This window comes from Sciurus carolinensis, chromosome 11 (assembly GCF_902686445.1).
Source record: "Sciurus carolinensis chromosome 11, mSciCar1.2, whole genome shotgun sequence".
Lineage (NCBI taxonomy): Eukaryota > Metazoa > Chordata > Mammalia > Rodentia > Sciuridae > Sciurus > Sciurus carolinensis.
In genome coordinates, this window is record NC_062223.1 from 70,587,046 (window position 1) to 70,730,243 (window position 143,198).

Genomic DNA, 143,198 nt, shown 5'->3' on the forward strand with positions numbered 1-143,198 from the left:
CTTTACCTACATAGAGAATCCTTCCTTTACTTACTAGTTTAAACTTCATCTATTACATATTTCTACAAAAACCTATACTGTTCCTTTTTAAGCATGTTAAATGACCTCTACATATCTACTTAATGTTTAACTCCTCATTAGATTATACACCTTAAAAATATAGTAATCCAGTGAATTTCCAATTGCTAGTCCAATGCTCAGCACATAAGTTTCAATATAAACTTATTTAATGAATGAAAGAAATGAATGGTAAGTGGAGGTACAGACTTGATATTCATTACTGAGCTATATTGGAATTTAAATGTAGTGGTTCTTTCATGAACAGAATTTCTTTTCACTTTTTTCACAGGGATCTCCCTTAATTTCCTCACCTGCACAATAATTCAGGTGTTTTAACATGGATGGCACAAACAACCCCGGGGGTCAATTAATAAAATTCAGAAGATCCATGAACTTGAATGAGAAAAAAATATGCTCCCACTTTCACTGACCTATTATGGAAATGTGACATTTTCTTCAATTTGTATTTGGGCAGTAAACCACAAGAACAGTAGTAATGGTTCTCTACCAATAGAAATTACAGTTATTTTTGCATCACATTATAGTTGTTACAAATACCCCAAAATATCATTAATGTTTATTACTACTTTGAAAATTTGTAGTATTTATTACACCCACCACTAGAGCTTGTTATTAAATGTATTAACAATACAGCACATATTATTGATGCATGAATTTGGAGATTTTTAAAGATATTTTGATATCAATATAATCAGTTTATTTTATTCTATGCATTTTAAAACATTATTTTCAGAACAGAATGTCAGTCTCAGTCAAAAGGCACCAAAAAAAGATTAAGAACCCTGAGACTGGATAATCAGCAAGACTCCTTCCAAATGGAACTAATTTATATTTATTGTCTCCTGGGATGGTACTAGTGTCCAACTTTTATCTGGTTCAAGTATTTATAAAATAGATAAAAGTGACTGAAGCTGTGGCTCAGCAGTAGAGTGCTTGTCTGGCATGTGTGAGGCCCTGGATTCAATTCTCAACACTACATATAAATAAATAAATAAAACAAAAGATCCACTGACAACTAAAAAAATTTTCAAATAAAATAAAATAGATAAGAGATTAAGGAAAGAACCAATACACACTGGTGAAGAAATATATCAGCTTGGGTGAAGGAAAGGACCCAAAGCAAAAACAAATCAAATACTTTGCATTAGTGACATTTCTGAGGTCAGATTCAAATGAAGTGAGTCGAAGTGATTGTTTTTAATAATTTTGACCCAGTAGTGAAAGGTCACAGAGAAAGGAATGTACCGTGCAGAGGTACAATTAGTAGGATACTTAGTGTTAAAGAATGTCAAAAGCTAGCTAACAAGCAATGTGCCTAACCAAAAATAAATTCCCAATAAGTATCTATCAAATGAAAGAATAATTAGTTTAAATAAACATGAAATTATCAAGGGACACAGGTGAAAAAAACCAAATTTTCTTTTTATAAAGCTTTGTTTTTATAAACTTGTATTGAAAGAGTTATAAACTTGTACTGAAAGAAAAAACAGAAAAGCAGAATGCTAGCTTCAGGGTGTAGGCAAGGGGAAAGAAAATCAAACCCATGAGTCACAGTCCCTCTCTAACCTTGAAGGACCTTATAATTTCAGCAAGAGGCAATTCATCTCACCAATAATACAAGGAAACGAAGCAGGGATGGAAAAACACACCACATGAAGAGAGTAAACCAAATTGGAAACTGCTAGTCACCATTTTAAGAGTGAAACATCACCATAAAGGGTTATGCTGATTCTACCAAACTGTGTCCCTCTAGAGCCCTGGACCACCTCAACTTAATGTAGTAAATGACTAGAAGTTTATTTTTTAAAATTCAACTACTTAACAATATTTCTTGTTTCCTTTGAGATTTTTTTTCACTTTTAAAAAATTTGTTCTTTTTAGATATACATGACAGTAGAGCATATGTGACGTATTATACATACATGGAGTATAACTTATTCTAATTAAGATCTCATTCTTATAGTCATACATGATGTGGCGTTTCACTGGTGGTGTATTCATATATGAACACAGGAAGTTTCTGTCCAATTCATTCTATCTTTCTTATTCCCATCCCCTTTCCTTCTCTTCATTCCCCTTTGTCTAATCCAATGAACTTCTTCCCTCCACCCCCAACTTATTGTGTTAGCATCCGCATATCAGAGAGAACATTCAGTCTTTGATTTTGGGGGATTGGCTTATTTCACTTAGCATGATAGTCTCCAGTTCCATCCATTTGCCAGAAAATGCGATAATTTCATTCTTCTTTAAAGCTGAGTAATATTCCATTATGTATATATACAACGTTTTCTTTCCATTCATCTGTTGAAGGGTACCAAGTTTGGTTCCATAGTTTAGCTATTGTGAATTGACCTGCTATCAACATTGATGTGGCTGCATCACTGTAGTATTCTGATTTTAGGTCCTTTGGGTATAGACTGAGGAGTGGAATAAATGGGTCAAATGGTGGTTCCATTCCACATTTTCTGAGGAATTGCCACACTGCTTTCCAAAGTGGTTGCAACAATTTGCAGTCCCACCAGCAATGTATTAATGTACTCTTTTCCCCACATCCTCACCAACACCTATTGTTGCTTGTATTCTTGATAATAGTCATTTTAATTGGTATGAGATGAAATCTTAGGGTAGTTTTGATTTACATTTCTCTGATTGCTAGAGATGCTGACCATTTTTTCATGTATTTATTGACCAGTCATATTTCTTCTTCTGTAAAGTGCCTGTTCAGTACCTTTGCCCATTTGCTGACTAGGTTTTTTTTTTTTTTTTTTTTGGTGTTTTTTGAGTTCTATATATATATCCTAGAGATTAATGCTCTATTTGAGGTACAGGCGGCAAAGATTTTCTCCCATTCTGCAGGCTCTCTCTTCACATTCTTGATGGGTTCCTTTGCTGTGAAGAAGCTTTTTAGTTTGATATCATCCCATTTATTCATTCTTGTGCTTTAGGAATCTTGTTGAGGAATTTGGTCTCTATGCCAATATGATGTAGAGTTGTGCCTACACTTTCTTCTAGTAGGCGCAGGATCTCTGATCTAATGCCTAGGTCCTTGATCCACTTTGAGTTGATTTTTGTGCAGGGTGAGACACAGGTGTTCAATTTCATTCTGCTGCATATGGATTTCCAGTTTTCCCTGCACCACTGGTTGAAGAGGCAATCTTTTCTCCAATGTATGTTTATGGTGCCTTTGTCTAATATGAGATATCTGTGTTTATGTGTGTTTGTCTCTGTGATTTCTGTTTTGTTTCATTGATCTTCAGGTCTGTTTTTGTGCCAATACCTTGCTGTTTTTATTACTATAGCTCTGTAGTATAATTAAGGTCTGATATTGTGATGGCTTCTGCTTAACTTTTTGAGATATGTTTTGACTTCTGTTATCCTCAGTGTCCTCATGACTCTAATGGTACTCACTTTAACTTGTCCTAAATTACCACTATTCCATTCCATCAGATACTACTAAGGCTTCCACAGAATAGGATGTAGGTATTTAGAGTTTCTATGCTGTGCTTCTCCCAGTAGACTATGGACAAAATGTGCTTCTAAAGGCTCGGATCTTCTTCACCTGCCCCCCAAAACACTGCTTGGAACCACTCTCCTCATTTCTGCCAGATTCAATAAAGCCACTACCAACTTTCATCAGGGGATCAACAAAGACTTGCATGAGTAATTCCAAATCCTGGATCAGTCATTAATATTCAGATCCATTGTGAGCACCTTCCCCAGATGGATACTCACAGCCCAGTGAGTACCAAGGGTTAGGAGGTAAGAACACAATGCCCTTTGTATAACTTATAGATAATTTACTGCCAGACATGTTACTTTTGATACTAAATTCAGAAGAGTTTATCACTTTTAAAATTCACCTCCAGTGCATTTCATGACTCCTGTGGTAGAACACATTCTTGCTTTTAATACAGTAGATTTAAAACAACCTTAGTTGTATGGGATATATCTTTTCCAAGGTTTATTTTTTTAACATCAAGTTTCAGATGAGGTTAATGAGACACATATATGAATATCTGCAGAGTCAAAATAAGACTTGAACAACATACAATAAAATATCAAGGTTAAAATTGTCTCTTGAATATCAGCCCACAAAAACTCTGGAGAAAGTAACTGCAATAATGAAATATGAAGAAACTGACATAGAAGAAAGAATCAAATTGTGAATATTACTAGAAAAGGCAAGAAATTATGGTCTTACATTGACAATAAAATTCAAAAAGACAATGTCTGATGCTTCAGTTGTTTTCACCAAGAGGACACACTTTTTAAAACCATGGATCAAGCCGAACACAGTGGTACATGCCTATAATTCCATCAACTCAGGAGGCCAACCTGGGCAACTTAGTAAGACCCTGTCTCAAAATTTTAAAAAATAATTAAAAACGAATGGGGATATAGCTCAGTGGTACAGTGACCCTAGGTTCTATCCCAAGTACTACATCCCTCCCCCTCAAAAAAGAAAAATGAAAGAAAAGAATGAATCAAATAACAACAGTGTCAATGTTCATTTTCTGACTTTTGAAGAATAAAATGCCCACAAGTTTTTACCAAAGAAATTTATGATGCATTTTCTGGTGAAAAGATCTTAGTAAAATTTTTCAATTGTGGAAAGAATTCAAAGTTACCAGAATTGTTCCCCAAAAAACAAGATTATGAATGGTATTATAAATTCTGGAATTTATTACCAAGTGATTGTGATTTGCATAAACCTCTGCCAATACATCCATATGTATATAACTTTTCCTATTTGTATATTTCTTGCTTTGTATAAAACTTTTATCAAAATTAAAATGAACAGTTTTCTTTTTAAAAATTTGTATGGTCCATTATAATTATACGTAACAGTGGGTTTCATTGTTACTTGTACATGCACATAACAATATAATTGTCAATTCAGTCCGACTGTGCTCCACCTTTCCCTCCCCTTCTCCCTCCTGTAGTCCCTTTCCTCTATTCTACTATTTTTATAAGATCTGCCCCTACCTTTTTTTTTTTTTCCTCTCTACCTACAAGAAGAGTTCTTTGGTCATCTAAAAATGAAGAAACAGTGACAAATCTAACTCTACTGTCTATTGCATGTGGAAGCAGAGTGTATTTTTCCTAGAGTTGCTGTAACAGTATCACAAACTGTGAGACTTGAAGCAACAAAAATGTATTGCTTCATAGCTCTGGAAGCTAGAAAGGAAGAAATCAACGTATCAGCAGGGTCATAGTCTCTACAAGGATCTAGGGAAGAATCTGTACTGTTTCCCAGCAATGCTTGGTACTCCTTTATTGACTTGCAACTGCATAATTACAATTTCTGCTTCATTGGTCACAAGGCCTTCTCCTTGTAAGTCTGTCTTACCTGGCCATATTCACCCTGCATGCCTCTCTTCACATGAATCATTTTGGATTAAAGGCCCACCCTATTCCAGTATGACTTCCTCTGAACTGATTTTATCTGCAATAACCCTGTTTCCAACTAAGGTCACATTCTGAGGAACTGCAGGTTAGAACTTAACATGGGGTGTGGGGTGCAGTGGGTAGAACACAATTCAATCCGTAAAAGGAGCAGTTTTAAACAATCATTGTAAATGTGCAGACGAGGAGACTCAAAAATAATCAATTTTGTTATTTGTTCACTACTTTAACACATAAATGTATAGATATAACCTTCCCGCTTTTCTTCAAAAAAAAGTACTAATACTTAATCTTCCTTGTAGTGCTATTTTTCTTTAACTGAAATTTTTACGCACGTCAATAAAAGAAAATGTTTATCGGTATGTTTCTTCTGAAAATTGTGTTTAAAAACGACGCCCGGGCCGCGGCCCACAGGAGCCAACGCAGCAGATACTCACTTTCCGGGCAGACCCGCCCCCGCGCCCGAGCTGCGCACCGCGGTTCTGAGCGTCCTGCGCGTCTCAAGGCGGCGGACGCAGCCCGGGAGACCCAATGGCCTAATAGCCCCGCTAGGGGGCGCTTGCTTCCTGGTCCTCTACCGAGCGTCCGCGGGGCATGAAACCCGGCCAGCTGGCCGCGTCCGGAAAAAGTCCACACCCCTTCTCCGCCCTCCTCACACTGCCAACAAGGCAGGCGCTGATACTCATGCGCAAACACGTCCACCACGCTCCGACCCACGGCGCATGCGTCACCTGAAATTGCCTCCGCCCGGTTTCGCCTCCAGAGTTACCGGTTCCGGCCTCCAAGGGGCTGGGAGGACGGGGAACATGCGGCTCTCTGTCTCCGCCGCTATCTCCCACGGCCGTGTGTTTCGCCGCCTGGGCCTCGGCCCGGAGTCTCGCATCCACCTTTTGCGGAACTTGCTCACAGGACTAGTGCGACATGAACGTATCGAGGCGTCATGGGCGCGTGTGGACGAGATGAGGGGCTACGCTGAGAAGGTGAGGAACGGGGTCCTGTTCGCTGCGCGCTCTGGCCTGAGAGGAAGGAACCTGATGGGCTTGGGAAGGGAGTGGGACCCTCCTGGCGAACCCCTCCCGAACTCTGATCCCCTCGTATTCTGAGCCCAGCCCAGTCCTTCCTCGCTTCAAATGGGTGAGGGCTGTGGATTTAAGAGCGGCTTAATTAGTTGCTTTGCTAGTGGAGTAAATGGATCGAGGTCCAGTTTTAGAAGAATAAAACGGGCCCCTCGTTTCTTGCTCGGGTTGGATGCATGATGTTTTGTTCTCACAGCTCATCGACTATGGAAAACTGGGAGACACCAACGAACGAGCTATGCGCATGGCTGACTTCTGGCTCACAGTGAGTGCTCTTGATCAGCAGCCCAATTCGCACTCTGCTGTCCTTGGGGGAGGGGATCATGGAGGAAGGACGACCTGGGTGTATTTTAAGTTAAGGAAGTTACTTATGGAACCGTGTTTACGACTTGAACTCCATGTAAATATGCATCTGCACAACTGGTTTAGCACTGACTTTACCAGATTGGGGAGTGGAGAAGATCTACATGCTGTAGATTTAGCCCATACCTTTAGGAATGGTGGGAAAGTTAATGTCTTTACGGTTGTGCCTGACTCTGCTGTCTCTGGTCAACTCTCCCCCTCTAGGAAAAGGACTTGATCCCAAAGCTGTTTCAAGTACTGGCCCCTCGGTTCCAAGATCAGAATGGGGGCTACACAAGAATGCTGCGGATCCCAAACAGCCGAGAACAAGATCGAGCCAAAATGGCAGTGATTGAATATAAAGGGAACTGCCTCCCACCCCTGCCTCTGCCTCGTAGAGACAGCAACCTTACACTCCTAAACCAGCTGCTGCAGGGTTTGCAGCAGGACCTCCACCAGAACCAGAAAGCAAACTTCAGCAGCTCCCACACAGTTCAACCGCCAAGGATTTAACTGGAGCAGGAAGGTCTGTGACTCTCTTCAGTGCCTGTGATCACAGGCCTTTGGAGCTCTTTTAATGTCTGAGAAGAACTAGAATTGTAAAATGCCAGCCTTAATGAGGCCCAGAACCTTCTGGGGAGCCACGTGGCCCTCTCTTTGCACAATAGATAAAATTCCTTACATGAATGTAGGTAAATTGATCTTTTTGTCTTCCCTTAGAATTTCTAGAAAATAATAACTATCAAAATGCTCAGTCTAAAAAAAATAAAAATTAAATACTCAGTCTATCTGGGATAATAAATTCATGGATAATGTTTCTGGGTTGTATTTGGTTGGTAGAGTTTTGTTTTTCTTAATTTAGATGGGGCATGTATCCTATAATTCTGAGCTGGATCCCTGAGTTAATTGCATTTCACCATCTAGTACAGAGACTGAACCCACCACTACCACTCCTCCCTACTCACACCTCACATACTCCAGATTTCTTGGAGAAAGTTTACTTCCTGTTAGGTGGGGCAAAGTCAACACCTGCAAGGGAAACTTCTTTTAAAAATCTAGTACCATAGGAACTTTCAAGGGACACTTTTCAAGGCAAGATCTCACAATACTCTGGTGTTTTCCCCTCAACTCTAAATGGATTTTGAAGGAAACCTAAAGAACTCCAACATCCCACCACCCTGAAAAAGGAGTAGAGACATCCAAAAGAATATTGAACATCAATATAAGTTCCTTCCTCTTGGTGCAGGAGGAGGTGAAAGAGAGGGTTTAAGTGAGAGAAACATTAGAAAGTTAAACCTACTGGGAATTTCCTGGAAGTTTTCATTGTTGTCAAAACCGGGCCTCTGTGAGAACTCAGAGATGGGAAATCCGGTTTCAGAAGGCCAGGATATGAGAAACAAGGAACTCTTTTTTTTGCCTGCCACTGGCTTAGACTCTTAAGTCTGAACTAGATTGGTAGTGAGTCTTGAAAAGCTATCATGTTTGGTCTGAGCACTTAATAACAGGGCCTGGTAGTTACTGCAACCCCAGTAGAGTGGGAAGAAGAGATTTTATCTTAGGTTGTAACTTCAGGGTATATTTGGCCCACTGAACCTCTCCATTGTCTGAGATGGTAAGGTGAGGGGTCACTGGCTTAGTAAGTAGACATGAGCTTCAGTGACAGTACTATTCTAGTGCTATGTTGACACAACTGCTCTAGTCCAAGACTCATCTCCCAACAGAGCTTTCCATCTTTCCCACTACCCTGCTTGTCCTTCGCAATAGTGCCAAAAGCTCTTAAATTTTGAGTGCCATTAACAGACCCACAAAACGTTTCAAATAAAACTGCAACTCAAATATTTCTCCCCAAATTTTCTCCTTCTTTATGTCTTAGCATGAACATTGACTTAACTATATATCTCAAGAGTTATCCCTGACACCTAGAAAGCACTTCCCTTAAAATTACATCTTTTAATTATTGGTAACAGATGATTTGTTACTGGACTCTTAAGTTTTTCCTCTTAGCCTCCAGAAATACATCTCTAGGACTCTCAACAGTTTCACAAATATTAAGCATATGCCAGTGCCCAATAGCATTTTAAGTGCTAGAGATACATTTATCAAATGTACACTATAAGCCAGGGCCTGGAATAGATCCCAGGAATATGGGAAGAAACAACCTCTGCCATCAAGTAGCTCACAGTCTAGTAGGCTACTACTGCAGTGGCTTTAAGGGACACTGCATCCCTTTTTAACATTTTGACCCAAATAAGAGTACACAAGTTCTATAACATTTGCTAAAGGCTCAAGGATAATTCCAGGAAAATAACAGTATCAGATTTTAGTAATCTGGCCTATAAATTAGCTCGGACAGTGGATTGTGTCCTCAAGTTCATCCAGGCACTGCTTTAATAAATTCCAAACCCAAGAAAGACCGAGAATAACTGAATTACCTCACCACTTTCAAAGGTATCTTGTACTCCAGTTCTTTACAATAAGGTTAACAAAGTAATGCCCTACACCTACCCTTAGCCTTAACAGGTAATAGTGCAAGCCCAATATTTACAATTAGAAAAGCCAGGGACTATTTTCTTCATCTGTCTTCAGAGGAATTAAGTTGTTTCAAATCTGCAGTTACCCCTCAGAAATCTAAGACATACCTATCCTGGATTGCCATAACAACCTCCCAACTTGACTCATTCCATACTGCAACTGTAGCAATGAAAACCTGATCATCTTAATACCCTGGTGATCACTAATGGCTCATTTCCTACAGAACAGAGTCCTGATTCCTTACTATGACTCCACTCCATGACCAGGTATCTGCTCAATACTCCAGCTATTCCCCTTCTAATTTTATGCTACGAAAGCATAGAAGTCCTTACTTTGTTACCCTGTATCCAACTCCTGTTGTTCATGCAATCCTTACCATCTGGAGACCATTCCAACTTTTATGTACTTAACCTATGCACAAACTTTTGGGTGGATTCTCTGACCATCCACTCCTCAAACCTAAGTTCATTGCTTTGTCAAACTAGATGTCTCAGCTGGATATGGTGGCACATGCTTGTAATTCCAGCAACTCAGGAGGCTGAGGCAGGAGGATCCCAACTTCAAAGCCAGGCTTAGCAACTTAGTGAGACCCTAAGCAATTTAGCAAGACCCTGTCTTAAAAAATTGAAAGAGCTAGATGTGGTTAGGTGCCCCTGGGTTCCATCCATGGTACCAAAAACAAACAAACAAAAAATTAGATGCATCTATATTATTTCTGTAATATTGCATTAGTTTCCTACAGTTGACTGGTCCTAAACAGCCACCTCAGATTTGTTTAAAGCAGTCATATATATCCATCCCTTGCTGTTGATGAGTTCAGGATAGACAGACCTTAACTAATTTGAGTCAGTGAAAATCAAGGCTCTGTTCTGCTGGAGAAGAATAAATTGGCATGTTACCCAAGAGTGCCACTGAAGGAACTGGAATTAGGCTGAAGATGACACTGAGAATGGCAAAAACTAAAAGAAGCTGGGGATGTAGTTCAATGGTTGAGCACTTGCCTAGCACATGCAAGGCCCTAGGTTCAACTGCCATTACAAAGACAAAACAAAACAAAAAACAAAAAAGAAACCTCCAAACTGAAATCCTAGCTGTATCGAAATAATCTTTAGTGATTATTGACATTTGAGCCCAGGGTTTCTGTTGATTTTCTGTTAATTGCTAGCAAAAGTAATCTGATACATCAACTTGTATACCACTGAAACTTCAGTGTTTTCATCAAAATTTCTACTATGACTCACAGATCAAAAAACACTTTACATCAGAACACAATAATCACAAATGTGACCCGGTGCAGTGGCCTGTAGCTCTGGAAGCTGAGACAGGAGGATCGCCAGTTCAAAGCCAGCCTTAGAAAAAACGAGGCACTAAGCAACTCAGTAAGACCCTGTCTCTAAATAAAATACAAAATAGGGTTGGACATGTGGCTTAGTGGTCAAGTGTCCCTGAGTTCAATCCCTGGTACCCCCCCCAAAAAAAAAACCACCAATAATCATAATCACAAATGTACATAAACAATAACATTGCATGTGCTTCACCAAAGTTACCTTTACAAATAACCACACTAATATTTTCTCATTTTTTTCTAGTTCACCTTTTTAAAATGCTGATCCCAACTCACTAAATTTATTTTTCAACCCACTAATGGTTTATGACTTGCTTTTACTGGTCTTAATCAGTATTTCGGCAACTAAGCATCGCCTCACTAGATAAAAATCTAGAATTTCATGACACAAAGGCCCTCTATGATCTCATCCCAGCTACTTTTCAACCTCATTTTACCATCATTTGCTGCTATCCTTCATAGGAAACTTAGTACACAACTTTGTGCAGAATGTTCCCTATACTATAATATTTGCCTTCTTTAAAGTCAACTCATAATTGTGATTCAAATCTATGTTCAGAGTCACTTTTTTGAAACCTTCTCAGAACTGGAGAACTCTATGTCACACCTCAAGTGGAAGCAGGTGCCCTCCTGTGTGCTGCTATCGTCCAGTGGCCATACATCTATTAAAGCATTCATCACACTATACTACAGTTCCCTGTCTACTTACCTGATTCCCTAATTCAACCAAGCTTCTAAAGTCAGGAACTGTGACTCATTTTTCTTGATAGTACTGCTGACACACAATAGATGTTCAGTATATGTTAATTAAATGAAGAGTAATTGTAACCCATATGTGTTAGACAGTTTTTCATCACTTGGATCAAAATACCTAGCATAAACAACTTAGAGGAGGGAAGGCTTATTTTGTCTCAGTTTCAGAGGTTCAGTCCATGGTCAGCTGGCTCCAGTACTTTGGGCTTGAGGTGAGGCAGAGGAAAACTGCCCAGCTCATGGCAGACAAGAAGCAGAGAGAGAAGAGACCAGGGACAAGATATAGTCCCCAAGGGCATGCCCCCAGTGACATACTCCACTCTTGTCCCACCTGCTTACACTTCTTACCACCTTCCTGTTCCACTCCAGTGGATTAATACACTGATGAGGTTAGAATGCTCATGATCCAATCATTTTCTAAAGAACCCATCTCTAGACATTACTGCATCAGGTACCAGGTCTTCAACACAAGAGCTTTTGGGAGACATTCCAGATTCAAACCATAACATATTCAACTCTATCTGAAACTTACAAAACAATAAACACAGTACCATGTGCAGAAACAAGACTAAGCTACACTGCTGCATATCCAAGACAAAAGAAATGGTCTCCTTCCTCTCCAGGGATTTAAATTCTGATAATGATTGCCAAAAATGTAAGCATATGTGTAATTCACTCCCCACACATTTCATATTCCCATTTCCTGGAATATTTCTAACCAAACCACAGACAGAAAACACCTATATATTTTTCAAAACAGCCAAAAGCTAAAATGATGCCTCTCTTCTGAAGTATTCACTAAATTCCCCAAAGTTAAGCCTTATTCTAGTGGTTCTATTTTTTTTTTTAACATTCCTATGAATGCCCACACTTATATGCCGCACATTAGGTCCCTGGACTTCTTCATGTTAAAAGTGAAAGTTGGACCCAGGGTTGGGTAGTCTAGCTCAGTGGTAAAACATGCTTAGCATGTGTGAAGACCTGGTACCAAAAAGAAAAAGAAAGTTTGAACTCTTTGACCAGTTTTGCCCAATTTCTCCCACATTTTGGCCCTTGAACTACTATTCTGTTCTCTTTCTATGAGTTTGGCTTTTTTTTAGAAGTATTTGTCTTTCTGTGTCTGACTTATTTCCTCAGCATAAAGTCCTTCAGGTCCATTCATTTTGCCACAAATGGCAAGATTTCCTTTTTTATGGTTGAAAAAAATTCTACCATGAGTATGTATGTATACTTTCTCTTTAACCATTCACATGTCAAGACATTTATCTTTTTTCTATCTTGGCTATTGTGAATAATGTTGCAATGAACATGAGAGTGCAAAATACTGGTTTCATTTACTTTAGATATATACCCAGAAGTGGGATTGCTGGATCATCCAGTAGTTCTGTTTTTGATTTTTTAAAGAACTTCCATACTGTTTTCCACAATGACTGTCTACATTCTCACTAACAATGTACAAGAGTACCCCTTTTTCCATATCCTCATCAACATTTGTTATCTCTTATCTTTTTGATAATAGCCATTTTAATAGTCTCATGCTTTTGATTTGCAATTCTTTGATGATTAGTGAATGTTTAACACTTTCTCATATACTTCCGTTTGTATGTCTTCTTTGAGAAAGCATCTATTCAGGCCCTTTTGCCCATTTTCAGACATGCTATTTTGTTTGTTTGTTTGTTTAATGATTTGGGTCAGTTCCTTATATGTTTTAGGTCTCAGTACACTCTCAGATACATGATTTGCAAGTCTTTTCTCCCTTCTGTAGGTTCTCTTTTTATTTTATTTTTTCCTTTGATGTTTAGAACCCTTTTTGTTTGATGTAGTCCAATCCATGATTTTTACTTTTGGGGGAAGGCTGTGCTTTGGGTGTCATACAAAAAAAAACCATTGCAAAGGTCAATGTTGAGGAGATTTTCCCTGTTTTCTTCTAGTCCTATGGTTTCACATCTTACATTTAAATCTTGAATTCATTTCAAGTTAATCTTTGTAGATAGTGTAAGACAAAGGTCTAGTTTCATTCTTAAGCATGAAAATATCCAGTTTTCACAACACCGTTTATTGAAGAGACTTTTCTTTCCCCCATTATGTGTTCTCTTTCACTCCTGCCAAAACTTAGTTGACTACATATGCATGTGTTTATTTCTGGGTTCTCCAACCTGTTCCATTGATCCATGTGTCTGTTTTTATGTCAACACTATACTGTTTTGATTACTATAGCCTTATAGTTTGAAGTCAGGGAAGGTGACACCTCCAGTTTTGTTCTTTATAAGATTGTTTAGGCTACTGGGGGTGTTTTGTGGTTGTATTCTAATTTTATGAGCTTTTCTATTTTTTTTGAAAAAAGGACACCTAGAATTTTGATAGGGATTACACTGAATGTTTAGATCACTTTGGGTAGTGTGGACATTTTAACAATATTCTTCTTATCTATGATCGCAGGACATTTTTCCAGTTATTTATGTCTTCTCCCCTTCTTTCACTAGTATCTTGTAGTTTCCAGTTTAAATATCTTTCAGATCCTTGCTTATATCTATTCCTATGTGTTCTATTCTTTTTGATGCTATTGTAAATGGGATTTTTCTGAATTTTCTTTTCCAGTGGTCCAATTTCACACCATATAGCCTTTATAACAGCAGTGACATAATTTTACTATTCAATACCCATCACTAAATAGTGAAGTCTTTGAGGGCAAAGAACACATCTAATTCACCTCTCCCATAACCCAGTAAAAACTGTGAGACAAAAGAGGCATCTATAAACGTCTATTCAATGAATCAATGTGTTGTAGCAAGTTCTTTAGCCTAGATCTGCATTTTGTACTAACACTTCCCGTTCTCCTGTTTCCTCCTGCTTTATCTGAAAAAGAACTTCCTGCAAAGCTAATTCCCATTTTATGCCTCAATAATGCCTGTACCCTGAAGGTATTCCTTTCCATGCTTTTAAATGCATTGGCATAGTATATATCTCCTCTGACTCTCATGCATAAATTTGGTAGTTGAATCTTATATGCCCTAGTATTAGAAATTGTCTGTGTGCTTACATTTTGAGGAAAAGAGTTTTAACTTTTCTGAGATTTGCCTTCTACTCCACAATGTATGTTTAATATAAAATAATTTATTTAGTTCTTATAAGTTAAATATTGTACATTGCACATATATTAAACCTTCTGTCAAAATTGATGCTCTAGAGAGACAAGTTTTGTTTACACTGTAGTTTCCCATATGCCTTGGTATACCACTATTCTGTCCAGTATGTGAAACACAGAATTAAAGGAGTTTTATTACTATTCACTCCAAGAAGATGAAAATACAAAAAATAAAAATGGCATCCAGGGATACCATTGAAAGCTTAACAACATTGGCCTGGCTTAATTTCTAACTTTTTTTCCTTAAAATGGTTCTAGAAGCTTTCCTATAATTATCTTTTCCTTTTATCCCATGAATAATAAAAGAAAAGGAAGGTAGTTCAGTTTTGTACGTGCTCAGTTTGAGATGCCTGGGACCATCTGGAGCTTGGGAATGAGGTCTTTGCTGGAGAACAGATTTGGGAGTTGTCAGCAATTAAATCTAAGGAAATGGATGGAGTGACTCAGAGTGTACATGCAGAAGGAAAGGAGGCTGAGGTCAGACATTAAAAGACAAACAAGATACAAAGCCTATGAAGGAGACTGAGAAATTGTCTTTAATCAAGAAAAGGAAACTTGCAAAATTCATCATAGTACCTAGCAAACTGTCTTTTTTGTACATAGGAAACACTCAAAATATAATTATCAAATAAATTTAGCTGGCATATTCCTTTTCTCTTCAAAACACTGTGGTAGGGTAGAGAATACATAAATAACACCCCAAAGGCCCAAAGGACCAGTTGGAGAGACAGGACATAAATACACCAAAGTAAGACAGAAGCCATGAGTGTGATTTCACATGAAGCATACTGGAGTACAGCGAAAGGAGGAGGTCAATGTGCAGAATTTCTCAAAAGAAACAATGTAAGCTGACTCTTGAAGAATGAGTAGAGGAATTCATCAAGTATGGAGGAGAGGAAGCAGTTTGGAGGGCATTCCAGAGAGCAAAATCTGTAGGTATAAATACCCTGAATAATGATACATTATAGGGTGGTTGAGAATTCCAAGTAATTTGGTACAACTGGGATTAGTATTTGAAGCGGGGGGGGGGGGGGGGGGGGGCAGTAAAGGAAGAAGGAAAGTCAAGCATGATCAGGTTACAAAGGACCCTGCTAGACATGATAAAGTATTTGGATTTTATTCTAATGACTAGGGGAAGCCATTGAAGAACTTTTAAGTAGAGAGAAAAAGGATCAGATTTACATTTCAGAAAGAATATTCTTTCATCAGACTGGAAGATAGGTTAAAGGGACAAGACTAGAAGCAAGGAAACCAAATAGGAGGGCTAGTTAAGAAAACTAAACTGGGTTGTTTAAAAACCAGACTAGGCCAGAGGTGAGGTAAGTGGGAGATAGCCATAGAAAAGGTAGAATTCTTTAGACATTGCGTGTGATTAAATGGGGTGGAGAAAGAAATTAAGATTTCAGGATGACACCAAGTTTCTGCTTAGGCAACTGGATAGAGAAATTCTATTTACAGAAAATGAGGATAGCAGAGTAGATGCAGATCTGGAGTTACAGTGATGAACCTTTAGTAGTTATTCTGGAGCTCAGAGAATATACATAGGCTAGCAATTCAGATTTGAATGTCACACACATATTTATGGAAATTGAAGCAATTGACCTGGATGAGATTTCCCAGTGTAAAAGTAAAAAAGAAAAAAGGAAGACACAGCACAGAGCCAATGCATAAAGACCAAACAGAAAGAAAGAAGAGCCCTCTGGAAAGGCTGAAAGAAGTCTATGACTAGAACACAATCTTTCTCCACTTTTCTTAGACTGTTTATATCACCTTTACTTCTTACTGTCACCACTTAACCTCATCAGCTATGTCTCAGGGTGGGGATAAAAAGAGGCTCTAGGCATAGTCTTTTCATTTTCCTATCCTCTGGACCCCTACCTGCACATAGAAAATAGGCAATTAATTGAAAATGTATTTATTAAAGACAATTCATCTACTGATCAAGTTACACAAAGACCAATTCACCAAATTTTCCAAAATTATCAACTTAAAAATTTTGCTTTTGAACACTAAAATCCAATTTGGCGAAATGATCAACTTACCAAAAATTTGTTTCTATCAGTGATTTATGTAATTTGTAGCAATTATGTTTCATCGAAATACTTAATAGTTTCTTTATTCTCTTCCTGGAGATTTTCAGTTAGTTTCAACTTGAGAAGAGAAATTAGGAAAACTGCTCCATTCACAATAGCCTCAAAAAAAATGCTTGGGAATCAGTCTAACAAAAGAAGTGAAGGACCTCTACAATGAAAACTACAGAACACTAAAGAAAGAAATTAAGGAAAACCTTAGAAGATGGAAAGATATCCCATGATCTTGGATAGGTAGAACTTGATAAAACTTATAGTTTTATCAAAGTCTTTTCATTAGATCTGTTATGTAGCAGATCTAAATAAAACTGCATTATGTGGGCTACATGTTTCATACTCTTAAAATTCAGATGTCTAAAAGAAATACTTCCAGATGAATATCATGATCACTTTCTCTATTTCTATAAGGAATGTCATTGGGATTTTAATTGGAATTGCATTAAATCTGTATAGTTCCTTAGGAAGTATGGCCATTTCCACAATATTAATTCTACCTATACAAGATCATGGGAGATCTTTCCATCTTCTAAGATTTTCCTTAATTTCTTTCTTTAGTGTTCTGTAGTTTTCATTGTAGAGGTCCTTCACCTCTTTTGTTAGACTGATTCCCAAGCATTTTTTTTGAGGCTATTGTGAATGGAGTAGTTTTCCTAATTTCTCTTTCAGAGGAATTATCAGTTATGAATAGAAATTCATTAGATGTATGCATGTTGATTTTATATCCTGCTGAATTCATTTATTAGTTCTGAAAGTTTTCTGAATCCATTTATTAGTTCTAGAAGTTTTTTGTATCCTGTAAATATAGAATCATGTCATCAGCAAATAGTAATATCTTGAGTAGTTCTTTTCCTATTCGTATCCCTTTAATTTCTTTGGTCTGTCTAATTGCTCTGGCTAGTGAATAGCCAAAGCAATCCTGAGCAGGAAGAGTGATGCAGGAGGTGTCACAGTACCATAACTTAAACTCTACTGTAGAGCAATAGTAACAAAAACAGCATGGTATTGGCACTAAAATAGGTAGACCAATGGTACCAAATAGAAGACACAGAGACAAACCCACATAAGTACAGTTATCTCATACTAGACAAAGGTGCCAAAAACATACAATGGGAAAAAGATAGCCTCTTCAACAAAAGGTGCTGGAAAAACTGGAAATCCATATGCAGTAAAATGAAATTAAACCTCTATCTCTCATCCTGTACAAAACTCAACTCAGAATGAATCAAGGATCTAGGAATGAAACCTGAGACCCTGCAACAAAGAGAAGAAAAAGTAGGCCCACATCTTCATCATGTGGGCTTTGAATCAGACTTCCTTAACATGACTCTCAAAGCACAAGAAATCAAAGCAAGAATTCATAAATGGGATGGATTCAAACTGAAAAGCTTTTTCTCAGCAAAGGAAACAATCAATAATGTGAAAAGAGAGCCCACGGAGTGGGAGAAAATATTTTTCACACACACTTCAGATAGAGCACTAATCTCCAAAATTTATATAGACCTTAAAATACTTTACACCAAAAATACAAAGAAACCAATCAGTAAATGGGCTAAGGAACTGGACAGACACTTCACAGAAGAAGATATACAGGCAATCAACAAATATATGAAAAAGTGATCATCATCTCTAGTAACTAGAGAAATGAAAATTAAAACCACCCTAAGATTTAATCTCACTCCAATTAGAATAGCTATTATCAAGAACACAAGCAATAATAAGTGTTGGCATGGATGTGGGGGAAAAGGAGCACTCATACGTTGCTGGTGGATTTGCAAATTGGTGCAGCCACTCTGGAAAGCAGTGTGGAGATTCCTCAGAAAACTTGGAATGGACCCACCATTTGACCCAGCTAACCCACTTCTCAGTTTATACCCAAAGGACTTAAAATCAGCATACTACAGTAAAGTAGCCACATCGATGTTTATGGTGGCTCAATTCACAATCCCTAAACTATGGAACCAACCTAGATGCCCTTCAACAGATGAATCAATAAAAAAGATGTGGTATACATGTATAGAATGGAATATTACTCAGCCTTAAGAAGAATGAAATTATGGCATTTGCAGGTAAATGGATGGAACTGGAAAAGATCATGCTAAATGAAATAAGTCAATACCAATAAAAAACAAAGCCTGAATGTTTTCTCTGATTAGTGGATGATAATACATAAGGGAGGGAGTAAGAGAAGAATGGAGGAACTTTGGATTGTGTAGAGGGAAATGGGGTGGGGAGGGTTGGGGAAGGTAAGATAGTGGACTGAGAAAAGACATTATTACCCTATGTACATGTATGATTACACAAATTGTGTGAATCTACATTGTGTACAACCATAGAAATGAAAAATTGTACCCCGTTTGTGTACAATGAATCAAAATACAGTATATAATAATAAAATAAATAAATAAATAATAATATACATAAAATAAAAAAGGAAATAGTTACTACTCATTTGATACAGTTGATAAACCTATGAATTAAAAACAGTTAAGGGCTGGGGATATAGCTCAGTTGGTAGAGTGCTTGCCTTGCATGCACAAATCCCTGGGTTCAATCCCCAGCACCACAAAATAGAAAAAAAAAAAAAAAAAAAATATATATATATATATATATATGGCAAATATCACCCTGAGAGTAAAATCAGATTAAGACATCGAAGGAAACAAAAATATAGAAATAAACAAGCAAAATTCTTCAACAGAACACTAAAAAACCAAATATTACAGCATATAAAAATAATTACACACCATGTTAAGTTGGGTTTATCCTAGGAATGCAAGGTTGGTTTACTATTCTACAATCAATTAATATATTATGACATATCATATCAAAATAATAAAGAATAAAACCACATGATCATTTCAGTACACAAAGAAAAAACATTTGACAAAATCTGACACCGTCTCATTATAAAATACTCAATAAACTAGGAATAAAGGGAAATTTTCCAATTTTCTGAAAGGTATGTCTGAAAAAAAAAACTAACATCACATTTAATGTTAAAAGACAGGATGTTTTCCTCCTAAAATAAGGAACAAAACAGGATGTTCACTATTGCTACTTTTATTCAATATTGTAGTAGAGGTCCCATCAGGGCAATTAGATAAGAAACATAAATAAAAGAAATCTATATTGGAAAGAAAGAAGTAAAACTATCCCTAATCACAGATGACATGATCTTCTATATAGAGACTCCTAATGAATACACTGCAAACAAAAGCTATTAAAATGAATACATGAGATAAATGAGTTCAGAAAGCTTAAAGAGTACAAGATTGGTATACTAAAATAATTGTATATAAAAATCAATTTTATCTCTGCATAGTAGCAAGGAATAACTAAAACAATTCCACTTAAAATAGCATCAAACAATACAATACTTAGGAACAAATTTAACAAGAGAGTATAAGGTGTATATGCTAAAAACTATAGTTGCAGGGGTACTGGGGATTGAACCCAGGGGTGCTTAACGACTGAGTCACACTCCCAGCCCTTTTGTTTTGTTTATTTTGAGACAGGCTTTCACTAAGTTGCTTAGGACCGCACTAAATTGAAGAGGCTGGCCATGAATCTGTGATCCTCCTGCCTCAGCCTCCCAAGTCTGTTTGATAACAAGTAATGCACCACCACATTCAGCTACAAAGTATTTTGGAGAGAAATTTTTAAAGGCCTAAATAAATGGAAAACTATTATATATCTATAGATTGGAAAACTTAACATTATTAAAATGCCAGTACTCTCCAAATTGATTTACAGATTCAACACAGTCTCCCTATCAAAATCATAGATGCTTTTTTTCCAAAAATTGCAAAACCAGTCATGACTCATATATGGAAATTCAAGGAACTCAGAATTTTCTAAATAAACTTGAGGCAAGATGCAGTAGCACTCGCCTATAATCCCAGTGGTTCGGGAGGTTGAGGCAGTAGGATTGTGAGTTTAGTCAGCCTCAGCAACTTAGAGAAGCCCTAAGCAACTTAGTGAGACCCTGCTTTACATTAAATATAAAAAAGAACTGGGGACATGGCTCAGTGCTTAAGCACCCCTGGGTTCAATCCCTGGTACCAAAATAAATAAATAAATAAACTCAAAAAATAAGAATAAATTTGGAAGACTCATGCTTCCCAATTTCAAAACTTACATACAGTAATCAAGACTGTGTGGTACTAACATAAGTGTTGACAGATAGATCGATGAAATAGCATTTAGTGTCCAGAAATAAACTTTTCCATTTATGTTCAATTGATTTTTGACAAGTATGACAAGAAAATTAAATAGAGAGAAAGAAGTGCTGCAACAAATGATGCTGTGGCAACTAGATATTCACATTCAAAAGAGTAAATTTAGGCCCTGTATTAGTCAGATTCATGTTACTACAGCAAAATACCTGAGGCAATTAGAAAAGCTTTATTGAGCTCACAGTTTTGGAGGTTCAAAGTTCAAAACACAGGCTTGGCAAGGGCTGCCCTTGACTGTTTCCCTCAAACCACAGATAGCAATGGTAGGGAGCACTTGTTGGAGAAAAATGTTCACATCTCTAACTGGAACAAAGAGGCAGAAGGAATAAGTAATGTCCTGCAATCACTTTTGGCAGCATGTCCCAAGCCCTAAGGACATTCCACAAGGCCCCACCCTTTTTAGGTCCCCTGTGGTCCACTTCCATAGGAAACAACACTTTACATATGGATCACTGGGAAACACTCACCACAACCATGGGCAGACCTTGACCTCACACCGCATATAAACAGTAACTCAAATGGATTACTGACCTAATTCTGTAAAAGTTAAAGTTATTAAAACTCTGAAAAATGCATGGAAGTGAAATCTTCTTGATCTTGGATTGGACAACCATTTCTTAAGCATGACACCAAGAGCATGAGAAAAATTAGATAAACTGAAATTCATCAAAATTTAAAGTGTTGTGCTTCAATGTACACTAACAAGAAATGAAAAGACAATTCACAGAATAGGGAACAAATATTGCAAATCACATATCTGATAAGGAACTAATATCCAGAATATAAAGAGTTCTTACAACTCAACAGTAAAAAGATAACCCAGTTTTAAATGGGCAAAGGATTTGAATAGACTTTTCTCCAAAGAAGATATTCAACCAATTTTGGTTTGGCAAGAACTGGGAGCCCCACCAGGTTCTCCCTGGGAAGATTGAAGAAAATTTCCACGTGTTTCCAGCAGGGGGACAAAAAGTAACAAATTCAAAACATACCCAAGGTTTTCTGGTTTTGTTTTTGGGTACCAGGGATTGAAGGAGGGCACTTAACCACTGAGCCACATCACCAGCCTTTTTATTTTTTGTTTTGAGACAGGGCCTCACTAAGTTGCTCAGAGCCTTGCTAAATTGCTGAGGATGGCTTTGAACTTGCTATTCTCCATTCTCAGCTTTGAGTCCCTGGGATTACAGGTATTTGCCACCATTACTGGCAGTTTTCTGTTCTTAATAAGGCCTGCCCTCAGTGGAAAATATTTTACTATAACCTAACAGATTTGGGTCTTACCAAAGCCTAAACAGCATTGAGAAAGAGAAATACCCATCTTCAGTTCCATTTGGTATTCCTATATCTTTAACACATACGCAGGGAGGTCGGGTGGCTGAGAAGTACTTGGGAAGATCAGAGCCCAGGGACACAGACTCACTAAAAGACTCAGATCCAATCATAACACTATAGCATTTTTCTCTCATCCTTTACACTTTTCACCACATTAATCGGGCTCCAGCTGAAGAATAGGAGGTTACAGTTAAGAGAACTGCAAGTCTCATATCCTATTTGAGGAGTCTTAAGGAAAACCCAAAGACAACAAATAAGACAAAAAGGAGGAAATTTTAACCTCATGGCTGGTGTTGTGGCTCAGTGGTAGAGTGCTCACCTAGCACTTGTGAGGCCCTGGGTTCGATCCTCAGCACCACATGAAAATAAAATAAAGTTATTGTGTCCACCTACAAAAAATATACATTAAAAAATTTTAACCTCAGCTAAAACCAACAGTAGACCTAGCTTGACTCTTAACCCAATAAACATAAAGTCCATCTATCTCAGTTCCTTTTACGTGATACATCAGGTCCAGTTTCAACAATATATTATAAGTCTTGCTAAAAGGCAAAAAAATACAATCTGAAAAGTCAAAGCAAGTACCAGAACCAGACTTAGATGTGACATAGATTTGGAATTAACAGGCTGAAAGTTTAAAATAACTATGGTTATATGCTAAAGGCTCAAATAAAAAAGTGGACAGCATTCAAGAAAAGATGGATAATGTAAGCAGAGTAAAGGAAAAGTAGAGAATCAAAAGGCAATGTTAGAAAATAAAACACTAGAATGAAAATAACATTTTTGATAGGCTTATCAGTAGAGTGGACATGACTGAGGGAAGAATAAGTGAACTTGAAGATATGTCAGTAGAAACTTTTGAAATTGAAAACCAAAGAAAAAAATTTTTTTTAAAAATTGAGTGGGTTATCCAAGAACTTAGGGACAATAACAAAAGGTGTAATGTATATGTAATGGGAATACCATTGAAGAATAAAGAAACAGAAGAAATATTTGATGTAATAATGGGTGAGAGTTTTCTGGAATTCATGACAACAACCAAATCACAAATCCTCACACTTTAGACAATACCAAGCATGATAAATACTTGGGAAAAGAAAGATGGTGGAATGACACAAACATCATTACCCTAGGTACATGTATGATTTCATGAATGGTGTGGCTCTACATCATGTATAACCGGAAAAATGAAAAGTTATTCTCCATTTGTGTACAATGAATTGAAATGCATTCTGATGTTATGTATAACTAAATAGAACAAGTAATAAAAAATTTAAAAGTCTATGTGTAGGCATATCATATTTAAACTACAGAAAAGTAAATATAAAGAGAAAATCTTGAAAGAGGCCAGAAAAGATATACAAGTGACCAATAAGCATATAAAAAGATGTTCAATTTTATTAATCATTAAGCAAATACAAATTGAAACCACAATTAAATACCACTTTACACCCATTAGGATAACTATAGTCAAGAAATGAGCAATAATAAATGGTGGTAAGGAAATGGAGAAATTTGAACTCTCGTACACTACAATGAGAATGTGAAACAATGGAGCAGCATTAGTAATAGTTTGACAAATTTCCTCAAATATTTCTTCAAAAGGTTAAGCATAAAGTTATAACAGGTACCACACTAGTAATTCTGCACCCATGAGAATTGTAAAGATTCAACCACACAAAAATTGATATACAAAAGTCTGTAACAGGACATGCCCCAGAGCAGATCCTGAACTGTCCATAAATGTATAAACAAAAGGTAGTATATCCATACAATGGAATATCATTTAGTCATTAAAAAAGAAATGACATACTGATACATGCTACAACACATATGAGCACTGGAAACATTAAATAAAAGCAGCCAGGTGCAAAAAGTGCTATGTTGTAGAACTCAATTTATATGAAAATCCATAGAGTCAGAAAGTAAACTTTTGATGCCAGGGGGTTGGGGAGAGGAGAGAATGGAGCAACTGCTAATGAGAATAACTTTTTGGGTGTGAGTTTGAGGGCATGATTTCTTTTTGGGTGATGAACACATCCTGGAATTTGGCCATAGTGATGGATGTGCAACTCTGTAAGTACACTAAAAACCAATGTGAATTGTCAACTTTCAAATGATGAATTTTAAGGTGTATAAGGTGTGTGTCAAAAAAACTGTCACTTAAAAAAAATAAAGCTAAAGTAAAAGCTATTTTGAAGTAATAGCAACTACATAATCTACAATAAGGATAAGCAGAGATCTTCCTAAATTATAATCTTCTTATTGTTGTATGAATGGAACTGGCAGAAATTCTTCAAATGTTTCTCAGATGTTACTATGACAGAAGACCCATTTAGCAATGGTCATCTTTGTATCTTAGAAAATTTGTCTTGAAGTAATGAGTTTATAGAATTTATTATAACTAATTCTATCCTTTATTGAAGTAGCTATTAGACTGTTTTCCAACCAATATGTAAATATATTATGCCCATATTTTAGTCCACACCTACCCATCTATTAAAATTTCAAATGCACAAAAAAGTTAAAGCTAAATTATTGGATTGAAAATACACTGGAAGAGAGAATCCCCCCGCAAGATTGTTTATAAAATTTTTGACATTTGAGTCATTGCACAACACTTAGAGTAAAATGCACAAGAAAATCCCATTCCCAAAAGTCATAATTTCAAAGTAAGGAAAAGCTTAGAATACACTGAAATTTGGCCAACCATGGCAAAATGACTTCAGTGAAACAGCTTCAAATAAAATAAAATCAAAACTAAGCTAAGCTATACTTTAAATTGGTAAACTAATACTTTGTAGAAATCTTCAAAAGTAGTTTAAATGCAAATTGTTACAAACTTTACAGATAACTGAAAGAAAAAAAAATTTTGCAAAACTGACAAAATTGGTAAACCCCAACAAATTGATTACTCTATGAATTGAAATTCAGAGAACTGACTTTCCTTATTCCCCCTCCTAGAAGATAGGAGCCCTTCCTCTTCACATTTAATCTCTCCACCCTTTTTCTAGATTCCACCTCCTGCTTTCTCAGACTCTTCTCTGTTTTGTGGGAAAAAATCCGAAGTTTCCTTTTTTTTTTTCCCTTAGAGTCTCTACAGGAATTTGAAGTCCTCCAGATCCTGAAAAACATTCTTACTCTTGAAAGATCCCAACTCTTACAGTGCTGGACCCAGGCCTTTTTTTTTTTTTTTTTTTTTTTTTTTTTTTTTTTTTTTTTTTAATGTTTTTGCTTGGTTCCTTTAAAGTTGGACTAAAGAGCTTTAATGACATGTGACTTCTCATGACTACTTTGAATACAGGTTAAGACTTGGAGCAGTGTGAAACCAAGCCCTGATGCTCCCTAGTGTCCCCTTCTTACTAAGAAGGAACAAAGGAATAAGGGAACCACTGAAAAATTTCTGCCTGCCATCCTGTCAGTCGGGATCATCATTCACAAGGCAGGCCTTTCGGTCATCTTTCATTTGCCATTAGAATTTCCCCATATTGTTCTGCCTTTCCTTACCCCTGGGTATTTTGCCCTCTCACTGCTTACCTAACATTTAGCCCTTTCCATGGTGTACCCGACCCTCAGTTCTCCCTGTTTTGGAACCGCCATATCATGATGGAAAAACCTTAAATTCTCAGTCCCTTTATATACCCCTGAGCCTCCACTTCCTGGTAAGGGATCTGACTTCCACTTCTACAACTCCTTCCACATGTCTGCAGATTAGGGCCAAGGAGTTACCACTATATTCTTCAGGCTTCCCAAGGCCCTTGTAGAGACAACAAATTCTCCATCTCCACACCCCAAACTTTGAGATCATGTCATCTTTTTCTATGATTTATTTATTTTGATTCATTGTAAACAAATGGGGTAAAACTTATTTCTCTGGTTGTACCTGAAATAGAGTCATACCATTTGGGTAATCATACATGTACATAGGGTACTGATGTTTGTCTTATTCTGTTATTTTTCCCTTCCCCCCACCCCTCCCATCTCTTTCCTTTATATAATACATCCATCCTCCATTCTTGCCTCCCTCCAACTCCCCATTATGTATCATCATCTGCTTATCAGAGAGATCATTTGGTCTTTGGTTTTTTTTGGGATTGGCCTATGAGATCATGCCATCTTACTACACAAACTTCTACCTCCTCAGTGTGGTCATGAAATGAACCTCTTTCTTTGTCACCAAGGACTTCAGTATAGATATAGATGTGTCTATATCCTAGCTTACTCAACTGCTTGGTCTTTAGGGCCTATAAAAGCATTAGCCAACCCCATTTAACGATGTCTATTTTAGTCGGCTTTTTCATTGCTGTGACCAACAGATCTTACAAGGACAATTAGAGGAGGAAAAGTTTATTTGTGGGCTCATGGTTTCAGAGGTCTCAGTCCATAGACAGCAGGCTCCATTCCTCAGGGCTCAAGGCGAGACAGAACATCATGACGGCAGGGTAAAGTGGTTCAGAACATGGCACCAGAAAAAGAGGGAGGGAGGGAGAGAGGGAGGAAGGCATAGAGAGGAAGAAGCAGAGGGAGAGGTAGAGGGAGGGGGGAGAGAGGGAGAGAGAGAGAGAGAAAAGGAGAGAGAGAGAGAGAGAGAGAGAGAGAGAGAGAGAGAGGACAAAATATAAACCCACCTCCTCTAGCCACACCCTACCTGCTTACAGTTACCACTCAGTTATACAATCCCTATCAGGGGATTAATTCACTGATTGCATTAAAGTTCTCACAACCCAATCATTTCAGCTCTAACCTTCTTTCATTGTTTCACACATGAGCTTTTGGAGGATACCACATATCTAAACCATGACATTCTGTCCCTGTCCCCACAAAGCTCATACAATTACATTTGGTCAATTTCCAAGAGTCCCCATAGTCTCAACAGTTCCAGAATTGTCCAAAGTCCAAGTTCAAAGTCCTAGTTCTGAGATTCAAGGCAAACTCTCAATGCCAGCTCCTGTAAAAATCAAAAGCAAGTTACATGCATCTAATATATAAAGGCACAGAGTAAACATTTCCATTCCAAAAGGGAGAAATAGGGGCACAGAAAGAAAGGTTGGGACCAAAGCAAGGTCAAAGCCCAGTTGACAAACAATTCCTGTAGCTCTATTTCCAGCATGTGGAGCACATGGCATGGTGATATACCCTCAAAGGGCTTTTGTAGCTCCACCCCTATGGCCTTGCTGGTCGCAGACCACATGTTCTCTCTCATGGCTTATCTCTGATCAAGTCCTATAACTTTTCTTGTAAGATATTCCACAGTACTGGCATTTCTTGATTTTGGGGAGTCTCCATTGCAACTTTGGTTTCCTCCTCTCATCTCCACACATTGCCCTCTCAAGGCCTGACTCTGCTGCACTTCGCCTGGCCTCCCAGGCCTTCCTTTGAAATCTTGGTGGAAGCCTCCATGCAATCCTGCAATCCTGCAGAACCAGCACCACATAGTTGCCACCAAGGTCTGCCACCATCTAAAACAGTAGGCATGCCTCCAGGGACCATGACCCTGTTACTGGCAGGAGTTGGGATCCAGTCCAGGTTCCATGGAATCCAAGAATGAACACCACGAACACCCAGCTAAGCAAGCAAGCAGGAATTTTATTAAACAGGAAAATGAGAGAAAGATCCATAACTCACAGTACAAAGCACCTGGGAGGCGCAAGAGTGCCATTTAAGTCTTTCAGGGTTCCTTCTTTAAAAGACATGCAAGGAGAAGTTGATAAATTCCTCTTGACTGGTTTTTGATATTTCAATTGTCCCTCAGTGGGGGCAGGCTGGATTATGGGTCATGCAGTTGCTTTCTGAAAGCTGGAAATTTATATACATTCCGAGAAACGGGAACTGTTTTAGAACATGTTGGGACATGTTAACTAAAATCATGGCTGTTCTCATGCTTGCCTTCTTGTTGACCTTTACTGTCCCTTTCCTACTCTCCATTGCCTATCCTTTTCTATCTCAGCTGCAGCAGCCTCTGAGTGCCTAAGTGACTAAGCATGGTGAAAAAACTTTCTAGGACCCCTTGTGCAAGCAGAATGCCCCACTGGTCTCTTCTCAAAGAAATTGTTACTTTTACACACTTGAGCCTGAGGTAGCTATGGTCTCCTCAATTCCTGAGACACCCTCGAGTTATCTTTCCTATTGTCTCTGGGCAAAGTCTTTAGCTTCTTTAGTGGCTATGTCTTTAACAACCACATCTTCTTTAGCCCCAGTTTTACTCACAGTTTTTTGGTCAAACTGTAAGGTTTTCAAATCTTTCTGCATTGCTTTCTTCTCCTGATTATCACAATAAAATTGGTCAAAAGCTTCCAGCAATATCCACAACACCGCCTGAATGCTATGCTGCTTAGAAATTTCTTCCACCAGATAAAGAAGCCCATCATCTTTAAATTCATCCCCACAGAAAGTCTCAGGATATGGGCAAAATGTAGACAACTTCTTATTCAGAACATAACATGAATGGCCTCTAGTCCAAGTTCCAGTAGAGTCCTCCTCCTCTGAAACCTCATAACTCCAATCTTTGCTATCCACAGTCTTATTGGCATTCTGATTTTCTAAACTTCCCCCAGAATTGTCCATGAAGGTACACTTACAACATTCTAAAGCTTTTCCAGCTTGCATTGTTAAACCTTTCAAAATTAAACCTTCCTGCTTTGTCTCACACATGAGTTTTGGGGGGATACCACATATCTAAACCGTAACAATGTCTCATTTCTTGAAAACTTCCTCAAGATTTCCAGTATAGTGCCTGCCTATACCGCATTGGTTCCCCATTTAACACAAAACCCCACCTCCTTCCAGAGAGAATGAGGTCACCAGGTATGAAGGCCTCAGATTCCCACCCCATCCACTTCTTCCCCCGGGCCACACACCCTCACACATGCTCTTATCCGCACCCTTACCATCTTCCCTTTCAGCCTTGAAGGAGCAGGTACTTCTCTTTTTGTTAAAAAAATAACCTCTCCCTATTGTCATAGATTCCTCAGTTCCTCTTCTCTTCTCTGGGACCTGGTTCCACTAGCCACGGCCTCTCCATTATCTCCTTCCTGTGGTATTAAACATACTTCTATTGCTTTCCCTCAGTGTCCCTCAACCCTTCCCCTCTCCACTTTTCCTTTCAACCCTATTGCCTATATTCTCTCTCTCCCTCTCTCCCCACCCCTTTCTCTCTCTCTTTCTATACTCACTGACTAGCCTTTGATTCTGTTGTCTCGTTAATATCCTTTCTTTCTTCTGGCCCTCTTAGGCCAGTCATTCCATTAACAAATACTGACTGAACATTGCCTATATGCAAGCACAGCACATCCATGCTGCAGTCATGCACACACCAGGTTTATGGTTTAATAAAGTCTATAAGCACTTGGTCAAATACTCCCACACCTGAAAGTTTGTAAGCTTGCAACTGTGAAAACAATCATAAGGGAGAAGCATCAGGAACTATGAGAACCCACAACATGAGGATTCCATCTAGTCAGACAGGTCAGGGAAGACATCTGTGAAGAAGTGGTGCTTCAGCAGAGAACTGAAGGCTAAATGAGAGTCGTTTAGAAGGAACCAGAGTTTAACAAAAAGATAAGTGTATGCCATAGCATTTTAAATAATTAGTCAGAATGGGAGCTGCCATTTTATAAGTGGCCTTCGCCCCTATTCCCAAGATCGATCTGAATGGGCAGGACAGTCAACCCAGGCCACCCAGTCTTTCCCTAGGATTTATAAACTTATTCTAGGAACCATTTTTTAAGCTAAGTATTTGTATAGTACTGATCTGAAAACTAATTTTAAAAATCACGAGAAAAGACAAATGTTCCATAGAGAAGAAATCCTAATAGCATAATTTGTTATATTATAATATGTATCATATGTGCCCTCTGTAGGAGGTGGAGTTAATCTGCCCCTTCCCGAGTATGGGATTTAGTGACTCACTTCCAAAGAACAGAATATGGAAGAGGGAAAGGGTAAATACTGGGGAATGATATTAGCCAAATTATATTGTTATATCGTATGCATGAACAAACATGTAACAATGAATACCACCATTATGTACAACTATAATGTACCATTTACCAAAATATGGGGAAAATTACAGTGCATTTTTAAAAACTAAAGGCCATCTTTTATGAATAACTCAAAAAAGAAAAAAAAAGACTATGGAAAGGAAAAAGGCAGTAGCTTTACAAAAGTGGAGAGACCTGCCAGATACAACCTTAACCCAGTAACCAAGGATAACTTCACTGGTGGAAATTCGAGTTGATATTATGCACTCCTTGATATTACATGGTAAGAAATTTATTTCATCTCACTGGGAATCTTTCTCCCTATTCTAACCATAAGAAAAACATCAGAGAAATCCACATTGGGAAAATTCTACAAAATTGCCTAGCCAGTACACTTCAATGCTATTAAGGTCATAAAAGCAAGGAAAGTTGGAGAAACTGTCACAGACCAGAGGAAACTAGCTAAGCATGATGACTAAATGCAATGTGGTATCTTAAATTGAATCCTGGGATAGAAAAAGGTCATTAGTGAAAGAGCTGGAGAAATCAGAAGGAAGTCTGGAGTTTAGTAACAATGTACCAATGTTAGCCAATGTTAATTAGAGGAAGCTGGGTGAAGAGTATATAGGAACTCTCTTTGTACTATCTTTGCAACTTTTCCATAAATCTAAAATTACTCTAAGATAAAAAAGGTTTTCTAAAAAATCAACAGGAGAAAATAAAGCTAACAAGCAAAGTGAAATGAAAAACATGAACTGGAGACACAGTGAAAAGTCTTGATGGTATTTCAGTTTCTGGTTCCTTTCAGATGTGGTTACCCTCTCTCCTTAGCTAGTTCAAATTGGGTTTCTTGCACATGTAATTAACTTTTCACTCTTAGAGAACTACTGTTTTACCTCCATTCCTATCCTTATCTCCCTATTGTCTGGTATCTTTTCCTTTTCCTTCTTCATCAGTAAGATCATCAACTATATGATTCTTAAACCTGATAGGGATCTGTCAGGCTCATCTTACTATGATAATTTCACTCATTGACAATTCTTAGTCTTAGTTTTCCTTTCCTTGGCATCTATGATAACACATACTCCACTCTCTTGTTTGACTCCTACTTTTTTTTTACGATTTCTTCTCAATCTCCTTCATGGCTCTTTTGTAACTCATCCCTTAAAGACAGACCAGACAGTTTTCTCACTGTGCACTCACCATAGGTGACCACATTGGTTTTCAGAGCTCCATTTACCCATTTACCACCTATACTTTTTTTTTTTTTTTGGGGGGGGGGGTACTGTTGAACCCAGGGCACACATCCCCAGGCCTTATTTATTTATTTGAATCAGGTTCTCACTAAGTGGCCAGGCCTGACCTTGAACTTATCATCCTCCTGCCTCAGCCTCCCATGTCACTGTGATTATGGGCATGTGCTGCTGCACCCAGGAACACCTATATACTGATGGCTCCAAAATATCTATTCTCAGCTCTTTCCTGAGCTCCAAATTTTATACTTGACCACTCGATCTTCAGTTTGATATCTCAACTACATCTTAAGTTCATCATATCCAAAACCAATTCATCACTTTGCCTCTTCCCACAAACCTCCTCCTCTTTTTCCTCCCAACTTAAGTAACATCACTAATACATAACCCAGGATATGGGGGCCATATAGGGATCCTCCCTTGCCACACCTCTCACTACTAGCCAGTCACCAAGTATCATAGTTTCATCTCTGCAATTTCTCTCATATCTTATTCCGCTTTTCTAATTCTACTATCACTACCTTATAGTTTAGATCTCCATTATAAGCAGTGCAATTGAAACTCATTTCTATCTGGTCTTCTTTCATTCTTAGTATTGCTGGATCACCATCACAGTTGCCTCTATACCACCCTACATAGGCAGAGCTATCTCCATTCAGACCCTGTGATTTTGAACATGGTACTATTTATTCTACCTGAAAGTCCTTTCTCCAACTTCTCCCTCCATTATGCTTCTACTCATCCTTCAAGATCCAGTCCCACCACTATCTTCATGACACTATTTTCTGATGTCCCATCCCTGGTCTACATTAGGAATTCCTTCTATGCCCACAACCTCATGACTTCCTCTGTTGTACTTTCTGGTGCCAATTTGTAAGTCTGTCTTTACAGCTTACTGTGAACTTCTTAGTCCTGTCTTAATTATGTGTCTTTTGTATAAAGCTACACATTCAACAAGTGAAGGATGCAAGAAAATAAATAAATACAGGTTATCCTATTTGAAAAACTCTCTTTTCCCTTAACATCCCTGTTCCCTGTACCCAACAAGTCTCTCTCCTTCCCTGGAGTCAAGCCCTTAAAGAACAAGTTCTGCTCCAAATCTTCACCTCCTTTCCTCCCACTCACTCCTTTAGTATTGAGGGCTGCAGCTTCCATCCCTACCAATGCACCTACCCAGCTGTTCCCAAGGTCATCAGCCCCCAGCCCCCAACCCCCAGGACAAATTCAGAGGATACTTTTCAGTCCTCGCCTACCCAGCCTCTTCTGTGTCAGTCAACCCCGATGACTACTCCCTACATCACGGCTCCTTCAGGCCTTTCCCTTGGCTTCCCCGGCACCACTCACCTCCCTGTCCTTTTCCTCCCTTCCAGGCATGCTTTCACACTTTCCTTTGAGGGCTGTTTCTCCTCTTCCCAACCTTTTAGTGTTGGAGATTCTCAGGGTCTGTCCTAGACTCTTTTCTTTTTCTAATGTGCTTGCTCTCCCTGAGCAATCTCATTCACTCCCTTAGTTCCCCTTATCATGTCACATTTACCATATAAGGCAACCCAAACCTAAGGAGATTGCTCATTTTCCCAATGAGAAAATCCAGAAAGATTTTGACCAGCCTGAAAATGTACACAAGATGAGGATGAAACAAACAAGTCTACTTCTATTAGTCCATTGATTAAATTTTATATATTTAAATTCATATATCATATGAAATTACAGAAGTGACTAAATATTGGTGACATTACTCTTAAACTACACCCTGAAAAGCAGTAGCTTTCTCATTAAGTCACTTTTTCATCCATCTTATACATCTTCCCAAATCAGATGACTTGCTCTTCAGTCTAAGTGAAGGATATGGGAGAGGACACAGCACAGTTTGAATCCACAGACGATGCAGTCATTGGAAACTCTATCCCAAGTCACAAGTCCCATTTGCATCACACTAGGGCAGTTAGCTTTTGGCACGCCTTCTGCAAGGGTATGTTCACAGAATCACTTGATGTATTGTATTTCTAAAATCATTTTTTAATTGTTAACTTTTATACTGAAGTATAGCATTTATACAGAAAAGGGCACAAATCATAAATATACAGTTCAGTGAACTGTCATAAAGTGAAGCGTCCATAAAACATCACTCAGGTCAAGAAATAGAACATTTCCAGCTCTCAGAAGCCCCTCCCATGTACTATGTACTGCTTTTTAAAGTAATCTTTTAAAATATTTTTAGAGACATCCAACACATGCAGTTGTGAGGTCATACCATCAGGACTAGTTACCAAAGTTGTGTTAAATTTCTTTGACCAGGGATTCTGTGGCAAATGACCTCTACTAGCATCCAAAATAGCATTGTTGAGGACATTTCAGGCTAATGGGTCTTGCCCAAACCAGCATATGTAGTTAGCATTTTTACTGGATACCAACCACGTGCCAGATACATTGTACTTTGCCTATATTAAATAATTTAATCTTTAGTCCCATTTTATAGATGAGAAAACTGAGGCAGAAACAGGTTAAATAACTTTCCCAAAGGCACACAACTTGAAAATGGCAGCATCTGGACCCCGAGCCAGGCAGTCTGGCTCCGGAGTCCACAAGCTTAGTCACCATACCATACTGCCCTCTGCAGTGGTTTGTTGTTCAAAATAAAGTAAATGAGAGCAAACCCTGTAATATGAGAGACTTTGTAAGGACTCAAATATAAGGTTACTCCCTCTTTCCTGAGGAATGATTTTGGAAAAACAAAAAAGCAAAAACCTCACCCTATATTCAAGCTTATACGGTATTTGCAGATGACTCCCAAATATTTATGTCCATCTTAGACCGCTCCTCTAAGCTGCAGACCTACCTACTTAACAGGCACTTCAAAGTCAGCAGCCCCAAATCACAAGTCATCATCTTTTTATACCAACCCCCCTTCAACCCACTCCTTCTCCTTTTGTGTAGAACAGCGATTGTCACCACCATCCACTCAGCTGCCCAAGCCAGAAATTTGGATGCCATCAAAGATCCCAGCTTCTCCCTCACTCTTCCAAAATCACACTCCCTTCCTCTACTTAAGAGAACCTTTGTTCTCTCTCCCCAGAAGCTCTTCGTTTCTTTGTGCCACTTGTACATGTCTCAAATTCAGACTTTTATATTTTCTTTTCTTACAGCCTACTCAAAGTCAAAAGGAAGAACAGAAGGAAGAAGTCAAGTCTTTTAAGATCGTTTAAAGTCCACTTCTGACTAACTTCACCTCTCTCCATTTTTCTCTCCCAAAGGGTCCCTCAAGATCGTTCCTATTTCTCTAATTTCCTTCACACTTTATTTTTCTGGGGAATATACTCTGAGTTAGAGAGACCATCATCCCTTAAACTCTTGGGTCCAATACCTCCTGGTCTCTAGCTTCAAATTTGGGATCAGTAAGGAAGTGAGAGGAAAGAAACCCCAGGGGTGGAGGAGAGAAAAAGGATAAAGACCACAAGGGGAAATGAGAAGGGACTAGCAGGAGAGAATGGGGACATTAAGAAGGAGGGTAGGGTAGGGATGAGAGAAGAGAATGGAAAGGTGTGAGGGAAAAGCAGAAAGGAGGAGATGGGGAGAGAGAGCCAGGGAGAATGGGTAAGGAGAAAAAGGTGAACAGAAGAGACATGGGAAGGGGTAAGAGAGGAATTTCGAAAGAGATGGGGAGAATCTTATGTAGAGGCTGAGAGGGGAGAATCCAGCAAAAGGCACGGAGAGAAGGGGCGGGCGGGGGACAGAGGAAAGCAGGGGAGAAAGGGAAGGGAGAATGAAGGTAAAGGCTGGGGGAGAAGAGGGAGAGCGAGAACAGGGCAGTGACAGGGAAGAGGGATGAGGGAATAGGGGTCAGAGGGAAGGAGGTGAGCAGTAGGGACTGCAGAGAAGGGGCAGAGGAGAGAGGACGTAGAGGACCGGACGGGAGAGGACCGGGAGAAGTGACGGGCAGAAAGGAAGAGGACCAGGACTAGGGCACGGCGCGGCGCAGCGGCCGGATCCAGCGCCCGGGACTGGGGCCGGGAAGTGGAGGGGCGGAGGGAGGGCGGGAGGGAGGTGGGGGAGTCGCGGCGAGCGCGGGTGGGGGCGGGGGCGGGGGCTCGCGGGCGGAGGGGCGGGGGCTCGGGTTACCGCGCGGAGGGCGGGGGAGGGGAGGGGAGGGGGCTCCGGGCCGCGGCGGCGGATCTCGCATCCTCCGCGGGGCGGCTGTGGAGGAGGCGGCGCCCCGGCGGCGGCGGACCGACGGATCGACGGCCAAGGGAGCGCAGACCGACGGCCGGCCGCCCGGAGGGGATTGCGGCCGGAGGCAGCGGCGGCGGACGATGCGCGGCCCCAGGGCCCGCGCGGGCGGGCGCTGCCCCGGGGGCTGACCGCAGCCGGACGGCGCCCCAGCACCGGGCGAGGGAACCCGCGTCGCGCGGAGGTCAGTGCCCGCAGCCGCCCTGCCCGTCTGGCCGCGCCGGCCGGGTCCGCGGGCCTCCCCGGGGCAGCGGCGGCGACGGCGGAGCCGGGGGCTTTGTTCTGAGCCGGAGACAATGGGGGAGGGGGGGCCCGGGCCTGCGGGACCAGGGTGAGCGTGAACGTGAGCGTGGGGGCAGGGCCTGGGGGTCTTTGTGTGCGTGTGTCATCTAGCCGGAGAGTGTGGCGGCATGAAGAGTGTGCCTGGGGTGTGGGTGAGGGCAGGGCTGTGTGTGTGCTACTCCGAGTGTGAGCGCATCGTCTGAGTGTGAGTCAGTGTGTGTCTCCTGGAGGTTGTGTGTTCGTGTATGTCTGTGTAACAGTGTGTGCATGTGTCTCTCCAAGGCGATGTGAGTTAGAATGAGTGTGTGCCATGGTGAGCAAGTCTCTCTGAGGGTGTGCGTTTGTGTGCATATGTGTGTGTTGTGTCCAGATCTGTGGGAGCCATGTGTCAGAATGTGGAGGATGGGTGTGTGACAGAGACAAACTGAGAGACAAAGAAACTGAGTGGGGAGAAGTAAAGAGAAGCAAAGGAGAGGCAGGCAAAGCCTGAAGTGGAGGTAGGTCATCCAAATTGGTGTTCTAAGTGAGAGCCAGTGCAGAAGCCAGTGGGAGTTTGTGTCCAGGATGCTTAGATCAGAATCCTGTGCCGGGGACAGAGGGAGGTCACCACAGGCCTGGGTCCCACAAGGAGGGGGTAGGGAGAGGGAGGTCTAGAAGCACAATGAACTCAGTGTGACATGGGCTGGGCCCTCAGCCACAAGGTCATAGGCCAGAAAAATATTGTCACTTATGTCAACTCTTCAAATACCCACAGGGGACATGGTCATAGCCCTTCTCAACTCACAGGGGGGACACAATCCCAGTCGACATACATCCTCAAGAAATAGCCTCACAGCCACCTAACACCCTCAAGAAGCACAATCAGAACCAATGCACGCACACTGTAGACTCTGTCAAGCCAATGTACACCTATGGAATATGCTCTCAAGACAGTGCACACCCACAGCAAAAATGTCATGACCAAAATAATTCCTACAGGATCATTATCACAACCAACACATACAATTGAAGACACAGTTATTGAAAACACCCCTCCAGAGATACTGTCACAACAGTACACTTCTGATACAACGTATCATGTAGGTTATATATACTTTATCAGAGCTGCTCACAGCAGGTATGCCTGACACTAACAGAAGGCTGTATTGTGATTGCCCTTACCTCACAGCCGCTTGCACAACCCTTAGGAGATGGTCATAGAAGTTACATGCACACTACAGGAGTATCTGTCCTAACTGCTGAATAAACTCCTTACTTACAATGCTGCCACCATTACTATTTCTCATCCATAGACCTCCTGAGCTCCCTTTCTTGTTCCCTGTATGGTCTTCCCTTCACCCTATATCATGCCATAATTCTAAGAGTCTCTTCAGTACCAGCTTCACAGTTTCTTTCCCTCCTTAGCCTCTGCTACTTTCTTTCATCCCAGGAGCACTGTACAGTCTTATTTAATCTCTAAAATTCTAAATTCCTACATTCCACTCTGCCCACAGCCTCCTTTATCTTCCCATCTTTCAGATGCCCTCCCTCCTATTAGGCTTTTTAAACTTTTAAATGACCTCTTACCCTTGACCTCTTTGATTTTTTCCTAGTCTGCTCCTTCCTGGCTTTGTGCTCTCTTTCCAGCTCATATGCCAAGAACCATCCCTTCACTCCTTGGCCACTTTGTTTCATTGTCCTTGAGCCCTCCCATCCATCCTATCCTAGCTAGGATGATTTCTCAGCCACACCAAGTGACATGTCTATAAATTCTTGCTTCTATAAATTCCTCCCTCATCTAGGCCTCCTTAAAAATGAATAGATTATTTTTTCTATGTTTTCACACTCTTTACCCCACATCCCTCACCCCATTATTTTCAGTAGATTTTTTAATCAATCCACTGGTTTACTCATTTAGCAAACACATACTAATCACCTGGTCTGTCACGCATTGTGCTAGGAACTGGCATTACAAGGATAAACAAAATGGACATGGTCCTCGCCCTCATGGAGCTTACAGGGTATAGGATGAGTGTCATAACATGGCAGCACAGAGCAGAGAAAACTACGCCTGCATAGGGAGAACAGAAATGCTGGTCTGGAAAAAAAACAGCATTTAAACTTAAACTTTGTGGATAAATAGGGAGTCAGCCAAGCACAGGAGAGGTGGAGGTGAGAGGGAATGGGTGGAGAATATCCGAAGTCAAAACAACAGCACATGAACATTCATGTGTGCAAGAAAGTACGATGTGTCTGAAGGACAGAGCAGTGAGTGAGCAGAGCGCTTTCAGCATGAGGTGAGAAGTGGGGAGTGCCTGGGGAAGGTAGGCAAAGGCTGAGATCATGCAAGGTTTTGCAGAAGAAGAAGAATTTAACCCATAAATAATGGAGAGTCACTGGCTGTGGAGTGATGTGACCAACTTTGTTTTAGAAATACCACTCTGACTGGGCTTGTGGAGACTGGAGGAGGAGATTGACAAGGAGGAGGACAATGAGTGTTGTAGGAACCCTGGTGGTGGGTGGGTAATGTGGGCCTGAACTGGAGGAGTGGCAAGAGGGAGAAAGTGGATGCAGGAGCTAAACATTGGGGTTAGGAGGACTTGATCTCAAATGGATGTGGGGTTTGGAAGAGAGGGAGGAATTAGAAGTAGAAAACCTGTTCTACTCATTTGTTGAAGAAATTGAGGCTGTCTGGTTTGAATTCCCTCAGCTTTCTGCCTCTTCCTTGAAATTTTACCTGCATCCTTTTTAATTTTTTTCTCCTCCCTTCCCATAATAATGAATACATATTCTTCTGTTTGAGGTCAGTTCTCCATCTGTACTTCCATCTTCTCCGGGGAAACTTCTTTTAACTGATTATTCCATGTCTTCTTCATGTTTCCAGTTCCTTCTCTCCCATTCCTCCTGGGAGCATATCACGATCCTCCAGTCCCTCATCCTTCTTAAACCCTTTAATACTCTTTTAGCTAAGAGGCTTTCTTACTTTACTTCACTGCCACAATTTGTGAAAAATCCTGCTAATAACTGTTCCTACTTCTTCACTTCCCATTTACTCCTGCCTCTCCTGTGTAACTGCCCTCCCTAAGAGAAAGTTACCTCTCTTCTGTCAAATCTGGGTGTTTTTTTCAAAAGTCCTCAAATGCTTGATCTCTTGGCAGGAGCTGACATTGTTGAGCTTTCTTTCCCCATTGAATTTTTCTTGATTTTGGTTTCTGAACCACTGCTTTATTCTATTAACATGTAACGAGCACCCGTGTGCCAGCCGCACTGCTAGGTGATGGCAATGGAATACAATGTTAGACATGACTGTTCCTACACTCCAAGAATTGCCACTTTAGTTGGGGAGGAGAGAGAAATAGGTAGATGATTTCTATCACTGTGCTGCCATGATTACAGTATGATGGGATTGTGCATTTCTCTCCAAGAGCTCCTTCTAGCTATTGTCTCAGTCTGCTTTAAGAGATCCTTTGCATGGCACCTGTATGTTACTATTGTTTAAGGTTCTGGTTTGGACTTTCTTATTATCTCACTGTATATGCAGCCCATTCATTTCCAGGGTTTTACTTGTCCTCTATAGGCTGAAGATTCCCAAATTTTGCTCTAAACCTGCAAATCTGTGGCATACTTGATCTTTACTACATAACTCCCAGGCTCCTTATTATGTGCAAACCTGAACTCATTTCTTCTCCAAATGACTATCCCCACTTAGTTTGTAAGCTGAAAACCCAGAAATTAGCAGTAGCCACTCCCTTCTTCACTTGTTCCATAATCCAGAAGGTTCTTGGAATTTTTTGATTCTACTAAGGTTCTTGAAATTTATTGATTCTACTTTCCCTCTAGCAGTCTGTGAAGTCCCATCCCCTTTTCTCCATTGCTTCTGCTGTTGCCCTTACTTCGCCATCTTTTCATGTGGATTTTTTTGAGCGCTTCCTAAATGATCTTTCTTTACTTTGCTCTTCCCTCTTCTAATCCATTCTCACTATGGCAAGAGAGACTTTCTTAAAGTGCAAATCCAGTCACATCACTGTCATTCTTCAGTGTTTCATCATTTTTTTTTTACTAAAATCTCTACTTTTTAATGAGGCTTATGAAATCGTGACTTGACTCCCCGTAACCTCCCCAGCCACGTGACCTCTCCTATTTCCCTTACATTTTGAGTTCCAGACATTTTTAATTCCTTGTAGTTCCCCAAAGACATGGTGTTCTCCTTTGTTCCTGGTCCTTTGCACATACTGCTCTGGCTGAAAGGCCCTTCTACTCCCTTCTTCTACTAGCTAATCCTTTCTCTTGCTCAGATCTATTGACAGCCCTGCCTTCCCTGATTCATCTTCAGGAACTCCTTTTGTTTCGCTGTTGTTATTGCCTCAACCTGTTCTGTCTCAACAAGGCTGGGATCCCCTTGAGGCAAGGTTGCATATTATTCATCTTTGTGACCCAGGGTCCCACACACATGGTTAACAATGAACGAATGAATGATTACCTGAGACACCTCAGCATATCCCTCACCATCACTCTTCAGAAGACTCTTGTTTTCAGATGGCCACATGATCAGGGAACTTTCACATGACACACTTGTCCCACTGCAGACATTCCTTCCCCACAGCTTATCCTTTCTCACCCCATTCTGTCTCCTCTCTCTCCCTTTTACCTGGGCTTCTCTTTTCCTGGTTCCTGTTCCTCAGCCCTGTCTGAACCTTACTTCTTTATTTAGTCATCAGATATTTAAGGAGCTCCGGAAGCTTATAGACCCACATCTATGGGGCCAAGTATCTGTTTAGGTTCTTGGAAAGAAGGAAGGATGCCAAGGTTGTGACCTGTCAAAGGCACCACAATGCTTCACCATCTCCTCCACTCTACCAGACCCCTTCCCTGGAAGTATCCTAGGCTGTTTCTTTTTCTAATGTACCACCTACTCACCCTGAGCCCAACGTGGGCATTCTGGACCCTGCTCCTTCCTAACTTAGGTTCCCTGGTTCTTGTGCCCTCCTCCTCTTCCCTATCTTGCTGGTCAGTTGTAACAGAAGCAAACCTGGCCTCTCTCCTCTCTGATGCACTGGTACCTGTTAGCAAAAGCCACTCCCAGAGGTTCATGCTGCTGGATCCCAGCTGCTCGCCAGCTTCCTGCTACCTGCCCCTTCCTTTAGCTCCATTGTCCATGTTCCCTAGGTGACCCTCTGAGACGTGGGCATTTTCAACCACTGCCATTTGGGAGGTGCTTCCATGTGCTAATGCCCTTGGTGAAAGTTCATCTTCTTTGGATGGTCCACAAGTCTGAATCAGGCTACCCGTCTCTGCTCACTTAGCACACTGAAATGTCCTTTTTTTTTTTTTTTTTACTTCTCTAAGCTGCTCAATGGAAGGAGCTTATTATTTCTCAGAGCCTAGAACTTGCTTCCCATATGACTGCTGAGAAAGAAAGAAGACTAAGAGGTAAGCGGGGAGGGAGAAGGATAGCTACACCTCAGACCTTTTAGCCACATCATTTATGATCTGGGTGACTAGCTTCTCTGAGCTTCCTTTTCTCAGGTAAAAATAGGGCTAATGATATCTCTTTAAGAAAGTTGTTTTGTAGGTTCAGGAAAAAAAAAGTATTAAGTGTTCAGCTATTAATATTACTTGATTATTTATTTTTGCCATGCTTAGGATCAAATCCAGCAATTTTATGTCTAAAATCTTAGTCCTGTACTAGTTTCTTCTGATCCTCAATTTATCACTTCCCCAAATTTATTCTTCCTTCTCTATACCTTTTTAATATTTTAAATTTATTTTTATTATAGAAGATTTTAAACGGAATGGTAAAATGTGCCCCAGGCAGTCATTACCCAGCTTCAACAACCATCAAAAATCTCTATTTCCTTGTTTCATCTTTACCTCTACCCACTCCCCACTTCATTCACTTGTAAAAATTTTAAAGTAGATAAGTCTGACAAGTGGATGCTCCAGCATAACATACCCCCATGTCCAGGTACTGAGCCTTTCCATCATCCCAGAAAGTACACCCCCTAGTTGTTGCTGCTGTCTTCAGTACATTTCTTCAGCAATCTTTCTTTATGTTTGTCTTATGCATAATTTCTGCCTGTTACTAAGTTTTCAGCGGATGATAAAAGTTTCAGGTTTTGAAATGTAGTCTTCATCATTGAATGATAAGGTTTCAGTGGTCTCAGTTGACCAACTCCATTGCTGTAGGCCCAAGGTGAGATAGAACATCATGGCAGAAGAAAGCAGCTCAGGACATGACAATCAGGAAGCAGAGTCCTTTATATCTTTTTGATCGCTCTATCTACACCTTTCTTTCCAGCTCTGGCCTCACTGGCCTCCTCTGCAGCCTGGACTCTGATTGCCCAGTTTTGGGATCAGACCCTTGCTGCTCATCACCACCACTTCCAGTTCCCTCTGCCTGCACTGCCCATGTCTGCCTTGGTCTCTCTACTGTGAACACCATAAAGGCAGATACTTGACCTTTCTGGTCACTGTTCTATTTTGTACATGGTATAGTCTTTGGCACATGGTAAGTCTTGGCATATATTTGTTGAACAAATCTGTCAGTACTTCACATGCATGCGTTAGGTCCTCCACTTCCTTTCCCCATTTTTTCTTTCATTCCTAGAGGCCTCCAAGCATCCTCCATGTTCTTTCCCTCCTCTGACCACCTGACCCTGTGCTCACCTGACCCTATATCTGGTTGACAGTTGCCTCATTACTGATCTTCTTTTCCTCTAACCTACCTTGGGCATACTGCCAGATATATTCTCCTTAAGCAAAACTTTGGTCATTCTTCTTCCTTGTTCTGTTGCCTAGCCAGCCATATGACTCTTTATCTGAGCACACAAAGCCCTCCACCAGCAATTTACTCTAACAGAAAGCACCAGCTCTGGAGTTCATCAGAACTGCATTCTAAATGTCTCTCTACTGATTTCTTTGGGCTTCAGTTTCCTAATCGTCAAGTAACACTTACCCCAGGGTTATTGTGGTGTATGTGTTGCAAAACAGCAGCAGCTAGCATTTATTGAGGCTTCCCTATGTATCAGATATTATGCTAAGTGTTGTGTGAGAATTGTCTAATTTAATTCTCATATCAGCCACATAAGGTCAGCACTTTAATCCCTGTATTTCAGAATAGGAAATAAAGGCTTAGGAAGGTTAAATAAGTTGTTCAGGGGAATGCTGCAAGTGTCCAAGTCAGAATTTGAACTCAAGTCTGTCAGCAGAGCCTGTCTTCTTAGCCACTGTAGTAGTAGCTCATGCTTGCGTATTTACTACTGTGTGCCAGTCATTGTTCTAACTGCTGAGTACGAAGTAGCAGGTATTATTTTCATACCCATTTTATAAATGAGGAGATGGAAGCACTGAGAAATTAAGTGACTTGTCCAGGCTCACAGGGCTAGTAAGTGCAGAGCTAGGAGTCAAATTCAGTGATCAGTGTCTTAACCACAACCTGTCCTGACTTGTTGTGACATATTGTCTCCCTATCTAGGAAAGCAGTAAATGTGTATTGATGAATGAATCTGTGATGAATCTAATTTGATCTCTGCCCAGCTCTGAGTCAATATGTTCTCTCGTTTCCCACTGCAGGAGTCCTGCACTCTCTCCACTCTCCTGACATGATTCCAACATCACCAGTGACGTCCTTACTATTAGTTCAGGGACCTCTTCTCAGCCCCCATCTTACTTAGACTCTCAGCAGCACTGGACACAATCAATCTCTCCTTCCTTTTTTAAATGTTTTGTCCTTCACTTCTGTGATGCTGCCTCCAGGAAGCATAAAGGTCTCCTCTACTGCCCCTTCTGTGTGCCTGTTCCCCAGGGTTTTGAACTACATTCTTTTCTCACACTCTACATCATATCTGATAGGGATTTCCACACACATGGCTTTCAGTTACCCTGTGATTTGTCCCCTAAGCTCTGGGCCTGCAAATCCAACTATGCCTGGGGCATGTCCATGAGGGGATTCCAACAGCATTCCTCAAAATGACTTCTCCTCTTCAGTATCCTAATGGCACCACAATGATATCCAGGCCAGAACTGTGGGAGGCTGTGTGGAGTCTGGAGTCCAAGCCTCGTCCATTTCACCTCCTCACCTCTTCCATCTCACCTCCTCACCTCTACCACTTCACCTCCTCACCTCTTTGTGTCTTCTAAGTGCCAACACTGCTAACCTGAACTATTACAGATGCCTCACCCTTGGTTTCTCTCTTGTTCTAGAGTCTCTTCCTTCTTCAGGACTCCAGTGTCTTCCTAGGCCCCTCCCCTTAGCTTCTCCATAATTTCTTCCCCTCCATCTTTTCCCTTCTCCCTAAATCCCAGCAACATGAAAGCATAGTCCTGGGAGCAAATTAAGGCTGCATTAACTTAGGAAAATTGTTTCATTCTAAGCCTCAATTTCCTCATTGGAAAATGGAAGCTGGAATTCCTTTCTCACAGGGTTGTTATGATGATTAAATGAGATACTGTCTGTGAATTGCCTGGCATGGGGCCCAGTATAGTGTAAAAGCTCAGAAAAAAGAACTCTGCTGTGCACATCTGTCCTCAGTCTCTCCCTGGAGTGCCTTCTGGGACCTGTCCTCAAGGGAGACACAGCCAGGCCCTGGCGCTGCCCTGGCCACTGTGCCAGAGATATCCAGGGAAGCTTCTTTCTCCTCCCACCACCTCCTCTCTCTCCCTCCCCTTCCTCTCACTGTGCTCCTGCCCCCGCCCCCCAAAACCTTTGGCTCTTCTTGTCTCTACTCACTCTTTCCTCTGCAGTACTTACTCTCCCTTAGTCTTGCTCCCTGTCACCCTCCAATCAGAACTTTCACTTTTTTTTCTATTTTCTTTATGCCCAGTTCTGTATCCTCACCTCCCTTTGCTCACTGAGGTTATCCTCTTCTATCTCCATTTCTAACTTGTCTGCCTTTCATAGCCCCCACCACCACCCCTGTTGTCTTCTGGTCCTGCCCCTCGCTGGCCCTGGGACAGGAAGTTGAGGGAGGAGGCCTAGGCTGTGCCAGCTCCCCCAGCCTGCTTCCCTTTCTGTACCTTGGCCACTCCTATGCTTCCTCCTGGAGAGCACCCCCTCCCTGTGGTCCCCTGCTCCTCCCCCCAGCCCACCTCTCTTTCGTCTCCCATGTTCCCTGTTGCTCCCCGGTCCTGCAGACACATAGACTGGGGATGGGGTTTGCGGGGAGGCTCTGTTAGCTAGGAAGGGTGAATTGACATCACGTTTCAGGCCCCAATGAACAGTCTTGCCCCTCCCCCTCCTAATGAGAACCAGCTGTGGTTCCAGAGGCCCAGATGTGGGGATAGAGGGGGAGAGCAGGATGGAGTCGGAGGACCAAGTAACGGGACTGAGAACAGAGCAAGGGCATGTAGTAAGGCAGAAATGAGTAAGAGAGAATATATAACAGAACTGGACAAGACAGATTGGGTGAGAAGACAAGATGGACAGGTTAGTCCAACCCTGAGACAGGATGGAACAGATGCGAAGAGGAAAGAGAAAAGAATGGGGAGATGGAGAAGTCTTAGGAAAGAGGCAGTGAGAGACACGGGACAGATGGGAGAGATGGTGCTGAGAATAGGCTGGAGAGAGGATGAGACGGTCTCCGGAGAGAGTCTGGAGTTCGAGTTTGGAACTGGAAGCTGTGGAGCAGGAAGTGATGAGGCATAGTCCAGACAGAGGCCCCAGGGACCTGGAGGTCACAGCTGCAGCCGCAGAGCTGACCACGAGTGCCCCGGCAGCATGTGTGAGAGCACGCCTGCCTGTGGGTGGGTCTGCAGGCGTGTGTGTGTGTATGCCTGCCTTGTCAGTCTGTTCATACGTGACAGCAGGCTTGCCCACAGTGTGTGTGTGTGCGCCTGTCTATGTGTGGGGGGTTTCTGGGGGTGCAAATGTGCCTCTCCATGTGAGGTCCGTGAAAAAGTGCCTTCATGTGTGTGTCTCTATGCACATGTATGGCTGCATATGTTGGGGGGGAGTTCATGTAAATGAACATGCAGTCTGTGTGTAAAAACAGGCTCCTAGACACATGTGAGGAGGATGCCTGTGTACGTGCCTTGACTGTGTGTGTGAAAGTGCATCTGTGTGAGTCTCTCATCTGTGTGTCTGGCAGTGTGAGAGAATGTGCCAGGCCGTGTGTGGGCCTGTGACTTTGCACATGCGCCTTTGTCTGTAGGAGTGCACTAGGGGGAGTTTATAATGAACAGGGACCCAGGTTGGGTAATGAAGAGAGCATGGAGCTCCACGGAGTTTGGGAGAATGGGCTGCTTTCACACAGGGCATCTACCTGGGCCTGAATCCTTCCTCTTCAAAGCTGATCATTTATCTGAGCTTTAATCTCATACTTCTGATACATCATTTCTTCCATAAAATTTATTGATTATGAACTATGTGCCATGCTTTATGCTATACATAAAGTTAACTAAGATATACCCTTGACTCTTAAATAGCTCATTGTCTGGGTAGGGAGAGAAATTATTATAATACAAAGAGTAATACCATACATTCACCTCATTGTCCATTACCTTCTCTCACCCCAAACCACTACTGCTCTTTTTCCACTGACTGATGAAATGAATAAGACCAACCCTCAACCCTTGACCCCTAATGCAATCTCTGGACTTAAATTCAAGTGTTTCACAGATAAGGAAAATAACACTTATACTGGACTCAAACCCAGCCCAACCTCCAAAGCCCCTGCTCTTTTTATGACCTTGCACAAATGGGAGAGATGAAAGTTGGAAGCTTAACTGGGGATCAGAAACTCACTTCCCTTCAGAGGACAGGAAGTTCTAGAGCACAGAAAATCCTTAAAGACTCAAGGACAAACTTCTAAAGCTACACATTGACCAGAGTGTCTCAGGGTCATGTGCTCACATGTTTGTGTGTATGTCATCTGCGTTGGCATCACTGGGGACCTTTCTTCTGAGTGAGTTAGTATGTGAGTATGGTGATGTAGAAGCTTGAAGCTCCACCCACTCATTCAGCATTGATTGTCTGTTTATGCTATTGCTCTACAAAATGCTGGAGAAGCAGAGACCAGCTAACATTTGCCACTACTCTCAAGGAGCCTCCAGTCCAGTGCAGGAGCAGACACATGAACACATTAGGGCTGCTGTGCAGTTTATTGCCAATGTGTTCCCCAAACAGTGGGAGCCCAGCAGAGTACAATGGGCTCTGCATGGGGTGGGGTTGGGGCTATATCAGAGAACAATTCACAGAAGACAGGACATCTAAATTGGGTCTTGAAATTCAAATAGGAGATGACCACATGGAAAGGATTTTTAGAAACTATCTCGGGAGGAGATGATACCACATACAAGGCAAGGAGGAGTTAGGAAGGGATATATGACATTTAATCTTGGATGCAAAGCATGGTGGGGAAGATGAACGCAGAAGACACAAGAGAGGTTGACAGGTCTCAGATTGCAAAGACACACTAAGAGGTTGGACTTTATGTGTAGATAAGAAGTCCTATACCTAGTATCTACAAATCCCTTGAAACTGAAGGCACAAGTTTGTATCTATGTGTATCTGCATTTCTTTTTCTGTGGAGAGGAAGTTTTCTGCTGTTAGTAATGGGGAGTAAGTATTGTGAACTTTTAACTAGGAATGGTTTGATAAGAGTTGTGTGACTCTCTAGCCTGGCAGAGATAGAGGGTCTGAGCCAGGAGGTTAGGAGACCAGTAAGGAGTTGTAGGAATGCAAAGATGACGATGGTTGGCCTGGAATAGCAGCAGTGTGGAAAGGGAGGAAAGGGCAGAACTGAGACATGTCTAGTTAAAATGGTCAGGTTTTAATGACAAAATGGAAATCAGATTGAAGAAAAGCAAGAAAGCAAAGACAGTGTCTACATTTCTGACTGGGACACCTGGATGGATAGTGGTGCTGTTCATGGGAAAGGGAATGAAGGAGGAAAATCAATTTGAAGTGAGGTCTAGGAATATGTTGTGAAGTCCAGTATTTTGCTAGACCTGTGTCTCCAGAGCTCTCCTGAGATGGAGATTGGAAAGTCATTGGCAAATAGATGGCACATAAGAAGTGATTGATACAGTTTAACTGAGGGCATGAGAGTAAATAAGATTACCCAGGCAGAGTGCAGGGAGATGGAAAAGACAGAACCCTGAAGATACCTAAAGGTGAAGGGGTGGGCAGAGGGAGAACTTGTGAGGAAGACTGAGGAGTAGTCAGGGAAGCATGTAGAAGCCAGGTGGGGTGGTGTCATAGTGCGAAGTCAAGAGGAGCTGACTTCAAGAAGCCAGTGATCAACGATCCAGTGTTCCAGAATGATCCAGCAAGAGGAAGGTTTAACAATGACCCCTGGATCTAGAACATGGAAATAGGTGGAAGCTTAGTGAGAGCAATGTCACAAGAGAGGAAGCCTCATTGCAGGAGGTGTGCGAAGGGGGAAAACGGGGGAAATAAAACAACCTTTCAGAGAGGGCAGTAGCTTCAGATGTCCCTGTTCCCTCCTGCAGCTGCTTCCCTTCAGCCTCTGTTTCCATCTCTCCACTGATTCTGCTCTTGCTAGTCACCAAATGCCTCTTTTTGAGTTTTAAGCCTCCTTCTTGAAATTTAGCAGCATTTGAAACCTGTTTCTCCTTAGGACCAAGGCATACTCCTCTTGGGCTGGCTGTCCGTCTGTCCATCCCTCCCTCTCTTCCTTCCTTTCTTCTTCTTCTTCTTCTTCTCCTTCTCCTTCTCCTTCTCCTTCTCCTTCTCCTTCTTCTTCTCCTCCTCCTCCTCCTCCTTCTCCTCCTCCTTCTTCTCTCTCTCTCTCTTTCTCTCTCTCTCCCTCTCCCTCTCCCTCTCCCTCCTTCTCTAATTGAAATTTTGTGCATCTGATAGTTAAGGCCAGAAAAGGGGCTCACTCCTCATTGCCTGCTTTCAAGCAGTCATTAAAAACTGCCTGTCTCTTCGACCTCCTAAGCCCCCTCACCCCCACAGACATATCCACTTCTCACCACTTTCATTTCTAACACTCATTTGAGTCACTGGCAAAAGAGTGTCATCCCCTAGACTCCTACAGGTACCTCAACATCTTATCTGAATGCCCTTATTTTCCAAAGGGCAGTGACAAAGATCCTCAGACAATGTAAGTCATATCATGGCACTTCTTGAAATGCTTTAGTGGCTTCCATTTGTAATTAGGATCATGTCAAAATCTTCAGTAAGCTTCTGAGTCCTGCCTTGTTTCATACTCTGAGCCCCTATCACTATACCTTACATGTATCACCTACCAACCCGCCCCAGATACTCTCACCCTTTCCAAATCATGTTCACTCTCTCAGAATGCTCTTCTTTCCTTCCAGTATCCCTCCACCTCTGCCCAACATTGCCTAAGTAATACAACATCTACTCACTATTCAGCACTAAACTTGAATGTCACTTCTTCAGAAAAGCCCTTGCTGAATCACGTTCTCTTGATTCCTGTACTTCTTCATAGCCTTCATCATACTTGTGACTACTCACCCAGCTCCGGACCTCTAAGCTTCATGAAGCCAAGGCCTGCTTCCTTTATTCACTGTTGTGTTCCCAGTGCCTCCACGTAGGTGCTCAGCATCTTGTTGAATGGAGAGGGAAGCAAGGCTAACCCTAGAGCATCTCTAAAGCTCTGGTCGAAGATTCTAGCAGAGAGGAAAAGGTTGACAATTCAGGCAAGGCTACCAACTACGTGGCTGTTGAGGTTGGAAGGGGTGTTTGTTCTGGATGAGAGAAAATAAGAAAGGATCGGCCATATCTTTAAGTCTAGAGATTGAAGGGAGTTTGTGGGCATTCAGGCCTGAAAAATAGGAAGCAGAATAGTCTGCTGAGAGAGAGGGCTCACAGTGTGTTGGGGACTTTCCAGGGGAAAGACTGAAGAGTCCTTGAGGAATCCCAAAGCACAGGTTCCTGGACTGGCGATGGGTGTGCAGCAGCATGAGAGTCCTGCTGGAGAATGTCTGCGATTTGGTATGACCTACATCCCAATCTCTCTGGACTATTGATCCCTTCTCTGTAATGACCATTTTCCTTTTGCTCTTCTCCTCCATCAGGGAACCTGTGCTGCAGTGAGGGCACAAGTTCGATCTGATCCAAAGCCCGAGATCAAGTTGGGCCCAGGATCTGGCCTGGAGCAGGAGCCTCAGGCACAGCTGGACTGCCCCTGTCATGCAGAAGGAACTGGGCATTGTGCCCTCCTGCCTTGGCATGAAGAGTCCCAGGCCCCTCCTCCTCCTACCACTGTTGCTGCTTTTGTTGGGGAGTGGTGTACCAGGCACCTGGGGTCAGGCTGGGAGCCTGGACCTGCAGATTGATGAGGAGCAGCCAGCAGGCACACTGATTGGGGACATCAGTGCAGGACTTCCAGCAGGCACAGCAGCTCCTCCCATGTACTTCATCTCTGCCCAGGAGGGCAGCGGTGTGGGCACAGACCTGGCCATAGATGAACACAGTGGGGTCGTCCGTACAGCTCGTGTCTTAGACCGTGAGCGGCGGGACCGCTACCGCTTCACTGCAGTCACTCCTGATGGTGCCACTGTAGAAGTGACAGTGCGAGTGACCGACATCAATGATCATGCTCCAGCCTTCCCACAGGCTCGGGCTGCTCTGCAGATACCTGAACACACAGCTCTTGGCACCCGCTACCCACTGGAGCCTGCTCGTGATGCTGATGCTGGCCGCCTAGGAACCCAGGGCTATGCACTATCTGGTGATGGGGCTGGAGAGACCTTCCGACTGGAGACCCGCCCTGGTCCAGATGGGGCTCCAGTGCCTGAGCTGGTAATTACTGGGGAGCTGGACCGGGAGAACCGCTCACACTATATGTTGCAGCTGGAGGCCTATGATGGTGGTTCACCGCCCCGGAGGGCCCAGGCCCTGCTTGATGTGACACTATTGGACATCAATGACCATGCTCCAGCTTTTAATCAGAGCCGCTACCATGCTGTGGTTTCAGAGAGCCTGGCCCCTGGCAGTCCTGTCTTGCAGGTATTTGCTTCTGATGCTGATGCTGGTGCTAATGGGGCTGTGACTTATGAGATCAACCGAAGGCAGAGTGAAGGCGATGGACCCTTCTCCATTGATGCACACACAGGATTGCTGCGGCTGGAGCGGCCACTGGACTTTGAGCAGCGGCGGGTCCATGAACTGGTGGTGCAGGCACGGGATGGTGGGGCTCACCCAGAGCTGGGCTCAGCCTTTGTGACTGTGCATGTGCGAGATGCCAATGATAATCAGCCCTCCATGACTGTCATCTTTCTAAGTGCAGATGGCTCTCCCCGAGTGTCCGAGGCTGCCCCACCTGGACAGCTCGTTGCTCGCATTTCTGTGTCAGACCCCGATGATGGTGACTTTGCCCACGTCAATGTGTCCCTGGAGGGTGGAGAGGGCCACTTTGCCCTAAGCACCCAAGACAGTGTCATCTACCTGGTGTGTGTGGCTCGGCGGCTGGACCGAGAAGAAAGGGATGCTTATAACTTGCGGGTTACAGCCACAGACTCAGGCTCGCCCCCACTGCGGGCTGAAGCTGCCTTTGTGCTGCACGTCACTGATGTCAATGACAATGCACCTGCCTTTGACCGCCAGCTTTACCAGCCTGAGCCGTTGCCTGAGGTTGCACTGCCTGGTAGCTTTGTGGTGCGAGTGACGGCCCAGGATCCTGACCAAGGCACCAATGGTCAGGTCACCTATAGCCTGGCCCCTGGGGCTCACACCCACTGGTTCTCCATTGATCCCACCTCAGGCATCATCACCACGGCTGCCTCCCTGGACTATGAATTGGAACCCCAGCCACAGCTGATTGTGGTGGCCACAGATGGGGGCCTGCCCCCTCTAGCTTCTTCTGCCACAGTTAGTGTGGCCCTGCAAGACGTGAATGATAATGAGCCCCAGTTCCAAAGGACTTTCTACAATGCTTCACTGCCTGAGGGTACCCAACCTGGAACCTGTTTCCTGCAGGTAGGTAGGCCCTGAACACTGTACCAGGGGCAGGGATGGATCTGAGGGACACAAGGGACCTCAGAGCAGGAATCAAGTCATACAGGTGCATCTGTTGATGGTGACTTATGTCAGAGAGTTTGATCCAGAGTCTGTGCTAAGGGTGAGGAGTGATAAGAAGATCAGAAAGTAAGTTGCAAAAACCAGGCCAGTATTCTTGACAGTTGAGGGAATAAAGATTATATCCAGAGGAAAAGTTTCTTTCAGGGTCAGGAAGTGAAAGAAACACTCTCAAAGCTGTTCTGAAGGATTGAGATGGAGATTCTGCACATCCACATGGTTCCTGTCTCCCAAGGGAGTTGCCAGCATAGAGTCCTTCATGCCTAGTTCAGCGCTGGGCTATGCTGGAAGAAATCTCTGTCCCTGCCATGGGACTGTGCTTTGATGGGACACATGGGATCAGAGATGAGGATGAGAGGTAATAAGAACTATCTAGTGAGATCCTGATGTCCAGAGCAGGAAGCCCTCTCTAGGGAAGAGATAAGAGACCTAGACAGACAGAAGGAGGCACAGACTGGCGTCAAGTCAGGCCTGGAAGACACAGAAGGAACATGAACCTTGAGAGGCAGTCTGAGGCCACATTGCAGAAATCCTTGGATACCACACTGTGAGGCATTAGAACCTTACTTGGAAAGCAAAGGAAGTTGCTGAACTTCCTTGAAATGGAAAGGACATGACTACACACACACACACACACACACACACACACACACACACATTTGTTTATTTATTTTAGATAAGCAACTGACTTTTAAGGGTGAAGGATGGATTTGGATCAGTGGGTGAGTGATAGATCATTCTTTGACACTATAAACCTAGCACTGTGTTGGATCCAGAGAACAGGTCCTGGTCAGGTCCCATCTAGATAGGGAGATACACCACCAACTAGTGCTGTAGCAGATGGCATATGATGTGCTAAGGAAGCCTGGAGGAGGGTTTTGAAGAACTAATGAGATTTTGCCAAATGGATAATATGGGATGTATGGACAGACATGCCAATACTGTAGAAAGAACTGCTGAATAAATACCATGACATGTTGAGGAGACTTAATTGTTCAGGTTGGCCTTAACTGTACTGATGAGAAAGAATTGGGGTGAAATGAAACAAAATAATAGATGGGGCCAGATCACAATCTTTGACTTTATCTTAAAAATCACAGGACACCAATGAGGGGCTCTGAGAAAATCTAATGTCTTTGGAAGTATTGCTTTGACTGCACCTTTAAGTATAGTTGGAAGAGAGAAAACTCCTCTAGACTGATGCTTGAAGTCTGCTGGACCCCTGAGTATCTCTTTAGTGGCTGCCTTTGACCTAGACTTCCAGGGTAGTGCCTGGACCTGGCTGACCCTTTGGCATCCAGCCAGATGGGATATTTGCCTGCCTGCTGCTGTCTGACTCCCACCACCCACTCTCCTATGTGTTTACTCTTCCTCTTGGCCAGGACCAATGGGTTATTGCTTCCAAACATCTTCTCTCATCAGTAGTTCCTAAAGCAAAAGGGCAACTTTCCAGATGGTTTCCTGGAGTTTTTACTATTAGTAACCATGAAGAAGAGATTCAGATGACTGTTGGGGGTTTATAAGGTCTTGATGTTTGATTTATTCAATATACATTTATCGAATCTGTACCATATGCCAATCACTGTATTAGGAGTACAGAGTACAGTAATGAACAAATCAACCCCCACCCCTCGTCTCACATAGTCTGCAATCTACAGGGGAGATTCATTTGCAAATAAACAAGTTATTATAATAAGAAAACCACCATGGTGGGGATATAGGCAGTATGAGTGTTTCCCAAAGGAAAGGACCCTTGAATTACCACCTGAAGAATGAATAGGAGTTTATGAGGGAACCAGATAGGGGAAGGGTTCTAACCTAGGGGACATGCACAGAGGAGTGGGAGAGTCCGACTATAAGTGGTTCAGTATCTTTGGAGTTTGAGATGTGAGATGGGAGAGTGCAAACAGATTGTGCAGGTAGGTCAGACAATGAGCAGCTAAGCCAAACCAAGAAAAGTGGACTTTTTCTAAAGGGAACATTGAAGATTTTTGAGTACAGGAGTGAAATAATCAATTTGTTTTCTCAAATGATAGTCAATGCAGAACAGTTGTTCACAACTTTGGGTAATTTTGCCCCCAGAAGAGATATTTGGCAATGTCTAGAGATGGAGATTGTCATAGCTGGTGGGCTAGGATGCTGTTAACCATCTGACAATGCACACAACAGCCCCAATGATAAAAAATTACCTGGTTTAAAATGTCAATAGTACCAGCATTGAGAAACTCTTGTGTAGAGTAGAGGTTGGAGGGTCAGACACCTATGAGAAGGGAATTACAATAGTTCAGGGGAGAGATGACTTAGGTCTAAGTCAGGACAGTGTTAATGGCAATGGGGAGGAATAAACAAATAGGAGAAATAATGAGGACTTACTGAATTCCTGGTTGATTGATATACCAGGTGAGGAAAAAGGAAGAACTGATTTCTGGCTTGAGCAGCTATGTAGATGGAAGAGTCATTAGGGCAGGTTTGGAATGATCCCAAGTTTAGTTTTGGACATGTTGGATTTCAGGTGGCTGTGGGATGTCCAAGTGAAGATGTTGAGCAGGCATCTGGTTGTACACATTTGCAGCTTAGGGGAGTTGTTCAGACCAGAGAGAAAGGATAGATGATGGCTGAAGCCAGGCAAGAGAAAGAGAAGACTGAAGAGAGTGTGTAGGATGAGAAGAGACCAAGGAGTGATTTCAGGGAGCAACAGTGTATGACAGCAAGCAGAGAAAGAGGAGACGGAGAAAGAACAGAGGATAGTGAAACAGTGAGAGTAGGAAGAGAAGAATATAGTGTCCAGAAATCAAAGTAGGAAATGCATCTGGGAAGGAGGTAGGGATGGGCAGATGCATTAAGTTAAGAGTCTGGTAGGAATTTGAGAAAGTTTACATATAAGGGTCTTTCTTGAAATAATGCATCTGGTGAGAGCCAGGGATTGGCTGGAGAGAAGAGGAGAGGAGCGAGGTTTATTACAGCTTTTGTAGCAGCATGGGAGAGGGAGCTGACCAAGGTTGGTCTGAGAAGCTGAGCTGAGAACTTGCTGAAAAGGGAGATTGTGTTTGCAGTGAAACCTCCAAGCAGGAGCTGTACGGGTCAGGAAATTCACTTCTGCCTTGGTCATTTCCAGTCAATGCCCCTGTGCCTTTGGGGGTCATTTCCTGACAACTTCCCCTGACCACTGTTTATTGCTTCTTCCTGCTGCAAGTCAGAGAGCAAAGGTCTTTAACAGTTTCTAAAGATGGTGCCACAGCTGTGCTGCTGCCCACAGGGATTGATGCAGGGGGAAGTTTGTCTCCTGGGATATCCGGGCCCACAGCCACAGTTAGAGTAGGAACTGTTTCCAGGGTTCAGCTCTAGCAGGGTCTTAGTGTCTCCAGGAGAGTAAACAATGGCACAGATCACTTCTGTCAAGGGCCTGGGCAACAATTAGTAATCCTTGGCCAGTTTTCTCTCTGAGCACATTTTCTGGCTGAGAAAGGGAACTCTCCATCTTCCTCTTGCAGCATATCATGACCCTGAGGTCCTTCTACCCACAAAGAGCACTTTGTCATAGCCTGCAGCAGTCAGCACCAGCTAACTCACTATGGAGGGTCTAATGTGCACCCAGTGTACAACACTTAGTATGAAAGAAGGTTTTGTTACAATGTAGTGTATCAGAATGTCCAACTTTCTCAACGAATGAATATGCATAGGGCACCTATTGTGTATCTGACCCTGTCCTAGGCTAAAGGTGCTTGAGCCACACCGATAAATCCATAGAGCAGACCCTACAGTGATCAGATCTCACTGTGTAATGATTGAACTTAATTAAGATTAGACTGCTAATATCAGTCTCAATAATTTTATGGGTCAGTCAGTTGTCCATTCAGGAGATTAGGAGACTTGGTGAGGGTTATTAACTTCTGTGACCCACCTGGAATTTGAGGTTCCCGCCCTTAGCAGTGTGTTAAGTACAGTTGGTCCTTGTTATTTGCAAATTCACTTACTCTCTAAAATTTATTTGTAACTCCAAAATCAATACTTGGACCCCCTTTGCAGTATTTCTCAGACATGTGCAGAACAATGAAAACTTTGAGTCACCTGTTAAGCACATTCCCAGCTGACTTTGAAAAAGTGATGCTTTGCTTGTGTTCAGCTCTCATATTAGTTAGACCTCAAAAACATGCATGCTTTTTGATTTCTAATTAATGCCACTTTGTGTGTGTGTGTGTGTGTGTGTGTGTGTGTGTGTGTGAGAGAGAGAGAGAGAGAGAGATTTTGCTGTTTCAAATGGTCCCCAGGCATAGTGCTACAGTGTTAATATTCCTAAGCATACAAAGGCTTTGATGTGCCTTACTGAGAAAATGTAAGGGTTAGATAAGTTTCATTCAGGCATAGTTACAGTGTTAATGGCTATGAGTTCAATGTTAATGAATCAACCATATAAATAAATAAAGTGTCTTTAAACAGAAACACACATCAAACAAGGTTGTGTGTTGACCATTTAACAAAAAAGTTGTCACCAGAGGCTCTCAGGAACCTAACCAAGTGGTGAGGTCTGGGCTGGGTATGGGTTTTGGTCCATGTTCTACCAGTCCCCTCTGTGTGTCCACCAGCCAGGGTCTCTGGACACCAACTTCTCTTTCTAATCACCACTTACCTTTTCTGGCCGAAAAGATGGAGCATCCACTCACCCCACCCTCTCCCCAGGTGACAGCTACAGATGTCGATAGCGGCCCATTGGCCTCCTCTCCTATTCCTTGGGTGCTGGACTTGGGGCCTCTGGGCCTCCCCCGTTCCGCATTGATGCCCACAGTGGCGATGTGTGCACAACCCGGACCCTGGACCGTGATCAGGGGCCCTCGAGCTTTGACTTCACAGTGACAGCTGTGGATGGGGTGAGTGGGCAGACCTTGGGAAGGGACATTGGAGTAGAGCACTCACCATGGCCAGGACCCACCTGACCTATGGCTGCATGTCCCTCCAGGGAGGCCTCAAGTCCATGGTATATGTGAAGGTGTTTGTGTCGGACGAGAATGACAACCCACCTCAGTTTTATCCTTTGGAGTATGCTGCCAGTCTAAGTGCTCAGAGTACACCAGGCACAGCTGTGCTAAGAGTGCGTGCCCACGACCCTGACCAGGGACCCCATGGGCGACTTTCCTATCACATCCTGGCTGGTAATAGCCCCCCACTTTTTGCCTTGGATGAGCACTCAGGTAAGGATTCTCCCATTACCAGGACCTGCCCCCAGCTCCTCTCCCCAGCTGCCTAAATGTTGTATTGCTTCCTCCTTCCAAAGCCCTTCCCTATTCTTTCCCTTATATATCTCTGATTCTATCCCTTCTCTAGGGTTGTTGACAGTTGCTTGGCCCTTGGCCAGACGGGCTAATTCTGTGGTGCAACTGGAGGTTGGAGCTCAGGATGGAGGTGGCCTACAGGCAGAACCCAGTGCCCGAGTCAACATCAGCATTGTGCCTGGAACCCCCACACCACCAATATTTGAGCAACTACAGTATGTTTTTTCTGTGCCAGAAGATGTGGCACCAGGCACCAGTGTGGGCATAGTCCAGGCACACAACCCACCAGGTATCATTTAGCATTATACCCACTTGGTACCACATTCAGATATCCAAATATAGCCCTCTAACACCATCTCAAAGCACCCTACAGGATCATACCATAGATAGCCCCAATAATAAACATGATGGCATGTGAATACCACTGTAGTGCCAATCAACTTCTCTGCCAGCACCTGCCTCTCTTCTTAATATTTTGAAGAATACAGGTGTGGGTACCACCCAGCCCTTCTTGGGATCAGAGTCTGGGCCCTGATTTAACGAGTGCCCCCCTAACTCTTTCCTGACCCTTCTCTCCTCCTCCCCAGGTCGCTTGGGGCCTGTGACCCTTGCCCTATCAGGCGGGGACCCTCGGGGACTCTTCTCCCTAGATTCGGCTTCAGGGCTCTTACAGACAGTCCGCCCTCTGGACCGGGAGCTTCTGGGGCCAGTGCTGGAGCTGGAGGTACGAGCAGGCAGTGGAGTGCCCCCAGCTTTCACGGTAGCTCGGGTGCGGGTGCTACTGGATGATGTGAATGACAACTCCCCTGCCTTCCCTACACCTGAAGACACGGTATTGCTGCCACCAAACACTGCCCTAGGGACTCCCATCTATACCCTGCGAGCTCTGGATCCTGATTCAGGTGTTAACAGCAGAGTCACCTTTACCCTGCTTGCTGGAGGTGATGGGGCCTTCACCGTGGACCCCACCACAGGTCATGTACGGCTTATAGGACCTCTGGGACCCCCAGGGGGGCCAGCCCATGAGCTGGAACTAGAGGCCAGGGATGGAGGTTCCCCACCACGCAACAGCCACTTTCGACTTAGAGTGGTGGTACAGGACTTGGGGACGCGTGGGCTGGCTCCCCGATTCGACAGCCCTGCCTACCGTGTGGACCTGCCCTCGGGCACCGCCCCTGGAACACAGGTCTTGCAAGTGCAGGCTCAGGCACCAGATGGGAGCCCTATAACCTATCACCTTGCAGCAGATGGAGCAAGTAGTCCTTTTAGCCTGGAGCCACAGAGTGGGTGGCTGTGGGTACGGGCAGCACTGGACCCTGAGACCCAGGAGTTATACACACTGAAGGTAATGGCTGTGTCTGGATCCAAAGCTGAGTTGGGGCAACAGACAGGCACAGCCACCGTGAGGGTCAGCATACTCAACCAGAATGACCACAGTCCCCGCTTGTCTGAAGAGCCCACCTTCCTGGCTGTGGCTGAGAACCAGTCCCCAGGGACCAGTGTGGGCCGGGTTTTTGCCACTGACCGAGACTCTGGACCTAATGGACGTCTGACCTACAGCCTGCGACAGCTGTCAGAGGACAGCAAGGCCTTCCGTATCCACCCCCAGACTGGTAAGCACTGGGACTCAAATTCTGAGACCCCTCAACCTCATCACCAGACTGACAAACACCCAGAAAGGATCCTCAATTCCCAACCTATGTCCTGGCCCTTCAGACCAGGAGTCAGCCTGGAATTTAGCCTTATTCTCTCCCACACACCCCGACCCCCTCGTCTTGCCTGTAGTTCTTAGGCTCTACATCACTCAATATCCCATCCTGCACTCCCAGGAGAAGTGACCACACTCCAAACTCTGGACCGAGAGCAGCAGAGCAGCTACCAGCTCCTGGTGCAGGTGCAGGATTCGGGGAGTCCACCCCGTAGCACCACAGGCACCGTGCACATTGCAGTGCTCGACCTCAATGACAACAGTCCCACCTTCCTGCAAGCGTCAGGGGCTGCTGGTGGGGGCCTCCCTGTACAGGTATGTGAAGTGTCAGGACCCTGTCCTGAAGAAGTGTGAGAGGGAGTGGTGGTGTCCCCATAGAGCTGTAGGTGTAAATAAGAGACTTTACCTCCTGCAACAGGTGTGAGAGCGGAAAAGGGGCTCTGCCTACATGTGGAGCGAACTTGATTACATGAGGCGAACTTGATTCTGAGTTTTCTCAAAAACAGGAAGGAGACAATTAATAGATAAATTTTGTCTCCATAGGTCCCAGACCGTGTGCCTCCAGGAACACTTGTAACAACTTTGCAGGCCAAGGATCCGGATGAGGGGGAGAATGGGACCATCTTGTACACCCTAACTGGTAGGGGGGTAGGGTGAAGGGAGTTGCATATGTTCCTGGACTGCTCAGTTCTGAGCCCCAAACCCTCATCCTTGCTCTCCCTGTCCCCAGGTCCTGGCTCAGAGCTCTTCTCTCTGCACCCTCACTCAGGGGAGCTGTTCACTGCAGCATCCCTGATTCGAGCAGAGCGGCCCCACTATGTGCTAACATTGACGGCTCACGACCAAGGCAGCCCCCCTCGTAGTGCCAGCCTCCAGCTGTTGGTGCAGGTATGACTGCCTTCCCCTACAATCTGCCCGTTTCCCAATAGCTGCTGCTGTGGGCCTCTCTCCAGTAGCTCTAGCTTCTTGGGGTCCTTGAGCCCTCTTGTGAAGCTACTCTAATTATCCTACCTACGACCAAGGAGCCAGCGCAGATTCTCTTTAATATGGGTCCTTCTGATTCCATCTTTCCTCTCGGGTACACAACAGGTGCTTTCCTCTGTCCGTGTTGCCGAGCCGCCGCCGGATCTCGCAGAGCCGGACCCAGCGGTGCCAGTGCCTGTGGTGTTGACGGTGACGGCAGCTGAGGGGCTTCGGCCAGGATCCCTGTTGGGCTCAGTGGCGCCTTCAGAGTCAGCCGGTGTGGGCGCACTCACCTACACACTGGTGGGCGGCGCCGATCCGGAGGGCACCTTCGCGTTGGACGCAGCCTCAGGGCGTTTGTACCTGGCGCGGCCTTTGGATTTCGAGGCGGGACCCGCTTGGCGTGCTCTCACGGTGCGGGCGGAGGGGCCGGGAGGTGCGGGCGCGCGGCTGCTGCGAGTGCAGGTGCGCGTGCAGGACGAGAATGAGCATGCCCCCGCCTTTGCGCGTGATCCTTTGGCACTGGCGCTGCCGGAGAACCCTGAGCCCGGGGCGACGCTGTACTCTTTCCGCGCATCGGACGCAGACGGCCCGGGCCCCAACAGCGATGTGCGCTACCGCCTGCTGCGCCAGGAGCCGCCAGTGCCGCCTCTTCGCCTGGACGCTCGCACCGGAGCGCTCAGCGCTCCGCGAGGCCTGGACCGGGAGACCACACCTGCGTTGCTGCTGCTTGTGGAGGCTACTGACCGGCCAACCAATGCCAGCCGCCGCCGCGCAGCGCGCGTTTCTGCGCGCGTCTTTGTCACAGATGAAAATGACAACGCGCCGGTCTTCGCCTCGCCCTCACGTGTGCGCCTACCAGAGGATCAGCCTGCTGGACCCGCAACTCTGCACGTGGTAGCCAGGGATCCAGACCTGGGGGAGGCTGCACGAGTGTCCTATCGCCTGGCAGCTGGTGGGGAGGGCCACTTCCGGCTACACTCCAGCACTGGTGAGAGTTATGCCTAGCGGTGAGGTGAGAAGGGTTCTGATATGGAGGGTTGAGGTTGCTACCAAACCTGTCTTATTGTCTACCTAGGAGCGCTGTCCGTGGTGCGACCTCTTGATCGGGAGCAGCGAGCTGAGCACATACTGACCGTGGTGGCCTCAGACCACGGCTCCCCGCCACGCTCGTCCACTCAGCTCCTAACTGTCAGTGTCGTTGACGTCAACGACGAGGCACCTATTTTCGAGCAGCCGGAGTACAGTGTCCTCTTGCGTGAAAATAGCCCTGCTGGCACGTCTCTGCTCACTCTTCGAGCAACCGACCCTGACCTGGGTAAGACCTGTGCTGATGAATTGTGAGAAGGACGGACATGGGAAATAAAGAGTATATTTACCCTCTGATCGCCCTCTATGCTACCCCTCCTCAGGGGCCAATGGGCAAGTGACTTATGGAGGCATCTCTGGTGAAAGCTTCTCTCTCGACCCAAACACTGGAGTGCTGACCACCCTTCGGGCCCTGGATCGAGAGGAGCAGGAGCAGATCAACCTGACAGGTACACTTTGACAGGACCCCAAGAGCCAGAGGCACTGTAAACATGGAGAAAAACTCCAAAGTAGGATCTTCTAGGCATTTCTACATATTATAGCAAAGCTCTTGTTTTATTTTTGGACCTTTCTGAAGAGTCAAGAGTTAGGCAGGTTTACAGGGTGAACTTACTACTAGGCTGTCATCACTGTGATCATACAAATTCTCAAATGCATATTGTCACAGCTCTGCCCCCTAGGCCTCCCTCAGATTATACTGCAGCTGCTTAACAACATGAAGCATATTGATATTGAGAATCAGTGTTCAAGGGACTTGCTGAAGCTAACACATCTTGGAAATGACAGGGCTGGAACTTGAGTCTAGATCTTTTAATGCTTTATTTACTGTCTTTTCTGTCACAGCACCACTAATCAAGATACATCTTATATGTACCAAACTTGGGATGTGGGAAGCAAAAGGACATATTCTGACACATGTATGCTATGCATGTACACATGTGGGCCTAAAGTGTGTGCATAAAGAGATGTTTTCTGGTTTATGTGTGTGTGGTAAACATGTATGAACACTGTGGTATCATTTTCTTCATGGGAAAGGGGCAGACTAGACCTCATTAATTTTTCTTCCCCACAGTATATGCTCGGGATAGGGGTTCACCCCCTCTGTTAACTCACGTCACGGTGAGAGTGGCTGTAGAGGATGAGAACGACCATGCTCCAACCTTTGGGAATGTCCACCTATCTTTGGAAGTGCCTGAGGGTCAGGACCCCCAGACTCTTACCATGCTGAGGGCCTCCGACCCAGATGTAGGAGCCAATGGGCAGCTGCAGTACCGCATCCTTGGTGAGAATTGTCCTATGTGCACTGAATCAGCACTCACCAGCCTGGTTCTTGTCCCTTACTGGCCACTGACAGTTTCAGTCAGAGTGTCTTTGTCTCCTTTCCCCTCTTGTTATGTCTCCCACTTTTTCTTTCATGCTTCTCTCAGCGTATCTGGGTACCTCTATACCTTTCTAGCTCTTTGTCTCCCTTTATGTCTCTGTGTTTATTTTTCTATTTCTTTTATTTGTCTCTCACCATTAACAGTGGTTCTCAAACTTTGGTCTCAGGAATTCTTTTTTTTTTGGGGGGGGGAGTGCTGGGGATCGAACCCAGGGCCTTGTGCTTACAAGGCAAGCACTCTACCGACTTAGCTATCTCCCCAGCCCCTCAGGAATTCTTAAAGCTCTTACTTTTTGAGAACCTTAAAGGATTTTTATGTGGTCATATCAATATTTATTGTGTTAGATATTAAAACGTAGTTTTAGGTATCCTTGAGAAGAAAACCAATGAAGTGTACTGCTTGCTGTATTTCTGCACAAGCACAAGGAAATGTTAGGATTTCAAATAGCAATTTGTTGGACAATGATGAAGTTTCAGAGGTTATAGATGTAACCAAAGGTAGCCTCACAAACTGAATCTCTAAAAATACACACGTTCATGCCCTAAACTTTCTCCCTATTCTAGAAATTATGTACCAGAATACATAAGCACACATTTCATTAGCCAAGTGATGATGTCATTGTATGTCATGTAGCATCTGTAGACTCCACCGTACATCTGTGAGATGAGAATGAAAAAGGCATATGATGACTATGAAAGAATTTTTTTTTTTTTTTTTTGCGGTGCTGGGGATCGAACCCAGGGCCTTGTGCTTGCAAGGCAAGCACTCTACCGACTGAGCTATCTCCCCAGCCCCTATGAAAGAAATTGACCTTATGTGTATGAAAGGGCCTCAGGGGATTCCAAGGAATTCTCAAACCACACTGTGAATGATAACAACTGCTTTAGAGTATCTTGCTTTACTTTCTGTGTTTCTGTTGTAATTTATTTCTTTGTCTTTCTCCCAGCCCCCTTCCAACCCCTGTATTTCCTTCTGCTGTTGCTTTTAAATCAGCACCATCCCCATGAACTGAGACATGCATGTTTATGTGTATATACCCTTCTCTGCAGATGGGGACCCATCAGGAGCCTTTACCCTAGATCTTGCCTCTGGGGAATTTGGCACCATGAGGCCACTAGACCGGGAGGTGGAGCCAGCATTCCAGCTGCGAATAGAGGCCCGGGATGGAGGCCAGCCAGCTCTCAGTGCCACTCTACTTGTGACAGTAACAGTGCTGGATGCCAATGACCATGCCCCAGCCTTTCCTGTACCTGCCTACTCTGTGGAGGTGCCTGAGGATGTACCTGCAGGGACCCTGTTGCTGCAACTACAGGCTCATGATCCTGATGCTGGGGCCAACGGCCATGTGACCTACTACCTGGGTTCAGGTACAGCAGGGGCCTTCCTGCTGGAGCCTACTTCTGGGGAACTTCGCACAGCCACAGCCCTGGACAGAGAACACTGTTCCAGCTATGCCTTTTCTGTGAGTGCGGTGGATGGTGCAGCTGCTGGGCCCTTGAGCACAACAGTGCCTATCACCATCACAGTGCGTGATGTCAATGATCATGCACCCACTTTCCCCACTAGCCCTCTGCGTCTGCGCCTACCCCGCCCAGGTCCCAGCCTCGGTACTCCAACTCTGGCTCTGGCCACACTACGAGCTGAAGATCGTGATGCTGGTGCCAATGCCTCCATTCTATACCGGCTGGCAGGCACACCGCCTCCTGGCACTACGGTGGACTCTTACACTGGTGAAATCCGCGTAGCCCGTTCCCCTGCAGCTCTGGGTCCCCAAGATCGTGTCCTCTTCATTGTGGCTACTGACCTTGGCCGTCCAGCTCGCTCTGCCACTGGTGTGGTAATTGTTGGACTGCAGGGGGAGTCTGAGCGTGGACCCCGCTTTCCCCGGGCTAGTAGTGAAGCTACACTTCGTGAGAATGCACCCATAGGTGGGTCCCTAGCCATGTGTCCCAGACTTGTATCCTCGGATGGTCTGGACTTACTCATTGAAAATGTCTCCCAAACTCCTGTAGTACTCACAGTCCAACTGATACTGTCCTCTCTCATCCTTTCTACAGGGACTCCTATCATGTACCCCAAGGCTGCCCACACAGGGGGCTCAAATGGACCTATTACCTATAGCATTCTCAGTGGGAATGAGAAAGGGATATTCTCCATCCAGCCTAGTACAGGTAAGGAGGGGAGCAAGGGCTCTGGGGGGACAGGCTCCTGGGAAGTAGGTTCTTTGGGCCAGAGGAGACTTTAATGGGAGAGGGGCTGCCCTTGAGTGGTGGGAGAGGCTCCAGGCAAGGAAAGTGGCTGTCACTGATGCAGTTTCCTCCCAACAGGAGCCATCACAGTTCGTTCAGCAGAAGGGCTGGACTTTGAGACAAGCCCACGGCTGCGACTAGTCCTGCAGGCAGAGAGTGGAGGAGCCTTTGCTTTCTCTGTCCTGACCTTAACCCTTCAAGATGCCAATGACAATGCTCCACGTTTCCTGAGGCCCCATTATGTGGCTTTCCTGCCAGAGTCCCGGCCCTTGGAGGGGCCCTTGCTGCAGGTGTGGAGTGTGATAGGAAGATAGGGGGCAAGGGCTGGTCAAACTTGTTTGTGGCCAAACCAGTGCCAGCAACCTCCTACACTCACCAGGTGGAGGCAGATGATCTGGATCAAGGCTCTGGAGGACAGATATCCTATAGTCTGGCTGCATCCCAGCCAGCACGGGGCTTATTCCATGTAGACCCAGCCACAGGCACTATCACTACTACAGCCATCCTGGACCGTGAGATCTGGGCTGAAGCACGGTAAGGCCTGGCCCCTGTGGACCCAAGTCCCTATCCTGGGTCTTTCTAATTTCAAGCCCTGCCCTTAAATCCCTCTCAATTCCTAGGCCACCCCACAAATTCCCCCAGAACCCAGCTCTGTCCTGAGTCCTTCTAGCCCTTCCCAGGGTGCCCTTCTATCCCTAGACCCTGCACCCTGATTGTGCTCTGTGTCCAGGCTGGTACTGATGGCCACAGACAGAGGAAGCCCAGCCCTGGTGGGCTCAGCTACCCTGACGGTGATGGTCATCGATTCCAATGACAATCGCCCCACTATCCCCCAGCCCTGGGAGCTCCGAGTGTCTGAAGGTGAGGGCTGGGTAAAACAAGAGGTATAAAGGGGTGACAGAGAGGCATTAGTACTCACCCTGCAGCTCCAGGGGTGCTTTATACCCTACTCAATCTTGTCCTATGTATTGCAGATGCACTATTGGGCTCAGAGATTGCACAGGTAACAGGGAATGATGTGGACTCTGGACCGGTGCTGTGGTATGTGCTGAGCCCATCTGGGCCTCAGGATCCTTTCAGTATTGGCCGCTATGGAGGCCGTGTCTCCCTCACGGGTCCCCTGGACTTTGAGCAGCGTGACCACTACCATCTGCAGCTGCTGGCTCATGATGGACCTCACGAGGGCCATGCCAACCTCACAGTGCTTGTGGAGGATGTCAACGACAATGCACCTACCTTCTCACAGAGCCTCTACCAGGTACCCATTCCCCTGAACGTCCCCATAACTGGGCCGGAGATTGTTCCTGTTGGAGGGATGTGGCAGAGCTGGAGGTGATTGAGGTGGGCTGGATGTTGGAATTGATCTTGGAATGTGAGGGTCCCATCTCAGACCAGCCTTCCAGGTCCTGTGAACTATGTCCAGGTTCTGCATCCTGTGGCCAGAAAGGGGAGAAGGTGGGCAGCTCTAATTCAAATATTAAGGAGTATGAGCTCCAAGCTGGAATGGATGCCAAGCATGGCAGCTTGGCCTTGAACACTTTTCCTCACTCCTCAGGTAATGCTGCTTGAGCACACTCCCCCAGGTAGTGCCATTCTCTCTGTTTCTGCCACTGACCGGGACTCAGGTGCCAATGGTCACATCTCTTACCATCTGGCTTCCCCTGCTGAAGGCTTCACTGTTGACCCCAACAATGGTGCGTGTCTTCCCCAGAATCTAACCGCTTTATCTTTGACCATGTTGGGCCATATTTGGACCTTATTCCTAGAATTTATTACTCAAAATATTGATTCCTAATCTCTGACCTAGGGAGGACATTTTCTCCCTTCTGTCTTTAATATGATAAGCCCTGTCCTAACTGCATGTCTAGAATCTGTTCCCTGAGCTGTGAATCCATGACAAGGCCACTCCAAACTCTCCCAAGGACACAGGCTATTCCCTGGAGTCTGACTTCCCAAGCTGCTCACACACAGCTGCTGCTAAATGACTATTTCTTTTCCCTCCCTTCTCATCTCAGGAACTTTGTTCACAACAGTAGGAACAGGGGCCTTGGGCCACGAGGGGCCAGGAGTGGTGGATGTGGTGCTGGAAGCCCGCGACCATGGGGCTCCAGGCCGGGCAGCACGAGCCACAGTGCATGTGCAGCTACAGGACCAGAATGATCATGCCCCAAGCTTCACATTGCCACACTACCGTGTGGCTGTGACTGAAGATCTACCCCCTGGTTCTACCCTGCTCACCTTGGAGGCCACAGATGCTGATGGAAGCCGCACCCATGCCACTGTGGACTATAGCATCATTAGTGGCAACCGGGGCCGAGTCTTCCATCTGGAATCCCGGCTGGCTGAGGCTGGAGAGGGCATTGGACCAGGCCCCCAGGCACTAGGCTGCCTTGTGTTGCTTGAGCCTCTAGATTTTGAAAGCCTCACACAGTACAATCTGACTGTGACTGCAGCTGACCGAGGGCAGCCACCCCGCAGTTCAGTTGTGCCAGTGACCGTCACCGTGCTGGATGTCAATGACAACCCACCTGTCTTTACCCGAGCATCCTACCACGTGACAGTACCTGAGGACATACCTGTTGGAGCTGAGCTGCTGCACATGGAGGCTTCCGATGCTGATCCTGGCCCTCATGGCCTTGTGCGTTTCACCCTCAGCTCAGGTGACCCTTTGGGGCTCTTTGAGCTAGATGAGAGCTCTGGCACCTTGCGACTGGCCCTCCCCCTGGACTGTGAGACCCAGGCTCGCCATCAGCTTGTAGTACAGGCTGCTGACCCTGCCGGGGCACACTTTGCTTTGGCACCAGTGACAGTTGAGGTCCAGGATGTGAATGACCATGGCCCAGCCTTCCCACTGAACTTGCTCAGCACTAGCCTGGCTGAGAACCAGCCTCCAGGCACTCTTGTGACCACTCTGCATGCAATTGATGGGGATGCTGGGGCTTTTGGGAGGCTCCGCTATACCCTGCTGGAGGCTGGGCCTGGGCCTGAGGGTCGTGAGGCTTTTGCGCTCAACAGCTCTACGGGGGAATTGCGGGCACGAGTGCCCTTTGACTATGAGCACACGGGAAGCTTTCGGCTGCTGGTGGGTGCTGCTGATGCTGGGAATCTCTCAGCTTCTGTCACTGTGTCAGTGCTGGTGACTGGAGAGGATGAGTATGACCCAGTGTTCCTGGCTCCAGCTTTCCACTTCCAAGTGCCAGAAGGTGCCCAACGAGGCCACAGCCTGGGTCACGTTCAGGCCACGGATGAGGATGGGGGTGCTGATGGCCTGGTGCTCTATTCCCTTGCCACCTCTTCCCCCTATTTTGGTATCAACCAGACTACAGGTGTCCTGTATCTGCGGGTGGACAGTCAGGCACCAGGCAGTGGAACAACTACCTCTGGGGGTGGGGGCCGGACCCGGCGTGAAGCACCACGGGAGCTGAGGCTAGAGGTAGTAGCACGAGGGCCTCTGCCTGGTTCCAGAAGTGCCACGGTGCCTGTGACTATAGATATCACCCACACAGCTCTAGGCCTGGCACCTGACCTTAACCTGCTATTGGTGGGGGCTGTGGCAGCCTCCTTGGGGGTTGTGGTGGTGCTTGCACTGGCAGCCCTGGTCCTAGGGCTTGTTCGGGCCCGCAGCCGGAAGGCTGAGGCAGCCCCTGGCCCAATGTCACAGGCAGCACCCCTAGCCAGTGGCTCCCTGCAGAAGCTTGGCCGGGAGCCACCCAGTCCCACCACCATCAGAGCACCTGTATCACCAGACTCTCCCCAGCTATGGTGGGCCAGGAGCTGGAGGACCTTACCCCCGTGGTGGCTCCCTGGACCCTTCACACTCAAGTGGCCGAGGCTCAGCAGAGGCTGCGGAGGATGACGAGATCCGCATGATCAACGAGTTCCCCCGTGTGGCCAGTGTGGCCTCCTCCCTGGCTGCCCGTGGCCCTGACTCAGGCATCCAGCAGGATGCAGATGGACTGAGTGACACGTCCTGTGAGCCGCCTGCCCCTGACACCTGGTATAAGGGTCGAAAGGCAGGGTTGCTGCTGCCAGGTGCAGGAGCCACTCTGTACCGAGAGGAGGGACCCCCAGCCACTGCCACAGCCTTCCTGGGGGGCTGTGGCCTGAGCCCCGCACACCACGGGGGACTATGGCTTCCCAGCAGATGGCAAACCATGTGTGGCAGGTGCACTGACCGCCATTGTGGCTGGCGAGGAGGAGCTTCGCGGCAGCTATAACTGGGACTACCTGCTGAGCTGGTGCCCTCAGTTCCAGCCACTGGCCAGTGTCTTCACAGAGATCGCTCGGCTCAAGGATGAAGCGCGGCCATGTCCCCCTGCTCCCCGTATTGACCCGCCGCCCCTCATCACTGCTGTGGCCCACCCAGGAGCCAAGTCTGTGCCCCCCAAGCCTGCAAGCACAGCTGCAGCACGGGCCATCTTCCCACCATCCTCTCACCGCTCCCCCATCAGCCATGAAGGCTCTTTGTCTTCAGCTGCCATGTCCCCCAGCTTCTCACCCTCGCTGTCTCCTCTGGCTGCTCGCTCACCCGTTGTCTCACCATTTGGGGTGGCCCAGGGCCCCTCAGCTTCAGCACTCAGCACAGAGTCTGGCCTGGAGCCACCTGATGACACGGAGCTGCACATCTAGCTGTGGCCCAGGCTGGGCCCCGACCTGGGATGCGCACAGTGTCCCCAATGCAGGCCCCACTCTGAGCCTGCCATGGGCAGCCTCGGACCATGACTGGCCACAGGGAGGCCACTGTCAAGCCCCAGCTCTCTGCCCCAAATTCTTCCAGTGGGGGCAAGTCCCACATTCATCCCAGTCAGGTCCATTGTGGGAAGGAATATGAAGGAGGCAGCAGCCCTTGGTTCTCCTCAGGGAGGACTTCCTGCCCTGTGCCAGCACCCTGATGGAGCAAGACTTTTATTTATTGGGGGGGTAGGGGAATGGGGAAGGTCCCTCTAGCCCGTTTGGACCCAGCTCCTTTGGGTTCCACTGACACCCCTGCCCCTGCCCAGGAACAAGTGCCAATTCTCACTCTGGAGCCTTAATAAACTGCAGTTTGTATCCAGCCTCCAGCTGTGTTCTGTGGGGATGACTAGAAGGCACCTATTGTGGACATGTGGACACCTAGGATGGGGATTGCACCAGGAGCTCAGGAGCCTAGCCTGAGACTGACAGTCATATCTCTTCAGTCTTTTCCTTCTAATGTGGGCCAGAGGCCAGCTGAGACAGGAGGAATGCAAGTTTGAGACCAGCTTTAGCAACTTAGCAAGAAACTATCAAAAAATAGAAAGGACTGGGGATGCAGCTCAGTGGTAAGATGTCCCCAGGTTCCCCAATATCCGCCCCACAAAAAAAGGAGTAGCCAAGTGAAGTGATATTTTTCCCCCTTGGAGCTTAAGAGCTCACATCTGTTGAGTCGTTGCCATGTCAGGCCCTGCTGGGCAATTTGCTGCTTTAACTTGGAATAAATTTTCACTGTAAACCTATGAGGCAGATCACTTTTTATAATAGTCTCTGTATTAGAAATGTAGAAACCTAGTGTCTGAGAAATCAAATTATTTTTCTTAATCATACAGCTAGGAAGAACCCATGTCCGTGGGCCTCCAGAGCCCACCCCTTGTGATGATTCCTTGGGAGAAGGGCGGGCTTGGGCAGCAGGTGGGGAGCTGTGCTAAACTAGCAGGGAGCGGAAATCTAGTGGCAGCCCCACCCCTTCCCAGGACTCAGGACCACTTGAGAGGAAGAAGCCTACAACGTCACTGGTTACTAGGCAGGGAGGGTGGTGGCCCTGGAAAATGGGACCCATGTGATCTGTCACATGACAGCAGATCTGCAGAAAGGCAGAATGGGACTCAGAGCCTGGTGAGAAATTAGGGGGCCCCGGGTGAAGGGGATCATGTTGGAAAGAGTACATGCTGGAGAGTGGGAACATAATGACAGTTCAGCTACCACTAAAACCCACCTGCCGTCCCTGCAGCCTTCTAGGGCTCCTTGCCCTCATCATCGCCAGCGAATGTCATTACACCCCAGAGCCTGACCAACGGAGGACGTGAGTTGACTTAGCACTGACTTCGTTCTTCTGCATGCCCTGTTCTGTACCCACTGTCCTGGTCCTAGCTTCCCTCACCCTCGTACCAGCTCCTTTTGCCTCCATAGCCTCCATCTGGTTTCCCAGGCTTAGTCTGTCATTCACCTTCTATGATCCCTATCTGCTTCTGAGATCCTACCCAAAGTCTCAGTCCCTAATCCAGAACCTTCCCTGACTCACCCATATTTCCCTCCACACCCTAACCAAGGCCCTGTCCCCTGACCTTGCAGGTTACCCCCAGGCTGGGTGTCCCTGGGCCGTGTGGACTCCGAGGAAGAGCTGAGTCTCACCTTTGCCCTGAGACAGCAGAACCTGGAGAGACTCTCGGAGTTGGTGCAGGCTGTGTCGGACCCTGGCTCTCCTCGCTATGGTGCTTGTCAGGACCAAGGGCGGGAAGGGGAATTCGATGGAGGGAAACAGGGTTGGGCAGGGCATGAGATGGTAGAGATCATGTCAGGGTCAAGCTCCTTGTGCCTGACGAGAGAGTGATACAAGGCAGATGTATGGCAGTGACTATCACTGAGGAGTTCGAATAAAAAAGTGAATTAGAACTTAACTGAACCAAAGTAACATTCTTCCCCACGTGTTCCACCTGTTTTCCTCAGTCTAAAAAGCAAAAGGTGGATAAGGTTAAAGGCACAGACTTTATGATCAGCTCTAGATTCAAATTCTATTACTTACCAGCTAAAGAGAAATGAGGAAATAGAACCTAATACTTACAAGTGCTCATCAATTCAATTTCCCATCACCTCCATCAAATTCACTCCCATTTTCTCCTCTATTCAGACACTAAGGCTGCCAATTTCAACTTTTAAATTGTCTTTAGATTAGTCCACATTTGGCCATCTCTCATTGCCACCCACTCAGTTTTATTCTTTCTATTGGATGAATGCCCGGCCCCCTGATTGGTCTGTAGTCATTTTTCCCCTCTACCTCAGTCCCACTGTACTACCCACTATAGCCCAAAAAAGTCTTCCAATGGCCAAGCTGGATTGTATCCCTTCCCTGGTTAAAGTCTTTCATGGCAGAGAGAAAGTGTGTATGTGTGAGGAGTGGAAGTCAGCGGGGGTGGACAGTCTCAGGTCATCCGAGAGGGGAGTACTAATGTGTGTGGCTTCATGTTGGAAATAGTGGTTCACCACCATGTTAAGCTTAAACTCAACAAGTACGGTGACATGAGGTAAATTAGATGTTATAATTGGTTCCAAAAGTTTTGAAAACTTATTGGAGATAAAATAGAAAACTTAAATATATTAATCTCATTTGCTTTTCATGATCATGGAAATGCGTGCTATGGTGCAGAATTTGCAACCTACTGACCTTTAGGGTAAATCTATATTTCATGACCATAGCATTACAAGTCTTTCCAGACATTTCTTCCCCTGGTCCTCGAATATACCCAGCACCTGCACAGCCCTCCTTGGAAAGTCCTGATGTTTCTTGTTTGAGGTTCAAACAAGCAGCTTAGGAAAGCCATAAAAGCAAGGCTCTCTTTGAATCCCTGCAGGAAAATATCTAACCATAGAGGATGTGGCTGAGCTGGTCCGGCCATCACCACTTACCCTCCACACAGTCCAAAAATGGCTTTGGGCAGCTGGAGCCCGGAACTGCAATTCAGTGACTACGCAGGACTTTCTGACTTGCTGGCTGAGCGTCCGGTGAGAGAGAATGATTGCCCCTTGGAGGACACCAATTGTCCCAGGGAGACCAGTCACCCCAAAGGGAGGGAGTTGAGAGTTTGCTTAGAGCTTGTGAATAGTAGTTAATGCATGAGGAGATGACTGACTGCCTAGTGGTGCTCTGTTCCATGCTTTCTGACCTCTGTTTTCTGATCTCTGACCTCCAGACAGGCAGAGCTGCTGCTCCCTGGGGCTGAATTTCATCGTTATGTGGGGGGACCAGCAAAGATCCATGTTGTAAGGTCCCTACGTCCCTATCAGCTCCCTCAGGCCTTGGCCCCTCATGTGGATTTTGGTAAACCAAGTGGCAATGGTGGGGGTTGGGGCAAGGAGATCCAGGGGCTGAAAAGTTTAGATGCCATAGGGCGCGGTTTTTGGGAGATCAGGGATAAAGTGAGTACTGAAGTCTATCAGATCTCAACCTGACCTCTTTCCACAGTGGGGGGACTACACCGCTTTCCCCCCACATCATCCCTGAGGCAACGCCCCAAGCCACAAGTGGCAGGAACTGTTGGCCTGCACTTTGGAGTGACTCCATCTGTGCTTCGAGAGCGATACAACCTGACAGCACGAGACGTGGGCTCTGGCACCACCAACAACAGCCAGGCCTGTGCCCAGGTAAGCCACGCAGAGAGCCCCATGGTTCACACAGCCTCCCCAAGGAGTCTTCAGTGCCTTATCACTCTCTCACTCATGATCCCTACTCTGACTCCTCCACAGTTCCTGGAGCAGTACTTCCATGACTCAGACCTTGCTGAGTTCATGCGCCTCTTCGGTGGCAACTTTGCACACCAGGCATCAGTAGCCAGAGTGGTCGGCAAACAGGGCCGGGGCCGGGCAGGGATTGAGGCCAGTCTGGATGTGCAATACCTGATGAGTGCTGGTGCCAACATCTCCACATGGGTCTACAGTAGCCCTGGTACTGCTAAGGGGACTACCTGGTGGGGAAGTGGGTTGGAGGCGGTTGTTGATCCCTGCTCTGACAAGGGAATGCCTCGAGCTAAAGAGATCCTGACAAACCCTCAATGACTACCTTTGTGCCCACCTCTCAAAAAAAAAAAAAAAAAATTCCAGGACGGCATGAGGCACAGGAACCCTTTCTGCAGTGGCTCCTCCTGCTCAGTAATGAGTCATCTCTGCCACATGTGCATACTGTGAGTTATGGCGATGATGAAGATTCCCTCAGCAGTGCCTACATCCAGAGGGTCAACACCGAGCTCATGAAGGCTGCCACTCGGGGTCTTACCCTGCTCTTTGCCTCAGGTGAACTCCTACACTGAACTTAGGCAATCTACCCCCACCCACCCAACTTGGGAGCTTTGAACACCCACCCCCGCAATCATGACCATTGAGCCTGATCTCTGACTCATAATCTGAACTCAGAACCTCAACAGGGACCACTGACATGAACTTTAAGCTCTGACCTTCTGCAATAAGAGCTGATAACCAAATTTCCTCCCTAGCATCTGAACTTACCAAGATCTTACTAACTAATACGGTTCCAAACTTGTCTCTCTGCTAGGTGACAGTGGTGCTGGGTGTTGGTCTGTCTCTGGAAGACACCAGTTCCGTCCTAGTTTCCCAGCCTCCAGGTAAGCACTCCAAACTACCACTTACCCGTAATCACAAATCGTTCACTTGTGACCTTGTGATTTTAGCACCTTTGCCTTGATTCCGTCAGGTGTTCCTACAGTTCAGCCCTTAGTTTAACCTGCCTTGGTTGCTGCACTCCCCTCTCTTCTTTCTGTAGGTCCTAGGCCCCAAGTCTCCTGAGTAGGACACAGCTCCCAAAGTTCCTCTTCCTCACTCCCTAGGCATTTTAGTGGCAGATTAAATGAATGTTCTCTAGAGAAAAGTATGTATAGTCAGCTCAGACCATGCCTTGAGGCATGGGTACATGCTTCCCATAGGAGCTCTCCAGCAAGATTTAGGCCATGCTTATGTATTATCTGAACGCCGTATTCTCCCTCAGCCCCTATGTCACCACAGTAGGAGGCACTTCCTTCCAGAATCCTTTCCTTGTCACAAATGAGGTAGTTGACTATATCAGTGGTGGCGGCTTCAGCAACGTGTTCCCCAGGCCTTCATACCAGGTACGTGCATGTCTGTGTGGAGATAGAAGGTTGGGAGGTCCTCAGTTCAGCACACTGATGGGCAAGCTATAGGTGAGTACTTACTCAGAAATGCTTTTCAGGAGGAAGCTGTAGTCCAGTTCCTGAACTCTAGCCCCCACCTGCCACCATCCAGTTACTTCAATGCTAGTGGCCGTGCCTATCCAGATGTTGCTGCACTTTCCGATGGCTACTGGGTGGTCAGCAACAGTGTACCTATTCCATGGGTTTCTGGAACCTCGGTGAGAATCAGCCTGGCTCCAAATGCCCACTCAGTAACTGCCTCCTACCTCTAGCACCTTGCCCCCAGAACCCCTGATTCCTCAGAGACCTCTAATCCTTTCAAACATTCTTCCCAAAGATCCAATCATTCTGAAACCCTGATCACTACTTGCACCTTCACCTTGCAGGCCTCTACTCCAGTGTTTGGGGGAGTCCTGTCCTTGATAAATGAACACAGAATCCTCAGTGGTCACCCCCCTCTTGGCTTTCTCAACCCAAGGCTCTATCAGCAGCATGGAGCAGGACTCTTTGATGTGAGTGTGCAAGGGCATAGATCTCATATGAGTATGGGATTGGCTAAGATAAACTTGGGTGCAGTTGTAAGTTGGTGATATGTGAACACAGGGTCAGGAGGTTCAGTCTATTGGTACTGATACCAGCAGAGACAGATCTAATGCCCACCTCCTCCCTAGGTCACCCATGGCTGCCATGAGTCCTGTCTGAATGAAGAGGTGGAAGGTCAGGGTTTCTGCTCCGGCCCTGGATGGGATCCTGTGACAGGCTGGGGAACACCCAACTTTCCAGCTCTGCTGAAGATACTACTCAACCCTTGATCTTTTCCTGCTAGGACAGCTGACTTATCCTCTGCCCTATGATGGTGAATCAGTCCCTTAGTCTGCCCTGCTGAATCCTCAACAACTGCAGACAGCTCATCTCCCTAACTCTGAGATGCTGTGTGAGCTTGGCTTGACTCCCAACCCTACCCTGCACCCTCACACTCAGGTCTCTTTACTCTTGCCTTGAGTTCCTCAGCAAGATGATATAACCACAAATTTTTGTCTGCCCTTCCCTCCACCTCTTCCTATTTTCAACCAGAGATTTGAAAACAGGGTGAGGACGTGATCTGTTATTACTGGTTACAGAAGGCTCAGATCTGATGCCCACCACCTCTCTACTATTTCATGTCATGTTTGCGCTTCAATTTACTACAATAAGACCTCTGCTCTCACTGTTTATTCTTTCCTCCCCTGATGCTAAGAAATAATGGCCTACTTGCTGCTTCATCCAGTGCATACTTAACTTCTCTTACCATGCCTGTCTTCATCCTTCACAGTTTCACCTTCTCTGCTTCCTCATGGAATGCTGGTGTTCTTCGTTGCTCCATTCTTAGTCTTTGGCTCTTATCATTTTACTCATGGTCCCCTGGAACACATTACTAGTATCTATAGCCATCACCATCTCACTAAATAAGATTTTCTATCCAGTAGAGATTGCTACTCAAATGTGAGATATGTAATACTCAACAGTTCATCTCCTTTTCACCCCAAATTATTCTATCTTTTGTTTCTTCTTGGTAAATACTATATTTTTTCAATCAGGCCAGAAATCCATGTCCCTTGACTCTCATTTTCTTCACCCCCCACTACCTTAAGTCAACAAGTTCTACTGATAGTACCTCTTAAAAATATCTGTATCAATGCAAAAGTCCTTCCAATTATATTTCCTAAGAACATCTGAACTTACCTCTCCTCCATCCCCATCTCTCTCCATCCCCATTGCTACTGTACTAGCTTGAAACCATATTCTCTCTCTTTAAATTATAGAAAAACCCTTGCAAAAAATAGTGTCCTTACTTTTGTCCATCCTATTCCACCTCGGGAGTCAAATACAAATCCCATGAAGCCATTTACCTGACAGAAACTCTTTGAAGATTACCGAATGAGGTTCACGTTTTTTATCACAACTCAAAAAACTTATTTTCTGTTTGATCCTGAGTAGCAAATAATTTTTCCTCTACCTGCCTGCCCCAAGGCCCCCTAGCTCAAGCTCTCCAGTGCCCTGAACACCAACCCCTGATACAATTGCCTCCATGGTTTACAGGATTCTTTCAAGACTCAGCTCTGAAATCACTTTCTGATTCTCTGAGGCTAGGCGATTTTGGTATGGCAGAAAAATCCAGATTTTCAAAACCAAACCTGGTTGAATCTTGGTTTTGTAGGAGAGAAATTTGGCTAAGTAAATTTATCTCTAAGACCGTTTCCTCATGTAAGTGGGGATATCACTACCTGCCTTTCATAATCAGGGAATAAAATCAAGTGGAATCACGTTAATAGAGTGCCTGGAAGTGGGTAGCAGATATTCTCTTCCTCCCTTGCACTGCACACCCTGTGCCTACCTCTAGCATTGTAACTACCGCAGAGTATTGAAATTGCCAGTGTGTTAGCCTCCAAGACCGTTGGTGCCTAGAGGACTAGAATCTTGTCCTATTTAACTTTGTACTTCCATGTCGTAGCTCAGGAGTTGACAAGCAAGAATTAAATAAATGTTGTTGACAACCTCGGCGCTTGCACTCGCTGTGACTTTTGTGTGATATTCCTTAGGTTGAAATACTCCCCTTTCCATCTACAGCAGCGCGATGTGGGGCTCTCCTCTCTCAGAGCAACTGGCGAGCAATTGGCGGGGAGGGGAGCTTTCTAACTCCGCTACAATCCTCAAAAGACTGAATAAAGTAACTACTAAGAATGCAGATTGCCAAGGAACTCTAGTCAAGGAGTGTCGTACTGATGGGCCCCAACGCAAGGTCTAAGCGTCCATCTGAATCAAGTGACCCAGACCCGCACTGTGTTCTACACACACACTGGCTCCCATCCCGGGGGAACCGCCGTGGAGCATTGCGAGGCTGAAGGTGAAGCTACCGCGGCAAGCCTCTCCACTGCTTGTTTTTTGCCCTTCGTTCTATTTGCCTAACCCGCCCACAAGCAACGCGAGGAGGTGGGACCCGCAAGAGAGCTGACACCGTCAGGCGGGGCGAGTCGCGGAACGTGTGACGTCACCCCGGTGTGCGTAGCGTGAGCGGAAGCGGAAGCGGCTCTGTTCGCCGCCTCTCCCACCGGCCCGATGAGCTGCAGCGGCTCCGGCGCGGACCCCGAGGCGGCGCCAGCCTCCGCCGCCTCGGCCCCGGGCCCCGCGCCCCCGGTCTCGGCTCCCGCTGCGCTGCCCGCCAGCACCGCCGCGGAGAACAAGGCCAGCCCCGCGGGAACAGCAGGGGGGCCTGGGGCTGGAGTCGCGGCTGGGGTCACGGGACCTGTGGCGGCGCGGGCCGGGGAGCCGGCCGAGCGGCGCGGGGCGGGTGAGGGCCGGGACGGGTGAGGGTGAGGGAAGCGCCTTGGACTGGGCTCAGCGGTGGGTGAGGGCAGAGGGTACCAGGCAGACGTAGCTGGGACCCTGCGCCTCCCACCTCCACGTCTCAGTTTGCTGGTTCTCCTCCAGCTCCGGTGTCGGCGGGCGGCGCGGCGCCCCCGGAGGGGGCTATGTCTAACGGGGTTTACGTACTGCCGAGCGCGGCCAACGGAGACGTAAAGCCCGTGGTGTCCAGCACGCCTCTGGTGGACTTCTTGATGCAGCTGGAGGATTACACGCCTACGGTGGGCTTCCCGCCTGAACAAGGCCATCAGGCCAGCTGTCACGCCAACTTTCAGCCACACCTGCGTGCTTTTCAGCGTCTTCTATTGTTTTATTCCCTCTGTCCACCCAAACTATGAGCTTCCATCTGATAGGCAGGCCTATCTTTTTCCCTTTCCCTCTTCCCACTCAGCCCATCAGGGCACAGGGCTAACACTGACAGTTGTTTAATTGATTTCTCAGATCCCAGATGCAGTGACTGGTTATTACCTGAACCGGGCTGGCTTTGAAGCCTCAGATCCACGCATGTGAGTAAACCCAGGGCAAGACAGCTTTGGGTGCTTTGTACAGTTTATTGTCCATCTCCTCATACCAATTTTTTTCTCTTTAGAATTCGGCTCATCTCCCTAGCTGCCCAGAAATTCATCTCAGATATTGCCAACGATGCCCTACAGCACTGCAAAATGAAGGGCACAGCCTCTGGCAGCTCCAGGAGCAAAAGCAAGGTGTGAAGGGAGGCTCACTGAGTCAGTAACTACTCTCCACAGCAGTAGAGGCTTAACTTATTCAGAAACCCCTTTGGGAACTGCATCCTAGGGGAGGAATAAGTTATACTCAGGGTCACCCACATGGGATTGGAATCTGGGATTCCTGTGCTCAGCTGGTACTCTTCCCTCTTCCCTCAGGACCGCAAGTACACTCTAACCATGGAGGACTTGACCCCTGCCCTCAGCGAATATGGCATCAATGTGAAGAAGCCGCACTATTTCACCTGAGCCACCCAACCCAAATGTACTTGTCTGTCCCCATGTCCCCACACCAGCCTGTTTTCATAATAAACTTTATTGTGACAGGCGGGGCTGATCCCTCCCATGCTGGGAGACACCTTGTGGCAAGTGACGAAGCTCTGAGCTCAGCCCCTTTTGGGGCCACAGTGGTAGGGATGGGAACAGGGGAAGGGCCCCATAGCTGGGGTAGTACCATGACTGGAGGCAGGGGAGGCAACCAGAGGCCTGCTTCTTTGGGGAGCTGTACTTCCCCAAACATGTCCTGACACCTCTGGAGTTAAGGCAAGGACCTTCCGGTCCTACTTGTCCTGCATCTTCTCCAGAATTGGCACAATCATGTCAAACTTGGGCCGCTTGGCAGGGTCTTCATTCATGCAAATCTTCATGAGCTTACACACATGAGGGGAAATACCTGGTGGGATGGTAGGCCGAAGGCCTTCCAGTGCCACCTACAAATAGGAGGAAAAATGAGGTGAGTCTCAGAATTTGAGTCTGTCGTGTAAGCAGAGGCCTCTGGCCCTTGGACAGAATGTCACAAAATGTGGGAAGAGCCTAGGCCCACTACAGTGATCATTACCACCATTGCAACACAAGTGTATGCAGTTCTATACTCACCTTCATTCCAATCTCCATATTGGAGAGGTCAGCAAAGGGTACCTCTCGTGTCACCAGTTCCCACAGAAGCACTGCAAAACTCCACATGTCTGCTGAACGTCTGTTTGTGTCTTCAGGCTTCTTCTGCAGAGCTGGAGGGATAGCCCTTGTCTGTTCCAGCTGGCTAGCCTATCCTGTCTGCCCCCTCTATTATTGAGCTGGTCCTTCTCTACCTCCCAACGTGATGCCCTCACCCACCTTCAGGGGCCACCCAGGCAGGTGCATACATGCGCCCAGGGCATTGGAAAGAAAACTTGACATCGGCCATGCTGATTCGGGCAGTCATGTCCTCGTCAATCTGAGGAACAGAAGATACATGGAAGGAGGTGAGTCCCATTCTAGATAGGCAAAAGGCTTTTGGGGCCTGGGCCATTAATGAACTTGGCAGCCTCACCATCACACTACGGCTATTGAGTGCATGTCGTGGGATGAGGGGCTCTAGTGTGTGCAGGAAAGCCATGCCTCTTGCCATGTCTAAAGCAAACTTCACAGCTTGGCTCTGGTCCACGACAAAATCTAAGGGAAGGTAAGAATCAAACAACTTGAGAGAGATTTGTGTATCCCTTCTCCCAGGCCCTCCCCGACACGGCCAGCATTCCTACTCACTGGTGCCTTCATGTAGTACGTTGTAGAGGGATCCATATGGCATCCAGTGTGTGATGAGTGTAGGGTGAGGAGCAGGTGGAGACTGGCAGGCACCTAACACTGGGAGCACGTTTGGGTGCGAGAAGATCCTGGGAGAGGGAAAGAGTGTCCTTGGCTGAGACCCATGATAAAAGATCTCCCCTTTCTGTGCCATTCAGAGTTCCTTGGAACCAGCAACTTCCAGTTTAGACCTTGCCCCACCTGAGTCGGGGACACTCCTCATTGAAGTCCCTGCTTTTCCTTGTACTCCAGTCTCGAACCTTCAGCACCTTCACGACAATGTCATTGCCCTGCCAGCGGCCCTTCCATAGCTGAAGGACAGGTACAGGTTAGGAGGCTTTAAAGCTACCACTTCCTTGTCCATTAACTGGGGGGAAATCTTCAAAACAGGTGCAGAGCTGGTAATTTGTGGGGGTTTAGGGAGGGAGGGGCAAGAAAGGGAGGAGTTACCTCTCCAGAGTGATTTTCATTGAGCTTCGCCAGAAAGTTGAGCTGTTTAAAGTCAATGCCAGAGTGTTTGTTCAAGGTCCCGTTTCCTAAGAATATGGGCAGGTTAGGCACCCAGCTTTGCCCTAATCCAGCCCAAGGAGCCCAGGATTACTCTGTGTTATAACTCCTCCTGCTATAACAGTGACTCACTGGGCCGAGTGCGGGTGGTCCCCTTCCAGAATGTGTCCTTGTATGGAATACGGTTGAGGTTCTGGCCCATCTTTTCTGCCCGTTCTGGGGAAGAAAAACAGCCTGAGTTGTGGTAAGGAGGGAGGAGACAGGCAGGGAGGGACAAGACAAGAGAACCGAACTATGGGTAAGGGATAGACCTCGGAGAAGCTCTCTCAGGGGTGCCTTGGCTTTGTCTACAGGCATCTCTCCATACTTGTTACAGATGCTGACGAGGGCTCCATTAGCCACCAGATCCTGGAATGAAAAGGTGCTTATGATGAGGACCCCTGCTACCTCCCTGACAGTCACAACCCTTTTGAGTGTCACATGGCAGTACTAATAGGACAGGTTGAAAGTTTCAGCTCTCTTTGCTTCCTCTCCATCCCAGGACTTGGCCTTAATATCACCTCTGCCACTTGATCTTGGCCCCAAAAACAGGCGTAAGTGCAGAGGCACATTCCCATGCTCATTCACTGCATTGATGTCAGCCTTATACTGCAACAGCTGGGCCCATGGCCAGATAAAAAGAAGAGGCAGAAGGCAGTCAGTCCCAAATGAGATACTGGTGTTCCAGCATGGAAAATGGGAGAGCACCTTAGATTACAGTGCCTGTGGTTGGCCTCATGGCATGTTTGTGACGTGGAGGGTTTTGTTCATACCTTCTGTACAATATCACGATGTCCATGACTAGCTGCCAGATGCAAGGGAGTGTCATCCCCACGGTTCATCACATTGATCCGTGCCCCCTCATGATCAGCATCTCAACCACAGCAGAGCGGCCCTCTCGGCATGCCCAGTGCAAGGGAGAAAAGCCATGATCATCCCTTTGAAAAGGGCAAGAATCACTGAGCTGGAGGTGGTCTGGGGAAAAAGCTTGATTCATGAAAAACTGACAGTTATTTGTACACTCTCTGGGAAGGCTTGCCTCTCTAGGACTTCTCATTCATGCCAGCAATTCCAAAGGTCCAATTCAGACCTTCCCCTGAACTTCACACCAACCATCTAAATAACCTAACTTTTGTATAATAGGATTTGTTATCTTCACCACCATCTCCATACCTTTTCTTCCCCTGGCAGGCCCTCTTTCATTAGGTAGTACACTCCTTTGCTCTGGTGTCCTCTGTGCTAATTTTGCAACATTTATTGTCCTTGTTTTCCACTGTACATCAACTACTATGGCACTTGTTGCACTGGATTGTAAAAATCTGTTAATGTAGGGCTATCTTGCATGTTAAGACTAACTTTTTTCAGGGAAATAGACTGACAGCAGTATTCAGGGTATGTTATGGGGGGGAGGCATTTTAAAGAAGGCAGGCCACAATTCATGGTGAGGAAACACAGTGTTTGGCTCTGATATTGAAACGAATATCTAAAAAGGAATGGAATTAAAATTATGTTTTGGAGGGATTTATAATGAAAGGGGGAAATGCTTTTGATTACTGATGAGACAGCACCACACAGAACATAATTCTCCTACTTAGCAGTACAGGACACAGAAAACTATGAGAATGGTTGTTTTAGAATGAAAACCATCCCTGGCTTTTTTCTTTTTCCAAGGCATGTTTTATAAAGTAAAAGAAGTGTACAAACAAAACAACTGGGTGGGAGCTAGGTCTGCTTGACAGCTTGGAGCCATAAAAGGAAATTCCCTCTAGTCCTTGTCTTTAGAGCTGAGGGGCGGAGCAGGAGGCGGTCCTAGGTCCTGGCACAGCCTCCGGATGCCTTAGTGCTGTGGTCACTTCCCGCGGGGGGCTCTAGGCCGGCCTGGAGGAGATCGGGGTCTGGCCACCCTGCTGCCCTCCACAGCTGAAATGGGGGGGGGGGGTGCTGCTTTTAACTAAATCATTTCCCCCTCCACAGCCTGTCCTCATCTACTTATAAATAGCCAAAGTTTTTCCAGGATGTGGGTATCCCCGGAAGCTCCACCCCTCTACCCCTGTCAGCTTTGCCTCTCAAACCTTTAATTTGTACCCTGACTTATCAGCTTCCAGCAGTCTGTGACCCCAGAGCTGGCCCAAACCCGAGGGTGGAAGTATGAGCACAAGGGTTCTGTCCACTGTCAGGCTGCGTGTTCCTTCAAAGTTTGGACTATTATTTCAAGTAGGCCTGCAGGAGATTAACCACCTCCTCATATCCAGCATACAGACAGATAAGGTCTCACACTCTAGTCCCCCAAACCAGCATTGAAATCTTCCAAGATCACCAATGCTACCTCTTTACCTTTTGGCAATGAGGAATCTTCAAAGATGTCTGCCCCACTGGGCAGCTTTGCCTAAGCCTGTTATATTTCCTCAGACCAGAATAACAGAATAGTTAACTGTGCTCACTCTCTATCAAGAGTACCCTTTATGAATTAAATGGAAAATGAAGCTAGTGATTTTGCAAATAATATTAAGGAGAAACCACATAAGCCTAATGGAACCAGTGTAGCCTGGACCAAGATGATAAGATGATCCTGACCTCTCAAACCTAAAAAGTAAACACACTCAGCCTTAAAAAAAAAAAAAAAAAAAAGAAAAAGCTAAAAAATTAAAATCCATCCTGAATTGCCAACACTCCTGCTTTTCTTTTTTCCTGTGTCAGGTAACATTGGAAAAAAAAATCCACCTTTATTTTCTCCTATTTCCTCACTTCTCATTCACTCTCCACCTGCCCAAGTCACCACCTTGAGGCCACAGATTACCTCTGGTTGTGGGACTAGCACCCACCACAGGAGGTATTCAGCACAGTTCCTTAATTGAAGGAACCCTATGTAGATTGGTTTCTTCACCTATTAATCATCTGAAACAGCACTCAGATCATCAGATATATTCTAATTGTAAATGCGATGGTAACTTCAAAATGTTCAGTTCTTTGACCTCTTATACTGTTGTTAACCACTCCCTCTCTGTAAATGCATTTATTCTCTAAGCTTTATTTATACACTTTTCTATTTCTCCTTCAATTTCTGATTGCATCTTTTAAGTCCACCGGGCTTTTCATGTCCCATCCTCTTTCCTTCCACTGTTCTGAGATGCTATCTTCACTATCACGTACATGCTACTATACCTCAAAATTACCTACAAGTCAGATCTCTCTCCTGAACTCCAAATCTACATAACAATCTACTTAAGATTTCCAAGTTGCTGTATGATCACCTTAAGTTTAACATGTCCAGAATAGAAAGCCTCATCCTTCAGCTTTCTCCATCTCAGTAAAAGCAAATACTAGATCTATCCAAGTGCTCAAGTCTAAGCCATCTTTCATTTTCCACACCGAGCCCATTAATTTTTCATCCTTAAGATTTCTGCAAGCTGATCACGTCACATTTTTCACCTTCCCAAATCTGATCCAAAACATCACTTCTAGGATGAACTAGGCAATTACATGCTCTTCACAGAGCATCTAAGATGATACTCATGGAACACTGTATCACTACACAGCTTTAAAACCAAGCTCTTAGAACAGAAGCATGACCCCTGCAGGTCTCTCCAGTCTTTTCTCCTATTCTTTTTCACTAATACCCAATGCTCCAACCCACAGAACTCTTCTATCCTCCAGTTACTCGTAACTCTGAACAATTTCCTGGCGCGCTTGCCTCCTAACATTTGCCCATGTAGTTTACTAAAGCTGCGAAGCTCTCTGCAGCCTCTGCTTGTGAAACTTGAGTTGAAGATTTGGCTCAAACACTTCTTCCTCTGTGGAGACCCTCTGCCTCCGACAGGCTGTACTTAGCACTCATTACACTGGATGGCTAACTCACCCCCACCATACGTGAGCGCCCCACGTAGTGGAGAAAGACCTCCAGCCGTTTCAGCTCACCCCTGATTGAGGTCGTTCTCCGTGTTGTCCAGCCACAGGCGCACAGCAACCGCGTTGCCCTCCCGGCACTGAGTGAAAATGTCGTCCATAGCAGCGTCCCGGCGATGGGGAAGCCTGGGGACTGGGGGGTTTCCAGGGAAGGGGAATGAGCCCGAGCTTTATCCGCTAGAGAGAAAAGTGTTGATGCTGAGAGTGGGGGGCTGGGCGTTGTGTCCCCGGCTAATGGTGGTCTGTGAAGGAGTTCGGGAAGAGGGGATAATCCCCTGGGCGCGAGGGAGAGGCAGGTCCAGGAGGGGTAGGAGCGATCACGAGTATCCCCAGTCGGAAAGCAGGCACGGAGACCTTACCCGCGAACAGTGCTCGCGGGCTGGGGGATGGGGAGGTGGCTCTGGCTCCGTTTACCCTGGGAGACCGGATGGGGGTCCTTCCAGAGAACCGCTCTGGTTCCCCACTCAGAACTCAGGCTGAATGAGGAGTGACGGGTTGGCAGGGCCCCAGTCCTGGACACAGGGCGCGGGTCCTCCCACACTCACCGGGTCTAGGGCTGGAGGCGCCTTCTCCGGGAACTCCCGTCCGGCCGCGCCCGCCACCCGGCCCCGCCCCACCCCGGCCCTCTACGGCCAGCGCGGGCAGCCTTTCCTCCCTTCCGATCGCCTCTCTTGCCCTTCTAGCCCACGAGAGCCTACACTCGATGGTTCCTGCGCCACGCAGGCCGCTCTAGCAGCCGCTGTCTTTACTCTTTGGTTTCCGGCTGCGCCTGGCGGGTTTGGACTTTTTGACTCCAGAGACACGCTCTGCACGTGGAGAGGAGGGTGGACTGTGCGACCCTGCCCTTGAAACCCCCATGTTCGAGGAGCCTGAATGGACCGAGGCGGCCCCAGTAGCCGCGGGCCTTCGGCCGGTAACGCCACAGCCTCGGCCAGCTGCAACCTCGCAAATCAAGGTAAGTGACCCCATAGCGCAATGGGAATTGTATCAGGCCACGAATCAGACCCTGATGGATCGCGGTGCTGGGCATGCCTTGCGTGTGGTAGAGGTGGTACTTACGGCACAGTCGGGGATCTGAATCTGAAGATCCGGAACTTCCAAGAGAAAAATGACGTTGGATCCGAAGCAGTTGGTTGAGTAGAATTTGGTGAAGAGAAGGAGGTTCCTTGGACAGGAAAGGGGCAAGAGAGCATTTGCTGTTCTGTTAAAATCCATGGATTGAAACACTGAATAAATGGAAGGGGGTGCTGTTGAAGAAGTAGATTAGAAGTTTTGCATATGTTGAGGCTATGGAAGTCAATGATGTGTTTTTAGCAGCGGGGTGATTTCTTCAGATTTGTATTTTGAAAAGGAGTTCTCTACCTCCCTTCTCCTTCCCTCTCCACTCTCTCTTCCTTCTCTCTCTTCTCTCCAGGTCTTGGGAATAATCCAGGAGCTTGGGCATTCCCCGAAAGTACTCTACCACTGAGCTACATCCCCAGCCTTGAAAAGGTTATTGATTGCAGTGTGGGGAATAGACTAGAGAGAGTAAGAGTGAGTGACAGGGAAGAGCTGTCAGTGTTGCTGTTCAAGGGGATGTGGGATTGATTGAGAACCTCCAAGGTAAATACCTAACCAAGGACCACTCAGTAGGACTTTAAAATCCTGAATCAACCTCACTTTTCCTTTAATAATAACAGTAGACCTTTTCCTTTCAGGCTCAATAGATGTAAGGACTGCTGTACTTCACAGGCTTTTTCTATCCTTCACTTTGTCTCCAACATGGACTACCTACTTTGTTTCCATCCCCACAGCCCATCAGCATAATCCAGGCCACTGATCTCTCTTAAGGTATCAGCTGGAGATAAAAGCCTGAAATGAAGGACTGGAATGGTCTCACTTTAGTTGCATTGCTTTGGCCTTAGCACATTCCTCTGGGGAACTTCAATTACTAATCATTTACACATTGAACAAAATAGGGTGGGTGATTTTTCTGCTCTCTGACCTTCCAAAAGTTGGGTGGTGACATGAAAGTTCTGGATCTGACAAATTTCACAACAAGCTGATTAAGTTGACTTGGAAGCATCCAGATACCTCTGCCAATATCTGAACCAGGTCCCTATCTCTCCTTCTTGTTCTCTAGCCTCACCCAATTGTCACCCCATTCTTATCCCTTGTTTTCTTCCAGGGCTCCAAGCGCCGCCAGCTTTTCGCCACATTACGGACCCTAGAAGCAGCATCTCTTTCCCAGCAACCCCCTGATAGCCTACCTGGCAGTGACTATGAAGAGGAGGAGGTGGTGGTAGAAAGGAAGAAGAAACACCCAAAGACCTTGTTTGCCAGTTCCTCTACTAAAGTAGGGGGGAAAAGGAAGAAAAAATGTCAAAAACAGGGCCCACCTTGCAGTGACTCTGAGGACAAGGAAGTAGAAAGGAAGAAGTGCTGCAAACAAACTTTTGACAGTGATTCTGCTGAAAAAGAGAAGAGAAAGAGGAAATGCCAAAAACAGTCTTCTTCAAACCTAACCCAACACCTGGATAGTGTTGACCAAACAGGTACCTTTGTATGTGTGTATGTACATGTGGTGGTCATTCAGCTGACTGTACGGAGGTTATCCACCATAGGCAATAAGTACTTTTATCTAGGCCAGTCTATGTCTTCAAGAGTATGGCCAGAATGACTTGCCAAGTTTCTGAATTTAAGGGATCTTGCCCCAAATAACACCTTACTTTCTCCCTCTCTGCAGATCACAAAACCTGGAAGAGTAGTGCTACAGTTAACCTACCCAAACTGAGCCCTGGTTCTGCTTCCCCTAAACAACCGCATACTTTGAGCCGTAAGCAGTGGCGGAACCGGCAGAAGAACAAGCGGAGACACAAAAACAAATTTCGTCCACCTCCAGCACCAGATGAGCTTCCTGCTAAAGCCTCTACAGAGGAGACAGAGGTGGCTCCTGCCCCTAGGCCAAACAGCCAAGAGACTCGGGCAGAAGCACTACGAGCCCGCATGGCCCAACGGCTGGATGGGGCCCGATTTCGCTACCTCAATGAACAGCTATACTCAGGGCCCAGCAGTGCTGCACAGCGTCTCTTTCAGGAAGACCCTGAGGCTTTTCTTCTCTATCATCGTGGCTTCCAGAGCCAAATGAAGAAGTGGCCACTGCAGCCAGTAGACCGCATTGCCAGGGATCTTCGCCAGCGGTGAGGGTGGGCTCTGTGAGAAATGGTGTAGGTCATTCAAGGGCTCGGATCAGACCAATGTGTAACCTATCCCTTCCACTCCCAGGCCTGCATCCCTGGTAGTGGCTGACTTTGGCTGCGGGGATTGCCGTCTGGCTTCAAGTGTCCGCAACCCTGTGCACTGCTTTGACTTGGCCTCTCTGGACCCCAGGGTCACTGTGTGTGACATGGCCCAGGTAAACCCCTCTATGTATCTGGCCTGTACTCTTTAACCCCTCTTGCCTCCATCCTGGTATCCAATCCTGGTACTCAATGCTGAATTTCTCCTTCTAGCACTGTGTGTTTCATTCAATATCCCACTCTCCACAGGTGCCTCTGGAGGATGAATCTGTGGATGTGGCTGTATTTTGCCTTTCGCTTATGGGAACCAACATCAGGGACTTCCTGGAGGAAGCAAATCGGGTGCTGAAGCCAGGGTAGGAGCCCCCAGGATTTAAATACATGTATATGTTTATGCCTGTATCCTCACATTTATACAGACCTTCCTGCTCTTCCTAGTGGTCTTCTGAAAGTGGCTGAGGTCAGCAGCCGCTTTGAGGATGTTCGGGCTTTTCTGGGGGCTGTAACCAAACTGGGCTTCAAGGTCATCTCCAAGGTGAGGACCCCAGGAAGTCTGTCTCTATTTTTGTCTTATGTGTAGTGTTCAGGAAGGAGGGCATACATGGGAAACAGGCAATTTGCTCTCTAAAGGCACAACTCTAGGGGAAACCCTGTGAAGCTTTCTGATCAGGGGAAGGATTTAGGGGGAGGTGCTTTGAAGAGTTGTGCATATTTGGAGCTCACTGGGTCTTTTCTGCCCCCAGGACCTGACGAACAGCCACTTCTTCTTGTTTGATTTTGAAAAGACTGGGCCCCCTCGTGTAGGGCCCAAGGCTCAACTCTCAGGCCTGAAACTTCAACCATGCCTGTACAAGCGCAGGTGACCTCTGGACATCCCTAAAACAGGAGGCAGGTTCAGAATTCTCAAGACTGTATCCAGCCAGGCTGTGAGCTAGGACCTAGTATTGCCTTCCCTCTGTCCCAAGAACAAACTGTGATAAAACCCGTGGCCCAACTCTACACTAGTGAAATCGCAGTTACAAGAAGCATAACATCCCTTGGGCAAGCTAAGGAATAAGGAGTTTGCTGTGAGAAAAGGAAGATATCTGAGAAACAAAGATCTTTAGACATCATGAAAACTAGTGGGTTTGGAATTGAAGGATCTCTGGATTTGGTTCTTCTTTCCATCTCTCAGAAGGCACATGGGCTTTTTGTCCTGATCTCTCCACTGTGCTCTCTTCTGATCTGTACTGACCAGTCCCTGCTTACCTTCTGGTTGTACAACTTCAGTCTACCCAGACCTTCAAGACTGCAGACAGGCAGCTCTTTATGTCATGGCAATTACAATCTTGGCCTACCATTTAGAGCTGGAAGTCATTTAATCTCTCAATATCACATTTCTTTCTTGGAGAGTGGTAAAATTTCTGTCTTATAGCATAGTTGTCTGGGTTAACTGAGGAGGTCTATAGCCAGAACTGGAAATATTGGTGGTGCTCAATAAACTAACTCTGTCTATTGTATGCTGTAAGTCTTATTGTTCTTTGAAGACCTTTCCTGGACCAGGTAGAAGGTTGAAGGGAAAGTAATAGATTTGCTGAAAAAGTCTAGGAGACTTCAGGTTAAGTCTTTCAAGAAACTAATTTCATGGGATGCTTAATGTATTTTGAGCTGTCCTTGGAGAGCGGTAGTCCAGGAGTTGAGTTTCTTTCTGTTCATATACAACTAGTTGATGTCATACTGGGATAGGGAATTGTGCTACTCATTGGTCGTATAGTCTGTCCTTTGTTTTTGCCTTGTAGTGAGCCCAAATCAGCATGTCCACAGAAAATCATAGGCAGGGAAGTCTAGTACTAGGGAAATTTGATCTAAAATGACAGATCCTAGACCTTCCCTGGAATGTAGCTGCCACGGACCCAAGTGTAAAGACAGAGCCTCTTCTGTCTAAGAAAAAATCTGAGAGTGCTCACTAGAAAAACAGGTACTAGGACTCTGAGCTATTTGGATGCTCTATTGAGGGAATAGAGGTTTTGAAATATGTAATAGGCTACAGGACTTTTGGAGGCTGGGCTGTGAACCATTCAACACACATAACATGCCTTTGCTGAATACTCATCTGACTTTAGCAAAATTTGTCTTCCTGAATAGCCTAGTTGTTTTGTACTCCCCCACTCCCAAAGAAGAATTCATTTTCATCTGTTTTCAAATTACTACAAGGAAGAGTGCTCTGTTAGCATTTAAGTACTGTGTTGTGACTGCTCTGTTGATTAGGCTGCAGTGTTCTCAGCCATATAGAGTTTTGTATTTCAACAACTTGTCACCCTGAGGTATAACCAGGATGCTCATTTACCTAGGGAGGGGTAAGCAATCCCTTATCCAAGGTCTATTTGAGTGAGATTGATGAGAGCAGCAGTGTTGTGGAAATCTAGGTTTGCAGCAAAAGATCAAAGTGTTGTGGACTAGTGATGAAAGAAGTGGAAGAACTTTGTTAGATAGAATTGGTGGGACGTTAGGAGTGGTTGAGAGAAAGGAATCTGCAGCACAAAGTTCCAGGTTGTGGCTTGATCAACTGGCTTGATGATACCTGTTAGAGTGTTCAGGTGTTCATTAGATGTCATTTGAAAGTGGGACAAGCAGGGGCAATGATGCATGCCTCTAGTCCTAGCTCCTGCAAGGCTTAGGAGAATCATTTGAGCCCAAGAGTTTGAGACCAACCTAGGCGACATAGTGAGACCTGTCTCAAAAAAGAAAAATAAAGTGGGGGAAATGAAAGTGTGTAAGACATGGAAGAAATCATCTGTGCCAGGGACTTGGGGATTTAACCTAGAGGTGGTAAAGTTGCTGGAATAGATAAAATATTCAAGATAAGATAAAAAGAGAAAGTGGCCCAGAATTGAACTCTGAAGTGCATTTAATGGATGGGCAAAGGAAAATTAACCAGTAAAGGCGACAAAATGAGAAGTTTGAACCATAGAGGAGTAAAACCAGGAGAGTGGCTTTTTTATACAGGAGGAATGAACACATTGTCATATGCTATTGAGAGGTCTAGTAAAATGAGAGAGAAGTCAGATTGCAGTGGGTGAAGATTGCTGAGCAATGGTGAGGGCCTGTTTGAATTTTTCAGTGTATTCATGAATTATACCAGTCAACCCAATGATGTGGTTGATTCCTACTGAGGAATCTAGGTGTAACTGTGAAAGAGGTGAGTATTAAGGGATCATCCAGAGTTGATATTGTGCAATGGAAATGAAAGGATAGTGAGCAAAGAAGTTTTAGGCTCTCACATGTAAGCGATGTCTATGCTGGATTGTGAAGTGTTTTAGAACAGGTAGGAGAGTGAAGATAGGGGTAAGTTGTTGTATGACAAGTTATATGGTAATCAGACAAGTGACCTGGGAAGATAGGAAGCTGTTTCAGAAATCAGAATGCCTGGATTATTAATTTTAGAAGCAGAGCAGCTCCAGGTGATAGTAGTCTAGGGTGTGGCCTCTGGGGGTGAGTGCCTAAGAGGTGTGCAAGGGAGATTGCCTGGAGATTGAATAATGAGATGAGGGGTCAGGTATTATGAGAAAGGGGTTGTCTGCATGGATTTGAATTTCTCCAGCATGATAGTAAAAGTTGACAGTGGAACAGGTACCAACTTCTTGAAGGAAGGATAGGCTCCAGAAGTTCTACAGACAAAGAAAGAACAGTTTATACAACCTACTAGAAGGTCTTCCATGTTAGGGGTGATATGAGCTGGTGAGTGGAGCTGGCTGCCAGGCAGCCAACATAAAACGCTCTGACAGTCCTCTCCAGTTTCATGGAACTTACTGGGGAGACTGTTGTGGCATTTCTATGAGGTAGGAGCATCCTGGGATAACCAAGTTGGAGGCAAGCCATAAAGTTTAATAAGTGTGTTTGATTATCAGAGTAGCTCACTGTAGCATACACAATCACTTTTTTAGCTCTGCATTTGTGTTTTTTCCCAAATGTTACTAACACTCATAGCTCTGGATTATTTCCTCTTTTTTCTCATTAAACTCAGTGGGCCAGCTGGGGTCTGCCTTCTTGCTTTCCTTCCTTATAATTTGGATTCTCCCTTTGCCTATTCAGATTCCAGCCACCTGAATAAACATCATTTGGATCTGACTCAGGCCCTAGTGTCCCCACATCACTCATCCTGATTCCAAAAGCAGTACTCTCCTGATCCTGATCTGGGTCCTGGCTGTTCTGTCATCAACTTTGGGACAGACTTGTTTAAGTCCATGCTTGGGCTTTAGTGTTTTTTGTTGAGAGTCCATACTAATGGGAAAATAATGCATGTTCCTTAAGGAATAACAGCATGCTCACTGATTAAGGAACTAGAAACCTGTGTGACTAAAACTGATTGAAGGAGGGACAAGAATAGTAGGAGATAAATTGAAGTGGAAGGGTGTTACTGGATTTTGAAAGGCAGTGGCTCTCAAACTTTAGAGTGCATTAGAATCACCTTCAAGGCTCATTATTTTGCAGATTACTAAGCCTTCTTCATGAGTTTTTAGGTCAGTAAATTAAGATCAGGTCTCACAAGTTCTTTTCTGGTTGCTTGGATTTTCTCAGTGAAACAGGAAGCAAAGTTGTTGGTTGAGAGTGAGAGTGGGGAGTGGGTGTTGGGATTTAAAGAAAAGGAGAAAGTGAATATCTTTTCTAGGAGAATGGATGAAGGAATGAATGTAAGTATTAGTACTGTCTGCATTCATAGCATACTAGAAGTTCAAATCATAAGTAAAGAGGATGGGATAGGAGCAGACTGGGGCAAGATTGCTTTTCAGAGGGCTTGTTTCTTAGTGTACAGCTGGTCTGTCAGAACCTAACCCTGTCTTTGGGGAGGGCAGGTTTCTGCCTTCTGACTTCATGTCCCTTGGGAACTTCACTGGGACCATTTGGGAAGCATGAGGTACTAATTCCTACAGGAATGATGGAATTTGAGCCCTACCCAGGAAATGTACAGGTCAAGTAAAGGCTCATAAACTGTTTCAATGGTGGAGTCAAGGGAGTGCTGCTGCTTTGACATTGGTCTCCATTTCCAGAATTTCCTCTGGCAAGTGATGCATGAATGTATCCTCTGTGCCCCTTACAGGAAAGAGGGAACTGTGGGGTGGTCTTGGATCTTGTCCAGTAGGACCATTTTGAAGAGGCAAGAAGACTCAGCACAGAAAAGTGAGGAGTGTGCCATGTGTGAACTGAAGAGGGAGTTCGCAGGGGACCACCCAGAATATATATACATCCACCAAGGTCTTTTGGTGACAGCAGGGATTTACCCTTTAAATATCTGTCAGGCACATAGGGCATATAGCCACCCAGTCAAGTCAGACTGTTTTTTCCCCTTATTTCTCTCTCTCAGGACTTGGGCACAGAATAAACAGCAGCAGTTAGGTAAAGAAGAAGTGTGGGAGAAAAGAGCACTACTCCATTCCCCAGAGCAGGCTCCTTGACTTTTAAGTGGGGCAGAGCCGGGAGGGGAAAAGATTTAATGCCACTATCGTTACACAGAATTAAATATTATTTGTGATTATGTTTTGACCTTAAACTAGTCATAGAACTTTCTGTTAACTAAGGACAGAGCATGGTGGTGCACACCTGTAATCCCAGTGGCTCGGGTGGCTGAGGCAGGAGGATCATGAGTTCAAAACTAACCTCAGCAAAAGTGAGGTGCTAAGCAATTCAGTGAGACTCTGTCTCTAAATAAAATACAGAATAGGACTATGGATGTTGCTCAGTGGTTGAATGTTCCTGAGTTCAATCCGTGGTCCCAAAAAAAAACAAAAAACAAAAAAACTCCCAACCATCTGTTAACTTAAGAATCTCACAGATTTACTGCAACTTTTTCCACAGCAGGAAAAGAGTACTCTCCAATGATTACAGTTTGCAGAGGTGTTCAGAGAAAAGAATAAAGTTGGTTTGGATATCTTTCAGTCTGGGCCTGGTACTTGTTCAGCACCCCTTTTAGAAGTCTCCAAGTAAACAGGTCTTCTGCACTTGTGTGCTCCTGCTTTTGCTTCCATAATACACTCCATAGGAACACATCTCCAAAAGAAACAACACAATCTTGGCAGGGACACAGTTCAGCTCCAAACAGTGACCCATTACATAATTGCACAAAGCCCTCTACAACTTCCAAAGCCCTTTACAACGTCCATTGACAGAAATTAGTAATTAGAGCCTTTCATTTTCAGGTCTCCTCCTTCCTAGGTGATTTCTCACAAGTCACCTGGTTCTGCAACATTTCACTGCTTCATTAACTACCTTAGTGGACTAATTGCTTCTGCTTCCCAAAGCAATTCATTGTCCACATAGCCAAGTGATCTTTTTTAAAATGTAAATAAGATTATGTCACTTCTCTGTTCAAAATCCTCAGTGGATTCCCATTGCCTCAAGAACAAAAAACAGACTCCTTCCCAGGCCCTGTGTGAGCTTGCCCAGACCTTGCTGTCTAACTGCATTTTAACCCATTCCTCCCCTTTCTTAGAACGCCAGCCCCACAGGCTTTCTAATCATTTCTCATGCATCCCAAGTTGTTTCTACTGCAGGGTCTTTACACATGCTGCTTCATCTACCTAGAACACTTACCCAAGTGAGTTCATTTTCATCTTCCAGTGATTTTTAGGATAGACACACACACACACCCCACCATGGATAGAACTTCTTTTGGTTTAATGTATTGCATTTATCTTCTTCCACTCTGGTTTATCTTTTTACTCTATGGGTGGTTATTGATGAACAGATCTTTTTTTGGAAGAGAAAGAGTCTCACTATTTTGTGCAGGCTGGCCTCAACAACTTGAGCTTGAACAATCTCCTGCCCCAGCCTCCTAAGTAGCTGGACCTTCAGGTATGCATGCTGTGCCCTAAGCAGAAGTTTGTAATTTTAGTATATATTTTTTTAATTTGGAATTTTTTTGTTGTTGCTATTCTTTTTAGATATAATGATGGTAGAGCATATTTTGACATACATACATGGAGTATAACTTATTCTAATTAGGATCCCATTCTTTTGGAGTTGTACATGATGTGGAGTTTCACTGGTCATGTATTCACATATGAACATAGGAAAATTATGTCTGATTCATTCTACTATCTTTCTTATTCCCATCTTCCCTCCCTTCTCTTTTTCCCTTTGTCTGATCCAATGAACTTCTGTTCTCCCCCACCTACTTATTGTGTGTTAGCATCCATATATCAGAACATTTGGCTTTTGCTTTTTGGGAATTGGCTTATTTCACTTAACACAATAGTCTCCAGTTCCATCCATTTACCAGAAAATGCCATTATTTTATTCTTTATGGCTAATATTCCATTATGTATATGTATCATATTTTCTTTATCCATTCATCTGCTTAAGGGCACCTAGGTTGGTTCCATAGCTTAGCTATTGTAAATGGAACTTCTATCAACATTCATGTGACAGCATCACTGTAGTATGCTGATTTTGAGTACTTTGGGTATATACTGAGGAGTGAAATAGCTGGTTCAAATGATGGTTCCATTCCAAGTTTTCTGAGGAATTTCCATACTACTTTCCAGAGTGGTTGCAACAATTTGCAGTCCCACCAGCAATGTGTGAGTGTACCTTCTTTCCCCCACATCCTTGCCAACATTTATCGATATTTGTATTCTTGATAATTGTCATTCTGACTGGAGTGAGATGGAATCACAGTGTAGTTTTGACTTTCTCCAATTGCTAGAGATGTTCATCATTTTTCATTTCTTTGTTGATTGATTGTATTTCTTCTTCTGTGAAGTATCTGTTCAGTTCCTTTGCCCATTTGTTGACTGGGTCATTTGTGGGTTTTTTTTTGTTGTTGTTTTGTTTTGTTTTTGTTTTTTTGTTTTTTTGGTGTTTTTTGAGTTCTTTACATATCCTGGAGATTAATGCTCTATCTTAGGTGCAGGTGGCAAAGATTTTCTCCCATTATGTAGCCTCTCTCTTCATGTTCTTTTTTTTGTTTTGTTTTTGAGTTGGGGTGGGTTCTAAGGGATTGAACCCAGGAGTGCTTAACCACTGAGCCACATCCCTTTCCTTTATTTTATTTAGAGACAGGATTTCGCTAAGTTGCTGAGGCTGGCTTTGAACTCCCAGTCCTCCTCCTTCCGTCTTATCAGCTACTGGGATTATACGCATGCACCACTGTGCCCAGCTCTCTCTTCATGTTCTTGTTTATATCCTTTGCTGTGAAGAAGCTTTTTAATTTGATACCATCCCGTTTATTGATTCTTGATTTTACTTGTACCTTAGGAGTCCTGTTGAGGAAGTCAGTTCCAAAGCTGACATGATAGAGAGTTGCTCCTAATTTTCCTTCTAGTAGGCATAGGGTCTCTGGCCTAATGCCTAGGTCCTTGATCTACTTTCAGTTGATTTTCATGCAAGAGATAAGGATTCAATTTCATTCTACTACACGTGGATTTTCAGTTTTCCCAGCACCATTGGTTGAAGAGGCTATCTTTTCACCAATGTATATTCATGGTGCCTTTGTCTACTATGAGACACCTGTATTTATGTGGGTTTGTCTCTGCATATTTTGTTCTGTTCCATTGGTCTTCGTGACTGTTTCTGTGCCAATATCTTGCTGTTTTTGTTACTGTAGCTCTGTAGAATAATTTAAGGTCTGGTATTGTGATGCCTCCTGCTTCACTTTTATTGCTAAGGATTGCTTTAGCTATTCTGGGCCTCTTTATTTTTTCCAAATGAATTTCATGACAGCTTTTTCTATATACATCATCAAAATTTTAATAGGAATTGCATCAAATCTGTATAGCACTTTTGGTAGTATGGCCATTTTGACAATATTAATTGTGTCCATCCGAGGACATTAGAGATCTTTCCATCTTCTAAGGTCTTCTTCAATTTCTTTCTTTAGTGTTCTGCAGTTTTCATAGTAGAGGTTTTTCACCTCTTTTGTTAGATTGATTCCCAAGTTTTTTTTTTTTTTTTTATGCTATTGTAAATAGGATAGTTTTCCTGATTTCTCTTTCAACTGATTCATTATGGGTGTTAATTTTATATCCTGCTACTTTGCTGAATTCATTTATTAGTTCTAGAAGTTTTCTGGTGGAGTTTTTTGGGTGTTCTAAATATAGAATCATGTCTTTGGCAAATAATGACAGCTTGAGCTCTTCTTTTCCTATTTGTATCCCTTTAATTTCTTTCTCTTGTCTTATTATTCTGGCTAGGGTTTTAAGGACGATGTTGAATAGAAGTGCTGAAAGAGGGTGTCCCTGTCTTTTTCCAGCTTTTAGAGGGAATGCTTTCACTTTTCTCCATTTAGAATGATGTTGGCCTTGGGTTTAGCATACATAACTTTTACAATGTGGGGGTATGTTCCTACTGTCCCTAGATTTTCTAGTGTTTTTGAGCATGAATGGATGCTGAAATTTGTCACTTTTTCTATATCTATTGAGATAATCATGAGAGTCTTCTTTTTAATATGTTTTTGTATGCAATTTGGCAGTATTTTATTAAGAATTTTTGTAGCTATGTTCATCAGGGATATTGATCTGAAGTTTTCTTTCCTTGATGTGTCTTTGCCTGGTTCTGGTATCAAGGTGATGCTAGCTTCATAGAATGAATTTGAAAGGTTTCCTTTCTTTTCTATTTCATGGAATAATTTGAGGAGTATTGGTGTAAGTTCTTTGAAAGTCTGGTAGAATTCTGTAGAGAATCCATCTGGTCCTGGGCTTTTCTTTTTTGGTACGCTTTTTATGGAGTCTTCAATATCATTTCTTGAAATTGATCTGCTTAAATTTTCTATGTCCTCCTGATTCAATTTGGATAGGTCATATGTCTGTAGAGATTTGTCAAAGTCTTCATGATTTTCTATTGTATTAGAGTATAGATTTTCAAAGTAGTTTCTGATTACCATCTATATTTCAGTAGTGTCTGTTATATTTCCTTTCTCATCACAAATTTTAGTAATTTGAGTTTTTTCTCTCTATTAGCTTGGCTAAGCATTTATCAATTTTATTTTTTTCAAAGAACCAACTTTTGTTTCATTGATTTTTTTGAATTGTGTTTTTGTAGTTGTTTCAATTTCATCGATTGTGACTCTGATTTTAATTATTTCATATCTTCTGTTTTTGGTGTTGATTTGTTCTTTTTCTAGGGCTTTGAGATGTAACATTAATTATTTGTTGACTTTCTACTCTTTTAATGAATGAGCTCAATGCAATGAACTTTCCTCTTAGAACTGCCTTCATAGTATCCCAGAGATTTGATATGTTGTGTTGCTATCTCATTTACCTTAAGTATTTTTTATTTCTTCTTTTCTTTTCTTTTTTTTTTTTAGTTTCTTTTTAATCACAAAAGTTAGCATGATTCAAGAGAGTAGTTTTGCTAAATAAACTGAAGCATACTTGTCATTACATTAAAAGGTAAGAAAACAATTTGGAGAGACAGCAAGCATACAGATACCAGAATCTCTGTGTGGTGCCACAGGTCAACTCACCAGTCAGACACATGTAAAGTTATGTGAATCTTTAAAATTCTGCTGTAGTCTTGGCCTTGCCCTCTCCCTGTCCCAACCACCCCTGCCCCCAATAAGAAAACTAAAAGAGAAAAAAACAAAAGAATCTGCCTCCCTCCAGCAGTCAGAGATGGTTCTCAGAGTTGCCTTTGCAAGGAGAGAAGTGCTCACTTTGATTTGAGGCTACCATGTGCTTTTTAAAAACAATATAGGGAGAGGAAAATCAGAATATTGACCAAGGAGCAGCGACCTCCTGCTGTTAGCCAGCCTCTTCTGGGGCTTGATTTCTGTGTGTCCCTCTGAGTCCTAGGAGTCATCTTGTTCTTCAGGGTCAATCCCTCCCTGGCTGCCATGGGTAGATCCTCACAAGGGGTTGACTAGCGCTTTTTTGGATGAATTGATTATGCTGGGATTGGATTCAGTGACACGGGACTCCTCATGAAGCACTTCTCACACAGTGGACAGTGGAACTGCTTTTCCCCATGTGGGTCCAGTAGTGGCAGTCAGCTCATCTGAACAGGAGAACTTCTTTAAGGCAGTCTGGCCACATGCAGGGAAAGGGCACTCACCTGTATGCACTCTGTAATGGGCTTTGAGATGGGAAGAACTTTCCGAGACTTTCCCACAGCCACTGTAGGGGCACTTGTGCCTCTTTTTAGAGGTTTGTTTCCCTTTCTCAGCCACTCCAGGGAGGAGGAGGGAGAGCCGACCAGGTGCGCTGCAGCTCCTCCAGGCTGTGGGAAGGAGTCAACCCAGATTCCGTGGTCACTTTGCTGTGGATTCCGTATCTTCATCAGGACTCTCCAGACCGTTGCTGCATACCATTGGGGTGTGGATGGGTCCATATTTTTTTATTTCATCACTGATTTCTTCTGCTATTTTTGGTCATTCAATAGTGTATTATTTAGTCTCTAGGAGTTAGAGTAGCTTCTATTTTTTATCATTGATTTTTAATTTCATTCCTTTATGATCTGATTGAATGCAAGGTATATTCTCTATTTTTTTTTTTTTTTTAAATTTGCCAAGAGTTACTTTATGGCCTAAGATGTGATCTATCTTAGAGAAGGAAGTGCTGAGAAGAAAGTGTATTCAGTCATTGATGGTGAAATGTTCTATCTATGTCTGTTAAGTCTAAATTATTAATTGTACTTTTTAGTTCTATAGATTAATTTTTGTTTGGAGGATCTATCCAGTGGTGAGAGATGTGTGTTAAAGTCACCAATATTAGTATGTTGTGATCTGTTTGATTCTTGAAATCAAGAAGGGTTTGTTTGATGTACGTAGATGCTCCATTGTTTGGGGCATAAATATTTATGTTATGTCTTGTTGACATATAATTCCCTTAAGCACTATGAAATGTCTTTTGTCCATTCCGATTAACATTGACTTGAAGTGTACTTTATCTGATATGAGAATAGAAACACCTTCTTATTTATGAGATCCATGTGAATGATATTTGTTTTTTCCTATCCTTTTACCTTTGGTCTGTGGGTGTCTTTGCCTATGAAGTAAGTCTTTTGGAGACAGCATAATTTGGTTCTTGTTTTTTAATCCAGCCTACCAATCTGTCTTTCGATTGATGAATTTAGGCCATTTACATTCAATGTTATTATTAAGAAATGATTTTTATGCCCTGTCATTTTGATTCATTTCTTGTTTTTAATTTTAAATTAGTTTCCTCCTTTGATTGAGTAGTCTTTTAGTGTAATTCTTTCCTTTGCTGGTTTTCAGTTTTATTTTTCATTTTTCTTCTTCATGAAATGTTTTATAATATAGGCTTTCTATTGTGAATTCTTTTAACTTTTATTTATTATGGAAGGTTTTATTTCATTGTCAGTTCTGAAGCTTAATTTTGTAGGGTATCATATTCTTGGTTGGCATTGATTTTTTTTTTTTTTTTTCAGAGCTTGCTGTATATTATTCCATGTGCTCTTAGCTTTAGGGGTCTTGTTGTAAAATCAGCTGATATCTGGATTGGTTTCCCTCTCAGTTTGACTTGTCATTTTTCTCTGGCAAACTTTAAATTTTATTCTTATTTTGTATATTAAACATTTTCATAATAATGTGCCTCGATGTGAGTCTGTTGTAATTTTGTATATTTGAGGTCTTGTAAGCCTCCTGTGTTTGATTTTCCATTTCATTCTTTAGGTCAGGGAAATTTCCAGATATTATTTCATTGAAAAGATTGTGCATTCCTTTGGTTTGTATTTCTGAACCTTCATCTATTCAAATAAATCTTAAGTTTGGCCTTTTCATGTTGTCCCATATTTCTTGGAAGTTCTGTTCATGGTTTCTTAACACTTTTTTGCCATGATTAACTTTATCTTCAAGATTATATATTTTGTCTTCCTTGCCTGAAACTCTGTCTTCCAAGTGGTCTAGTCTGTTGGTGATGCTTTCCATTGAATTTTTAATTTAGTTTATTGATTCCTTCATTTTCAGGATTTCTGTTTGAGGCTTTTTTTTTTTTTTTTTTGTGGTGCTGGGGATCGAACCCAGGGCCTTGTGCTTGCAAGGCAAGCATTCTACTGACTGAGCTATCTCCCCAGCCCGGCTTTTTTTTTTTTTTTTTTTCCCAGAGTCTCTGCCTCTTTATTGAAGTGATCTTTCACTAACTCTGTTTTCTCCCTTATATCATCCTTTACCTTGCAGATCAATTTAACTATGAACTTTCTAAACTCCTTTTCTGACATTTCTTCCACAAATATTTAGGTTTGTTTGGCATGATTTGTTTCCTTGCTTTTTTATGTTGTTTTGTGTCTACTTATCTAACAGTTGGTTTTTTAGGGAGTAGAGTTTCTACCCAGTGGACTTAAAGTGTCCCTGAAGGTTTCCAGTACCTCACAGTTTGGGGGGAGACAGATAATAACAATGACCAATGCAATCAATTTACAGTATTAAACCAAGTATATCCTGCTATAACATCTAGAATGTTAATTTTCACAATAATCAGAAATGATATGATTGGTTATTGCCAACAGTAAAAACAATAAGTTTACAAAAGAGTTTACAATTTCAAGTGGTAAACCAGGATAGAACAGAAGTGATGTTGATGTGATGATTGTGAGGGAGGAGGAGAAAAAAATAGAAGTAAAAAATGAAAGAAAGAGTGAAGGAATGCTGGGTGCAGTGGTGCATGCCTATAATCCCAGCAGCTTGGAGACTGAGACAGGAGGATCACAAGTTCAAGCCAGCCTCAGCAGTGGTGAGGCACTAAGCAACTCAGTGAGATAAATAAAATGCAAACAGTAGGGCTGGGGATGTGGCTCAACGGTTGAGTGCCCCTGAGTTCAACACCCAGTACCCACTTCCCCCCCAAAAAAATGGGAGAGATAAATAGAGATTGGCTGTTAGCAGAGGAAAAGAGAGAGAATTGAGGGAAACAGATAAGTAAGAGAAAAAAAATTCTATAAAATAATTTTAAAAAATAATTAAAAATAAAAATAGACAAAGGAATACACTAATCAAACCTATATGTACTAATCAAATATCTTAGTCTTCAAAGTACTGATCCATGAAAAATAACTGCCTTCAAAAAATGGTAGAAATGAAAAAAAAGAAAGATGTGTATGTATACATTTCCAGTTAAAGATAGAGTTCATTAAAAGTAAAGAAGAGATGGGGAATAGCAAAGGTTTGTAGATTCAAGGGCAAATGCAGAGCAGTGTAGGATGTGTTTATGAAGGGGGAGAAGAAAAAAAGAGAAGTAAAAGAATTAAAGGAAGAATAAGAAGAATAGAATTGGGCTATTAGGAAGAAAAAGGAGAAATAGAAACAAAGGGAAACAGATTTGTGAAACAGACAATCAATCAATTCAAAATATACTGATCAAAACCCCTAATCTTCAACAGCAAGGAACAATAACTATCTCATGTACATGTATGATTGCATAACTGATGTGATCCTGCAACATGTACAATCAGAAAAATGAGAAATTATACTCCCATTTTGTATGATTTATCAAAATGCATAAGTGCATTCTACTGTCATGTATAACTAATTAGATAAATGATAAAATTAAAAAAGAAATGCTATAAATGAAAAGTGGAAACAAATATGTATGTGTACAAATGTCCATCACCTATCAATCAGTACATATTTAAAAATAGAACAAAAACAAAATACCAAAATAATCAGTGGGAGTATGCACACCTGTCTGTGCCAAACTGTCTTTCCATTGCTCAACTTCCCTTCTTAGTGGGATGGTGTGGAGAGCTGTGGAAGATGCTTTCAGCTTCACTTATAGGGTGATGAGTTTCTTGGAAGTGAAGCTCCCTGGGGCATGGATTAGGTCTGGAATTGCCCCATGTGTTTTCTAGCACAGGGAGTTATTGTGTGTTAATGAGTTTACACACTTCTAGTACTGTACCCCACTTTTCTTCCCAGGGCACCACTCATGGGAAGGGACAGTCAGTCCTTCATTTGTTCTGTTGTTCGAATACTACCTCCAGGACTGCCTCCAAGTACTGAGCTCAGTCATTCCTCTTTCAGCTTCTCCAGCCGCTGCCTGCCACTGGTCCTTCGCACTGCCAGGTTCAGGGGGCCAGGGAGGGTGGGCTTTCTCTGGCTTCTCCAACCGGTATTACCTTCAGGCAGAATGTCTCTGTGCCAGATGTTTTCTGTGCCAGAGATTCTCGAGATTTGCTAGACTCAGTTTAGATCTCACAGTTGGCCTCTACCAGATTCATTCGAACTTTTGGATCTCAGTTCTGGATCTGAGTTGGTGCTGCTGCCACACGGAGTTACCAAAATGTCTCCAGCTTGGGTTCCCCATGTGCAGCAGGCAGACCTGGGTGACTTTCATGCTCCAGTTTAATGAGCCAGGTGGCCTCTGGATAGGCCCAGGGAAGGCTGCCCCTCCAATTCTGGAGTCTCTGCACCAAGACTTCCTCAGCACTTTTCAGCCTTTTCAGACCTTATATACTGATTTCCCCCACCTTGTCTAATGTACCCCAAATTTTCCAGTCAAGGCTCTCTTTCCAATATTGAGTATCAGTGAAATGCCTTTTTCACTCATCTCACACAAAGTAGTTTTCTAGCTGTTTGAGTCCTGAGTCACAGAACTGTGGGAAAAGCCACTTCCTGCTAATCTACCACCCTGTCTCAAAAGTTTTAAATTTTAATGTAGCCTAGTTTATCAGTTATTCCTTTATGGTAAATGCTGTTTTGTGCCTACTGAAGAGCCATTCCTACCCTAAAATGATAAGGATACTCTACTAAATTATCTTCTGAGAGTGTTACTATTTTGCCTTTCATATTTAATTCTTTAATTCTTGTACTACTGATTTTATATATGGTTAGAGGTGGGGACCAAGTTTCATTTCATTTCTATCTAGATGTCCAATTAATTCAAACCTTTTCATTGAAAAAGCAATTTCCACTGTTAAGTATTGTACCTTTCCATATTTTCCTGGTACATATGGATCTGTTTCTGGGCATTCTCATCCATTCTTTGGTCTATATGTCTACCTTTGCATCAGTACCTACTGTGTCAATTACAATAACTTTCTAATAAATCTTAATATATGGTACAGCAACTCCCACACTTTTCTTCCCCAGGAGGACTTTTGTTGTCCTTTTGCATTTCCATGGTAGTCAAGTTCCCTTGATGGAATACTGATGGAATTTTCTAAGGCTATCTCGGTTTGAGGAAAATCAGTACATCTATAATAATCTCACAGTTCTGTAGTCTATATGTTCCAATTCTTTAATTGCTGTCAGTAAGGTTTTACATTTATGTATAAAGCTCCTGCACATCTTTTGTTAGATTTATTTCTAGGCATTTATTGTTTTATTTTAATGAATTGCAAGTGAGGTTTTTTGAATTTTCATTTCCTGCTTACTCATATATAGAAATGAAGTAGATTTTTTTTCATGTGTGGTGACCATGAAGCTAACCTAGTAATTTATCTGTAGCTTTAAATTTTTTCTACATACTCACATCATCTTTATGTAGTCACAGTTTTATTTCATTTTATTCCTTCCTTTCACATTTTATTTCACTGATTTTTTTCTTTTTTGCGGGGGGGGGGGGTACTGGGGATTGAACCCAGGAGTGCTTTACCATTGAGCTATATCCCCAGCCCTTTTTATTTATTTTTTTATTTTGATACATCTTGCTAAGTTGCTGAAGCTGGCCTTGAACTTGCAATCCTCCTGTCTCAGACTCCCCAGCTTCTGGGATTACAAGCGTATGCCACCATACCAGGCTCATTTATTTATTTTTCTTGCTTTCCTGGCCAGGAGGTTAGTTTCTATGTTCAGTAGGTGTTGGAGCCCAGCCTGGTGGTGTAAGCCTGTGATTCCAGTGCCTCAGGAGGCTGATGCAAGAGGATCACAAGTTCATTGCCAGCCTGGGCAATTCAGTGAGACCCTGTCTCAAAATTAAAAAGCTAGGGGTTGTAGGTTAGATGTAGAGTGCCACTGGCCTCAGTCCTCAGTCCTCAAAAAAAAACTGTGAAAAAAAAATGTTGGTGGAACTCTGTCTCATTCTCAAAATCAAAGGAAAGTTTTTGGCATTTCATTACTGGGCATGAATCTTGCAGCAAATTTCTTGGAAACACTCCTAGATTAATGGCTTACCTCTCCAGTTACTATTATTTTTTATCATGAATTGTATTTTGAATTTTGTTAAATGGTTCTGAATTGAAATAATCGTATAATTTCTTTTTTTTAATCAGTTAATGTAGCAAGCAGATTAATTTTCTTAAATCAACATCAAATTCTTGGAGTAATATCAATTTGGTTGGTTTTGTTATATATTGTTAAAATAAGCTTATGAGTGCATGTAAATATTTTGTCATAAATCATTTTCTTTTCAATACAGTGCTTTTAAGATTGATTCATGTTGCTACATGTATGTGTAAGTATATAACTTATTTTTCCTTCTTTTCCAAATGTTCTAATGACTTCCCATCTCATTCAGTACCAAAGTTCTTACTGTAACCTGCAAGACGCTGCATTATTTAGATTCCAATTACTTCTCTGACTTTATCTCTTTAACATTCACCTCCTTGGGACAATGTTAATTGACCCAACGTGTATATGGAGTACTAGGAGAAAAAGGGGCAGGAAAATATTTGAAGACATGGTGACTAAAATCACATTATTGAATGACATGAACTTAAGATTCAAGAATCTGTGAATCCTGAACAAATAAAGATAAATAAAAACCACACCTGGGGATATTATAATCAAATTGCTAAGAGCCAAAGTTAAAACAGAAAAACATATACAGGAAACAAGGATGTGATTAAAAACAGACTTCTCATCAAAAGCAATGGAATACAGATGACATTGGAATGACATAGTCCAAGTGCTTTGTTAAAAAAGAAGTTAAACAAGAATTCTATATTCAGGCAGTTCAGTAGCCTGGACTCGGGCTATTAATGAAGGCAAAATAAAAACATTTAAAGGTGGTAAGGGTGAGGGTACAAAAAGCAGTTGAAGAATTTATTACTAACAGACAGAATAACAGAATTTGTTACTAACATTACAAAAATTTAGTTATTTGGACTAAGAAAAATATAATGGCAGATGTCAACTCAGATCTACAGGAAAAAATGACAAACACCAGAAATACTAAATATGTGGATAAACACAAAAGTATCTCTATATTTTATTTCTTTAAAAGACATGAATGTTTTAAAAATGCATACCATATATTGGTTTTGTAATGTATATTGCTACATATGGCAATAGCTCAAAGGGTCGGGAAAGAGTGGGGAAGGGGTTAGTGGAGCTATAATTGTTACAGTTTTACCTGAAGTAAACTATATGACCCCTAACTGAACTGGACTTAATTAAATCTTTATAGTGTAATCCATAACATAGCCAAGTCATTTTAGGGAAAATCTACTTTTGCTATCTGATATCTTATCACACTGGTCTGTCTTAAACAGGAACATTGCCAAGTCATTTTAGCCAGAAACCCCTTATCCCTGATTCTTCCTCTTAATAATTTTGCACCCACTGACTCCTACCCTGCTCCTTGGTTAAAAATCCCCACTTGTTCTTCATGAAGTCAGAGTTGAATCTGATCTCTGTTTCCCACTGCAAGACCCCTGTGCAGTGAAGGCTGTACCTCTTGCCATGGCCTCCTTTGAAAGACTTCTGCCTAACTTTTTTTCCCTCCAGTACTGGGAATTGAACCCAGTACCTCACACATGCTAGACAAGTGCTCCACCACTGACCTACATTCCCAGTCCTTTCTTAAATTTTGAGACAGGGTCTCGCTAAGTGATCAAGACTGGCCTTAAACTTGCGATCCTTCTCTTTAACCTCCTGAGTAGCTGGGGTTATATGGATATGCCTCTGTGCCTGGTTACCTTACCATCTTTAACAATTATTTGGAAGTTTGTTTTTTCATTAAAAGCACCTAGGAAAGCAAGAAAGGAAAAAAGGAAGGAAAAAAAAATAAATGGGACAAATAGAAAATAAATAGCAAAACAACAGACCTAAATTCAACCAAAACATTCAATTTAAACTAAAGAAACATTCTAATTAAAAGCAGTGATTATGGGGTTGGGAATATAGCGCAGTTGATAGAGTGCTTGCCTCTCATTCACAAGGCCCTGGGTTCAATCCCCAGGGCCACACACACACACACACACAAACACACACACACACATACAGACACACACAAGCAGTGATTATGAAACTGATTTTTAAAAAGCAAGATCCAACTATACTTTTATATAAGAGACTTCAAATACGAAGACAGAGATAACTTCTGGACTAGATGAATTTTTCCCTATTCTTCCTACTAAGTATATACAAAGGTACTGTACATTATATATGAAACAGGCATGAAAAAAAAAAGAAAGAAACTTCCAAAGCTGGTTGTGGTGATACATGCCTGTAACCCAAGTTACTCGGGAGGCTAAGGAAGGAGAATAGCAAACTTGAAGGCAGCCTGGGCAACTTAGCAAAACCCTGACTCAAAGTATAAAAAAAAAGTCTGGGGTTGCACTTTTGGTTGGTGTCCTGTGCATATGCCACCGGAGCAAAGGTCTGTCGTCCCATTCCAGTGCAGGAGTTGAATGGATTGCAGCTGGGACCACTGCAATTGGCTATCTAGCTTATAAAAGATTCTATGTTAAAGATCTTCACAATAAAGCAATGGCAAACCTTCACAGCCTGAAAGACAACCCCAAGATAGTACATGCTTTTGACATGGAAGAGCTAGAAGATAAAGCTGTGTACTGTTGTTGCTAGAGATCCAGTCTCTGAGGGGTCTCACACAAAACAATGAAGAGTACAGAGACAATGTGGGACCTCTGATTGTCAAGAAAAAAGAAACTTAAATGGACAGTTTTGATGCTGCAAACCAACTAGTCATAATGTTACCTGATTATTTAACTAGAATGACTATCTTTTGTCCAGTTCACCTCCCTTGAGTTCTAAATGTGGTATATTGCAGACTTCAGCTTTCACATTGATGGCATTTGCCTTATTGCTGAAACACCATGGTGCATATTTGTTTAAACAAAAAAAAAAAAAAAAGGAAAAAGGAAAAACCAACTGCATGACCTGTGAGTTATTTTCATCTTGTAAGGCTCTATTTTTTTAATTTAAAATAATGATTTAGAATACAGTTTTATCTTGAGTGAGGTTAATGTATTAGATTATTCCAAAATCATGTGTTTGTAAGTTTCATGGAAAATTTATCACCTTTTCATTTTGCTTAGTTAACCTAGCAAGTAAATAGGGTCTGATTAATCTACATTAACTTTTAGTGGTCTACAAAGAACCTGTAATGACTTTGATTTTCTTTTTGACAGTGGTAATGATCCTAAGAAAATATAACTTCTGTGTTTTCAATCTAAATGAACTATGTGTTATTCTACTAAATTATAAGTTAGCCAGGTCAATAATAAAGAGGGAGCAATTTCAAAAACAGTGGGGGGTCAGGGGCTGTAGCTCAGTGATTGAGTACTTGCCTAACATACGTGGGTCCTGGGTTCAACCTCAGTACCAAAAACAAAACAAAATTTAAAACAAAACAGAAAACACCCTTTGAAAGGGGGAGAGACTAAGATCACCTAGCAATCTCAAGACACAAAGAATGACATAGTGGTATATTCTCTGGCTTAACTTTTTCCCCCTCATGTAAATAAAGCTTGGAACTAAAATGAACAACCCAGAAATACCAAGAGGTAAATCCAAGCAAAACCCCCAAACAAAGCCTGTGCCCTCTAGAAAAGACCAGGAAAGGGACAGCCTAGCAAAACCAAAATCAAACAAAGCACACACAGAGACACTACATGGATGTATTTATCTATTCTCTTCCAGCTAAGCTCTGCTTCATAGCAAGATTTTTGATCCCATTTTCTCTACACCAGGAAAAGCAGAAGAGGGTAAACTTGACTTCATCCACAGGAGGCTCTAAAGTGCCTCAATATCCGCCAGTGCATTGATATCAGAGAAAGTCAAGCAGGGAGCCTGGACCTTGAAATCTGGCCATTATGAGCCCTCTTTCATTTCACTGGTGACAGTGGAAATCACAGCGTAGCTTACCCAGCAGCAAAGAGGATCCCCTTCCTCTCTACTGGAGTGGTGTCAGAGGAAATTAGAAATAACAAGACCACCACCGTTGTGTCAGTGGGATCATGTGAAGAACCCAAGCTAGAACTCCAACCTTTACCCAGAAGTAATAAGTCATCTCCCTTAGGTGGCAACAGAGGCTGAGTTGGAAACTTGAACATCTACTTCCACCTAGCAGTAACTTAATAGCATCCGTTCTTTTGCTAAGTAGTATCCAAGAAAGCTAGTAAGACAGGTTCAAATACAATCCAGAGGCTCCTAACACTATACAAAATATTCAGAACTGTTATGGAAGCACACCCAGCTGCTCAGCAAGCTTAGGCAGGAGAATTGCTTGAACTTAGGAGTTTGAGGTCAGCGTGGGCAAAAGTAGCAAGACCCTGTCTCAAAAACAAACAAGAAAGTCAAGTTTTAGTTGAAAATCCCTTATCATACCAAGATCCAGGAAGATTTCACACTAAATAAAAAAAGACAATTGATACCAAATCAAGGCAATGAGATGCTGGCATTATCAGGCAAGCATTTTAATCAACCATGGAAAAACAGCCCCAACAAGCTGTTCTGAATGCACTTGCAACAAGTGAAAAAGTGAAAACCCTCAGCAAAGGAATGATGATAGAAGGAAAACCAAATAGAAGTTTTAAAATTGAAAAATAATGACTAAATTTAAAAGTTTTGTGGGTGACCGAACAGCCGAATGGAGGGAACAGAGGAAAGAATCAGTAAACAGAAGACAGAACAATAAAAATTACTCAATTTGTCTGACACAGAAAAAATAAACTGAAAGAAATGCTCAGAACCTTAGAAACCTGTAGGGCTGATAACATGTTAGATCTTTTGAGTGTTATCAAACTCTCAAAGGGAGATGACAAAGAGAGTGAGGTTAAGAAGGCCCTCCAAAGAAATGACTGAAAAGCCCCAAGTTAACTAAGACAAAAACTATAGATTCAAAAAGAAGTCAGCACCAAGCAGTATAAACATTATAAATCCATACCAAAATATGTCATCATTAAACTTCTGAAAACTAAGGACAAAGAATACTGAAAGCTAAATTTAAAATGACATCTTACCTATAAGGGAAAACTATTTGAATGATAGCATATTTCTCATCAGAAACCATGAAGGCTATAGGAAAATGGCATAATGTTTTAAGTTTGAAAGAAAAGAACTGCCAACCCTGAATTTTATGGGCAATGAAAATGTCCTTCAGTAATGAAGAAATTTGAGCATTCTCAGATGAAGAAAAACTAGAAGAATTTGTTGCTAGAAGACCTAAACTAAAAAAGAATGACTAAAAGAAATTTTCCAACAGAAAGGAAATGAGAAAAGAACTCAGAATGCCAAGGAGGAAGGGAAAGCACGGTAAGCAAAAATACATATAAATATAACTAGCTTTCCTTTTCCTATTGAAAAACAAATGATAATACATTTGCTAAAATAATTGACTTCAGCATCTGCAGTGGTGACTTCAGCCTCCACTCCTGGCTCAGTGCTGATGGAAATAATCTTAACAGTCCTCAAAAGGACTGTGCAAGTGAGTGAGTCACTTGTGGGTTCTCATGTGGAAGTAATCCCATGTCTTAGAACTGTCACCACAAGGAGTTTTTCTTGTAGTGATTTTCAGGTCTTGCTAAGCATGCAAATGGTTCTTTAAAATTTTCAGATTCTTTTCCTTTGTACCTTGAATTGTCAGTATGCACCTTCTCCACTGATTTTATGTTGTGGCTTAGTGAGGGTAATTTAATTTGATGTATTGCTACCTTCTGGTCCCACTGGTGTTTTTGCAGTGTCTTTAGAAGTCATCCATGGCTGCAGAGAGACTTCCTGACCAATTGGTTTCTGGTCATGAGTCAGGAGCAGGAGCTGATGAAGCCTCCAGAACTCTGTGGCACCCACAATTGTGTGACCCTGAGGAAGATTTTCCATTCTTTCTTGAGTTTTCTGAATTAGGTATGATAGTTGAAGAAAAATTAAAACACTATCTAATGTGGTTTTAAGTGTATGTAGAGGAAATGCTTAAAACAATTACGTTTTAAATAGGGAAGAGTGAAAAAAGGTAAGGTTTCTAAACTTCACTTGAACTGGTAAAATGATGACACAGTAGATCATGTTAAAATATATATATTGTAATATTTAGAGCAAAAACTAAAAAGATACAAAGATATAAACTTAAAATCACTATGACTATCCCAGAATGGAATTCTAGAAGTATTCAATTAATCTACAGGAAGGTAGAGAAGAAGCAAAAGGAAACAAAAATGAGAGAGCAAACAGAAAACAAAAAAAATGGAAGACATCAATAATTACATTATGTTAATGATCTAAATACATCAATTAAACAATAGCACTGATGGACAATGACATCTACAAGAAATTTACTTTAAATATGAATTTAAGGGATGGGGATAGCACCCCTTCATGCTTAAAACACTAGAAAAAATAGAAATACTAGGAACATACCTAAACATTGTAAAAGGCTATCTATGCTAAGCCCACAGCCAACATCATTCTAAATGGAGAAAAACTGACAGCATTCCCCCTAAAAACTGGAACAAGACAGGGATGCCCTCTTTCACCACTTCTATTCAACATCATCCTTGAAACACTAGCCAGAGCAATTAGACAGACCAAAAAAATTAAAGCGATATGAATAGGAAAAGAACTCAAGTTGTCACTATTTGCTGATGACATGATGCTATATTTAGAGGACCCAAAAAAAACTCCACTAGAAAACTTCTAGAACTAATAAATTAATTCAGCAAAGTAGCAGGATATAAAATCAGTACACGTAAATCTAATGCATTTCTATTCATAAGTGATGAATCCTCTGAAAGAGAAATTAGGAAAACCACTCCATTCACAATAGCCTTAGGAAAAATAAAATAAAATATTTGGGAATCAATCTAACAAAAGAGGTAAAAGACCTCTACAATGAGAATTACCGAACACTAAAGAAAGAAATTAAAGAAAACCTTAGAAGATGGAAAGATCTCCCATGTTCTTGGATAGGCAGAATTAATATTGTCAAATGCCATACTACCAAAAGTGCTATACAGATTCAATGCAATTCCAATTAAAATCCCAATGACGTAACTCACAGAAATAGAACAAGCAACCATGAAATTTATCTGGAAGAATAAGAAACCCAGAACAGCTAAAACAATCCTTAGCAGGAAGAGTGAAGCAGGGGGTATCGCAATACCAGAACTTCAACTATACTACAAAGCAATAGTAACAAAAATGGCCTGGTATTGGCACCAAAATAGACAGGTAGATCAACGGTACAGAATAGAGGATACAGAACAGAAACCCCAATAAATACAGTTTTCTCATACTAGACAAAGGTGCCAAAAACATGCAATGGAGAAAAGATAGCCTCTTCAACAAATGGTGCTGGGAAAACTGGAAATCCATATGCAGCAGAATGAAATTAAACCCCTATCTCTCACCCTGCACAAAACTCAACTCAAAATGGATCAAGGACCTTGGAATCAGACCAGAGACCCTGCATCTTATAGAAAAATTACATTTATTGATTTCCAGATGTTGAATCAACCTTGCATCTCTGGGATAAAACCCACTTGATCATGGTACACTATCTTTTTAATGTTTTTGTATGGGATTTGCAAAATTTTGTTAAGAATTTTTGCATCTACATTCATTAGGGATATTGGTCTGAAATTTTCTTCCCTTGATGTATCTCTCTGGTTTTGGTACCAGGGTGATATTAGCTTCATAGAATGAGTTTGGGAGGGTTCCCTCCTCTTCTGTTTCATGGAATACTTTGAGGCATATTGGAATGAGCTCTTCTTTGAAGGTCTTGTAGAACTCCGCTGAGAATCCATCTGGTTCCGGACTTTTCTTTCTTGATAGGCTTTTTTTTTTTTTTTTATTGTAAACAAATGGGATACATGTTGTTTCTCTGTCTGTGCATGTCTTGATAGGCTTTTGATGACTTCATCTGTTTCATCATTTGAAATTGATCTATTTAAATTGTGTATGTCCTTCTGATTCAGTTTGAGTGGATCATATGTCTCTAGAAACCTGTTGATATCTTCAAGATTTTCTATTTTGTTGGAGTATAGATTTTCAAAATAGCTCCTAATTATGTTTTGTGTTTCAATAGCATCTGTCATGATGTTTCCTTTTTCATCCTGAATTTTAGTAATTTGAGTTTTCTCTCTCCTTCTCTTTGTTAGCGTGGCTAAGGGTTTATCAATTTTGTTTACTTTTGCAAAGAACCAACTTTTTATTTTGTCAATTTTTTTGGTTGTTTCTTTTGATTGTTTCATTGATTTGAACTCTGATTTTAACATTTCCTATCTTCTACTACTTTTGGTGTTGATCTGTTCTTTTTCTAGGGCTTTTAGTTGTAATGCTAGGTTGTTTATTTGTTGAATTTTTCTTCTTTTATTGAATGCGCTCCATGAAATGAATTTTCCTCTTAGTACTGCTTTCACAGTGTCCCAGAGTTTTGATATGTTGTATCTTTGTTCTCATTTACCTCTAAGAGTTTTTTATTTTCCCCCGATGTCTTCTGTTATCCATGCATCATTTAATAGATTATTATTTAATCTCCAGGTGTTGGAGTAGTTTCTGTTTTTATTTTGTTATTGATTTCTAATTTCATTCCATTATGATCTGATAGAATACAAGGTAGTATCTCTATCTTCTTGTATTTGCTAACAGTAGCTTTGTGGTGTATCATATGGTCTATTTTAGAAAAGGATCCATGTGCTGCTGAGAAGAAAGTGTATTCACTCATTGATGAATGGAATATTCTATATCTGTCTGTTAAGTCTAAATTATCGATTGTGTTATTGAGATCTATGGTTTCTTTGTTCAATTTTTATTTGGAAGGTCTGTCCAGTGGTGAGAGAGGTGTGTTAAAGTCACCTAGTATATTGTGTTGTGGTCTATTTGGTTCCTGGAATTGAGAAGAATTTGTTTGGCGTACATGGATCAGTCACTGTTTGGGGGCATAAATATTTATGATTGTTATGTCTTGCTGATTTTATGCTTCCCTTAGCATAAATCCTTTATCCCTTCTGACTAACTTTGACTTGAAATCCACTTTATCTGATATGAGAATGGATACCCCTGCTGTTTTACTGAGTCCATGTGCATGGTATGTTTTTTTCCCATTCTTTTACCTTTAGTCTGTGGGTATCTTTTTTTATGAGATGAGTCTCTTGAAGGCAGCCTATTGTTGGGTCTTTCTTTTAATCCAATCTTCCTGTCTGTGTCTTTGATTGATAAGTTCAGGCCATTAACATTCAGGGTTATTATTGAGCTATGATTTGTATTCCCAGTCATTTTGGCTTATTTTGGTTTTTAACTTAACTTGGTTTCTCCTTTATTTGGCTATTCCTTTAGGGTAGTTCCTCCCTTTGCTGACTTACATTGTTGTTTTTCATTTCTTCCTCATGGAATATTTTGCTGAGAATGTTCTGTAGTGCCAGCTTTCTATTTGTAAATTCTTTTAGCTTTTATTTATCATGGAATGATTTTATTTCATCATCAAATCTGAAGGTAAGCTTTGCTGGCTATGAGATTCTTGGTTGGCATCCATTTCCTTCAGAACGTGAAAAATGCTGTTCCAGGCCCTTCTAGCTTTTAGGGTCTGGGTTGAGAAATCTGCTGATATCCATATTGGTTTCCCCTGAATGTAATTTGATTTTTTCTCTCATAGCCTTTAAATTCTATCTTTATTTTGTATGTTAAGTATTTTCATTATAATGTGCCTTGGTGTGGGTCTGTTTGCAATTTGTACATTTGGTGTCCTATAAGTCTCTTGTGTTTGATTTTCTATTTCATTCTTCAGATTTGGGAAATTTTCTGATATTATTTAATTGAATAGATTGGTTCATTCCTTTGGTTTGTTTCTCTAAGCCTTCCTCAATCCCAATAATTCTTAAATTTGGTGTTTTCATGATATCCCTTAATTCTTGGAAATTCTGTTCATGATTTCTTACCATCTTCTTGTTTGGTCAACTTTGTTTCAAGATTAAATATTTTGTCTTCAATGTCTAAGGTTCTGTCTTCTAGGTGTTCTATCCTATTGGCTATGCTATCTATGGAGTTTTTAATTTGGCTTATTGTTTCCTTCATTTCAAGAATTTCTGGGTTTTTTTCAGACCTCTCTTTATTGAATCAATCCTTTGCTTCCTGCATTTGCTCTTTTAACTGTTGATTGCTGTGATCATTCAATGCCTGCAATTGCTCTCTTCATTGTTTGCTTCATTGATCATTTTAATTATATACATTCTGAACTCCCTTTCAGACATTTCTTCTGCCATGCTGTCATTGGATTTTATTGATGTAGCATCTAGCTTTGTTTGGGACACTTTCTTCCCTTGTTTTCTCATATTGCTCATGTATCTTCCCCTCTAGGAGTGCAAATCTGACGTATTACACTTTCTCCCCTATAGACTTATGGTGTCCCTACAGGTTTCCAATAACTCACCTCCTAGTCTTCAGTAGCCTGAAGTCTTGGAAGAACTTGATAATGCAGTGACCCAAAAAGGAGGCTGCCCCTTAGGGATGGTGGCCTCCAGGTGGGTTATATTCCCTGCTAGTGGGCAGAGGCACCTCATTGTGTTGACAGATGGTCAGTCGCAGGGGCACTAGACTGCAGACTGGGGCCCAGCTGGTCTGTGCCGACTCTCTGGTTCTACCTTCTTGCCTCAGAAGTCTCACCCGCCAGCTCTGGGCCCAGCTCTCTGGTACTACTCTCTGGTCCTACCTCCCTGGCAGGGAAGTCTCACCCAGTGGCTCTCTGAGAATATCATTCTAAGTGAAATAAACTAATCCAAAAACCCAAAGGCCCAGTGTTTTCCCTGATAAGTGGATGATGATATATAATGGGGGTGGTGGGATGGGGAGTGAGAGAAGAATGGAGGAACTTTAGATTATGTATAAGGAAATGAGAGGGAGGGAAGCTATGAAAAATGGTGGAATGAGACCGATATCATTACCCTGTGTACATGTATGATTACATGAATGGTATGAATCTACATCATGTACAACCATAGAAAAGAAATGATGTACCCCATTTGTGTGCAATGAATCAAAATGCAGTCTGTAAAATATAAAAAATAATTTAAAAATAAATAAATTTAAAATAAGAGCCAGTACAGAATGGGAGAAAATCTTTACCACCTGCACCTCAGATAGAACATTAATCTCCAGGATATATAACGAATGCAAAAACCTTAACACCAAAAAGCCAAGTAAACCAATTGTTATGGTTTGAATGTGAGATGTCCCTCAAAAGCTCACATGTGAGACAAGGTAATAAGATTCAGAGAAGAAATAATTGGGTTAGGAGATCTTTAACCCAATCAGTGAATTAATCACCTGATGGGATTAATTGAGTTGTAACTGAAGGTAGGTAGGGTGTGGCTGGAGGAGGTGGGGCTTTGGGGTCATGTCTTTCAAGTGGAGATCTCTCTGATTTCTGATCATCATGTGAGCTGCTTTCCTCCACCACAGTCTTCCTCTATGATGTTCAGAATCACCTTGAGCCCCAAGGAATGGAGTGTGCAGGTCCCAATCCATAAACTGTCTTCACTTCCTCAGGAATTGGGAAGACCACACCCATCTCAGATTCAAGGAAGTAAAAATAAAAATTCTCTTGATGAGAGACCAGTGGGGTACCCTTCTTGCACAAGGGGGTCTAGGAAGTTTTTCAATATGCTCAGCTACCCAGGCACTCAGACTGCTGCAGCCAGGGTCCCTGGAGTGTCCCTGAAGGCTTGGCTACTGCTTGAGTTGGCATCAAACATGCGGTGCTAGTTCTGAAAGAAGGCAGGATGCTGGAGTTAGGGGGTCATGGAGGCTTTCATCAAGATTTCAAAGAGAGACCTAGGAGGCCAGGAAAAGTGGAACAGGGATAGAGTCCCTGTGGGAGCGCCCCCTGAGAGGGCAATGTGTGAAGATGTGAGGAGGAAGCTGAAGCTGCAGTGGAGACCCTCAAGATTAAGAAATGCCATCATCCTGGGAAAGCTGCAGGTACCGAGCAGAGACACGCCACTTGGACTGCAACCAACAAGGCCACAGGGGTGGAGCTACACAAGCCCTTTGCAGAGAACCTCATGCCATGCACTCCAGATGCCAGACAACTACAGGACTTGTTTGCCCAGCTGGATTTTGGTCTTGCTTTGGTCCCGTCCCTTCTATGCCCCTGCTCAGGATTGTTTTGGCTATTCGAGGTGTCTTATTCTTCCAGGTGAAATTCATGATTACTTTCTCTATTTCTATGAGGAATGTCTTTGGAATTTTAATTGGAATTGCATTAAATCTGTATAGCGCCTTTGGTAGAATGGCCATTTGACAAAGGATCTTTTTAGTACTCAGCTCATCCGCTCTTCCAACAGAATGGCCATGACCCTCATTGACCGGGTTAAAGGAAATGGGTTTCTGAGAAAAGTGGGAGTGTTTGCCTCTCTACCCGTGGTTTGTTGAAGGACATCACTTGCACCTCGGTCAATTGTAAGACACTGTTCATGAAAAGGTTGTGAAGAGTCATGCTTAGCATACACTTCTGTGTGCATTTCTTCCCACCCTGGAGTTGAAACCTAGCCATGAATTGAGGAAGATAAGTTGCACCTATTAAGTTTTGGTGCTTGGGTTCAAGGAGAAAAACTCATGTAAGTCTTTAGCTCTGCCACACTCTAACCCAAGGCTTACCAGACAGGTTTGCTCTGGGATAGCATGCAATCACACAACTAATAACTGATCAAAGATCTTGGACTCTTGATTCCTTACCTCCAGCTTCTTGCTCACTCAAATTTTCATCTTGCCTAATAACACCACCATGATCAAACCAGTTGCTGGTTCAACTCAAATCTGGGAGTAATCCCAGATTCTTCCTCTCCCTTTGTTCTCTACATCTGCTCCATCAGTCCTACTGAATTTCCTTCAGAGTTTTGTTTTTTGGTAGTGGAAACTGAACCCAGGGATGCTTTACTACTGATCTACATCCCCAGTCCTTATTTTTTGAGACAGGGTTTTGATAAGTTGCTGAGGTTGGCCTCCAACTTTCAATCCTCTTGCCTCAGCCTCCTGAATCACTAGAATTACAGGTGTATGCCACCACCCACACTTGGCCAGAATATGTCTTAAATCTGTTAATTCTCCATCTCCACTATTATGATCTTAGTCCAAGCTCCATCATCCCTTACCTGAATTATCTCAGTTGGACCCAAATAGATCTTCCTCTTGATACTCTGACTTTTCTACCATCAATCCACCATAGAACATCCAGAGTGACTTTTGAAAGATGCGAATTAGATATCATCTCCTACATACTACTTTCCAATAGATTTTCATTATGCTTTTGAAAAGTACAAGCTCATTACCATGACCATGTGATCTTCCCCTTTCTATGCCTTCCCATAACTTTAGATCACTCCTCACTCACTGTACTCCAGCTTTAATTTGTTTCTTAAACACGCCAAGGTTGTTGCTACCTCAAGACTTTTGCACCTACTGAGGGCTTTATCTGAATATTCCTTCTAAATCTTCAAGTAGCTCATGCTGAATATTCCTTCTAAATCTTCAAGTAGCTCATTCAGGAAACCTTTTCTCTCCACTAAAACTATATTAACTGTTTCCCTCTAGTCACTCTATAGAACATCAACCTATTTTGGTTTTCTTTATAGCACTCAAAGGTCATCAAAATTACTTTTATGTTGCTGGGATTGAGGCACACAACTGTAATCCCAATAACTCAGGAGGCTCACAAAAGTTCAAGGTCAGCCAGGGCCACTTTGAGAGACTCTGTCTCAAAAAAGGTTGAGAGCTGGGTGTGGTGGCACACACCACTAATCCCAGTGGCTTGGGAGGCTGAGGCAGGAGGATCATGAGTTCAAAACCAGTCTCAGCAACTTAGCAAAGTTCTAAAACACTCAGTGAAACCCTATCTCTAAATAAAGTATGAAAAGGGGCTGGGGATGTGGCTCAGTGGTTAAGCACCCCTGGATTCAATACCTGGTACCAAAAAAATAAATAAAAAAGGCGGGGGATGTAGCTCAATGGTAGAACATCTCTGGCCTCAATTCCCAATACTGCAGAAACGTTTTTTATTGTTTATTGCCTGTTGCCCTGCATTAAAATAACCTCATCTGCACCCAGAACAACACCTGGTGTGAAAGAGTGCTCACTAAATTGTTGAACATAAGGTCTTGTATCTTACTTGGCTTTTGTTTTTCATGTATATGATTCATTCCAAGAATTCTCTGTTGGCCATGTAGTGTGGGTGATAGAGTAGGACTGGGGCATTCCTAATAACACTACCAAATGTCTTAAGAAAGGATTTTGAGTTTCATTGCTCTCCCTTCAAAAATATCCCTTGGAATTTAGCTGAGACCACAGCAGAGAACTACCTAGACAAGGGTTCTGTGTGTTAAAGCTGCCAGGTCTGTCTAACTCCTCAGATACATGACTAACACATGGCCCCTCTCTTCAGAGTGTGCCCACCACTCTCCTCTCCCATTGCCCCCTATATAGCTTCAATTGCAATGCCCCCTATATAGCTTCAATTGTGCACACTGTATTTTTCCCTCAGTGTGTCACATTTTGCCCTCTGTGCATATATCACTATCTTTCCAAATCCTAGAAATTATTCATGTAATCACTACAGCTTTATTTTGGTAGAGGCCTTAGGGCAAGGGTGGGCTGCACACATGGACTCTCCTTTGAATACAGGTGGCAGGGCTGAGCTTTGTGGGTAAGGGCAGGTGCATCAAGATGTTCCTGCTGTGTAGTTTAGTGGCACCAAGGGGCCCGGTCATGTACACAGGACAGGAGTACACAGCCAGGCCAGCTGGGGCTGGCAGGTCATTGGTGTACCCAGCCTGTGTGGTGACGCTGACAGGAGGCAGAAGGCTGGGATGGCTGGAAGAACTGTCCTGCAGAGCCCCATCTACTGGGTCCCACTCTGCATGCAGGAGCTGTAGCCCAATCAGTAGTAGGCCAGTCTGTGGAACCTTGGGATTTGGGTCATTCTCCACCTGGGGGCACCAAAAGCTGGTTAGGCAGGATAGGAAGATGACAGTGTGAGGGGTGGTATCGAGGTAAAGAGAGATTGGAGAGATGACTGGGGTTACTGAGAGGCAAGATTACCAATAGGATGGGGTATAATAGGGACTTTAAGGGGACTGAATGGGGAACATAAGGAATGCTGAGATACCCGGAGGCACAGAGGGTTGTTGTTCAGCTCCTGATGTTTATGTGGAAGATGACTGGAGTCTTGGCTACTGGGAAGATTGGAGCCAGGCATGTGCTGCTGCAGGGCAGCCTCCCAACGCAGTGCCAGCAGCAGGCGGCGTGGGTGGCTAAAGGCTGACAGATGAAAGATGCGCTCCGGCACTCCAATGTCTGCATCTATGTCTGAACCTGAACCCAGGTAGCGAACCAATAGCTGCCCACGACGCCACTGCTGTCGCAGCCATTGCCAGGGTGGCTGCTGACCAGCAGGTGCATGTGGTCTCCAAGGCTGAGGTAGGCGGCCAGTCCAGAGAGCTTGGGCCACTGCGGTACAGCGATGGGAGGTACAAGGGGGTTTGCCCTTTAGCTGCTCCAAGAGGCAGTCAAGGTCACTCTGTAGAGTGCCCACCAGTTGACTCAGTTCCAGTGCCTCATTCTCTAGGAAGCCTTTCACTGGTGGCCGAGCCTTTGGCCCCAACACTGTCCTTAGGGCAGATTGCCCTAGGTAAGTATTGTTGGTCAGTAAGGCCTGCAATGACTCCAGCCTGCGTTTCGCTTGCACTAGGCGTTGAAGCAGGCGCCTTTCTACACGCCAAGGGCATCCTTGAGTATTAGGAACCCACGTGGGTGAACTTTGCTGCAGGGCCCTCAGGATAGCATGACTCTTGCTACGCAACAACCAGGCCTTGGGGCCCTCACTCAGTCCACAGAGTTGAGGTTCAGAGGATGTGAGCAGTAGCTGCATATGGGCCTTGCACTCTTCCATAGCATCCAGCTTCTCTAGTTCTTGGAGATAGAAGTGAGGGGTAAGAATAAGATGGACTCCACCTCCCACACCCAAGGGAGTAGGCCTTCCTCTGATCCTTTATGCTATCATCCCTATAACTGTGTGAATTTTGCCCCTTTGTGTATCTTTTTTGGCTTCACTATCCACATTCCTGTGGGCATGGCATCTCACTGTACTATTTCTGGCCCCAAAACAGATATCTATTGCCTGGGACTTACCTGGGCTGGGCATCAGAGTGGCCAGCAGATACTGAGGTGTGTGTGGTTGGACCCAGTTCTTGCTGCTGAAGCTCAGGCAGGCTTCTGTGAGGCTAAGTAGGACCTCTCTGTCCTTAGTGTCCCTCACAGGTCCCCCATAGAAAACTGAAGCTGAGAATGAGGTCAGAGGCCCTCAGTTCCAGCCCCTCCAGTTTCCATACCCGATCCCCAAACCAAAGTTGTAAGTTAGGTGCTGGTCTCAAAACTCCCACCCCCACCCTTTTCCAGGCTTTCCTGGTGGCTGATGGCTGCTGCATGGAGGACAGGAAGGGTCTCACCAGCCAGCTCCTGCATGGCAGTACTGGGATTGCTGAGGCTGATCCTCAACTGCTCTTGGGTCTTAAGAGCCTGAATCAGGGTCACTTGACTCCTGGGGAAGGGGAACAGAAAGTAAGATTTCAGATATCCTGATATACTGACAAATTGCAAATGTCCTGCCCAAACTTATCTTCTGAGATCCTGGCTCAAGAGGGCTCACTAGTCATTGTCACTTGGCAACTTGAATGCAACTTGCTTTCAACCAAAGTCATCATATTCCCTCGTGAAATCTGTTTCTATCATATATCCCAGTGTGAGGCATCACCAGCTACCCAACTGTCTAAGTCAGAAATCTGGAATTCATCCCTGACTCCTTCCTCAATTCCAATTTATTCTCTATTCCTACTGTGATTACCACCCTAATTCCTAAAAAACCATACTATGATCTTTTCCCTGGATACTTCCAGAACCTCCCAAAACTATTCTGTTTGCCTCTAGTACCACCTCCTCTGTTCTACTTTCCACGCTGCAGTCAGTGATCTTTCCAACAAATCACATTCATTCTTTACTTTAAAACCTTCAGTGACTTCCCACTGTTCTTAGGATAACATGAGATCCCTTCACTACGGTCTTAAAGATCCTTTGTGATGAGCCTGGTCTCTCCCTACCCAATCCCCAGCCTATCCACCTCAACCACACTGAAATAACCTTTCTGCTGAGCTTAGTTCCCTCTGTTCAGAAAGGTTCTGATTTGCCTCTGCTTTTAGATTTGATTCAAAGTGAGATCCCAAAAGTCCTCAGAGAAGCCTTCCTGGACTTCCCTTTTCCTTCACTCTTTGAAAGATAAATTAGTTTTGCTCAACCTAGCGTGTAGAAGATACTCAGTGTTTGCTGAGTTACTGACTAAATAGGATAGGTGGCTCCCTCACCAAAGCCCCCTGTGTGCCTGCAACTTCATTCCATAGAGCTGTCTGTGTAGCAGGAGGCCATGGAGGAGGAGCAGAGGTAGTGCCTTGTCAGGGGGTTGCATGTGGAGTCCTTGCTGGGCTATCTCCATACTGTCTATCAAGATGCGGCCCAATTCCAGGGACTGGTCCCAGAAAACAGGCATGCAATGTTGAGTCAGCACAGCTGGGGAGGATGGAGAGTGCTGAGTCAGCACAGCACAGTTGCCCTCCCCTTTCTGATTTGAGTGTCTTGGGGTATACTCCTCACCTGGCAACGAAGTGGTGGCCTCTGCAGAAACAATAAGCCAAAGACGAAAATCTTTGTGGACTGTGACCACATTCCTTCTTTCAGGTTGGGTTGAAAGCAGTTCCAATTCCATGTCTGAGACCACTAGGGTTAGATAAGGGATCAAGATCAATCCTTAGGTATTGGTCAGGTACAAGCCTAGGAATCAGATTAGATACGGAGGAATCAGTCACTTGACACTTGGCCAAGAGCACAGGGCTGGAGCTAGGGAATTTGACAGTGAGGTCTGAGAGTTCAAGCTTAAGCCCACGTTAGGGTATGGTCCTGAAAGCCATTTCTAGGCAGCAAACTCACCTTTGGCTCTGTCCATCAGCTGCAGCAAGAGTTGAAGCAGCTCTCTTGGCCAGTGTGGCACCAGATGACAGTTATCTAGCACCAGCCAGTACCCCTCCAACATAGCTTGGCATAGAGTGCTAACCACAGTTGAGAGTGGGTCCCAGACTTCAGAGCCCAGGGCTATCACCTGCAGATGCTTCTGTCCCTGGGGACCAACAGAGACAGAAGAGTGACTCAGATCGATTCCAAGGTGACCCAAGAGATTCAATGTAATACCACAATGATCCAAAAAATACCTGAATAGTATAGAAAGATCCATGAGAATGCTGAGAAGGAGCACCCATACCCTCTCCACCCCCACCAGGAGCCCAGTCACTTTGTGAACAAAAGACTAAGTTCAAACCTGTTCATGCTCAGCAGCCAATTTCTGGATGACAGTCAAAGGATTGCAGGATGGCTGTGGGTTGGCCAGTTGAAGGCAACAAGATCAGTATGGGCTGAGTAGCCTGACTGTGTTCAAGGGGCATGGTGGGAGCATTCAGATTTTCATCCAGGGGCCTGCCCAGGAGGCTGGTGGTGAAGTCTGCCAAAGCACCTGCCAGACACTCAGGTCGCAGCACACGCCACAGGATCAGCTTCTGGATGAGGCTGAGTGGCTCAGGACCTGGCCCAGGTGCAGGACCCAGCACTGTGGATGATAGTGACAGGTATTCCTGCCAAATATTGGAGTGGCCTGCCAGGGATGCACGCAGCCCAACAAATGGAGGCAGAAGCTCTAACATCCCACATTCATGCCACGCTCTTGGCCCTAGCCAGGCTGGTCGAACCACACCTGGGTCTGGCTTACTATATTCACTGCTGGCAGAGGCTGCCAGTCCAGGCCAAAGTGCCAAGCTTTCTAACTTTGATGTCTTCCCTCTCACATTCAGCAGAGCCAAAGCACCCAAGGCACCCACCAAGGGTACTTGGGTTAGGCCTAGTGTAGCCACGATGCTGTCCAACAGCTGGCGGGTCAGGTGTATTTTTATCTGCAGTAGATGGCTGGCCAGGTCCTCCCCATGCTGAATATCATGTGGCTTCATGCTGTCTAGAACTTTCTTTGTGACTGCCAGCCAGTTCTCTGATTTCATTCGGAAAAATGGGAGCAAGTTCTGCAGTGGGCTTAGGGCCTTCACTAAGGCCAATCCATGCCTAACCACATGCCGGTAGGACACCCACAATTCCACCTCCTTCAGCTTTTGTCCTTCTAGCTCCTCACAATTAGCACGCAGTTGACATATCTCTGCCTGGGCCCTCACCAAGCGCCGCAGAAATTTAGCTGGTTTCGGAGGGGTTCGGTTCTGGATCAGCATCATTGTCAGCAACTTCTCCTATACATAGTAATTTGTTAGGTGGATCTGGCCCTTTCCCACAGTCCCCAAATATCTACAGTCATCTCCATCTCTACACCCAGGTCTTTCCAGTGCTCATCCTATCCCACAGACTAGGCCCCCAGGCACCTCAGCAGCCTCCACAGCTTCACAGGCATCCAGGGCTCTGATTTTTATGTCCTGCCAGCGGGCTTCAAGCTCAGGACGTTCTTTGCACAAGATTTCATGCAGCATCTGTTCCTCTAGCATTTCCATGTTCAGGGACAGATCCAGGACATTCAGCCCCTTTAGCAGTTCACAACCTAGAACTTGGAGTCACACGGAATGTGCTTAAACCCTACCCCTTGGCAACCAAGGGGTTGGGCAGACAGAGATTATGGCTCCTTACTACCATTCTAAGCCTGCTCAGGTTGAGGGAAGCCCCCTAAATACTGGTCCTGGGATCCAAGTGTACCCACAAAGCTGTACTAGCAATGTGCCGAGTCTCACCTTTTTCCAAGGCACAGAGTGGGAGGGTAGTGCTCAGATAGAGACAGAAGCCAGGCTGCACCTCCGGCAGACTCAACTTCTCCCGCTGAAGCAGCCATAGCAGTTCTTGGCACCATAGGCCCAATTCCATGTTGGTCAGAAGCACAGGCAGGCCTGTGAATGGAAACAAGGACAACCCACCCACAATGCCAGCACCCATGGTACCCACCCCCTGCACAAGAGCTGACTCTAACCAGCTATCTGCCAACAAATAGAGTTCCTTCAAGATTCTTCAAGATAATGGGATGAAGGATAGGAGCTGAGGTCAGACTGAGATGTGAGAGGCATATGGGGTCACAGAATCAGGGGAAGACAACAGGGGTCATGGTGGATGGGCATCAGTTTCTTACCACTGGCAGCTGCCTCCAAGAGCTGAGGCCCCAACTCTGGATCAGCACCTGAGATCATATTAAGGCAGAGAAGAGGTGAAGACTGTGTTTTAGAGGCCAGGTTGGACTCCTGACTCTCTGTCTTGCTCTCGTTTTCCTCTTCTTCCTCTTCTTTCTCCCCTTGCTCTTGCTCGTTCTCCTGCTCCTCATTTTTGCTTTCTTCTGCCTTCTGCTCTTTTGTCTGGTCTTTAGTCTTATTTCTCTCTTCATAATCATCATCTTCCACATCCTCATTTTTATTCTCTCTGTTTTGATTTGTCATTAGGCCCTTCCCTGTGACAGAAAGATGCACAGAAACACTTCTGAGAGGAGGAATTAGACTATGGTGGATCACTGTTCACCCAATGACTCCATTCCATGAGGGAAATAAGACACTTTAGGAAAGCTGTTTAAGCTATGTGACTCAGTTTCCTTATCGGCAAAATGGAGCTGTTATTAGTGATGACCTCATAGGATTACTGTGAAGATTAAATACAATGACACATAAAAAGCACCTCAGGCTGGTGCTTTTGGTGTAAATGTTGGTTGTCATTATTATTACTTTAAAATTAAGAGAGCGAGTTAGGCATCTCTGAAATTGGCTCTATTTCTACCCTTTCTGTAGATTGGTTACAGGGGTCAATGCCTTCCCATGCCCCACCGCCTTTTTTTTTAAACCTGAGATAATTCTGTTACTAACAACTTAAAGAGTCCTCACTAATTTGGAAATCAGTGCCTGGAAGTAGTAACTTATAAGTAAAAGTCTGTAAACTGTGGAAATAGCCAAATCATGGGTGGTGTGGTAGACACAGATGGTTGGCTAATCAATAGCCATTCCCAACTTCCTTGACCTCTTGCTATGCTGCCCAGACAACTCCTGGGCCCAGATTCAGGGCTGGAAAAGAGAAATATTTGTTTTTTTCCTAGGTTCTCTAACAAGCTGAGGTTGCCAGATCCATAGTTCAGTGCATTCATTTTTTATTGATAACAGATTACCACAAGTAGCAGCTTGAAACAACACCAGTTTATTTTCTTACAGTTCTGTAGGTTAGAGGTCTCACCTATTCAACCCACCAACCCACAGCATGGTTGGATTTTCTGAACAGGACTAGACTGGGCTAAAATCAAGGTGTTAGCTGGGGTTACTTGTCTCATCTGGGGCTTTAAGTCCTTTCCAAGGCTTTTACGTTATTGTTGATGTTTGTTTGTTTGTTTGTTTTCAGGTGGGGTCTTGCTGTGTTGCCCAGGCTGGTTTTTGAACTCCTGGGTTCAAGTGATCCTCTTACCTCAGTCTTCCAAGTAACTGGGTCTTCAAATACATGCCCCATACCTGCTTCTAGTTTTAAACAGAATTAATTTCCTTCTCACACTTGCCCTGTAGCCCCACCATCTTTGAGATAGCAACAGTTCATTGAATCCTTCTTGTGTTTCAAATCTGCGTTTTCTTTTTTCCTTTCTGTTCTAAAGGACTCATTTGATTATACTGGGCTCATCTAGGTAATCTGGGATAATATCTCTATCTTAATACCAATAGATTAGTAATTTTAATTAAATCTGCAAACTCTTTCTTAACAGGTAATATAACATAATCCTGGAAATAATACCAAAGGCAAAGGTCACAGAGGCCAAATACTGCCTATCCCATTTGACTCTTCAGACTTCTGTAAGATCTTTAGCTTTCCTGACAAAAGGAACAGAAATGGCCAGCAGCAACTCTTACATGATACTTGGAAGGGCAGAAGACACCTTGCATGATGTGTTTTGTATTAGTTTCCAGGACTACCACAACAAATTGCCACAAACTTAGTAGCTTAAAAAACAGAACTAGTTTTCTCATAGTTGTGAAGGCCAGAAGTCTGAAATCAAGGTATAAGCAGGATGTACTTCTGCCAAGGTTCTAAGGGAGAACCTTCCATGCCTCTTTTCATCTTCTGGTTGTTCAGGCTTCCCTTGGTTAGTGGCCACAAAGCTCCAATCTTGATCTCCCTCTTCACATGGTCTTCTCTTTTGTGTCCCTTAGAAGATGCTTGTCATGGGATTTAGATAAGCATCATATAATGAGCAGGGCGATATCATTTCAAGGTTCAGAAGTTCATTACATTTGCAAATGAGGTCATTTTTCCAAATGAGGTCTCATTTTTTTCTCACCAATGCAACCACCCACCCCATTTTCTGGGAAATAAAACATTCTCTCTTCCTTTTAGCAAATATTCCTTCCAACATGCCACCCAGATATGATCCCTGATCTAAACAGAATCAATAAAAATATTCCCCTAGAATTTCTGAACAAATCTGGGTAGTAAAACTCTGGGTTCAGGGCAAGGTTTCTAATTGTGCCAAACAAAAAAAAAAAAACAGAGATGTGGAAGACCATGTAAGTTCAGGACCATTGCAATATAGACCAAAAAATACATAGGCTGATAAAATCGGGGATATTCTGTCCACAAAAATTCAGTGTTTCCATTGTGAAAGGGAAGACCACATAAGGCTCAGAGTGTTGGGCAGTTCAGTCATCCCGGAAGCATGTGTTTTGTCCCTGCCTTACCTCTGCACTCAGTCGGGGCTGGTGCCAAGCATCTTTTATCTTCCAGAGGCAGTGGGTTCAACCAGATGAGTGCCTCATTGCTGGGGTCAAGCAGCAGAGGCCAACGGCAACTATAGTAGTGAGTACAGCTCCGCAGAAGCAGGCCTGCCAAGCGGGCTGACTTTGCCTGAGGCTTCAGGTCTCGGTCCCATTGATACTGTTCAGATTCAGAGCTTAGCAGTGACACAATACTGAAGGGAAAGCATGTGGGCAGCAGGGGTTTTTTTGGAGGCATGATGACAGATTTCTGCTTCTGCTTCAGTGCCTGTGCCACATCATCTGGACCCAGGGCCTCCTGATGGCCCCTACACAGAGCCAGCCACTTGTCCAGTAGCTCTTGGCGACGGAGAGGTGGGAAGGGACCCAGGTAGACGATGGGCAGCAGAACATAGGAGGGCATCTCCAAAAACAGTCATGCAGTGTCCCCTCAACTTCTGGTGTGAAGGGAAGACCAGAGGGTGTGTAGGCCAGCAAGGAGGGGTATGGAGGAAAGCAGGGCATGGAGGGTGGGGCAGGAAGCAGTTAGGGCACAGGGTGGCAGGGTATGAAATGAACTCGGAAGGCGACACGTGGGAGAGGGTTGGTTACCTGGAGCCATGTAGCCCAAGTGTCCATGGGTGTAAGCAGTGTAGTCTTTACAGGCCATTTGTGATATTGGCCACTCTGTGCCTGATTGAGATTCTGTACCACATGGCTGTGGGAAATCTGGGCATCCTCCAGCTTCTTAGCCAGGACCAAAGTATTTTCCAGCATATCCTGGGCCTGAAACTGGTAATGGCCCAGGCGGGCCTGTTCCCGGGCCAGTGTTGCCTCCACCTGCCTCAGCAGCAGGCCCGTGGGCAGACCCCGGCGATGTGCCAGCCCATAGCGCAGAACAGCCCGGAGCCAGACCGCCAGACTTGCTGCAGGTATGCTTACCGCCCGCAGAGCTGCATCACTCATGCCTGGATCCTGTAGAGCTTGATCTAATTTTATCAGCTCTGAGTCTGTCATCTTCTCCTTGGGGAAGAATACTAGCTCCTGGGGGGATGAATGTTAAGGGGAGCAGGGAAGACATGGAAGCTCTGGACCTTGACCCAAAAGTCTATTCATGCCAAGTATCTCATGTGTACCTCCCATCTCCTCCTTCATCATCCCTACCTGATAAAAATCTTCAGTGCATAAAAGTTGCTTGGCACCGGCCCAGCCTGTTTCATGGTGGAACAGTTCACACAATGCATCAGTCACCCGGATTACAGATTCTGGTGGTGCTCGATAGCTCCTTATCTCCTCAAAGTCAGCCACCTGCAGCTGACTCAGAGGACCCAGAAATGCCTTGCCCATCTACATAAGGAGAAGTGCATGCTGAAGTGAGCTCCTGAGAGTGAGCTTCCCTTTCAAGGTGTTTCTTAATTTTCTCCTAGGAGTCCTCATGAAGGGCCACTCCCCAAGCCAACCCATTACCTTTGCCCCCCAACTCCCGCTGGAGACTCCATCATGAGTCTCCCCAGTCCTTCTACTGAGCACCCTGTGAGGGGATATCCTCTCCCAACCAAAGACCAGTAGAAGGCACACGGCAGGAAAAACATACCTGCTCCAGGAAAGCCTCATGCTGAGTCTGGAGGGCATCCCGCTGCTTGATTAGGCTCTCAATAAGGTGCTCCTGATGACGACACTCTGCCAACTGCCGCTTGTACAGGAGCTTGCTTTGCTCTAGCTGCTGCTGAAATTTGCTGAGGTTCTATGAACAGAGATCAGGAGGACCTATAGCTCCAGATCCTGGGCTGTATGGGAACATGCCAAGGGAAGACCCCATGGGCATGATAGGATAACCAAACTGAACTCTTGAGTAGGCCACAGAATGAGTGAGCTCTTGGTCTGTCACTTCCTGGTCAGTGAATTATACATCTGGTAATGCAGCCCCCTTTGGGTGGTTGCTTTTCCTGCAGCCATAAGGAAATCTGATTCTAAAGCCTATGTGTGTAACTATTATGCTGCACTCTTTATCTTATTTGAACCCTTAGTAGCAGTTGTCACAGAAGATAGTTCTCTCCTCTGGACACATTCTTCTCCTGTGACTTTCATGATACTGTGTTCCCCTTGAACTTTCTCCAACATCTCTGGCTGTTCTTTCCTACTCTCTTCTGCTGCTATCCCTTCACTATTCCTCAGAAATTTTTTCAGGAACCCCTTCTCCTTTCATTCTACACTTCAACACACTCTACTTAATCTTATGACTTCCATCATATTCTACTTATATTCTACACACTGCCAAATCTCTCTCTAGCTGTATTTCTCCCAAACCCTATACTATGTACCCATCTGCATGATGGAAACCTCCCCTTGGATGTCTCACAGACCCCCTCAGATTCCACATGCCCCCAAAATGAGTGAATTGATTATGCCTCAGCTCCTCTGCAATCTTACCTCTCCTTGCACTCTTTTTCTCAGATACCTATAGCAAAATGTGCTCAGGTTTCTCAAGGAAGAATCCTGATTATTACCCCTATTCTCCTAAACCCAGACTACCTTTGAGGTCTTTTACAATTACACCTCCAACATTTCTCTCATGTCCACTCCATCCAAAACATCCATCACTCACATTCAGGATCTCTCTCCTGACCTGCAAAAGATTCCTGAATGGTCTCTTATGCCTCTCTCCTAATTCATTCCCCACACTGCAGTCTGATTGGTTTTCCAAAACTGAATCTCATCATATCATGTCCCTTAACACAACGTCCTTTCCTCTGAAATGTCCCTTCCTATGAGGGGTGTCTTCTCCATGTATTTGGTTAATAATGCCACCTTGACCAGGCCCCTACTCATTTTTCCAACTTCAACTTTTCAACTCTCCTAACACTCTTCTCTCCAGCCATTCTGACTTTCAAGTCCTCCAAAGTGGCATGTGTTCTCTTGCCTCTAGGCTTTACACAGGCTGTAACTTCAGCCTGAGACATTCTCCCTTCCCACCTCTCTCTACCTCTGACCAAATCTTACCTAATCTTCAGGTACCAACTTTGATGTACTTCATTCACTTGTTTGAATTTTTAAGGAATGTTTTTTGAGCCCTTGCCATATTCTACACATGCTGTACCACTCTGGAGCTCTGTACTTTCTTTATTCCTTTTTTTTTTTTTTTTTTTTGTACCAGATTTTGAAACTAGGGCACTCTAACAACTTAACCACATCTCCAGCCCTTTAAAAAAATTTTTTTTGAGATAGGGTCTTGCTAAGTTGCTTGGGCCTTGCTATATTGCTGAGACTGGCCTTGAACTTGTGATCCTCCTGCCTCAGTCTCTTAAGTCACTGGGATTACAGGTATATGCCACCATACCTGGTGTGGATCACTGCTTTCTCTAGAATTCTTTCTACTTCAGAACACTCTGGACTTTGTCATAGCATACTGTTTGGATATTACCTGATTGAATCTATATATCTAGAAAACTGTAAGCACTATGAAGGCAATGGCAGTGCCTTACCTCTTCCTACTAGGAGGCAATCTGACCTAATATTTATAATAACAAACATATCAGTGCTTAGCTATATGCCAGTACTTTAAAGGCTTTACATGGAAAATCTCATTTAATCCTCATCATAATATTATAAGGTTAGGGAAGTTTCTCCAGTCTCTTTGGATCTCTGTTTTCTCATCAGAAAATAAGAAAAGGATAGCTGTCTTAGATTCTTTGTGGCAAGAAATCTATCTCTGTCTATGTATCAACCTAAATGTAGATGTAAACATAAATATAAATAAGTGCCCAGACAAAACAATTATAGATTTGATTAATTTTGTTGAGTACAGTAATGAACAAATGAGTCAACTGAATATGAGATGAGAAAAGAAATGGAGGATCACAGAATGACTCCTGGGACTTGGCTTAAATGAGTAGGTGTCTAGTGGGGCCATTTCCTGGGGTGGGAACATTAGAAAAAGTACACACTACTATGGCTGTTGAGTGAATCACCAAGTGTTATGGTTCGAATGTGAGGTGTCCCCAAAAGGCTTACATGTGAAACAGTGGAGAAATGGGGTTATGAGAGCCTTAATTTAACCAGTGAACTGATCCCTGATGGGATTAACTGAGTGGTAACTGGAGGCAGGTGGGGTGTAGCTGGAGAAAATGACGTTAGGGGTGTGGTTTTGGGGTATATATTTGTATCTGGCAAGTAGAGACCTCTCTCTCTGTATCCTGATCAACATGCAAGCTGTTTCCCTCTGCTGCACTCTTCCACCATGATGTTTTGTTCTGGTTAGATCTTTTAGTCACAGCAGGAAAAAACTGACTAAAACATCAAGGCAACTGACTCCAAATGACCCCTGAGACTGAATGTCTTTTATCTAGATTTGGGGCTTCTTGTGTTGTGGTCTGATGTAGCAGTACTCTTAAACCAACACAATAATTCCTAGTATGAATCATCTTGGGATAAAGTAGGACCCAAGATAAGAAATTAAAACTTGGGAAATATGGGCAAGGAGACTCCTATTCCTAATTTTCTTTTCTTCCTTTTACAACTCAGCTGAATCTTGATGTTTAATCTAAGGTATGTTACCCTAGGTGGTGGATAGTGAGAGGATCCCAGTACCTTGAGAACTTCAGAGGCACAGTTTCATAGAACATTATGGAAACTGTGTAGGTAGACACAACGTAAGCCAGACCTCACAAGTTGTGCAGCACTGGGTGACAGTCTGGAGGGCACCCATATAAAAAAGCCAAGCATTAGGATTTGTAAGCCCTGAAAGTCTACTAAAAAGCCAGTCATATTACCCAATTGTGAGTTGGGCAGTAGTTCACTTCTCTGTAGTAGTCCCTGAACTTTTTCCAAGGTCTTACGCAGCAGAAAGAAAAGTAAAGTGTTATTTCAAAATACCTCTTATAATAAACAAAACAAAACTTCTTTTGTTTGGGAAAATACCATTAACTGGGAATATTTGCCTGTATAAGGTCTGATGATCCTCATCCCACCAGTTTTATCCAGATTTTCTGGAAGAAGATGATGGTTCTATATAATGAAAGGATCTGGGGTTTTCACTAGAAAACAAATCTCTTATTCCATGAAAAATTTATTCAGGGAACTCTGAAAGAAAAATTAGATGGTTGGATAACATGTGGAGCAGGTGTTGGAAGATGGCCATGATAGAGAAAACTTGGTCACTGGGAAATGCCCAGTAGAGGGTAGTGAGGATATTTAGGATATTGGTGTACAGTATACCATTTAAATGTAATTCTGTTTTTTTGCTACACTGTAAATTTTCCCCTACTGCCCTCCTCCATTCACATTTCCTTACTATACACAACAGCCTTATTTATTTGGTGCTTTTTTGGGAAGAAGTGTAGGACAAAGCGGTATGGGAAAAAAATGGCTATAAGAGATGAGCTGACTAGCAGTAATAGTGAATTCAAGGGAAAGTGATAAGAGTGGGAGGTGACCATGATAGAGCTATCCCCTGCTGCATCCCTCATGGGTATCTGTAGAGATCTTGGGATCATGTTGAACTTCACATAGTCAAGGCACGAGGAGCAACCAGAAGCAGACACTTGAGTTTCATGTGTTATGAAAAATCAATCTAGCCTCAGATGTGTCGTGAAACTTTTGATCCACAGCTCTAAAAGAGTAGGCAGTCAGGATTGGGGAGATCACCTGGAGAAATAAAGGGGAACTCTAGGGAAATAAGTACTAAGGTTCATTCTCGTTGGTTCCTTCTGTTTTCTTTTGTACTCCTGCTTTGACACAACCTTATGTCTCACAATCTTCTCCCTCTTACCTGCTCAGAACCTTTTAGCTGCTGTTCCAAGACAAAGACCAGGTTGATGTGGGTACTGTGCTGCTCAATCAGCCTTCTCAGATTCTCTAGGGCATTATGGACTCTGGAGGTACAATGCACCACACAGTGAGTGGACCCAAAGGAGCATAAAGAGGTAAATTGCAGGGAATGGGGCCACTTACCGTTGGGCCCTATTCTTTAACTTAAGGGTCATTTGTCTCTGCAGCAGCAGGAATGTGTCCAGAAGGTCTAGGAAGGTCTTGGGAGTGACAAGTGGCAGTGCAGGGCACAGGTGCTCATTGTAGAAGGTAGCCGAAATGTGGATGAGGGCCATGACTTTGGCCACGCTGGAAATTGAGGCCTGGAGGTCTGGGCACTTCAAGTAGTCTGCAATGGGTATGGCTTTAGCCTGGACTTGTGAGCCCATAGGACAATGGGAAAGGTAAGGGTCTCCTAGCTCAGCAAAGGAGGTCAGAAAATGTGAAGGTAGCTCAGTAAAGACACACACACACACAGAGAGAGAGAGAGAGAGAGAGAGACACAGACAGATAGACAAGACACTGGCCTAGGTAATAATCCCAATTAGAACCTGGCTGAAATGACTGATAAGGACAGGAAAAAGGCTCACCATCATCAAGGGGTAGATTCTGGGCACCCTCCAGGTGGTACTGGGCCACCCTCACCAGGGAAGCTTGGTCCCAGGGCTCATAGTGGTCAGTGCTGGCAGTGGCTAGTTGAAGGAGCCGCAGGAAAAGGGAGGAGGACAGCTGCTTGTGGGCCTGGTAATCTCCAATCAGGAAAAACATGTGCAGGTGGTTACACACTTGTTGGTAGAACCTGTGGGTCAGGAGTCAGCTGCTGTCTTCTTCTTGTTCCCTGTTTGCCCTATGGGGCCCCAGTTCCAACCCAGATCACTTAACCCTCATCTTAAGAGCCTTCACAGTAGTCCATAGATTTCCTTAGGGCCTTTTGGGCAGTATAGAGTAAGAGCAGAGCAGACCCAGGTATGGGGCTTTAGGCCTTACCTCTGCAATACCATTTCCTTCTTAGTGTTATTTTTGATACCAAGGTTCTCCTCGGGGAGATTTTCTTCAATGCTATCCAGATCTGCCTCTGTGTACTGGTCAGGGAAACTTCCTGAGGTTGCCAGGGCTACCAGGCGATGAAGGGTAGTGAGATCCACATTCTTGGGTACCAACAGGACCACTGGCTGGTTTAACATGCCAGCATGCCAGCTGGCATCTTTCAAACACTGGAGAATGGCCTCCTCTGATTTAGATGGCACATGGAAGAGGCGGGCCTGACAAATACTAGAGGCCAGAGTGATGGCAGTACAGCGCCCAGTACCCAGAGTTCCTGAGAGCAATAGACCGTGCTGCCTGGGTTTGGCCAGAACCCGGACCAGGCGGGCTACATGCTGGGCCATGGAGTGGCAGCGGGCAAGGTGGGGGCTCAGCCCCAGCTGAGCAGCTGAGGTGGCCAATTGCTCTTCTAGGCTCTCCCACTGCCTTTCCAGGTATAAGTTGGGGCACTCAGAGTTGGATCCCAGTATCAACTCCTGACTGAAGACCAGATCTGAGGGATTTTCCTGAGGACAGAGTAGTAACACTGGTAGCAACAAGGGTGAAATCAGGTCTATCTGGGGTGACTTCTGCCACCAACTCTTGGATTTCTTTGACTGGAACTCACAGAGAAAAGCCCTTGTGCTTTCCTCCTGCTGCATCTTGTGACTTGTGCTTTCTATGATCTCCCTTCGTACTGGCATTATCGATGGTGCTAGACTTGGATCACTGGAATGTAAGCCTGTTGTGACTTGAAGGCCATAAGGGTCCTCTTCCTCATCTGTTTCACTATTGCTATTGCTTATGTCGTCCCACTGCGCCAACTCCCCTTCAGATTCCACTTCAGGCACCCTCTCCTCCCACTCCTCTTCATGGTCCTTGTCCAAGGGCTGGGAACCTGGCCCACAGCAGAAGACATTCTGAGCTACTTTTAGGAGCAGATTGGCACAGGAAGAGCGTTCCTTAGGACTGTTCAATCGGTCACAGAAAGTTCTCTGTGCCTCATGTAACCAAAGACGCACCATGCTCCGCATAGCCATCATAGTAGTAAGGCGAGTGCCACGCAAGCCTGATACCAGGCGCAGGTGCTCCTGGTGGTTGGGAAAGTCTACAAAGCCTCGTGAGCCTATCCTGGCAGGCAGTAGCAGCAGGCTTCCCAGAAGGTGACTCACAGTGTGCAGAGAGAAGCGGTAGTGTGGGTGGAGGGGTGAAGGCATGAAGGAGTTGCACACAGCCTCCAGGCCTCCATTGAGGCCCGGACCAGGGCTCTTGCCAGAATCCCCTCCCGCTCAACAAAGGGGAAGCGCTCAAGCCAGGCTTGGAGGCTAGGCACATGCCTGCTCAGCATGGTAGCCTGGGTCATGCTACCTAGGGCCAGCACCGTGAAGAGTCGAAAGAGGCGTGGGCAGAGTGGACGCTCACAGTATCCTGGCACTGTGGCAGTGGCTAGGAAGTTGACTATAGGCTGCAGTGTCTGCAATTCCAAGGTGCTGTGGGCATACACAGTGCCATCCATGGCCTGACGCAGAGTCTCCAATACTGGCTGGCAGCTCTTTTCTGGGTCTGTGGAATATGAAGAATAAGAGTGAGCACATGTGCAACTCCACATGAAAATGTCCTCCTGTTCCTCTTATTCTTGCCTCCTGGCCCTCCTTCTGGCATAGCCAGTTCTAAAGGAATTTTGTATATCTAATGTGTTAGGACTTGGGCAACATCTCAGCAAGCCATTTTCTCTTTGCCCCACAATTTCCTAAAATTGTGCATTTCCCCCTCTTTTCTTCCTTGGATCCTGTTTCTATGACCAATTATTCATTAACTAAAGGAAAATGAATGCTGTAATAAGATTTGGAGACTGAGATGGTTGGGAAATGGATCAGATCACAATTAGAGGGGAAGTGTAATCATTTCAGTCAGAGTATAGTTATATCACATGTACACTTCTTTAAAATCAGTTTTAAAAGGAACACTTTTACATTATTGGTAGGATTATAAGTGGAAATCAGTATGGAGACTCCTTAAAAGACTAGAAATAGAACCACCATATGACCCAGCTGTACCACTCCTCAGTATTTCTCCTAAAGAATTGAGGTCAGCATACTATAGCAATACATCCTTACCCGTATTCATAGTAGCACCATTCACAATAGCTAAATTGTGGAACCAGCCTAGGTGTCTATAAGTGGGTGAATGAATAAACATATGTGGAAGCTAGAGATGAAAAAGGGGGTAAAATTGTGAAGGGGAATCTCATAAAAATTGAAGAGAGTCCTAGAAAGTAGAGGAAATGGAACAGAGGGAGGGAGGAGGGGAAATACTGGGGAATGATATTAACCAAATTATTTTGTTTTATCATGTGCATGTATGAGTATGTAACTACAGATCCCACTATCATGTATAATTATAATACACCAAAAATATGGAAGAAAAAAAAAAGTTTGTTTTATGCCATTTAGTTTGTTTTTCTATTTAATTGCTTTTGCTTTCTGCTCTAATATTTATTATTTACTTTCTTCTAACTGTTTTGGGTTTAACTTGCTTTTTCTTTTTCCAAATTCTGAAGCTGAAAACTTAGATAACTGATTCAAATTTATTTCCCACTTATATCAGCATTTAAAGACATAACCTTATTTCTAAGCAGTGCTTTAGATGTATCCCATACATTTTGATATGTTTTAATTATTATTAAATTCAAAATATTTTCTAATTTCTCTCATCAAGTCTTTATTGATGCATGGATTATTTAGAAGTATGCTGTTTAATTTCAAAGAATTTGTGAATTGTCTAGGTATCTCATTTTACTTGATTTTATTGTTGTGGTTAAAGAAGATACTCCATAATATTTTAATCCTTTGAAATTTGTTGAGATTCATTTTATAACCCAGTATATGATCTATTTTGGTGAATGTTCTTTATGTACTTGAAAAAAGTGCATTTTGTATTTGGTGGGTTGAATACATTGTTCTGTTGAGAGAGGAGTATTAAATTTCCCACTATGACTTTGGATTTATTTCTTCCTTTTTTCTATCAGCTTTTCCTTCACATATTTTGAAGCTCTGTTTTATATTTATATATATATAATATATATAATATATATATTATAAATATATATATAGTTTTATATATATATTGTTTATATATATTTTATATATATATATTTATATATATATATCTGATAAAGACATAAAGGTTATGAACCTTTATGGATCTCATAATTATGAGATTTCCTATCTCCAATAGTACCCTCTGTCTTATAATGTGTTTTTATTATGAACTCTATATAATGCATAGTGCTTCCTTATGTATTCTATTTGTATGGTAAATATATTGCCTTTTTTAAAAACTTTAATCTGTTTATTGTGCTGGGGATCAAACCAGGGCTGCACACATCCTAGATAAGCACTCTACCTCAGAGCTACATCCCCAGCCCTGTTTTTATCTTTGAAGTACATATCTTAGACAACATATAGGTAGGTCTTACTTTGTTATCTAATCTGACAATGTTGGCCTTTGGAGTGCTTAGTCCATTTATATTTAATGTAATTGTTGATATGTCTGGTTTAAAGCCCATCATATTATTTGTTTTCTTTTTGTTCTGTTTTTTAATTCCTCTGTAGCTTTATTGCTTTCTTTTGCATAACTTAAATGTTTATTATCTCATATTTATTGGCTATTTGGCTATACTCCTTAGTATTTATTCAGTAATTTTCTAGGGCTAACTATATGCCTCCTTTAACTTGCCAAAGTTAGCATTAATATTATACCACTTTACACTTAATATCAGACCTTTCCTACTTCCTATTTCGCCCTTCCTCCTTCACATTTACCACATGCTACTTCACAAATACAAAATTAACAGTAGTATAATTCAATTTGTTTCTCCCTACCTCATCCTTTTACTGTTGCAGCTGTTCTTTCTTTTACTTCTACTTACATTAGCAAGCCATCTAACAATGCTATTATTTTTGTTTTAAACTATCAGCTGACTTTTAAGGAAACTATAGGAAGAAAAAGTCATTTTTATATATCCACATATTTACCATTTTTAATACTCTTCATTCGTTTCTGTATATCTATTATTTCCCTTCTGCCTGAGGAACATCTTTTTAATATTATAGCGAAATTCTAGCAGCCGTGAACTTTCTCAACCTATGTGTCTAAAATATTTTACTATACTTCATTTACAAAGGGTATCTTTGCTAGCTACAGTTTTTTTTTTTTTATTGTGAACAAATGGGATACATGTTCTTTCTCTGTTTGTACATAGAGTAAAGGCATACCATTTGTGTAATCATACGTTTACATAGGGTGATGTTGGTTGATTCATTCTGTTATTTTTTCCCCTTCCCCCCACCCCTCCCATCCCTCTTTTCCCTCTATACAGTCCTTCCATCCCCCATTCTTGCCCCCCTCCCTAACCCTCACTCTAACCCTAAAACTAACCCCTCCCACGCCCCATTATGTATCATCATTCACTTATCAGTGAGATCATTCTTCCTTTGGTTTTTTGAGGTTGGCTTATCTCACTTAGCATGATATTCTCCAATTTCGTCCATTTGCTTGCAAATGCCATAATTTTATCATTCTTTATGGCTGAGTAATATTCCATTGTATATATATGCCACAGTTTCTTTATCCATTCATCAACTGAAGGGCATCTAGGTTGGTTCCACAATCTGGCTATGGTGAATTGAGCAGCAATGAACATTGATGTGGCTGTATCTCTGTAGTATGCTGATTTTAAGTCCTTTGGGTATAGGCCAAGGAGTGGGATAGCTGGGTCAAATGGTAGTTCCATTCCAAGTTTTTTAAGGAATCTCCATACTGCCTTCCAGAGTGGTTGCACTAATTTGCAACCCCACCAGCAATGTATGAGTGTACCTTTTTCCCCACATCCTCGCCAACACCTGTTGTTGCTTGTGTTCTTGATAATCGCCATTCTGATTGGGGTGAGATGGAATCTTAGGGTGGTTTTGATTTGCATTTCTTTTATTACTAGAGATGTTGAATATTTTTCCATATGTTTGTTGATTGTTTGTAGGTCTTCTTCTGTGAAGTGTCTGTTCATTTCCTTAGACCATTTGTCGATTGGATTATTTGTAGTCTTGGTGTTGAGTTTTTGAGTTCTTTATAGATTCTGGAGATTAGTGCTCTATCTGAAGTATGATTGGCAAAGATTTTCTCCCACTCTGTAGGCTCTTTCTTCACATTGCTGATAGTTTCCTTTGCTGAGAGAAAGCTTTTTAGTTTGAATCTATCCCAGTTGTTGATTCTTGCTTTTATTTCTTGTGCTATGGGAGTCCTGTTGAGAAAGTCTGGTCCTAAGCCGACATGTTGAAGATCTGGACCTACTTTTTCTTCTATAAGATGCAGGGTCTCTGGTCTGATTCCGAGGTCCTTAATCCATTTTGAGTTTAGTTTTGTGCACGGTGAGAGATATGGGTTTATTTTCATTTTGTTGCATATGGATTTCCAATTTTCCCAGCACCATTTATTGAAGAGGCTATCTTTTCTCCATTGCATATTTTTGGAACCTTTGTCTAGTATGAGGAAATTATATTTGTTTGGGTTTGTGTCCGTGTCCTCTATTCTGTACCATTGATCTACCTGTCTATTTTGGTACCAATACCATGCCGTTTTTGTTACTATTGCTTTGTAGTACAGTTGAAGTTCAGGTATTGCAATACCCCCTGCTTCATTTTTCCTGCGAAGGATTGCTTTAGCAATTCTGGGTTTCTTATTCTTCCAGATGAATTTCATGATTGCTTGTTCTACTTCTGTAAGGTACATCATTGGGATTTTAATTGGAATTGCATTGAATCTGTATAGCACTTTTGGTAGTATGGCCATTTTGACAATATTAATTCTGCCTATCCAGGAACATGGGAGATCTTTCCATCTTCTAAGGTGTTCCTTAATTTCTTTGTTTAGTGTTCTGTAGTTCTCATTGTAGAGGTCTTTCACCTCTTTTGTGAGATTGATTCCCAAGTATTTTATTTTTTTCGATGCTATTGTGAATGGAGTAGTTTCCCTAACTTCTCTTCTGAAGATTCATCACTTATGTATAAAAATGCATTGGATTTATGAGCATTGATCTTGTATCCTGCTACTTTACTGAATTCACTTATGAGTTCTAAGAGTTTTCTGGTGGAATTTCCTGGTTCCTCTAAGTATATAATCATATCATCAGCAAATAGGGATAGTTTGAGTTCTTCTTTTCCAATTCATATCCCTTTAATTTCTTTGGTCTGTCTAATTGCTCTGGCTAGAGTTTCAAGGACGATATTGAATAGGAGTGGTGAGAGAGGGCATCCCTGCCTTGTTCCAGATTTTAGAGGGAATGCTTTCAGTTTTTCACCATTAAGAATAATATTAGCCATGGGCTTAGCATAGATGGCCTTTACAATGTTAAGGAACGTTCCCACTATCCCTATTTTTTCTAGTGTTTTGAGCATGAAGGGGGGCTGTATTTTATCAAATGCTTTTTCTGCATCTATTGAAATAATCATGTGATTCTTGACTTTAAGTCTGTTGATATGGTGAATTACATTTATTGATTTCCTGATGTTGAACCAACCTTGCATCCCTGGGATGAAACCCACTTGATCATGGTGCACTATCTTTTTAATACATTTTTGTATGCGATTTGCTAAAATTTTGTTGAGAATTTTGCGTCGATGTTCATTAGGGATATTGGTCTGAAATTTTCTTTCCTCGATGTGTCTCTGTCTGGTTTAGGTATCAGGGTGATATTGGCTTCGTAGAATGAGTTTGGGAGGGTTCCCTCCTCTTCTATTTCATGGAATACTTTGAAAAGTATTGGAATGAGCTCTTCTTTAAGGGTTTTGTAGAACTCGGCTGAGAACCCATCAGGTCCTGGACTTTTCTTTGTTGGTAGGCTTTTGATGACTTCTTCTATTTCATTACTTGAAATTGGTCTATTTAAATTGTCTATGTCCTCCTCGTTTAGTTTAGGCAATTCATAGGTCTCTAGAAACTTGTTGATATCTTCGAAATTTTCTATTTGTTGGAATATAGATTTTCAAAATAGCTTCTAATTATGTTTTGTATTTCAGTCGTGTCTGTTGTGATATTTCCTTGTTCATTCCGAATTTTGGTGATTTGGGTTTTCTCTCGTCTTCTCTTTGTTAGTGTGGCTAAAGGTTTATCAATTTTGTTTATTTTTTCGAAGAACCAACTATTTATTTTGTCAATTTTTGTATTGTTTCTTTCGTTTCAATTTCGTTGATTTCAGCTCTGAGTTAACTATTTCCTGTCTTCTACTACTTTTGGTGTTGGTCTGTTCTTCTTTTCTAGGGCTTTGAGCTGTAGTGTTAGGTCATTTATTTTTTGAGTTTTACTTCTTTTATTAAATGCGCTCCATGAAATAAATCTTCCTCTAAGTACCGCTTTCATAGTGTCCCAGAGATTTTGATACGATGTTTCTTTGTTCTCGTTTACCTCTAAGAATTTTTTAATTTCCTTCCTAATATCTTCTGTTATCCATTCCTCATATAATAGCATATTGTTTAATCTCCAGGTGTTGGAGTAATTTCTGTTTTTTGCTCTTTCATTTATTTCTAGTTTCAATCCATTATGGTCTGATAAAATACAAGGAAGTGTCTCTATCTTCTTGTATTTGCTGACATTAGCTTTGTGGCATAATATATGGTCTATTTTAGAGAAGGATCCATGTGCTGCTGAGAAGAAAGTGTATTCACTCTTCGTTGGATGGTATATTCTATAAATGTCTGTTAAGTCTAAATTATTGATTGTGTTATTGAGATCTATGGTTTCTTTGTTCAATTTTTGTTTGGAAGATCTGTCCAGTGGTGAGAGAGGCGTGTTAAAATCACCTAGTATTATTGTATTGTGGTCTATTTGGTTTCTGAGATTGAGAAGGATTTGTTGACATACATGGGTGAGCCACTGTTTGGGGCATAGATATTTATGATTGTTATGTCTTGCTGATTTATGGTTCCCTTAAGCATTATGAAATGTCCTTCTTTATCCCTTCTGATTAACTTTGGCTTGAGTCCACTTTATCTGAAATGAGGATGGATACCCCAGCTTTTTTGCTGGGTCCATGTGCATGGTAAGTTTTTCCCATCCTTTCACCTTTAGTCTATGGGTATCTCTTTCTAAGAGATGAGTCTCTTGCAGGCAACATATTGTTGGATCTTTCTTTTTTATCCAATCTGCCAGTCTATGTCTTTTGATTGATGAATTCAGGCCGTTAATATTCAGGGTTATTATTGAGATATGATTTGTATTCCCGGTCATTTGACTCATTTTATTCATTTATTTGCTTATTTTTGACACAACTTGGTTCCTCTTTATTTGAGAGTTCCTTTAGGATATCTCCTCCCTTTGCTGATTTGCTTCTTTGTTTTCATATCTTCTTCATGGAATATTTTGCTGAGAATGTTCTGTAATGCTGGCTTTCTTTTGTATATTCTTTTAGCTTTTGTTTATCATGGA

General features: G+C 43.6%; 6 protein-coding genes across 7 annotated transcripts; 5 read left to right on the plus strand and 1 right to left on the minus strand.

The window, feature by feature from the left end:
- The first annotated feature begins 6,219 nt into the window (after positions 1–6,219).
- Mrpl17 (mitochondrial ribosomal protein L17) lies at positions 6,220–7,722 on the plus strand. The gene is made up of 3 exons (XM_047517577.1): positions 6,220–6,467; positions 6,760–6,828; positions 7,131–7,722. The coding sequence occupies exons 1-3, from the start codon at positions 6,294–6,296 to the stop codon at positions 7,416–7,418; spliced, it is 531 nt and encodes a 176-aa protein (XP_047373533.1). The 5' UTR covers positions 6,220–6,293; the 3' UTR covers positions 7,419–7,722.
- Positions 7,723–35,728: 28,006 nt separating this feature from the next.
- On the plus strand, positions 35,729–70,168 carry Dchs1 (dachsous cadherin-related 1). Its single transcript, XM_047518319.1, is given in 25 exon segments — positions 35,729–35,974; positions 41,398–41,481; positions 50,059–51,961; positions 56,738–56,765; positions 56,768–56,925; positions 57,015–57,246; positions 57,380–57,616; positions 57,915–58,940; positions 59,157–59,350; positions 59,579–59,675; positions 59,766–59,923; positions 60,125–60,989; positions 61,077–61,316; positions 61,411–61,536; positions 62,160–62,369; positions 63,519–64,397; positions 64,527–64,640; positions 64,797–65,008; positions 65,098–65,252; positions 65,449–65,579; positions 65,693–65,976; positions 66,274–66,412; positions 66,734–68,433; positions 68,435–68,833; positions 68,835–70,168. Coding segments are annotated over 23 exon segments (9,885 nt in total). The 5' UTR covers positions 35,729–35,974; positions 41,398–41,481; positions 50,059–50,173; the 3' UTR covers positions 69,348–70,168.
- A 363-nt stretch (positions 70,169–70,531) lies between these two features.
- Tpp1 (tripeptidyl peptidase 1) lies at positions 70,532–77,144 on the plus strand. 2 transcript variants are annotated; one of them, XM_047516783.1, is made up of 13 exons: positions 70,532–70,568; positions 70,684–70,755; positions 71,025–71,164; positions 72,302–72,452; positions 72,641–72,768; positions 72,913–73,091; positions 73,194–73,392; positions 73,548–73,736; positions 73,996–74,065; positions 74,446–74,566; positions 74,668–74,826; positions 74,995–75,120; positions 75,280–77,144. In XM_047516783.1, exons 1-13 carry the CDS (start codon positions 70,552–70,554, stop codon positions 75,418–75,420), a joined length of 1,692 nt encoding a protein of 563 aa, XP_047372739.1. In that variant the 5' UTR covers positions 70,532–70,551; the 3' UTR covers positions 75,421–77,144. The 2 variants fall into 2 exon arrangements, with proteins under 2 accessions (XP_047372739.1, XP_047372738.1); XM_047516782.1 differs by having other exon boundaries at positions 70,532–70,755.
- Positions 77,145–77,655: 511 nt separating this feature from the next.
- On the plus strand, positions 77,656–79,089 carry Taf10 (TATA-box binding protein associated factor 10). Its single transcript, XM_047516322.1, has 5 exons — positions 77,656–77,936; positions 78,077–78,231; positions 78,452–78,516; positions 78,600–78,714; positions 78,895–79,089. Exons 1-5 carry the CDS (start codon positions 77,705–77,707, stop codon positions 78,982–78,984), a joined length of 657 nt encoding a protein of 218 aa, XP_047372278.1. The 5' UTR covers positions 77,656–77,704; the 3' UTR covers positions 78,985–79,089.
- On the minus strand, positions 79,034–85,442 carry Ilk (integrin linked kinase). The gene is given in 15 exon segments (XM_047516321.1): positions 79,034–79,445; positions 79,612–79,742; positions 79,849–79,948; positions 80,045–80,166; positions 80,257–80,384; positions 80,497–80,606; positions 80,746–80,831; positions 80,935–81,018; positions 81,114–81,210; positions 81,363–81,398; positions 81,400–81,459; positions 81,615–81,700; positions 81,703–81,779; positions 84,757–84,877; positions 85,290–85,442. Coding segments are annotated over 14 exon segments (1,356 nt in total). The 5' UTR covers positions 84,846–84,877; positions 85,290–85,442; the 3' UTR covers positions 79,034–79,295.
- Rrp8 (ribosomal RNA processing 8) lies at positions 79,220–94,014 on the plus strand. Its single transcript, XM_047516320.1, has 8 exons — positions 79,220–79,976; positions 85,428–85,699; positions 86,912–87,278; positions 87,470–87,923; positions 88,009–88,138; positions 88,272–88,378; positions 88,461–88,557; positions 88,766–94,014. The coding sequence occupies exons 2-8, from the start codon at positions 85,601–85,603 to the stop codon at positions 88,883–88,885; spliced, it is 1,374 nt and encodes a 457-aa protein (XP_047372276.1). The 5' UTR covers positions 79,220–79,976; positions 85,428–85,600; the 3' UTR covers positions 88,886–94,014.
- Positions 94,015–143,198: the final 49,184 nt, after the last annotated feature.

Bases quoted from the DNA above. Each gene is read 5' to 3' on its own strand.
- Mrpl17 (XM_047517577.1), top strand. From the start codon at position 6,294: ATGCGGCTCTCTGTCTCCGCCGCTATCTCCCACGGCCGTGTGTTTCGC. The intron at 6,468-6,759 runs GTGAGGAACGGG...TTGTTCTCACAG, and splicing joins TGAGGGGCTACGCTGAGAAG to CTCATCGACTATGGAAAACT. The intron at 6,829-7,130 runs GTGAGTGCTCTT...CTCCCCCTCTAG, and splicing joins TGGCTGACTTCTGGCTCACA to GAAAAGGACTTGATCCCAAA.
- Tpp1 (XM_047516782.1), top strand. From the start codon at position 70,619: ATGCTGGAGAGTGGGAACATAATGACAGTTCAGCTACCACTAAAACCC. The intron at 72,769-72,912 runs GTAAACCAAGTG...CTCTTTCCACAG, and splicing joins GGCCCCTCATGTGGATTTTG to TGGGGGGACTACACCGCTTT. The intron at 73,737-73,995 runs GTGAACTCCTAC...TCTCTCTGCTAG, and splicing joins TACCCTGCTCTTTGCCTCAG to GTGACAGTGGTGCTGGGTGT.
- Taf10 (XM_047516322.1), top strand. From the start codon at position 77,705: ATGAGCTGCAGCGGCTCCGGCGCGGACCCCGAGGCGGCGCCAGCCTCC. The intron at 77,937-78,076 runs GTGAGGGCCGGG...GTTCTCCTCCAG, and splicing joins GGCCGAGCGGCGCGGGGCGG to CTCCGGTGTCGGCGGGCGGC. The intron at 78,232-78,451 runs GTGGGCTTCCCG...TTGATTTCTCAG, and splicing joins TGGAGGATTACACGCCTACG to ATCCCAGATGCAGTGACTGG.
- Rrp8 (XM_047516320.1), top strand. From the start codon at position 85,601: ATGTTCGAGGAGCCTGAATGGACCGAGGCGGCCCCAGTAGCCGCGGGC. The intron at 87,924-88,008 runs GTGAGGGTGGGC...TTCCACTCCCAG, and splicing joins GCCAGGGATCTTCGCCAGCG to GCCTGCATCCCTGGTAGTGG. The intron at 88,558-88,765 runs GTGAGGACCCCA...TTCTGCCCCCAG, and splicing joins GCTTCAAGGTCATCTCCAAG to GACCTGACGAACAGCCACTT.